The sequence below is a fragment of the Epinephelus lanceolatus genome, chromosome 20 (assembly GCF_041903045.1).
Source record: "Epinephelus lanceolatus isolate andai-2023 chromosome 20, ASM4190304v1, whole genome shotgun sequence".
NCBI classification, from domain to species: Eukaryota; Metazoa; Chordata; class Actinopteri; order Perciformes; family Serranidae; genus Epinephelus; species Epinephelus lanceolatus.
In genome coordinates, this window is record NC_135753.1 from 39,183,760 (window position 1) to 39,327,938 (window position 144,179).

The window sequence follows — 144,179 nt, forward strand, 5'->3', positions numbered from 1 at the left end:
AAAATCATGAAAAAAAGTCATAGTATAGCATGTCGTCCAAAATCATGAATAAATGTAATAGTGTACCATGTCGTTCAAAATCGTGAAAAAAAGTCATAGTATAGCATGTTGTGCAAAATCATGAATAAAAGTCATAGTGTAGCATGTCGTCCAAAATCATCAATAAACGTCATAGTATAGCATGTCGTCCAAAATCATGAATAAACATCATAGTATAGCATGTCGTTCAAAATCGTGAATAAAGTCATAGTATAGCATGTCGTCCAAAATCATGAATAAAAGTCATAGTATAGCATGTCGTACAAAATCATGAAAAAAAGTCATAGTGTAGAATGTCGTCCAAAATCATGAAAAAACGTCATAGTATAGCATGTCGTCCAAAATCATGAATAAACATCATAGTATAGCATGTCGTTCAAAATCGTGAATAAAGTAATGGTATATCATGTCGTCCAAAATCATGAAAAAAGTCATAGTATAACATGTCGTCTATAATCATGAAAAAAACGTCATAGTGTAGCATGTCGTCCAAAATCATGAAAAAAAGTCATAGTATAGCATGTCGTCCAAAATCATGAATAAATGTAATAGTGTACCATGTCCTTCAAAATCGTGAAAAAAAGTCATAGTATAGCATGTTGTGCAAAATCATGAATAAAAGTCATAGTGTAGCATGTCGTCCAAAATTATCAATAAACGTCATAGTATAGCATGTCGTCCAAAATCATGAATAAACGTCATAGTATAGCATGTTGTGCAAAATCATGAATAAAAGTCATAGTATAGCATGTCGTTCAAAATCGTGAATAAAGTCATAGTATAGCATGTCGTCCAAAATCATGAAAAAAGTCATAGTATAGCATGTTGTGCAAAATCATGAATAAAAGTCATAGTGTAGCATGTCGTCCAAAATCATGAATAAACGTCATAGTATAGCATGTCGTTCAAAATCGTGAATAAAGTCATAGTATAGCATGTCGTCCAAAATCATGAAAAAAGTCATAGTATAGCATGTCGTCCAAAATCATGAAAAAACGTCATAGTGTAGCATGTCGTGCAAGATCATGAAAAAAAGTCATAGTATAGCATGTCGTCTAAAATCATGAATAAATGCAATAGTGTAGCATGTCGTTCAAAATCGTGAAAAAAGTCATAGTATAGCATGTCGTACAAAATCATGAATAAACGTCATAGTGTAGCATGTCGTTCAAAATCGTGAATAAAGTAATGGTATAGCATGTCGTCCAAAATCATGAAAAAAGTCATAGTATAACATGTCGTCTATAATCATGAAAAAAACGTCATAGTGTAGCATGTCGTCCAAAATCATGAAAAAAGTCATAGTATAGCATGTCGTCCAAAATCATGAATAAATGTAATAGTGTACCATGTCGTTCAAAATCGTGAAAAAAAGTCATAGTATAGCATGTTGTCCAAAATCATGAATAAATGCAATAGTGTAGCATGTCGTCCAAAATCATCAATAAACGTCATAGTATAGCATGTCGTCCAAAATCATGACTAAACGTCATAGTATAGCATGTCGTTCAAAATCGTGAATAAAGTCATAGTATAGCATGTCGTCCAAAATCATGAAAAAAGTCATAGTATAGCATGTCGTCCAAAATCATGAAAAAACGTCATAGTGTAGCATGTCGTGCAAGATCATGAAAAAAAGTCATAGTATAGCATGTCGCCTAAAATCATGAATAAATGCAATAGTGTAGCATGTCGTTCAAAATCGTGAAAAAAGTCATAGTATAGCATGTCGTACAAAATCATGAAAAAAAGTCATAGTGTAGAATGTCGTCCAAAATCATGAAAAAACGTCATAGTATAGCATGTCGTCCAAAATCATGAATAAACATCATAGTATAGCATGTCATGCAAAATCGTGAATAAAGTAATGGTATAGCATGTCGTCCAAAATCATGAAAAAAGTCATAGTATAACATGTCGTCTATAATCATGAAAAAAACGTCATAGTGTAGCATGTCGTCCAAAATCATGAAAAAAAGTCATAGTATAGCATGTCGTCCAAAATCATGAATAAATGTAATAGTGTACCATGTCGTTCAAAATCGTGAAAAAAAGTCATAGTATAGCATGTTGTGCAAAATCATGAATAAAAGTCATAGTGTAGCATGTCGTCCAAAATCATCAATAAACGTCATAGTATAGCATGTCGTCCAAAATCATGAATAAACATCATAGTATAGCATGTCGTTCAAAATCGTGAATAAAGTCATAGTATAGCATGTCGTCCAAAATCATGAAAAAAGTCATAGTATAGCATGTCGTCCAAAATCATGAATAAAAGTCATAGTATAGCATGTCGTACAAAATCATGAAAAAAAGTCATAGTGTAGAATGTCGTCCAAAATCATGAAAAAACGTCATAGTATAGCATGTCGTCCAAAATCATGAATAAACATCATAGTATAGCATGTCGTTCAAAATCGTGAATAAAGTAATGGTATAGCATGTCGTCCAAAATCATGAAAAAAGTCATAGTATAACATGTCGTCTATAATCATGAAAAAAACGTCATAGTGTAGCATGTCGTCCAAAATCATGAAAAAAAGTCATAGTATAGCATGTCGTCCAAAATCATGAATAAATGTAATAGTGTACCATGTCGTTCAAAATCGTGAAAAAAAGTCATAGTATAGCATGTTGTCCAAAATCATGAATAAATGTAATAGTGTACCATGTCGTTCAAAATCGTGAAAAAAAGTCATAGTATAGCATGTCGTCCAAAATCATGAATAAATGTAATAGTGTACCATGTCCTTCAAAATCGTGAAAAAAAGTCATAGTATAGCATGTTGTGCAAAATCATGAATAAAAGTCATAGTGTAGCATGTCGTCCAAAATCATCAATAAACGTCATAGTATAGCATGTCGTCCAAAATCATGACTAAACGTCATAGTATAGCATGTCGTTCAAAATCGTGAATAAAGTCATAGTATAGCATGTCGTCCAAAATCATGAAAAAAGTCATAGTATAGCATGTCGTCCAAAATCATGAAAAAACGTCATAGTGTAGCATGTCGTGCAAGATCATGAAAAAAAGTCATAGTATAGCATGTCGTCTAAAATCATGAATAAATGCAATAGTGTAGCATGTCGTTCAAAATCGTGAAAAAAGTCATAGTATAGCATGTCGTACAAAATCATGAATAAACGTCATAGTGTAGCATGTCGTTCAAAATCGTGAATAAAGTAATGGTATAGCATGTCGTCCAAAATCATGAAAAAAGTCATAGTATAACATGTCGTCTATAATCATGAAAAAAACGTCATAGTGTAGCATGTCGTCCAAAATCATGAAAAAAAGTCATAGTATAGCATGTCGTCCAAAATCATGAATAAATGTAATAGTGTACCATGTCGTTCAAGATCGTGAAAAAAAGTCATAGTATAGCATGTTGTGCAAAATCATGAATAAAAGTCATAGTGTAGCATGTCGTCCAAAATCATCAATAAACGTCATAGTATAGCATGTCGTCCAAAATCATGACTAAACGTCATAGTATAGGATGTCGTTCAAAATCGTGAATAAAGTCATAGTATAGCATGTCGTCCAAAATCATGAAAAAAGTCATAGTATAGCATGTCGTACAAAATCATGAAAAAACGTCATAGTGTAGCATGTCGTGCAAGATCATGAAAAAAAGTCATAGTATAGCATGTCGTCTAAAATCATGAATAAATGCAATAGTGTAGCATGTCGTTCAAAATCGTGAAAAAAGTCATAGTATAGCATGTCGTACAAAATCATGAATAAACGTCATAGTGTAGCATGTCGTCCAAAATCATGAATAAAAGTCATAGTATAGCATGTCGTCCAAGATTATGAAAAAACGTCATAGTGTAGAATGTCGTCCAAAATCATGAAAAAAAGTCATAGTATAGCTTGTCGTCCAAAATCATGAAAAAAAGTTATGGTATAGCATGTCGTCCAAAATCATGAAAAAAAGTCATAGTGTAGCATGTCGTCCAAAATCATGAAAAAAAGTCATAGTATAGCATGTCGTCCAAAATGGTGAATAAAGTCATAGTATAGCATGTCATCCAAAATCATGAATAAACGTCATAGTACAGCATGTCGTCCAAAATCGTGAATAAAGTTATAGTGTAGCATGTCGTCCAAAATCGTGAATAAATGTCATAGTATAGCATGTCGTCCAAAATCATAAAAGTAAGTCATAGTATAGCATGTCTTCCAAAATCATGAAAAAAAGTCATAGTGTAGCATGTCGTCCAAAATCATGAAAAAAAGTCATAGTATAGCATGTTGTCCAAAATCATGAAAAAAAGTCATAGTATAGCATGTCGTCCAAAATCGTGAATAAAAGTCATAGTGTAGCATGTCGTCCAAAATCATGAATAAACATCATAGTATAGCATGTCGTTCAAAATCGTGAATAAAGTAATAGTATAGCATGTCGTCCAAAATCATGAAAAAAGTCATAGTATAGCATGTCTTCCAAAATCATGAAAAAAAGTCATAGTGTAGCATGTCGTCCAAAATCATGAAAAAAAGTCATAGTATAGCATGTCGTCCAAAATCATGAAAAAACGTCATAGTATAGCATGTCGTACAAAATCATGAAAAAAAGTCATAGTATAGCATGTCATCCAAAATCATGAATAAACGTCATAGTACAGCATGTTGTCCAAAATCGTGAATAAATGTCATAGTGTAGCATGTCGTCCAAAATCGTGAATAAATGTCATAGTGTAGCATGTCGTCCAAAATCATAAAAATAAGTCATAGTATAGCATGTCTTCCAAAATCATGAAAAAAAGTCATAGTGTAGCATGTCGTCCAAAATCATGAAAAAAAGTCATAGTATAGCATGTCGTCCAAAATCGTGAATCAAAGTCATAGTGTAGCATGTCGTCCAACATCATGAATAAACATCATAGTATAGCATGTCGTTCAAAATCGTGAATAAAGTAATAGTATAGCATGTCGTCCAAAATCATGAAAAAAGTCATAGTATAGCATGTCTTCCAAAATCGTGAAAAAAAGTCATAGTGTAGCATGTCGTCCAAAATCATGAAAAAAAGTCATAGTATAGCATGTCGTCCAAAATCATGAAAAAAAGTCATAGTATAGCATGTCGTCCAAAATCGTGAAAAAAGTCATAGTGTAGCATGTCGTCCAAAATCATGAATAAACATCATAGTATAGCATGTCGTTCAAAATCGTGAATAAAGTAATAGTATAGCATGTCGTCCAAAATCATGAAAAAAGTCATAGTATAGCATGTTGTCCAAAATCATGAAAAAACGTCATAGTGTAGCATGTCGTTCAAGATCATGAAAAAAAGTCATAGTATAGCATGTTGTCCAAAATCATGAATAAAAGTCATAGTGTAGCATGTCGTCCAAAATCATGAATAAACGTCATAGTATAGCATGTCGTTCAAAATCGTGAATAAAGTCATAGTATAGCATGTCGTCCAAAATCATGAAAAAAGTCATAGTATAGCATGTCGTCCAAAATCATGAATAAACATCATAGTATAGCATGTCGTCCAAAATCATGAAAAAAGTCATAGTATAGCATGTCGTCCAAAATCATGAAAAAACGTCATAGTGTAGCATGTCGTACAAAATCATGAAAAACAGTCATAGTATAGCATGTCGTCCAAAATCATGAAAAACACCTGACGTACTTTTGTATGTTAGAGTATGACTTTTCTTTTTTCAATATGAAATATGTCATGCTCTTCTCTTACAGTTTATGGCATGTTTTATTTCATATCATGTTATGACATTTTTATGCAACTGTTTGAGACATAATTTACACTGACATATTATGAATGTTTATTTAAGATACTATACCATGACATTTTTTCATAATGTTACGTATCCCTACCTGTCTTAGATATATTTTTTTCATTCTCTTACACTGTTTATTATTGGTAAATGACATACTACACAATGCCTGGAATGCTCTCAGCTGGCTGGTCCTGTCTGGAACGGGTAAAATCCAAAAATCCAAGTGGCAACCTCTGGGGCTTAAAAATTAAGCCAGCACAAGTCCCTCTATTCTCCACTTGAGGCTGCCTCCAGAAGTGAATCAATCCCCACAGACCCAAAACTGCCGAAGCTTCCAACAGAGGTGTTTACATGTATACAGCCTGGTACAAAAAAAAGTTTCAGTCTCTTTGTTAATTTCCTTTATTATCATAAATGTACAGGGGGTTAAACTTTAAATAAATCACCTGTTTACATTTCATTACGGCTTTAAGTTACGCAAAATTAAGGCTGTGTTCACTGTGAGCGACAGGTTGTCTTCAACCTGTCAAGGCTTAAAATGTGAGTCCACAAACCAACGGCTGACGTCACAGTAGCCGCGTACATTATATTATTCAGTCTACGGTAAAATATAGCTAACCAATATAAAAACTGAAAAACTAAATTGCTAACTGAACAGACAGTCTTGTTGACCACCACTTACCTTGGTGTGAACAATGATGCGCGGCACTCTCATCACTCTGAGAGAAGAGGAACCTCCGTGAGGTCTGCAGTAACTTTACGATGCCACTTATCAACGAAACACCCAGCAATGTTGTGCTACATGGCTGCTTTGGTTACAGCCAGTGGGGAAAGAAATACTCTGATCTTTTATTTGAGCAGGCCAAAAAGTAGCAACACCTCAGCTCAGACAAACTCTGTTGCAAGTACTGCAGTCAAAATTTGACTCATGTAAAAGTACAAAGTATTAGTATCAAAATATACTTCAAGTACAAAAAGTAAAAGTACCCATCATGCAGACTAGCTCATTTCAGAATAATGGAAATATATAATGTATATTATGCACTGCACTATCCACACTCCTGCATTCACATATACTACTGACCATGCTGTACACTGTGTTCATACCGTACCACCAGCTGATTATTTTGTATAACAGTCTACTATGTGTATCACTAACTTATACCTGCACTGCCTACTGTAACCACTGCACATACTGTCCATACTGCAGCACGTTCATACACACTGTTGTATAGATGTAGTGTCATCATATCTCCTCACTGTTTATTCCACAGTCTATTCATTCTTTATTTTATGCACTTTAATGTTTTTCTGCACTTCAGATCAGATGCTGCTGTGTAGTTTAATCTAAAGTAATATATCATGTCATTTTGCATCAGTATTCTGAATCTGTAAATTAACTAAAGCTGTCAGGCAAATATATCTCCCTCTTATGTGAAGTGTAGTAGAAGTACAAAGGAGCTATATATGCAAACACTCATATACATGTACACTCAAAGTACATTTCAAGTACATCAAAACTTAACTGAAGTGCAGCACTGGAGTAAATGTACTTAGTTATTTTCCTCTGTGACCTGTGAGGAGTTTAAGTTGTTTATTACATCTTTATTTTTTATGTCACAGAATCTCACAGGTCAGAAATTTAGTTACACTGAAATCAGAATAAATCAAAAGTTATCCAGGCAGTTGTTGAACATCATCAAGAAGTTGATGCTCCAAGCTGCTAAAATTCAACTGGCTATTGCATTTCAATAAGTACATTTCAACCAATTATCTTCTTTAAACTGATGTGACAAAACTTCATTCAAACATAAAAACAAAAAGAAAAAAAGAAGACCACATTATGCAAGTCGGATTCCGTGACTAATCCTGTCCTATCTAAGTAACATTCATGTCAAGATGTTGTTGTCATTAAAAAAAAAAATGGTGAGCGCTTGTTTTTATGAAGCGCTGGAATGAGGCTCGACCCAGCACCAAGAAAAACACTCTGTAAACACAGGCCCTTAGATGAAAATTTAAGGGACACCTTAGCCCTAAGTAGTTTTATGCAGCCAGGTTCAGGTTCATAATCTTCACTTGGAAATCTTTCTTGATGTTTTTCTAAATAATTATTTTCACATCTATCTGATGCTCCAGCTGCTTCTTCTTTGTCCATCAGTGAAGTTCTGCCTCCATCTAGTGGCTGAATGACAGAACAACACCCCTTTCTCCCTCTTAACTCAATAACTTTGAGAGTGAAAGTCCACTTATTAAAACCTTTCATTCAAAGATGACAATAAGTAAAGTGAAACAGTCAGCTCTTACAGAGATTCATCATCACACTCCTCAGTTTCTTGTTTTTGCTTCAGCTTAATTTCAGCACTCTGGAAAGATGTGGATCCACCTCACAGAGAGCAACGATCAGAAGTGAACTGGCTTCAGTTCCCTTGTTCCGCACCGTGTCGATCACATGTCGTGCTTTGTCTGCTCTGAGTTTTGCTCTGGCCGACTGCATTTCATCATCATTTATAACCTGACGATCCAGGAATTTATCCAGAAGCTGGTTCAGATTTCTTGAGCAGCAGCAGTAATGTTTACAACAGCAAAGTCACTATATACATTTAATGATATCTCACTGGAAACAAATCTGAAATGTCAACACCATAACAGGCCTCACAATACTGAGTGATGTTTACAAAGGATGAAGAACACAGACATGAGCCAGTATCTGTAATTCCCCCTGTCCTCTGTCCTCCTCCCTCTGCTGCTCAGGTGAGTCACTACCTGCAGGTTACGCTGGTCAATTTTCAGATAAGTGGCAAACCTGTTAGGTTTGTAGGTCAGTTGAAATGAGGACCCAAAGTCAGAGCAGTGGGCAGGTGGATTTGGAACAAAAGGCAGGTAACTGAAAGTCCAACAGAAAGAGGAACCAAAACTAAACTAAAAGCCAAGTGAGATGAACACAAGAGAGCAGACAGGAGACGGAGCAGAGGCACCATGATCACGGGGATGAACTGACGGGGGAAACACTGGGCTTTAAATACACAAGGGCTGATTACTTACTACACACAGGTGAGTGAAACAAGACACAGGTAAAACACATGAGGTCATCCACAAAGGCCAGAAAACTCAGGAAGTAAAAGTAACACTAAACAGAGTGAGACCACATTTCAAAATAAAACAGGAACTGGACACAAACACATGAACATTAACTTGACAGAAAACAGGCGGCAAACGGACAAAGGCAGGAAGTGAACACAACATGACTCATGAGGAGAGAACCACTGCCTGCACCCTCTCCCTACCCACAACCACTCTGTCTCCACGCTCACGCCACGTGTCACGTGTCCACTACACAGAGTGCCGTCCCAAACTGACTAGCAACATGAATCCAATAAAAGTGAGACAAACAGACATAAAGAACATAAAATGGGAGTAACTTGACTTTTCTCCATGGTTACCAAACATAACAACAGCTCCTTTACCTCCTCAGAGAGGGAGGAGTGTCCCACAGTTTGCTGCTGTATTTACATCCTACACCTTGATGTAGGAGCTTCATTCAGCTGTGAAGGAGACACTGACACTCTGAGACAGAGTGGGAGTGGGTAGGGTCCAGATCTGAAAGGCCCAACCTGTAAAACAAATCAGGAAACAGACTGAAGATGGATGAATATCTGAAACAAGGAAAAACCCCATTGGCTTTTTGACGAGGGAACCAGGGCGACGCTAACTTCAGGGTCAGCCAACAGAAAAACGTTGTAAAGACGTTGTCACGCTCCGTTTCTCTGTATCTATCTGTCTGTATCTCTGTATCTATCTCTCTGTATCTCCGTATATCTCTCTCTGTATCTCTGTATCTATCTGTCTGTATCTCTGTATCTATCTGTCTGTATCTCTGTATCTATCTCTCCGTATCTCTGTATCCATCTCTCTGTATCTCTGTATCTATCTCTTTGTATCTCTGTATCTATCTCTCTGTATCTATCTCTCTGTATCTCTGTATCTATCTCTCTGTATCTCTGTATCTATCTCTTTGTATCTCTGTATCTATCTGTCTGTATCTCTGTATCTATCTCTTTGTATCTCTGTATCTACCTGTCTGTATCTCTGTATCTATCTCTTTGTATCTCTGTATCTATCTCTCTGTATCTCTGTATCTATCTCTCTGTACCTCTGTATCTATCTCTCTGTATCTCTGAATCTATCTCTCTGTATCTCTGTATCTATCTCTCTGTGTCTCTGTATATCTCTCTCTGTATCTCTGTATCTATCTCTCTGTATGTATCTCTCTGTATCTATGTATGTATCTCTCTGTATCTCTTTATATCTCTCTCTGTATCTCTGTATCTATCTGTCTGTATCTATCTCTTTGTATCTCTGTATCTATCTCTCTGTATCTCTGTATCTATCTCTCTGTATGTATCTCTCTGTATCTCTGTATCTATCTCTCTGTATCTCTGTATCTATCTGTATCTCTGTATCTATCTCTCTGTATCTCTGTATCTATATCTCTGTACCTCTGTATCTATCTCTCTGTATCTATCTCTCTGTATATCTGTATCTATCTGTATCTCTGTATCTATCTCTCTGTATCTCTGAATCTATCTCTCTGTATCTCTGTATCTATCTCTCTGTGTCTCTGTATATCTCTCTCTGTATCTCTGTATCTATCTCTCTGTATGTATCTCTCTGTATCTCTGTATATATCTCTCTGTATTTCTGTATCTATCTCTCTGTATCTCTGTATCTATCTCTCTGTATCTATCTCTTTGTATCTCTGTATCTATCTGTCTGTATCTCTGTATCTCTCTGTATCTCTGTATCCATCTCTCTGTATCTCTGTATCTATCTGTCTGTATCTCTGTATCTATCTCTTTGTATCTCTGTATCTATCTGTCTGTATCTCTGTATCTATCTCTTTGTATCTCTGTATCTATCTCTCTGTGTCTCTGTATATCTCTCTCTGTATCTCTGTATCTATCTCTCTGTATCTCTGTATCTATCTGTCTGTATCTCTGTATCTACCTCTCTGTACCTCTGTATCTATCTCTCTGTACCTCTGTATCTATCTCTCTATATCTATCTCTCTATATCTCTGTATCTATCTCTCTGTACATCTGTATATCTCTCTCTGTATTTCTGTATCTGTCTCTCTGTATCTCTGTATCTATCTCTCTGTATCTATCTCTTTGTATCTCTGTATCTATCTGTCTGTATCTCTGTATCTATCTCTTTGTATCTCTGTATCTATCTGTCTGTATCTCTGTATCTCTCTGTATCTCTGTATCTATCTCTTTGTATCTCTGTATCCATCTCTCTGTATCTCTGTATCTATCTGTCTGTATCTCTGTATCTATCTCTTTGTATCTCTGTATCTATCTGTCTGTATCTCTGTATATCTCTCTCTGTATCTATCTCTCTGTATCTCTGTATCTATCTCTCTGCTTCCACACAGTCACCAGGGTCTGTCTAATGCTTCATCATCTGCTCATGTGTATCTGAACAGGTTGAACACTGCAGGAAGTGACAGGGTCAGAGCTAAGATGCCAAACATCAGCTGTGTAGCTGTGAACTCCCACACCACTTAAACCATTACAAATGAACAGAACGACTGAGCTGAAGTGGACCACCTCTGTGACCAAACATCTTCTTTCTTCCTGGTTTTTAATATTGTTTGATTGAAATGTTCCAGTCACAGTTTGTAAAATGCCTTCACTTTGCTTTCTTCAATACAACCAAAAGACACTCCCATTTCTAAGGACATTTGGGCTTAAAGCTATAGTTGGTAATCCTGTTCAGAAACACTTTTTGTTATACTGGGTGAAATGGTCCTTCCATCCTGAGAGGAGTCAATACATAATGTGTTCAGAAAAAGGAATGAAAAAAAATCCGACCTCTGTGGCAGCTGCAGGCCTGTAAAAACTCTGACCAATCCCTGCCATTCGGTGCGAATGGAAAGAACCAATCAAATGCCTTCATGTCTCGTATTGCCTGAGCCCCCCTCCGTCCCTCCCTCCCTCCTCCCTGCGCTCACTCATCACATGTCACCGAAATATTCAGCACACTCCTCAGCAGAAATACTGAGTTAGCAGGAGTTTGCTGCACAATGGCAGAGGAAATGCAGCCAAAAGTACCACTTCCAGTGTTACTTGTAACGGCTCGCCCCACTAAACAGGCTGAGAAAAGAAAGTCTGAGGCAGAAAAGGCTGCAACAAAAAAGGCTTTGGATAAAGTGAGAGGACAAACCAGACATCAACAGCAGTCCAGCTTTTGAACGGTGGAGACAACTGAGGGAGCTGAAGGGCCTGAAAAGTGATGCAGAGGTTGCTGTCTTTCTGTTGGACAGGTAATTATTTGTTTGCTTTGGGGGATTTGTTATTTTACTCGGCTCTCCTCTGCTCTGCTCACTGCAGGCTGCATGTTCAGGCATGTCTGGACTCGTGGCTTTGGATGGAGCACTGACGGGAGTGGGAGCAGGGGGCGGAGCTTAGAGGAGGTGCCGCTTTCAAATCTTGCTAGCTCTCCAACATTACCAACTATGGCTTTAAGGCCCAGACACACCAGACCCACATCAAAGAACTAGCGGTGATGAAGGTTGACTGTTGTGCCGCCTCCTGTCACCTGTTTCTCGTTCAGAAAGTTGCACTTGAACGCACCACAAAGACTACAGCCAATGGCCAACCAGCATGTACGCCCTGCACCTGCGTCAGAGGAAATAATTCTCCATAGCAGCAGGTGGTGGTTATCTCTATACGTCATTCAAAAAGGGAAACAGGAAGACCACCAGAATGGAGTCCAGATGTTTGTTAGCCAGATAACACACGAACAACACAACCTGGTGTTGAAAGAACAGATCATATTTACCATGCACTGGTGAACAGAGAGGAGAACTTAAGTCAGTGCACCAAAAATAAAGACACAATTAGCCACATTTTAGCACTCAGCTCGCACATTAGCCATGATAGCTAGAAAAAAGAAAACGAGATGGCTAATTGTTACTCTCAGTTTTCAGGTGATTTGCCAATCTTGTTGTGGATTTGTGACGAGTGTCCTTTGGCATATCTGGCACTCAACTGTCTCATCTTTGCAAATTTTGAAACTGACATTTCTGTATCAGTGAGCCTGTCTTGAGTGGTCAAACTGTCCCTGTTTCAGTAGTGCTGGACTACTGGTGACTGACGTTAGAGAGTGAGGTGGAGTCACAAAACTATCACTAAGTACAAATATCCTAGAATAAATACAGATAATTAATGTTGATGCCTAATGAATAATTTTGGATAACTTTCTATATTTATGGGATTTTTTGGGTAATGTAAAAAAAAAAAAGTAATGTAACATGCTGAATCTGCCAAAAAAAAAAAAAAAAAAAAGCCAATAAGGGCCATCGCAGGCCAACAGCACAGGAAGCACTGCAAAAACCAGGCCAACAGACACTCAGTGACGGCCCCACATCGACCAACGGCCGACCGTCAGCTAAATGTGTCAGGACCTTTAGCCTGTACTTCAGGAGGTGCTAAACAAGCTCTGTTTGGATGCTTTATGTTGATTACCTTATTTACATTAAAGCAGTGCTTAATTTGAGCCGGAACGTACTGGAACTCATACCAGGATCTTTTCAGAAAAGGCCCTGGTGCGTTCCGGAACTAATTTGCATGGGTCTAGAACTTTTCGCATCTAAAAACTACATACAGTATTGGCTGATGTCACTAGTGTTGCAGGGTATACTGGTAATGGTAGACTGCGGTACTAAAACTCCACAGTACATATGATAGTTCAAAGTCCAATCGCAAGACGGTGAGTGTCCATGCGCCATCCTGGTGCGCGCTGGTCAATAACGGCCTGCGCCGGCCACCTGGCACTCAATATGCTGCTGTAGTAGTTTGTTTTCCAGACATGTGAGTATCTTTGAGCAGTGAAAGTTATTATTTATTTATTTTTACTTGTCGGCAGTGATTTGTTTTCCACAGAGCTCTATGTGCTAGCATTTTACCCGCATTTGCGACTAAAAATAGTTTTGTGCGCGCAAAATAAATCATTCAGCTCGCTGTGCGAGTACAGATTTCAACCAGCAGCAGAAAGTAAAATCAAATCCTGCCGGTTGTGGGTTGAACGGGAGTCACAGACAGGATATGGCGGTCAAATATGGTGGAGGCTCATAGTGCTCCGCGCCGCAACATAACGGCTTACCGGCGAGTCCGACTCCAGGTCCAGTAATTTCCTCTTCTCGGCATCATGACTGCGCAGTAGTACCTGGACAACTGAGCCGTGGCGGCACACAGGTATGTGACGTGTCAGAGGGGAAACGAGCCGTTCACATTTCTCTCTTTGTGGCAGGTAACGGTCCACAAACCTCACCGCACTTTAGGGACTGTTCTTTACTTATGAAGGGACTGTTCTTTACTTATGAAGGGACTGTTCTTTACTTGTCAGGGGAGGAGGGTGGCTGGTTGATTTTTATTTCATTTATTCATTTTATTTTGATCCCCCCTATGTTAATCACTTATTGATGCTGTTTTTGAAGTATGAATAAGTCAATAAGTAATTTATTCCATTGAAATATCATTGATGTATTATAGAAAAGTGATTTATCTTTTTATAAATGACAAAAGGCACATCTGCCTCATTTTTGCTGTGGTATCCTGATACTATTCAGAACCATGATACTTTCACTGGTATCGTACCATGGGTCCCAATTTTGGTACCGTGACAACACTAGATATCACAACCATTCCATTCGGAGTCGCGCAGTGAGGCGGCTCAGGTGCTGCTTAAAAAAGTGTTCCCCCACTTTTGGGAGTGGGGGAACACTGCTCTCTCAGAGGCCCAAAGTGTTCCCCTACTTCTAATTTTACAAATTAAGCACTGCATTAAAGGTACAAAAATATTCCCAGTGTGAATCAATTTATTTCCATTGAGAATTGGGGGCCACCAGGCTGAAAGTTGATATCACTGAAGTACAGTATTAATTCAGGCAGAGCACTGAAATCACACTTGTATTTGTTCTTGTTTAAAGTTGTTTTTGGAGTTTTCTTTTTGCTCCTGCGTGTTATTCAGCTGATCACCACAGAACACATTCCTCACACTTTGGTTTATGTGTCATGATGGAATGACAGCTGCTACTGCCGCTATCTTCAGAGAGGAGAGGAGCCCTGCAACGTGCATTTCTCTACATAGTCCACATGCATCTTAACTGTATTTCCTTTGTATCAAGACACTATTGGTATCTTGTTCATCTGAGAGTAATCAATATCACTGAGTTTCATCTCAGATGAGAAGACCATTGCCTGTGAAGAAAAGCACAATATACTCGTCACTTCTCAAAGGTACATTTAGTTTAGAAGACTTCTCTTAGATCAGGACACGCTCACTGTGAGCTCCATCTCAGCCATCACACTGAGTATGATGACACGGACATGAATGACTAATCTATGAGGCTTATCCTGGTTATGATCATATTTCGGATATGATAGATGAGCACAGAGAAATCAGGTTGTTCATATTCCCCGTATACATCCCGTGTTCTTTCAGAGTACACCAGCTGACGTGGAATATGGTGTTAACATGTTGAAACACATAAATGGGATACTCCCATCATACAGCAGTTACTCATGTACTCATTTAATGCATAAAAAGTCTTTATCAACTTTCTTTTCTTTTTTTTTTGTGACGTCTGCATGACTTTTAACATAGAATAAATAAACAGGAGTTCAGATGGCAGCTGGTGTCTCCTCACAGATCTACTGTCTGAGTGCAGGGCAGGACAAAACAAGCCCGAGTCACAGTGATAAAGCTTCATATATACATCATGTTTTTCTCCTCCTGTGACTAACCTTGTGTTCCTGGGCTGCTATCTCACAATCTCTGCACCAGATCATTCCTCTTGGTGTCCTGTAACACCTGCTTGGTCACCTCCACAGCTTCAGGAAGTCCCCAGTGCTCGATCATTACATCAACAGTCTCCAGCCTGTCTGCGTTCTCCAGTGTGCTTTTTGGGATGTCTGAGGAGTTTTTCAGGAGCCACTTGAATTTTTTAAATTCTGCTTCAGTGAGGTCGTCCAGAGTGTTTAAGAGTCTTGTTGCTGTAGCTCCCTGTTAAAATCAGAGAAGATATAAAACCTGTCAGACAGTTTTGTACCAGTTGTGTTCTTTCTGCTGAATGTTGTTTCTGTTCAGGTCCAGTTTGGAAGGAAAAACGCAGGAGAAAAACGTGATAACCTTTTCTCTTACTGTCTCACCTCTGCTGGGACATTCCTCTGTGGAGTTTCTCTTCTTAAAGTTGAAAGATAACCTGGAGAATAAAAAGGAAAACTGTTGTCAGTTGTTCAATGTTCTGCTTAAATAAATCATCAGAGCCCACAGGGGAGAAACTTATAGTTTGTATTTTTTGGTTTTGGTTCCTATTAATCGATCAATATACTATTAGTTCTCCATTTAATTTTAGATGGAGATCTTATTCAGCAATACCACTAAGAACATGCTGCCTGCAGGACATTTAGGTTACACAGTGAGTTCCTTTACATTGTCTCTTGATCCCTGCTGCGTAACACCAGCACTCTCTTGTTCCCTAAGGTGAATCACTGAGCTGAAGTGGACCACCTCTGTGACCAAACATCTTCTTTCTTCCGGGTTTTTAATATTGTTTGATTGAAATGTTCCAGTCACAGTTTGTAAAATGCCTTCACTTTGCTTTCTTCAATACAACCAAAAGACACTCCCAGTCGTGGCTTTCTGACAGAAAAGTGTGGATTGCAAATGAGCTGCAGCCTAATTAAAGAATAATATGTGAAAGTGCATCTCTTTTATTGTTTTCTATTCTACCACTGAGGTCTAAACTGTGACATCAGGTGGAGTGCTGCTGCAGGATGGTGAAGCCTTTACCTGTCAGATCCACAATACGTTTCCACACTTCTTGTCTCTCTTGGTCCTGGATCATCAAAGTCAGGTTCTCTGGGATGGTAGTCAGGAAAACTTCAAATGTTGGATGGTAATTTGGTCCATAATCTGAGTGAAATTGTTCGCACTGAAAACCAGAAGCAACGGGTCATTTTTCAACCTGTTGAAAATATTTATCTGGTACTTTCCTGATCCAGCCAACATGATCATTGTGTTTGTGACCATTAGAAGTGTTGAAGTGACTTGACTCACCTCAGGCTGTATTTGGAAGGCCTCAGGTTCACAGTGGACCCTGTAACTTTGGCCAAACCTCAGAGGACAGTGGGCAGCGATCTCGATGTACTTATTATCGCTTTGGTTCTTTTTAACCTTCGGTAACAGGACATTTGGATCATTAGGAGGTTTATGCTCAGAGTCAGCTCAAATTTATTCATAACAATACATTTAAAGAAAATCTTGACAGTGAAAATCACAATCAAATTAAAGCACAGACATAATCATGAGGAAATACTGTCAGTACATTAAAGTATAGATTCAATAATTCAACAGCACTGCAGAGACAAATGAATAAAAACAAATAAAAAAACAGAGCATTTCAACATCACTATAACATTATTGACACATGATTTACAACTATCCCTTTTTCAGCCTCTCTACAGATCCATTGAACTGTGACCTGATGAAATGATGCAAATGTTAATACACGTGTGTTGCTGGAAACAGACAGGAATCCCTCAGCTGCTGGAAAGTCATTGGTGTTTCATCATCACACAGATCACCAGTTACAGGTTTGCTCTTTGGAGCTCATTATTTAAAACCAACATTGTCTTGAACAGAACTTGAGCAAGTGGTGACAAGGGAAATCATTTCTTCATTTTTAACTGACTGTATCTGTATTATAATATAAATTAAAATATGAAGGTGGAGCAGGCAGTTCTGAAGAAAGGTGGATTCCTTGGTCATAAATTACCAACACTTTGGGTTAGTACTCGAGCCCAATCACCAAAGCTGGAGCCTATCCCAGCTGACACTGGGCGAGAGGCAGGGTTCACCCTGGACAGGTCACCAGACTATCACAGGGCTGACACATAGAGACAGACAACCATTCACACTCACATTCACACCTACGGACAATTTAGAGTCACCAATTAACCTGCATGTCTTTGGACTGTGGGAGGAAGCTGGAGCACCTGGAGGAAACCCACACTGACACAGGGAGAACATGTCAGAGCACCTGGAGGAAACCCACGCTGACACAGGGAGAACATGTCAGAGCACCTGGAGGAAACCCACGCTGACACAGGGATAACATGTCGGAGCACCTGGAGGAAACCCACGCTGACACAGGGAGAACATGTCAGAGCACCTGGAGGAAACCCACGCTGACACAGGGAGAACATGTCAGAGCACCTGGAGGAAACCCACGCTGACACAGGGAGAACATGTCGGAGCACCTGGAGGAAACCCACGCTGACACAGGGAGAACATGTCGGAGCACCTGGAGGAAACCCACGCTGACACAGGGAGAACATGTCAGAGCACCTGGAGGAAATCCACGCTGACATGGGGAGAACATGTCAGAGCACCTGGAGGAAACCCACACTGACACAGGGAGAACATGTCGGAGCACCTGGAGGAAACCCACGCTGACATGGGGAGAACATGTCAGAGCACCTGGAGGAAACCCACGCTGACACGGGGAGAACATGTCGGAGCACCTGGAGGAAACCCACGCTGACACGGGGAGAACATGTGGGAGCACCTGGAGGAAACCCACACTGACACAGGGAGAACATGTCAGAGCACCTGGAGGAAACCCACGCTGACACAGGGAGAACATGTCGGAGCACCTGGAGGAAACCCACGCTGACACAGGGAGAACATGTCGGAGCACCTGGAGGAAACCCACGCTGACACAGGGAGAACATGTCGGAGCACCTGGAGGAAACCCACGCTGACACAGGGAGAACATGTCGGAGCACCTGGAGGAAACCCACGTTGACACAGGGAGAACATGTCAGAGCACCTGGAGGAAACCCACGCTGACACAGGGAGAACATGTCGGAGCACCTGGAGGAAACCCACGCTGACACAGGGAGAACATGTCGGAGCACCTGGAGGAAACCCACGCTGACACGGGGAGAACATGTCGGAGCACCTGGAGGAAACCCACGCTGACACAGGGAGAACATGTCGGAGCACCTGGAGGAAACCCACACTGACACAGGGAGAACATGTCGGAGCACCTGGAGGAAACCCACACTGACACGGGGAGAACATGTCGGAGCACCTGGAGGAAACCCACGCTGACACAGGGAGAACATGTCGGAGCACCTGGAGGAAACCCACTCTGAACATTCTTCTCAGGGTGCCTCCATTTTCCTCATTTGTCACCATAAACTCAGCCATGTTGCCGTTAAGATGCAGTCAGAGGTACCTCATGTTTTTTGCCTCAGTTTAGTTGCTGAGGTCGTCTGTGCAACGGTTTCACCAACTTTAAGCATTTCCTTAAATATAAGACCAAGATAAGGAGAAAAACCTGAGGAGAAGACTTGAGGATGTTTTTGTGCAGCTGATTTTATTTAAAGGAAAATCTTAACTTTGAGTGCTTTGTCCAACCGGACCCTGAAAATAAGACTCAAAAATCAATCTCTCTCCAGAATGCCCTACTCCACCTTTAATATGTGACGTTCAAGTTGCATCCAGGAGGGTGATTCACATCCTCCAACCAAGTGAAATAATAGTTTCAGCAAATATTAATTCCAACTGCAATTCCAGGAGCCGTAAACCTCCTCTCTCAGCTGGTCATTTCTAAAGTCTTTCAGTTTCTGGAACTAAGTGAGTCCATAAAAAACTTCTTCCTACATCACTGTGTGTTGTGTGTACTTCACTGAAACTGGAATAAATACACAAGTGTTAGAAGTCCATGAACTCTTTCTGTAAGACTTGTCAGCAGAGTGATCCATCACTGCAAGTGTTTTTAACATTTTCCCCACAGAGGTAAACCATTAAGTTTATATAGATTACAAAGGTTGTTTTCTGTTTAGAATACTCAGTATTTCATTTTGGACTTGTTAAGGCCACTGTTGACTTTTTACGCCACCGGTTTGAAGAATCACAAATGACCCTGGCAGGCAGAAATACATGAGACATGAGAGTTCAGATTGATTTTGATTCTTACCACAGCATGAGAAGGTTTATAAAGAACAGAAGCAAAGTGTGACTGACCTGAATCTCCTTTGTTGAAACAGCTGCATCTTAAAACAAGAGTTTAGGCAGATGGTGACACGTATGACAGATAGCTTTACCTCAGTTAGAGGGACGTTGCTGGGCAGCAGTAATACATTGAGTACTTGATATCTTCTGCTGGGAGGTCGGAGGAACAGCAGAACTTGGCCAGTTATTGGCAGCATGATGTTCAGAAGCCTTTTGATGGGATCCCAGATCAGGCCGAAGGCAGAGAGGTGACAGACCTTCACAACCACATGAGTGTGTGTAATCTCCAGCGGCTCCACGATGCTCATTCCATCATCAGTGATGTGGACGACAGACAACAGTCCATCAGGGAGCGGAGCTGTGAACACACAGAGTTGTTAAACTTTTGTGTTACTGCGAACAGGTTCATCTACCTAATTCACTTCTTGCTACTCGAGTCCAGAGATTTAAAATGAATCTATTGTCATTAACTCTGGAGCTTCCAAAGGATGCACCACTTTGCCTCTGTCCTTCACTCACCTAATTTACTGTCATTGTTCTGTTTCACACATGATCTGTCTGCATTTCACTCCACTCCATTACATTTTCATCATGCATGTCACTGAATGCAGCTAGTTTTAACTAGTAGTGCTACACATGAACACAAATCTCTGCATTTTCATTCATTATTTCTTTCACTTTGAAGACAGTAATGTCTTTACGATCCATAATTTCACAGTGTGGGAGGTGGAGCTGACAGACAGCAGCTTCCTCTGAACACTTGATTTCAAACAGCGGCCCTGCAGCCATCTTGCCAGCTGACTGGAGGACAATCTCGTCCCATTGGACAGTGTTGTACAGCAGCTCCGCCTCCTGAGCCATAACAAACACCAGTCCAGTCAAAGCACACTGGAACACACCTGGACCAGGACACCTGAACCTGTAGGACACAGAAGGACTGATTACAACAAGCTTTCAGTCTGTTGGTCAATGATGTGTTGAGTTAAGCCGTGCAGACGCTCTGTGTTTTTATTCATCTTGTACGTGGTGTTTAACATGATGTCATCTTCCTTTCTGTGAGGTCACAACCTGCGATCCATCCCATCGTCCTACAGACACATCATTGATTCTTTAGGTGATTGATCAGGTGTCCTGACCTCAACCTGAACATTAAACAAAAAACAATCTTGCTGATTCTAAAAAACCTCGGTGGAACAAATTTGGGACTAAAGTCAGGGTTAGTGCACACAGCATCTGCCAGGCAACACAAACACTAAATCCATCCAGCTTTTGTCCTGGTAAGTGTTGGGAAGAGGAGGAGCTAAATATGATCATTGGCAATAATTCATAATTATTAATATTAATTATGGATTATTAAAATATTTGATTAATTAATTAATAACTAATTAATTATTACATAAGCATAATAATCAAATTAGCTTACAGCGGGGCACCACCGGGAAAACCCGGACCAATGATCAGATGTAAATTCAGTCTCAAGAGTGTTCACTTAGGAAGCTAATTCTAGGGAGATATCAGCAACTATAAGATGAACAGGAAGGAGTGGAGCTCAGGCACTGACTTTGTCAACCAGCTTCATCACAGTATACGATGAAAAACCAAAGCAACCTCTCTTTGCAGTATAATAGGGTTTGTTCACACTGATGACATTAATTTACAACCAACATCAACATTGCTCTATAAACCCTATCAACTATAAAACATTACCGAATCAACCAGCAAGCATCAAGAAGGGTGTGTGTGTGTGTGTGTGTGTGTGTGTGTACGTCTGAGCGAGTGGGTGTGTGAGAGAGAGAGAGGCGTGTGAGCGTAGCAAGATGGCGGCTGTGACGCAGCAAACTACGTCACGCAATGGCGGCTCGCCAAGAAAGCACGCGACTCAAAAAGGAGGGGAGCCGGTAGAGAGGGAAGTTCAAATTGCTCGGCTCCAAGTGTGGGTTAGTGGAAGAGAGGAAGAGAGAAAGGGAAGCACCCAGAAGTGTGGTCACGCAGGCGGTATTGAGATGCAGTAACCCGTCTGTGTTACGCAGAGACGCGCTCGGCTCAGCTGGTGAGCGGCGTGAATCTGGACATTGAACCAACACAGCCGAAGTACTGATCGATCCCGCGTGCGGGGCGACACAATAGCGGTCCAACGAGGTCGGATCACTACGTATTACAAGCAGACACAAACGGGCAGAAGAATAACAGACAGCACCAACACAGGCAATATTTTTACAATATCAGTGCAGCCAAATTCGGACGCGGCGGTCCGTATCAACAAGCCCTTACAAACTTAGAAAGAAAACACACACTAACTAATATCTGCCCAGAGCTAAAGCCTCTTACTGTTGCAGAAGGTGGAGTGATGTGTCGGTCGTTCCTCGTGCGTCCTTTGTTGCGGCAGAGGTGAAGTGGTTAGCGGCTCACAGTGACTAACGGGTCCTCGGCGAGGGGGCAAGTCTCTGGCGAGGCGAGTTAATTCCGGCTCATAGCGGGGAATCACTCGGGGAAAGAAGGGGGTCCTTGTCCTTCTTCTTGAAGCAGGCAGTCCTTGTTATCTACCAAACCTCGCATCCGCGGGCATCCGGGTGAGAGGGTCAATCCGTGGTCTCGTACCGGGCTACTCTGTGTTCCTCGGCGCACAGAGTGAGGGAGAGGAGAGGAGATCAGCTCGACCAGCGAGGGAAATCCGTAGGCCTAAAACGCGTCTAACTGTGCACAGTAATAACTCTTTCTAAAGCGTTCGCCACGTGGGACGAGTTGCTAAGCTTTAGGAACAGTTGTGGGTACTTCTATTGGCTATAAGGATCACAGCCAGAAGCGTCTCCCTCAGGTACGCTTTGTGATGATATACCCCGGCGTGACGTCATCGGTGCGGGGTTGGCCATGGCGGATTTCACCCAATGGGAGCTGTGTATTTCAAGGGACCTCTGCTGGTCAGCTGGGTGCTGTGTTGGGGGTTGAATCAGCTGATTCACACAGAGAAGGGGGGTTGACTGATTCCTTTGTTCTTTTGGGCGCCAACATGTGGTCTCAGGCTTTGATTGTTACATGTAGGCCCAAGAGTTTATGGATAAAGTGTAGGCCTTTGTTAGAAATCCTTGTACGGCACAACATCCCCCCCTTTGATCTGAAGAGTGGGGTGACGGTCACAGTCTTTGGATCAACGTAGGGCCGGACAGTTCCTAAATTGGATGTTAATTGAGTTCACAGTCCATGTGTTCCTGGGAACCAAAAGATGATTAGTCCGTACAGTTCATAGAGCATTGAGGACTTTAGCATCTGGGCAATTACTTGAGGCTATCTCTGGGCAGATTTCTTACTAACTCTAAACATTTCTTACAACCGAAAGAAAGAAAGAAAGAAAGGAGAGAAAAAAAACCATCACTTCAAAACTTCACAATGAACCACATTCTTTGCTGCTTTTCGGCTTATCTTCACAACCTCGGAATAGTTGGAAAAGGAAGGAGAAGGAAAGGAAGCAGAAAGCAGGAAGTGGTCAGGGGTTAGTGACCTACTCTTGGAGAGGGCTGGAGCTAACCCGTGGTGTGGATACAGACTGGTGTGCAAATCGCGGTTGAACAACTCGGAGGGTGTCCAGTCTGGTCTGTAGTGTTTGTATGTGTCTGTACATGATGTGTGCAATAATTGCGGTGATGACCCAGCCACTAAGGAGGAGCCCGAGGGCAACCAGGCTGACGTGGTGTTCTTGGTAAGATGACGGCCTACTTAGGCGACTATTAAATGTGGTGGCCAGTCCAGTCGGTTTTAGACTAAGCTGTACCAATTTAGTCCCTTCAGCCAGAAGCTGCTGTTGAAGGGTGTCATCTATAGTGAGGTTGTGCCCTTGGAAGGTGTCCATAACCTCAATCTCCACTTTGTGTCTGTCTGGGTTGAGGTGATGGAGGACAACTTCCTTGATGTGCACGGTGGCTCCCTGAGGAACCGTCAAGAACACTGTCTGATTGGGTAGGGTTAGTTGAGTGGCTGTGTCATGGCGGTCATAGGACATTAAGGCTTCGGTGGCGGGTGTGCTCACGAGCCATCGATTACCAGCTCGTTCTACTTTTGTCCCTGTCTGTTCGTCTTTGACCGACATTTTAGCTTGGCACTTTTGTTCGGGGGATTCGGCTCTTAAGCCGCAGAGATAGTTAGTGGCATCTCTGACAAAAGGGTTGCCTGGGCTGTCATTAGTGATCAAGGATGGAGGCAGCTCTCCTATGACTGGTATCATCAGCTCAAAGTCATGGAAGGAGCTGTCGATCAACATCCCTAGCGGTTGTCGCACGGTGACTCGAATCGGGCTGTTTGTTAGATTCTGGACCAGCAGGTAGGTTGAACGGTTGTTCAGTTCCAGAAGGGGTGTGCCATAGACTAACAAGTCCAGCTCACCGAAGCGGGGCAAGGGTTGAAAGAATGCCCGTGAACTAGGGATCTTCTGCCCCTTAAGGATCACCAGGCGAATAGGGGCGCCCGCTGTGCATGCCGGGATAGTCAAATCGACTTCGCTGGCCACCTGACATGCTTGAGGTACAGTCTGCCCTGATGTCATGTACTCTAATTCACGAGATGGAGGGTGTTTTTCGGCACTGGCCTGTGACCACAGGACTTGGTTCACTGTGTCCAGCTGGGCGCCAAGCCTGACCAGAAGGTCTGCCCCCACAAGGAACGATGGGAAGAGTTTGGGGACTACGCTCACCAAATGTACAACCTCTTTTCTTCCAATGTGCACAGAGAGAGCACACACCCCAATTGCCTTGATAGGGGTCTGCGGTGTCTGTGCAGAAAGCAGGCGGTGGCTCCGCAGTGCGAAAGTAGGAGAAGGGTTGAGCAGGCACAGATCGTTATAGAAGTCCTGGCTGATGGCGGATTTCTCGGACCAGAGTGCCAGGAGCGCGTCAGGGGCTGAGACGCCATTGAGGTGCACGCCTCCAATTATCAGGGGACTGTACAAAGCTGGGTTTGTATTCTTTAACGCACAAAGAAATGATTCATGGCTGTGCAGAGAATTGCGGTTACCGGCCGACGCTGGCTGAATGGTTGCCGGCGGTGGCAGAAGAAGGTCAGAGCCAGGATCGGGCTCTGAAAGAGGCATGAGCTTCGGCCGGGGTCCGAAGGTTCCCCGGATGGCGGCGACACGTCCGCCTAAGGCTGACTGACTGAGTGGTTTGGGGGTGTTGACCTGAGCCCAAATGTGTCCACGGTGGCAGTCAATGAGCGGAGCGAGTCGATCTAGCAGGTCTTGACCAATGAGCAGCGGCTCCGTGTCAATGGTGCAGATGTGTAAGGGGTGGACAAGCGTCATCTCTTGGAACGTGAGGTCGACCCAGGCACGCCTCGTGATGGGTGAACTGTCTTGGGTGAAGCTGGTGATGCTCACATTACAGGCCTCGATCTGCAGGGGTTTGCCAAGGGTGGCCACTGCCCTGGCAACTTCTGAAAAGGTGTTGAAGTTTATCAGGCTGATTTCAGAGCCAGAGTCAAGGAGGGCAAGGGCGTTGGTGCAACCCCCTACCACCACTTGGGTGTAGATACGTCCAGCGTTACCCCTTCGGACCAGATCGCCCAAGAATGATAGGAAAGGAGGGCGTGGAGTGGTGTGTATGGCAGTTGATGGGAGTGCTTTCGGTTCCCCTGGCTCCGTACCCCAACCTACAAGGTAAACCCTGGTGGTAGAGGGTACGGTTGCCCGGCCTAGTCATGCTGACGGAGGGCCAGTGCCAGCTCCCTTCTGGGAGTCTGGCGGGCCTGGTGGACGGCAGGGTATGTCCAGCTGCTTCACTGCTTCTGACACGCATTTTCGGATCAAGTCCTCCATCTCAGGCTTCATGCCCTTCTCTCTGGAGGGGCTTGGGGTGCCATTACGCCACTTACCTCTTTGGTTTCCCTGCTTGGTGTTCTGTTCGAACCAGCCTCTCTCTCTCTACTGAGAGGTGTCTGGCCGTGACACTCTCGTTTGGCTCTGGGGTTGGGGATGGCTGCCACCCCCCTGGTTTCGCCGCCCACCCTGTTGGGTAGGCGGTCGCTGCTTCGGGGGTTCACTTCTGACGTCCATTCTAGCACGAGGAACCTCGCTTCCTTCCAGTGCTAAGTCGGCGTCCTCCGAAGCTTGGATCCCCAGGACCCTGGCATCAACCTCGCGACCTCTAGTGGGACGCATGCGTGTTTCCCATGCCAGCTGTGCATATTTCTTTATTTCTTGCATGGTGAGCCCACGTGTTCTGCAGTGCATCGTGACGTCGTAACGCAGGCTCTCGTGGAGGTTGTGGAGGAACAAGGACTTGAAAGCATGATCTTCTTCCAGGCCTGGTGCGTTACGACCCTGGAAATAGGCAGTTCTCAGGCGCCTGAAGTATTCTCGAGGGGGCTCATGTTTCTTCTGCAAGATGGCAAAGGCGCTGAGGGTGGCAGAGGCTTCATCGGTGTACAGCGAATACTCCTCGCGCAGCGCTTTCCGAAGCGTTGCATAGCGGTCTCGGGTGTTAGGTGGAAGCGTCTCCATGAACACATGGATGCTCTTTGCCGTGGTCTTCCAGACCAACTTAAGTTTTTCCCTTGACGTAGCGTCAGGTAAGTCGACAAGGCAGCGTTCGACTTCCCGGAAGTAGTCCTCGATGTTGGCGTCGGGGCTATTCGGGTCGAAGCGCTCTATGTCCTTGGCAAGAGACTCAAGCTGTCGGGTACGCAGGCCCCGACTGTGGTACGACTGTTGACCGTCCGATTCTGAGCTTCCTGAGTTGCTCGGATCGCTGTAGCGATAAGCATGGCTCCTTCCCCGCGGCAGTGGGGAGGGGGTGCGGTCGACGTGCCGGGGTGGGCCACGCGATGTGCCCAGCTCCCGGGTTAAGGATCGTCTTGAGTCGTCCACGCCACCTCGGGCATGGGGATAGTCTCCCCCCTTTATGTTGAAGCGGGGGTGACTGGGAGTTGAAAGGAGTGCGGCCCCACAGCGTGGAGCGCTGTCCTCCCATGAGCGACCTGATGGGGGTGCTTGATAGTCATCTACAACAACTAAATCGGAGGTTGCGCTGCTAAAGTGTGCTCGACTTCTAGCACGCGCCTCCTGGCGTGCGGGGTTGGACAGCTGTGCAGCTTCCATCCTCCGCGACAAAGCAGCCTCGCTTATCAGCGAGGGTCGGGGTTCCCGATCGTGCGGGTTCCCCGATGGAAAGGAATGGTGGCTGGGGCCACTAGGAGCGATTTCATCTAGCCCAGGAAGGCTGCCATGCATTTCTTCAGTCTTCAGGCCGACGGCTAGACTTACCTGGCCAGGCCGGTCTTCTCCATGCTTAAGTTCTGCTCTTCGTTGAGCAGAACGAACCTCAGCACGCAGGAGATCAAGGTCTTCCTGCGCCTGGTCAAACTCAGCCTGGGCTCTCTGTGCTTCGTGCTGCAGGCTGGTGTTTTCCCGCTGCAGCTGGGCCATCTGTGCTTGTTGTTCCGCTGCTTGCAGATGAGTTTTGTGCTGATACACAAGGAACATTTCGCCCACCACGTCTTGGATGGTGCGCTCTGGCTTACCTGCCGGGTTGTTGGCGTAATCCACGAGTTCCTGTAGCGCCGAATGACAGTCTTCATTGTCATAACTGTCAAGCCTGTCCTTTTCTTCTGAGGAGAGGCGAAGGAATGCCACGACCACGTCCCTCAGGACTGGCTCGAGTGACCTCTTAGGAGCTTCGGCTCCGCCCACCTGGGGTGTTTGGGAGTACATTCTACTGGTGTTGAATGTGTCCTACCCAGTGGGTCTTACAAGAGTTCTGTAAATACAGAAGACTAGAACGCTGATGCGGGTGCACAGGCGTGAGGTTTCAACCTGTGGCTTACAAGCTGCAGTGTTACACTGTTGTCCTTCCTAACCTACTCTGTTAGTGTGTTAGTTCGCTGTAAGTGAGACAATTTCCTACTCTCTAATAATTACCACTACCATTCAACAAAAACACAAGTCACCCTGGGTATCTGCTTGGCAGGTAGCAAAGAGAAGCGAAGGGAGAACAACAACAACAACAACAAAAAAAAAAAAAATATTTTTTTTTTTTGAAGTTATTAATTTGGTATTATTATGCGTGAATACTGTAATAAATCTGGTATCTTCAAAGCCTCACACGGGGCACCAAATGTTGGGAAGAGGAGGAGCTAAATATGATCATTGGCAATAATTCATAATTATTAATATTAATTATGGATTATTAAAACATTTGATTAATTAATTAATAACTAATTAATTATTACATAAGCATAATAATCAAATTAGCTTACAGCGGGGCACCACCGGGAAAACCCGGACCAATGATCAGACATAAATTCAGTCTGAAGAGTGTTCACTTAGGAAGCTAATTCTAGGGAGATATCAGCAACTATAAGATGAACAGGAAGGAGTGGAGCTCAGGCACTGACTTTGTCAACCAGCTTCATCACAGTATACGATGAAAAACCAAAGCAACCTCTCTTTGCAGTATAATAGGGTTTGTTCACACTGATGACATTAATTTACAACCAACATCAACATTGCTCTATAAACCCTATCAACTATAAAACATTACCGAATCAACCAGCAAGCATCAAGAAGGGTGTGTGTGTGTGTGTGTGTGTGTGTGTGTGGGTGTGTGTGAGGGCGTGGGAGAAAGTGGGTGAGTGAGCGAGAATGTGTGTGTGTGTGTGTATGTGTATGTACGTCTGAGTGAGTGGGTGTGTGAGAGAGAGAGAGAGGCGTGTGAGCGTAGCAAGATGGCGGCTGTGACGCAGCAAACTACGTCACGCAATGGCGGCTCGCCAAGAAAGCACGCGACTCAAAAAGGAGGGGAGCCGGTAGAGAGGGAAGTTCAAATTGCTCGGCTCCAAGTGTAGGTTAGTGGAAGAGAGGAAGAGAGAAAGGGAAGCACTCAGAAGTGTGGTCACGCAGGCGGTATTGAGATGCAGTAACCCGTCTGTGTTACGCAGAGACGCGCTCGGCTCAGCTGGTGAGCGGCGTGAATCTGGACATTGAACCAACACAGCCGAAGTACTGATCGATCCCGCGTGCGGGGCGACACAATAGCGGTCCAACGAGGTCGGATCACTACGTATTACAAGCAGACACAAACGGGCAGAAGAATAACAGACAGCACCAACACAGGCAATATTTTTACAATATCAGTGCAGCCAAATTTGGACGCGGCGGTCCGTATCAACAAGCCCTTACAAACTTAGAAAGAAAACACACACTAACTAATATCTGCCCAGAGCTAAAGCTTACTGTTGCAGAAGGTGGAGTGATGTGTCGGTCGTTCCTCGTGCGTCCTTTGTTGCGGCAGAGGTGAAGTGGTTAGCGGCTCACAGTGACTAACGGGTCCTCGGCGAGGGGGCAAGTCTCTGGCGAGGCGAGTTAATTCCGGCTCATAGCGGGGAATCACTCGGGGAAAGAAGGGGGTCCTTGTCCTTCTTCTTGAAGCAGGCAGTCCTTGTTATCTACCAAACCTCGCATCCGCGGGCATCCGGGTGAGAGGGTCAATCCGTGGTCTCGTACCGGGCTACTCTGTGTTCCTCGGCGCACAGAGTGAGGGAGAGGAGAGGAGATCAGCTCGACCAGCGAGGGAAATCCGTAGGCCTAAAATGCGTCTAACTGTGCACAGTAATAACTCTTTCTAAAGCGTTCGCCACGTGGGACGAGTTGCTAAGCTTTAGGAACAGTTGTGGGTACTTCTATTGGCTATAAGGATCACAGCCAGAAGCGTCTCCCTCAGGTACGCTTTGTGATGATATACCCCGGTGTGACGTCATCGGTGCGGGGTTGGCCATGGCGGATTTCACCCAATGGGAGCTGTGTATTTCAAGGGACCTCTGCTGGTCAGCTGGGGTGCTGTGTTGGGGGTTGAATCAGCTGATTCACACAGAGAAAGGGGGTTGACTGATTGCTTTGTTCTTTTGGGCGCCAACATGTGGTCTCAGGCTTTGATTGTTACATGTAGGCCCAAAAGTTTATGGATAAAGTGTAGGCCTTTGTTAGAAATCCTTGTACGGCACAACATAAGAATTCAGAAAAACTACAGATGTGATTGTTGCATCACTTAAAAAGTTGGAGACCAAACTGACTTTGTGCACAATAGAGTGAAGCAGCAGCTGCAGAAGTATGAAGTGTATGAGTGTTCAAAGTGAACAGTATACACTGAAAGGAGTCAAACTGACAGGTGAAGTGTGTGTGGAGGGGTTTCTGAAGCTGTTGGACCATCTGACTTGCAGTTCTGATGCAGTATACTGATGCTTTAAGCAGGGTTATCATAGTAAACTAAAACTAAAACTAAAATCAGCAGTGAAAATATTTGTAATAAACTGAAACTACATAAGAACTAAAACTAAACTGGAAACTAAAACTAAAACAGTTTGAACTGCTTCAAAAACTAATACATGTTAAATACAAATGAATGTTAATTAATTTCACTTTCAGTTTTTTAGCTCTAATATTTCACCACAACATGGAGACTGCATGAATTTCCATCAACTCTCCTTAAATTGAACCACAGAAATTAAGGTGACTTGACATTCCAGGAGATGGCACTGTGCCACAACTGCTTCACATCAGACACTAAAGCAGCACAAAGATTTAAAGCCGTTCCTATAGAGTTCTCCAACCATGTATTTTATATGTACATGTAGTAAACGTGTGAGATGTTATACCTGGCCCTAATAAACAAACAAACACTACTGTAAAACTAAAACTGAACTAAAACTGGCAAACACACTCTAAAAACTGACTAAAGGGAAATTAAAAGAGTCAAAACCAAAATAACATTTAACTGAAATCAAACATTCATTAAACCCAGGCTGTGAGCATGAAAGCAGCTAAACTGTGCTGAAGAGGTGGGAAAGGGCAATGAAAGGAGGTGAAGTGGAGGCTGAAGTTTAAGTGATGAAAGGAGGTGAAGTGTAGGTTAAAGTGTGAGTGATGAAAGGAGGTGAAGTGAAGGTTAAATTGCAAGTGATGAAAGGAGGTGAAGTGGAGGTTAAAGTGTAAGTGATGAAAGGAGGTGAAGTGTAGGTTAAAGTGTAAGTGATGAAAGGAGGTGAAGTGTAGGTTAAAGTGTAAGTGATGAAAGGAGGTGAAGTGAAGGTTAAAGTTTAAGTGATGAAAGGAGGTGAAGTGTAGGTTAAAGTGTAAGTGATGAAAGGAGGTGAAGTGTAGGTTAAAGTGTGAGTGATGAAAGGAGTTGATGAGGTTGAAGTATTGTGCATATTGTGATGTGGTCACCTGTATGAAGTCTTTCCAGACTCTGTCAGCAGTTCAGGTGTGAAACTTAACGTGTCCTAAAGTTTAAAAAGGAACAAACAGAGTTCATTAGAACACATTGAGACAGGAGCAGAAACTGGCCACCCAACTCTCCCAGTTATGTACAGGTGACAGGATCCTCACTGCTTCACTTTCTACTCTACGTTTACTCTTTACTATGTATTCATCACTTCACTGCTCTGTGTCAAAATGACTCCATTATTGTTATTATTCAGTGAAATGATCCTGCACAAGTGAAGCCTGCAGGACTCTGTTGGACAGCAGCTGCTGGTTTCATAGATGAGGAAGTAGAAATGAGTTTGGAGGAGTTTCTGATGGAAGAGGAAGGAGCAGAGAGTGAGAGGAAAAGGAGGATGAAGAAGAGAAGGAATATTAAACCCTGGAGGGGGTAAAACTAAGAAACCCCAGTCTGATCACTGACAAATTAATAAAACTGTTCAAGTGAAAAACTGATATTTGTGTTCAGATCCTCTTCACACACCAGCTGCTGCTGCTGCTGCTGCTTTAACCTCTCTGGATCATCTTCATCCACACTGTCCTCTCTTCTGTCCTCAGACACATCCAGGTTTGTCTTTGACGTGGACGCATTAGCTGGGTGATTAGAGACATCAGATGGACAGAAGAAGACACACAGCACATGTCAAACTCACTTTTGGACATCCTGGAGACCAAACATTCAGAAACCTGAAACAGCAACGTCCCCAGTTCAAGACGAGCAGAGCCCTTTGTAGCATGTCTCTGTCCCCATGTTTCCTGTTGGTATCTACTGACAAACCCTCCAATAAAGTCCAAATGTAGAACAACATCATGTTTAAGTCAAGACCAAGTCTAAAGGGGGTCGATACCAAGGTAAGACAGAGATTCAAGACAGTGGTGCAACAAGACATCATGTTTCCCAACATGCAAAGCAGAACAGAACAAAGACAAAGACCTGCTGTGGTTACTGGGATTAACCAGCTTTTACTCACCTCCTTCATGTCTGACAGGTGTAGCTCTGTATACTCTGCCAGTTAGCCTGAAGGAACACAAATACAGCAGTTATCTTATGAGCAGAGGTCAAATCTTCCTCCTCATCTTCTGGACTCCAGTCAATGTGACAGATGAACCTTTAACAGTGAAGAACTGAGACGTATATACACCAACACATTTCAGATACACTAACGTCAGTGAAGTGACCATTTATAGCAAATATTCACACAGTTAGATCAGTCAGAAAAGGCTCTGCTGTCTGAGGGAGCTCTCAATGAATCTGAGCAGTGACGAGGAGAACCAATCCCCTCTTAACATTCAATCTGAAATCAGCAAGACTAAAAACTTGGTGTGAGCGTATCAGAGTCAGAGCATCAGTGAGAAGTGTCAGGTTATAATGGAGACACTGTATGAATATGATTGGATGTTACTGGTCAGCTGGTAGCCAAGAAGCTGATGGATGAGTCACTGATGCTCAGCCTGAACCGACTCAGAGCTCCAATCTGCTCTCACACCTTCAACTCTTACTGAGCAACGTATCTCTGGACCTGAAGATACTGGATCTCTGATTGGATGCTCACTGTATCGTCCAAAACACCACCTGAGAACAACAGATAGGCTCATCAACACTGACTGACTGCAACATCCACTGACCTCAGAATCTTCAGTCTACAGTGTGGACTCTCCACAAGATCAGACAGCAGCTTCACTCCTGAATCCTGCAGCTTGTTGTCACCCAGGTCCAGCTCTGTCAGATGGGAGGGGTTGGACTTCAGAGCTGAGGCAAGAGAAACACAGCTGATCTCTGACAACCTGCAGCGGGTTAACCTGAATAAAGAATAAAAGATAAAGATAAAACTCCATTAATGATCCAATCAGATGTGTTCAGGTTTTAAATGTGTAGCTCAACATTACTATGTCCTAATAAATTCCCTAAAATGAGTAGAGTGACTTTGTCATTGTGTTATTGTGGATCATCATAATGTCAGCCTTCTACAGACATCATCCAAATGTCACCACAACATTCATACACCTATTCATGTCAACACTGATTAATAACATGCTGCTGATCATTAGAGGATCAATACTGTATTGATCCTTTAAATCCTTTAACTACTAACAGTGGACATTTTCTACACTTTCTTTAACAAACACAAGTCTTTAAAAACCACAGAGACATTTTGTCCTCAAAGCTCTTTATCATTGGAATTTATTAAAATTATCATTATAATTAATTCATGATGTCTAATTATTTATTTAATTGTATATAAATGCACCCCCCCCCTTTTCTTTTTTCTCTGCACTGTGTCCGATGTATTTCTTCATTTTCATTAGATTATTTTTTCACTGACAACTCAGTGTGCTTCCTGCTGTCATTTATCTTTTGTTGTATTTTTCCTGTATATTTTCAGTTTAGCCCTGCTGTTTTTCTCCTGAAGTTGAGGAGAGGTCTGTTTGTATAAGCCTGTGGCTTCTTGACCTCTGCTGTTACATTTCTTAATTATTTATTTTTTACTATTTAGATTTAAAGCAGTTTTACATGTGTGCAAATAAAGAAATAGAATTAAATGAACACTTAACAGAATTTAGAGACAATCACAGAGACTAAACTGCTAAACTTGAGGACCAAATGGGAGCAGGAGCTGGAATGTACTTTTGAAGACAGCAGATGTGAATCAATATGTGAGGAAGCACTATCCTTCTCATAGAACAGCCGCCATAAGCTTTACAGTTCAACATTAGCCACAGAACCTATTTGACCCCACAAAGACTCCGTAGGATCAATGAATCCATTTCACATCTTTGCCCTCCATGTAAAACAGAGACAGGTAACCTTATTCACATCTTCTGGAAATGTCATAAATTCAGACTTTATTGGGGATCAATATTGGAGATTCTTAAAGAGATGATTGGCTTTGAGATCTCCTGTTCACCTAAACTAGCCTGACTAGGCAACATATCTGATATCCCTCTCTCCAAAAGAAACAAGCTTCACTTGATCAAACTGGCCATGATGGCTGCTAATAAATGTATTGCTGTATGATGGAAAAGTGCAGATCCTCCCCCTGTCTCCATGTGGCTCAAAGAAATGTCCTCGTACATGACATCAGAAAAAATCATCTTCAGTCTCAAAAGAAAACCACATCTCTCTGATAAATGCTGCTCTGCTTTTAGGAGCTACATGGGAAATATTTCACAGTCTGTTGTGGGTTGATGACCACATATGTTTGACTAATGCACACGTGCATCTGTGTAGACATGTGGAGTTGAATCTCTGTGTACTAATGTGTGTAAATGTTGTGTTTATTTCACACACAGTTGGTCCTGTGTGATTATTACTTTATTTGATTCTATTCTATTGTTTAATCTTTGATATTCCACTTCTGTGTTTTCTCCTGTAAACTGCTGTGTTTGACAAAGATTCAATAAATCAGCTGTTAATTAAAGAAACACAAGTCTTTGTGACTGCAGACTACATTTATACAAGAAACATGAAAATATGAACAAAAGTTCATTCACAACTTTATAGATAGAAGTTATGTTTGTACATAAATTAGCTTCAATTGTTAAACATGTAAGATCTACAACAGTAACAGAGAGTCAGTGAACTGACCTCAGAGTCTCCAGTCTACAGTGTGGACTCTCCAGAAAATCACACAGCAGCTTCACTCCTGAATCCTGCAGGTTGTTTCCACCCAGGTCCAGCTCTGTCAGATGGGAGGGGTTGGACTTCAGAGCTGAGGCCAGAGAAACACAGCTGATCTCTGACAAACTGCAGCCACTCAATCTGAATGAAGAATAAAAGACGTAAGTTTAGAAGACAATGTTCCTGCTTGAAATCATTCAGTGTTTAATAATGTGTTCAGAGCTGAAGAAGGTTTAGAATGTAGAAGTTTAGAAAATGGAAACTCCAAACAGCTGAACTCAACAGGATGCAGCTTAAAAACTGTAAAATACAAAAAGTGAAAAAGAGCTCTCATTAATATTAATGACAACGTGCTGCTACTTCAATAAAGACGCAGTGACTTTGGAGTGAATGATTCAGTGTAGGATTTGATTTGTTATATTAAGGTTTTAAATCTGCTGCATTGACATGAATTAGAGGTGTTTATTAAATGTAATACATTTACAATAATTACACACAGTAAGAAGTGATTTGATTGAATGAAATGTGGGATTTTGACAGGTTAAACAGGATCAAGTCATTAAAGGCCAGTTTATTGTGATATATGAAGGAAGTGTAGGTTGTCTTCACTAACATCCTGATGTTTCACTTAGAGCTGAGGCTTCACTTAGTTCACTTACTGTACAGCTCAGTACAGCTCCACCAGACATGACTATCCTCACATGGACACTAATTATGGAAACCAAACATCTACAATCACTTCAAATCTGACTTTCACCATTTCACTACATTCATAGTCATGTCAGTTTTATTGATACAGCCCAATATGACAAATGACAGATTGACATCAGGAGGCTTTACAGTGTGAACAGAGTGCGACACCCTCTGTCCTCACAGCCTCCATCCAGAGAAGTCATGTCACATGTTGCTCATGTCGTTTGGTGTACAGATTGTAAAAACCTCTGAGACTCATTTGTGATTGAGGACTATAGAAATCAAAGTGAGCTGATGTGAAATGTCAAAATAAGCTTCACCGTGGTCTTTGTCCTCACTAATGTCTCATCAGCAGCCTTGTATGTGTCAACACAGACGACAGCCTAAATAAATGTTCTCAAGACTCTAATGAACGTCCTCTGTTGGATCTCTGAGAGGACAGTTCAGACACGTGGTCACATGGTCATCACTAACATCATCATACCTGTGTGGTCATTCATAAGGCCATGCTGACTCAGTTACAGATATTTAACATCCTGTGTTGAGTTCACAGTGAGTGACCATGACAGCAGATCACAGGAAAGGTTGGCTTTAAAAGTTCATCATCCCAACTCTGAACTGGAGAAGAGTTTCTGCTACTGTGCACCGTACTATTGTGTGTGTGTGTGTGTGTGTGTGTGTGTGTTTAGCTTGAACAGGCTGAATTATAATGAGTTTGGGTCAAAATGTTGGAACGTTATCTTCATGTCTAAATCGTGTATATACATCTGTGAACCTTAAAGATGAAATACTTCCTCTGTCATCATCTCTTCCAAAGAAGACAGTGCTTGACTGTCATGACATGTCAGCTTCATTAAAAGCATAGCTGCAAATTATATAGACAACAATAGATCAATAGATGTAACAACACACACAGACAACACATCTGTGATCAGTTCCCTAATTTTATTTTAACATTTTTTTTCCAATCTTTTCCTCTTTTCCAATTTCTCATTTTATTTTATGGAAGTGATCAGTGTAAGTGCACTTGTCCTTTAAACTCAATAAAAAATAAAAGCTAACAAAATAAAAGACACCTGGTACATTCGTTACAGCCGTATCAGTTTGTAGAACAGTATTGAACAGTTAGAACAAGAGGCTGCACTGCAACAAGCAAATCACTCCTTGTGGCTGCCTGTGCTTTTCCCTGTCCTCGCGGCTGCAGCTGCTGTACACAATTTAAAAACTACAACACCCATGATTCATGTAGGAACTGCTGCAGCCAATGTGCAGCCGTGGGAGCTGCAAGACGACTCAACCACCATGATCAGTTTGTAGTGTTTTATCAGGCAATAACTACTCCAGACTCTGCTCTAGTGTCATTTTCGGGACAATCAGGGCAGGATTCGGGACAACTGTTTGGATTTCGGGACTGTCCTGAATTTTTCGGGACGTCTGGTCACCCTAGAGGGAACAGAAACACAGTTGAACATCAGCTCCTTCATATTCCACTGGATGAGACAGGAGGAAGTGACTTAACATCACAAAATTGAACTTGACATTTCATTTCCTCCTCTGACCCTCAGGAGCCCCTCAGGGCTGTGTCCTGTCCCCCTGACTCTTCTCCCTACATGGACAGGTTCATATCTAGTTCCCTTACCATCCTGAAGGACACTGACGACATCCCCACGTCTCATATCCAATAACAACGAGCACAGTTAGAGGGAGCAGGGAGTCACTTGGTACCACCTCAAAAACCTCCTGCTCAGTACGCCTTATATCCATCCAAATCCCACAACACTTAGAGCATGGAAGTATTCCACAATCCTTCAGGACTCCTCTGAACATCTGGATGAAAAATCCTTCTGTCTGCTGCTCCATTGAAAAAAAAAAAGATTTCAGCTTGTTCATTCAGTGACAACAGTATCATCAGTTATATTTCTATACTTTCATATTTTACTGTTTTCATACAAAAAAAGGCATAAATGTTTTGTAAAGGAGGTAACTCAAAACTGCTTCAGGTGTTGACGAAGGGTTGTAAGGCTGTTGGACTGTAGGGTTGTAAGGTTGTAAGGCTGTTGGACTGTAGGGTTGTAGGACTGTAGGGTTGTAGGACTGTAGGGTTGTAGGACTGTAGGGTTGTAGGACTGAAGGACAGCTTTAGCTCAGTGACTCTAATGGTGAGACATGAGAGTCCCAGTGTCAGCTGAGACAGCCTCCAGCCTCACTTCACCCTGTAAACTCCACTTGTTTCTTCTGTGACTAAAGAAAAAGAAATCATTCACCTCTCCCATGTCGCCTCATTTTAACATAAAACACAGGAAGTTACCATCTCTCACATTTTCAGGTAATGTTTGTCGTATCTGTCTACATTCCTTTCAAAGTAAACGTGTAGCAGCTTTTCAGTATTTTCTAGAAGAGATGACCGGGTGGGCCAGCAACTCACGTGTGACCTCATGACTCTGCGAGGGTTCACACCCACGGAGTTTAAAGCCTGCGACTCTGCACCAGTCAGTGTGAACTGAAGAAGCTTCTTGGATGAGAAATGTTTTCAAGAAACTGAAGCAGGTCCAGTGCCTACGATACAGCACTTAAGATCACCATGACCTGGATGACTGAGAGTCGTCACCAACATGTAAGAGACAAACTAATGGAATTTGCGGCCTCGACTCTCTGACAGACAGACAGGCAGACAGACAGGCTCTCTGACAGACAGACAGACTCTCTCCTCGGCTCCTCCCAGCACATTTAACAGATCAAGACGTACAAGATGGCGAGTGTCAAACTCTCGTGACTTTAAACCGTCACTGGAATGTTGTGTGCAGCAGTGACATCACTTGAGAGGTCGTTTGGTGTGAGGTCAACATGGAGGAAACTAAAACATGACGAACAAGAAAATAAAGATCACAATGTTTTTATTGTCGTGTTTAACAACATCAACATGTACAGAACATTTATAAAAACCCACGCCTTTTCATGTCACCTGAAACAATCAGCTGATTTAAAGTTCACAGGGTTCAGTTTGGAAACACTGACGGACAGCTGGGCGACATTTCACTGCATCATCTTCTCTTCATTCATTAAAGGTTCATTCCACCTAAAAACAGCCAGCGCACATCTTTTAAAAAGCTTCAGTCTCACGCTGCTCTGAAACTTGACTGGCTCAGATCAATCCAACCATGGCTGGTCCAAACTGCCCAGTGTGAGCGCCCCCTATAGTCTCACTGTGAATTACAAACTCTCTGAACACCACGGAGACCGAGCTTGCAGTTTGTTTCAACGTTGTTACCTTGAGATGGTGAGTGAATCATTTCATTATCTCCAGATAACACAGCTCTGTTTCTGTTTAATTTATGTTGTTTCACGAGAAAATTATTTTTGTTTTCTGGAGATTTTGAGATAATCATAAATTATGACTTATCATAATTATTATTATAAACATTATTTTTAAAGGATTCATATGTAAATTTGTATATTTCGCTTTCATTGTTTTATTTCCTGTGTGTCAGAAAACAGCCTCGTCCCAGAAAAGATTTTTTTTTTAATGAAAATTTTGTTCCAGACTTTTGTCAACTTGGTCAAATTTTTACAAAAACATCATTTAAACAGGTATAAAAGGAGTCGGCGACATCACAGGTGGTGGGAATGCTGCTCAGCTAGGGTTTCTATTTTATGATAAATTCATTAATTTCCAGAGAGAAATATCATTATTACGAGACTGAACTCAAGATTAAATTCATACGTTTATGAGAAAAAGACATGATATTTCCAGATTAAACTCCTCAGCTCATTGAGGAGTATAAATTAACAACCCAAACGAAGGAAAGCTTCGTCCTCCAACAGAACGACACAGTTACATTTCTGACTGCAATAATCGGACATAACGAAATAATTAACTTGAGATCTCGAGATAACGGCATTCAAAGAAACATTTTTAAAAAGCAAGCACGGCTGTTCCTGTATTTTGAAGGACACACCTAGAAACTATAAATCCATTAATTTAACAATAAAATCTATTTTTGTACAGATTAATTTAAAATTTGACACCAAAATAACAAACAGACTTTTGTTTGGTATCTCTATAAAATAACATCCATACAATCTTTACATATGCAGTGAGTAACATTAACATTATCGTATATGATAAATAGCAGATAAATAGTGTCTCAGTGATATCTGGAATAAAAACTATTATTAATAATGATTTACTGATTTAAATCTCTGTCTCAACCAATCAGAACCTGCAGCTACAATGATAGGCACCATGATGACATGATGGACCGCCCCTTTGTGACATCACAGAAGCGGTTGTCATGATGGTCAAATCATCACTGCAGCTGTTTAAATATGAAGTGATGATTTCTGTCATAAATAATGTTTTCACATGACATGTAGCCTACTGTTCCATGGCTCTTAGCTCTGACTGGAGGCCACCTGGTGGTTACTGCTGCTAACAGCAGGGGTTCATTCTCCAGGCCGCAGGCAGCACGACGCCACACGGCCTCATGGCGTCATGCACACAATTCTCAGGTGTTACGTGACATTTCCTTTGGCTGCCTCTCAATAAAAGTCACTCTGTGTTTGTCCAGTTGAGGATTTTACTGTGAAGCAGCAGCTGATTTAAACTGTTCATGAAACGATAAACAGGTGAAGCTGTCACCTGACTGATGTGCAGTGTTGGGCAGTGATGTGATAATATTATATATTTCATTACTGATTACACTTCAGTAAAAATATTACAGTCACACTAACGACTGCTACTTTTGCCGTCATCCTGCTGATTTGAAATCCATCAATCAATCTCATCCCCAGACTCGTTTTTGTTATGTTACTAAAGCCCCTTTTACACTTCCTGTTCCAGGCGGGAATATCGCTCAGTTTGGCCTTCTCACTGTTCTGCATTAAAGGTACGATCACAGAGCGGGGGGGCAGAGCTGTCCCGACTTTAATCTGGGAGCGAAGCTACTAACAGCGCTGAACTGATGTCTGTTCAAAAGGGACAGCCAGCAGGACGGAGGACGTCCATGGTCTCGGGTGTGATGCTGTGATGACGTGTTATGTGTGCGACCCACCGCGGGAGATTTAATAAGGTAGCTGTTAGCTGTTAGCAGTTAACTCAAAGAAGAAGAACAGTAGCTGATAGCTGTTAGCGGCTAACTCAAAGAAGAAGAACAGTAGCTGTTAGCAGCTAACTCAAAGAAGAAGAACAGTAGCTGATAGCTGTTAGCAGCTAACTCAAAGAAGAGGAACAGTAGCTGATAGCTGTTAGCGGCTAACTCAAAGAAGAAGAACAGTAGCTGATAGCTGTTAGCAGCTAACTCAAAGAAGAGGAACAGTAGCTGATAGCTGTTAGCGGCTAACTCAAAGAAGAAGAACAGCAGCTGATAGCTGTTAGCGGCTAACTCAAAGAAGAAGAACAGTAGCTGATAGCTGTTAGCGGCTAACTCAAAGAAGAAGAACAGTAGCTGTTAGCAGCTAACTCAAAGAAGAAGAACAGCAGCAGCTGATAGCTGTTAGCGGCTAACTCAAAGAAGAAGAACAGTAGCTATTAGCAGTTAGCAGTTAACTCAAACAGTGAGGTCCAGGAGCTCCTTACCGTCGGAGCAGAGGACGAGATCAGCCACCATATAACAGGGACGCTAAATGATTGTTATTGACATGTGATGTCATTGTTATTGTTTATAAAGAGCTGCTGACTCTTTTGCTTCTGTGATGTCATCATGCTGTCTGACATCACACTGAAGAGACATCATGTCGCCGTACCTTGGTTCTGCTGCCTGAAGAAGGGACGTGGTAGCGGCTCTATAGCGCCACCTCTGTGTAAAAAGGGTTAAGTTTAATGTTGGGTTGACGTCCAATGGGAGACGCGCTGCGACTCGACCAGTGTACCAGAATTTTACTAATAATTAAAATGTCTCCTGACATCTGCAGATGATATTTCTGATGCGTGCTGCAGATCAGCGCCGCCGACCGCAGCACTGACCTCACAACCAAAACCTTTAAACTTCTCTGTGATGAAAGGTGAAACAATAGAAGATCCCTGATTGGCTCCAGCACATGTCCCATCCACCTCCACAGAAACTGTCCAATCACAGCTCTGCAGTGCCTCCTTGCCCTTGAACAAACAGCCAATGAAAAACAAAGTCTCAGCGCCTCCCGACCAATCACATGTCATCCTGTTGACAGCGCTCTTTCTTGACCCCGCCCCTTCCTGTTCCTCTTCTCCTGTGGTGAGTGGCTTGACTCCGATGATGATGTCACGCTGCCTCCTCCTCCTCCCCTTCTCCTCCTGTCCCCTGCTCCGCTCCTCCCTCCTTCACCTCCTCCCCTCCACCACCAGTCTCTTCTTCCTCACCCACTGTCTCTTCTTCCTCCCCCTCCTTCATCTCCCCCGCCTCCTGGGTTTCTCCTTCACTGGCCTCCTCCTTTCCTCCTTCCTCTCCTCCGTCTGTCTCTGTCACTGCTGCCTCCTCCTCTGTCTGTCTCTCTGCGTCCCCATCTGCCTCCTCCTCTGTCTGTCTCTCTGCGTCCCCATCTGCCTCCTCCTCTGTCTGTCTCTCTGCGTCCCCATCTGCCTCCTCCTCTGTCTGTCTCTCTGTGTCCCCATCTGCCTCCTCCTCTGCCTGTCTCTCTGCCTCCCCCTCTGCCTGTCTCTCTGCCTCCTCCTCTGTCTGTCTCTCTGCCTCCTCCTCTGTCTGTCTCTCTGCCTCCTCCTCTGTCTGTCTCTCTGCGTCCCCATCTACCTCCCCCTCTGTCTGTCTCTCTGCGTCCCCATCTACCTCCCCCTCTGTCTGTCTCTCTGCCTCCTCCTCTGTCTGTCTCTCTGCGTCCCCATCTGCCTCCTCCTCTGTCTGTCTCTCTGTGTCCCCATCTGCCTCCCCCTCTGTCTGTCTCTCTGTCTCTAGTGTTTCTCCACTTTCTGTCTGTCTCACTTGTTTATCTCCCTCTCTTTCTGTCTCCCCCTCTGAGTGTCTCTCTGTCTCCCCCTGCTGGCAGGTCTCAGTAGTATCTGTGTCCTCGCAGCCTGTCTCTGTTTCTCTTTCTTTACCCAGCTCCTGGTCCAGCTCCTGCTCCTGGTCTTGATCTGGTTCAGGTTTATATTCTGTCTCTGTCCTTGTCTCCAGTCCCCGGTCCTGGTCCTGGTCTAGTCCAGGTTGACATCCTGTCTCTGGTTCTGTTGAGTCCAAACCTGTTGGCTGAGATGGGAGAGACTCCTTCCTCCCTAGACCTGCAGACAGACAGACAGACAGACAGACATGAGTACTTTTACTCTCAGTACTTTAAGTACATTTATCTGAAAGTACTTTTACTTCAGCGAGGTTGTGAATGCAGGACTTCTTGAATCCTTCTTAAACCACAGACACGACTCGTTACCAGGGAAACGAGATCACATGACATCACTGTGTGATGTGATGTCAGGAACATCAACATGCGACTGCTCTGTACTGATATGAATATATTTTACACACACACAACAACACAGTCAAAGTGTGCACTGGTGCACGTTACGCATGACACGCGCTGCCTTATATACATGAGGAAACATGATGATGTCACAGTGAAGCTGACCTTTGACCTTTTGGATATAAAACGTCATCACTTCTATTTGAATCCTGTCAGACATTTGAGTGAAGTTCTGTCATAACTGACATATGAAGTCTTGAGGTATGGTCACAGTGACCTTTGACCTTTGACCCTTGACTACTAAACTCTAATCAGTTCATGGTTGAGTCCAGGTGGACGTTGGTGCCAAATGTGAGGAGAATTCTCTCGAGCTGATCTTCAGATACCGACTTCACAAAGATGGCAACAACAATCATGATAATATTCATCAGTATTCTAACATTAACACTGCTAATATTAATATAAGTAATAATATTATAAACATTATCACTGAAATGTTTCCTAACACCAGCACTGATAATAATAACAATGATGTTTACCTGCGGGGGTCAGGACCAGCGCCTGCAGGATGTCAGAGAGTGAGACGATGCCGACGATACGAGACTCTTCATCAACAACAACCAGCCTGTGAACCTGCACACACACACACACACACACACACACTCAGTAGTTATACCTCTATGGACACAGCTGTGACTCATCCCTGATATGATTCACATGTTCTCTGACCTCTGCCTTCACGATACGGTCCACGATGGTCTCCAGTGTTTCCAGTTTGTTGCACTTCATGACTCCTTCAAAGTACTGGGATCTGTGTCTGAGAGCCTGAGTGACCGTCACGTCCAGGTTGTTGTACGTCTTCTCTGCCGCCAGGTTCTGCACAGACGGACAACACTCAGGTTTCCTGTGTTTCCTCAGACAGTGAACACAACGATCATGTTTCCAGAGTTACTCACAATCACGTCAAACTTGGAGTAGATGTCCACCACTCTACCTGCAAACACAAGACATGATCATTGAGCCAGTGGGCAACAAATCACACTTTATCTACTGTGCTGTTGCCCATGGTTACCGTTGTGGTCGACGACGGGGAGGGCGGAGACGCGGCGGTGTGTGAAGACAGACAGCGCGGTGATGAGCGGTGTGTCCGGGTGGATGTAGGCGATGTTGGCGTACGTCCCCACGGCCAGCTCCTCCAGAGACTGCTTCATGAAGGCCGGCATGGGCATCTCACACACCTGACAGACAGACAGACACACACACACACACACACACACACATCCTGCTGTGAGACAGATGTCCTGCTGTGGACAGCAGCACAAACGCTGTAGAACATGGAGACTCACAAAGAGCTGCAGGAACTTGAGGATCCTCTTGTGAGTCAGGATGTAGAGAGCGTTCCCACTGACCGGATCGATGACAGGAAGACGGTGGATCTTATTCTTGATCAGCGAGTACACTGCTTCAAATATACTGTGGGGGGACAGGTGGAGAGACAGGTGGAGGGACAGGTGGAGGGACAGGTGGAGGGACAGAAGGGGGGACAGGTGGAGAGACAGGTGGAGGGACAGGTGGAGGGACAGAAGGGGGGACAGGTGGAGAGACAGGTGGAGGGACAGGTGGAGGGACAGAAGGGGGGACAGGTGGAGAGACAGGTGGAGGGACAGGAGGGGGGACAGGTGGCGGGACAGGTGGAGGAACAGGAGGGGGGACAGGTGGAGAGACAGGTGGAGGGACAGGTGGAGGGACAGGTGGAGGGACAGAAGGGGGGACAGGTGGAGAGACAGGTGGAGGGACAGGTGGAGGGACAGAAGGGGGGACAGGTGGAGAGACAGGTGGAGGGACAGGTGGAGGGACAGAAGGGGGGACAAGTGGAGAGACAGGTGGAGGGACAGGAGGGGGGACAGGTGGCGGGACAGGTGGAGGAACAGGAGGGGGGACAGGTGGAGAGACAGGTGGAGGGACAGGAGGGGGGGACAGAAGGGGGGACAGGTGGAGAGACAGGAGGGGGGACAGGAGGGGGGGACAGGTTGAGGGACAGAAGGGGGGACAGGTGGAGAGACAGGTGGAGGGACAGGTGGAGGGACAGGAGGGGGGACAGAAGGGGGGACAGGTGGAGAGACAGGTGGAGGAACAGGAGGGGGGGACAGATGGAGGGACAGGAGGGGGGACAGGAGGGGGGGGCAGGTGGAGGGACAGGTGGAGGGACAGGAGGGGGGACAGGAGGGGGGGACAGGTGGAGGGACAGGAGGGGGGGGACAGGTGGAGGGACAGGAGGGGGAACAGGAGGGGGGACAGGAGGGGGGGACAGGTGGAGGGACAGGAGGGGGGGACAGGTGGAGGGACAGGAGGGGGGACAGGAGGGGGGGACAGGTGGAGGGACAGGTGGGGGGGACAGGTGGAGGGACAGGAGGGGGAACAGGAGGGGGGACAGGAGGGGGGGACAGGTGGAGGGACAGGAGGGGGGGGACAGGTGGAGGGACAGGAGGGGGAACAGGAGGGGGGACAGGAGGGGGGGACAGGTGGAGGGACAGGAGGGGGGGGACAGGTGGAGGGACAGGAGGGGGAACAGGAGGGGGGGACAGGTGGAGGGACAGGAGGGGGGGACAGGTGGAGGGACAGGAGGGGGGACAGGTGGAGGGACAGGTAGAGGGACAGGAGGGGGGACAGGTGGAGGAACAGGAGGGGGGACAGGTGGAGGGACAGGAGGGGGGACAGGTGGAGGAACAGGAGGGGGGACAGGTGGAGGGACAGGAGGGGGGGACAGGTGGAGGGACAGGAGGGGGGACAGGAGGGGGGGACAGGTGGAGGGACAGGAGGGGGGGGACAGGTGGAGGGACAGGAGGGGGGACAGGTGGAGGGACAGGTAGGGGGGACAGGTAGAGGGACAGGAGGGGGGACAGGTGGAGGAACAGGAGGGGGGACAGGAGGGGGGGACAGGTGGAGGAACAGGAGGGGGGACAGGTGGAGAGACAGGTGGAGGGACAGGAGGGGGGGACAGAAGGGGGGACAGGTGGAGAGACAGGAGGGGGGACAGGAGGGGGGGACAGGTTGAGGGACAGAAGGGGGGACAGGTGGAGAGACAGGTGGAGGGACAGGTGGAGGGACAGGTGGAGGAACAGGAGGGGGGACAGGTGGAGAGACAGGTGGAGGGACAGGAGGGGGGGACAGAAGGGGGGACAGGTGGAGAGACAGGTGGAGGGACAGGAGGGGGGGACAGAAGGGGGGACAGGTGGAGAGACAGGAGGGGGGACAGGAGGGGGGGACAGGTTGAGGGACAGAAGGGGGGACAGGTGGAGAGACAGGTGGAGGGACAGGTGGAGGGACAGGAGGGGGGACAGAAGGGGGGACAGGTGGAGAGACAGGTGGAGGAACAGGTGGAGGGACAGGAGGGGGGACAGAAGGGGGGACAGGTGGAGAGACAGGTGGAGGAACAGGAGGGGGGGACAGATGGAGGGACAGGAGGGGGGACAGGAGGGGGGGGCAGGTGGAGGGACAGGTGGAGGGACAGGAGGGGGGACAGGAGGGGGGGACAGGTGGAGGGACAGGAGGGGGGGGACAGGTGGAGGGACAGGAGGGGGAACAGGAGGGGGGACAGGAGGGGGGGACAGGTGGAGGGACAGGAGGGGGGGACAGGTGGAGGGACAGGAGGGGGGACAGGAGGGGGGGACAGGTGGAGGGACAGGTGGGGGGGACAGGTGGAGGGACAGGAGGGGGAACAGGAGGGGGGACAGGAGGGGGGGACAGGTGGAGGGACAGGAGGGGGGGGACAGGTGGAGGGACAGGAGGGGGAACAGGAGGGGGGACAGGAGGGGGGGACAGGTGGAGGGACAGGAGGGGGGGGACAGGTGGAGGGACAGGAGGGGGAACAGGAGGGGGGGACAGGTGGAGGGACAGGAGGGGGGGACAGGTGGAGGGACAGGAGGGGGGACAGGTGGAGGGACAGGTAGAGGGACAGGAGGGGGGACAGGTGGAGGAACAGGAGGGGGGACAGGTGGAGGGACAGGAGGGGGGACAGGTGGAGGAACAGGAGGGGGGACAGGTGGAGGGACAGGAGGGGGGGACAGGTGGAGGGACAGGAGGGGGGACAGGAGGGGGGGACAGGTGGAGGGACAGGAGGGGGGGGACAGGTGGAGGGACAGGAGGGGGGACAGGTGGAGGGACAGGTAGGGGGGACAGGTAGAGGGACAGGAGGGGGGACAGGTGGAGGAACAGGAGGGGGGACAGGAGGGGGGGACAGGTGGAGGAACAGGAGGGGGTACAGGTGGAGGAACAGGAGGGGGGACAGGTGGAGGGACAGGAGGGGGGGACAGGTGGAGGGACAGGAGGGGGGACAGGTGGAGGGACAGGAGGGGGGACAGGTGGAGGGACAGGTAGGGGGGACAGGTAGAGGGACAGGAGGGGGAACAGGTGGAGGAACAGGAGGGGGTACAGGTGGAGGAACAGGAGGGGGGACAGGTGGAGGGACAGGAGGGGGGGACAGGTGGAGGGACAGGAGGGGGGACAGGTGGAGGGACAGGTGGAGGGACAGGTAGGGGGGACAGGTGGAGGAACAGGAGGGGGGACAGGTGGAGGGACAGGAGGGGGGGACAGGTGGAGGGACAGGAGGGGGGACAGGTGGAGGGACAGGTGGAGGGACAGGTAGGGGGGACAGGAGGGGGGGACAGGAGGGGGGGACAGGTGGAGGGACAGGAGGGGGGGACAGGTGGAGGGACAGGTAGGGGGGACAGGAGGGGGGGACAGGTGGAGGGACAGGTGGAGGGACAGGTGGAGGGACAGGAGGGGGGGACAGGTGGAGGGACAGGAGGGGGGACAGGTGGAGGGACAGGTGGAGGGACAGGAGGGGGGACAGGTGGAGGGACAGGAGGGGGGACAGGTGGAGGAACAGGAGGGGGGACAGGTGGAGGAACAGGAGGGGGGACAGGTGGAGGGACAGGAGGGGGGACAGGTGGAGGGACAGGAGGGGGGACAGGTGGAGAGACAGGAGGGGGGACAGGTGGAGAGACAGGAGGGGGGACAGGTGGAGAGACAGGAGGGGGGACAGGTGGAGGGACAGGAGGGGGGACAGGTGGAGGGACAGGAGGGGGGACAGGTGGAGAGACAGGAGGGGGGACAGGTGGAGAGACAGGAGGGGGGACAGGTGGAGAGACAGGAGGGGGGACAGGTGGAGAGACAGGAGGGGGGACAGGAATATTTGTTGAGCTCTGTCTGGATCATATCTGTCCCTCAATCCTCTTTCCCCACCTCTCCCTGTTCCCCTTCTCTTCTCCTCTCCTCTCACCTCATCTCACCTCCCTGTTTCCTTTCCTCCCCTGGTTCACTCTCCTTGTTTCCTCTCCTTATTTACTCTCCCTTCTCCTCCTCTCCCAGTTTCCTCTTCTTGTCTCCTTTCCTCAGTATATTTTCAGAAGATAATAAATCAATCAGTAAAGAGTAAATCAAACTCTGTGCACACAGACAAGTACAGACACACAGACAGGTACAGACACACAGACAGATACAGACACACAGACAGGTACAGACAGGTACAGACACACAGACAGGTACAGACAGGTACAGACACACAGACAGGTACAGACACAGACAGATACAGACACACAGACAGGTACAGACAAGTACAGACACACAGACAGGTACAGACAGGTACAGACACACAGACAGGTACAGACAGGTACAGACACACAGACAGGTACAGACACACAGACAGGTACAGACAGGTACAGACACACAGACAGGTACAGACAGGTACAGACACACAGACAGGTACAGACACACAAACAGGTACAGACAGGTACAGACACACAGACAGGTACAGACAGGTACAGACACACAGACAGGTACAGACACACAGACAGATACAGACACACAGACAGGTACAGACAAGTACAGACACACAGACAGGTACAGACAGGTACAGACACACAGACAGATACAGACACACAGACAGGTACAGACAAGTACAGACACACAGACAGGTACAGACAGGTACAGACACACAGACAGGTACAGACAGGTACAGACACACAGACAGGTACAGACACACAGACAGGTACAGACAGGTACAGACACACAGACAGGTACAGACAGGTACAGACACACAGACAGGTACAGACACACAAACAGGTACAGACAGGTACAGACACACAGACAGGTACAGACAGGTACAGACAGGTACAGACACACAGACAGATACAGACACACAGACAGGTACAGACAAGTACAGACACACAGACAGGTACAGACAAGTACAGACACACAGACAGGTACAGACAGGTACAGACACACAGACAGATACAGACACACAGACAGGTACAGACAAGTACAGACACACAGACAGGTACAGACAGGTACAGACACACAGACAGGTACAGACAGGTACAGACACACAGACAGGTACAGACACACAGACAGGTACAGACAGGTACAGACACACAGACAGGTACAGACAGGTACAGACACACAGACAGGTACAGACACACAAACAGGTACAGACAGGTACAGACACACAGACAGGTACAGACAGGTACAGACACACAGACAGGTACAGACAGGTACAGACACACAAACAGGTACAGACAGGTACAGACACACAGACAGGTACAGACAGGTACAGACACACAGACAGGTACAGACACACAAACAGGTACAGACAGGTACAGACACACAGACAGGTACAGACAGGTACAGACACACAGACAGGTACAGACAGGTACAGACACACAAACAGGTACAGACAGGTACAGACACACAAACAGGTACAGACAGGTACAGACACACAGACAGGTACAGACAGGTACAGACACACAGACAGGTACAGACAGGTACAGACAGGTACAGACACACAGACAGGTACAGACAGGTACAGACGTACCTGGCGTCAGGTGAGATGTGGACCAGAGGTTTGAAGGTCTCCTGCAGGTACAGCTCTGTCAGAAAACATATGATGAAGATGATGATGAAGATGATGATGACATCACTGACTCACCACTGTGATCACCACAACCATCTGAATTTAGAGTTCGTACCTCTCCACGTCTCAATCTTATGTTCCTCCAGCTCGTAGATCTGAACCTGACGGAGACACACACACACACAGTCAAACTCACAGTACGGCTCTGCTGGAGGGACAAAAAGAGTCTGCAGCAGGAGGGAACACACGTTAACACTGCTGTCCGTCTACTCGTCCTCGCCGAAAGTCACAGATATGAGACGCCACATGTGACGTGTCAGGATGACCTGTCGGTCCTGGACACAACCGTGTCCACGTCAATGAGACCAACAGGGAACCAATCAGCTGCTGGATAACAGTGAAGCTACCTGGGTCACTGACAACACACGATGCGTCATCACTCTGTGGAGACGTGACGCTTTGGTCCTGATGGTCAAACATCAGGTGGTCACTGGGAACCAGACCAGGTAAGATGGCCGACGGTGATCCCATGAGTTCTGACGTCACACCTGCTGTTTCATATCTGCTCTGTCTCAGCTGTTTCCTGGATACAAATGTGTCAGCCAATCAGACATGATGTCACAGTGTGTGTGTGTGTGTGTGTGTTACCATGGGGGATTTATAGTATCTGGTCAGGATGTTGATGAAGTCTGTGATGGTCAACATTCCTGTAAAACAGAGACAGAGGTTTATAACATCAACACGGACACACAGTGTGTGTGTGTGTGTGTGTTTGATCCCATCGTCTCCTCAGGCTGTTAGAATATTCACAAAGACTCAGAGAGCACGGCTAAATATAGCACTGACACACACACACACACAGTCTTACCCACAAAGCTCTGCTTCTTGCTCTCCCACAGAGGAGCAGCTCTCACTCCGTTTGCCACCAGAGCAAAGAACGCCTTCTTCACCTGGAACACAAACAACAACAATATTATTATTAATATTATCAACAGAGGAAGTCATGGTGGAACTGCACCACCTAGTTTAATAATGACCTAACAGACCATCAGTCACCAGCAGTGATGGGCTGTCACTCTGGTTGATACTGGTTATTGATTCTGTTTAATCATTACATCAGAGCTGTTTAAAAAGTTTATGAGTTTCAGACGGGATGATTTCAGATGGATGATATCAGACAATGATTTCATACAGGATGATTTCAGATGGGATGATTTCAGACAATGATTTCAGATGGGATGATTTCGGATGGGATGATTTCAGACAATGATTTCAGATGGGATGATTTCGGATGGGATGATTTCAGACGGGACGATATCAGACAATGATTCCAGACAGGACATTTTGGACGGGATGATTTCAGACGGGATGATATCAGACAATGATTTCAGACGGGATGATTTCGGATGGGATGATTTTAGACGGGATGATATCAGACAATGATTTCAGACGGGATGATTTCGGATGGGATGATTTCAGACGGGATGATTTCGGATGGGATGATTTCAGACGGGATGATTTCAGACGGGATGATTTTAGACGGGATGATTTCAGACAATGATTTCGGATGGGATGATTTCAGACAGGATGATTTCGGATGGGATGATTTCAGATGGGATGATTTCAGACAATGATTTCAGACGGGATGATTTCAGATGGGATGATTTCAGACAATGACTTCAGACAGGATGATCTTGGATGGGATGATTTCAGACGGGATGATTTTGGATGGGATGATTTCAGACGGGATGATTTCAGACAATGATTTCAGATGGGATGATTTCAGACAATGATTTTAGACAGGATTATTTCAGACGGGGTGATTTCAGACAATGATTTCAGATGGGATGACTTCGGACGGGATGATTTCAGACAGGATTATATCAGATGGGATGATTTCAGACAGGATGATTTCAGACAGGATGATTTCAGACAGAATGATTTCAGAGGGTTTGATTTCAGATGAGGTGATTTCAGATGGGATCATTTTAGACGGGATGATTTCAGACAGGATGATTTCAGACAGGATGATTTCACACAGAATGATTTCAGATGGGATGATTTCAGACAGGATGATTTCAGATAGCGTGATTTCAGACAGGATGATTTCAGATGGGATGATTTCAGACAGGATGATTTCAGATGGCGTGATTTCAGACAGGATGATTTCAGACGGGATAATATCAGATGGGATGATTTCAGACGGGATGATTTCACACGGAATGATTTCAGACAGGATGATTTCAGATGGGGTCATTTCAGACAGGATGATTTCAGACGGGATGATTTCAGACAGGATGATTTCAGATGGGGTCATTTCAGATAGGATGATTTCAGACAGGATAATATCAGATGGGATGATTTCAGACAGGATGATTAGAGCTGAATATCATGAATATAACTCCATGTTGTGTGTAGAGCAGCATCAGTGTCACTGTATAAACTTCATGATATAACTGGAAACTATGATGGTCAATAACACAACTCATATTCCTGACATCATCATACTGACTGAGGACATTAGCCAGTATCATTCCTTCATCCTGTCCTCTGTCCTCCTGTCTTTCTGTCCTCTGCCCTCTGTCCTCAACAAATACGACGGCAATCAGCCACAAGGGGGTGCTATAATTAAAGCCCAAAAATTCAGTTTTGGAAAGACCATGCCCAACAATGGTTCCCAACTGGTGGGTCGCGGTCCAAAGGTGGGTCACAGGTCCATTCTGAACGGACGGCAAGTGACTCGCCAACATGTCAAGTTTGTAAAAACACACTTTATTTTTGAGTACAGCGAATTTCCGGCACAGAGGAGAGTAGAGTTGTAAAGTGAGTGACTAACAGACAGCTGCTTGGCAGAGACAACAAACCAGCTGGACGACATGTCGGAACACCTGTAAGACACTAACTATATAAACTGTGTGACTGAGGGGAAATCTGGACCAGTCGGGAACCACTGATCTATAAAAAAAACACAAAGGTCCACCAGACTAGATTTTACATTATTTAGAATTTTTTAAACACATTTTTGACATCTCCTCCTAAACCGTAGGTTGTACCAAATGTTCTGTGGATCATCGCTGGATATCTCGTTGCGTTTTCAGGATACCGACCAATGAACTTTAGAGGGGGCGTGGCTCAGCACATTAATAGACCAAACTCCACAACTGCTGAGCCACTCATCATGAAAACTGCAGCAACATATCCTGAAAGATTCATTCACTCGTTGAACACTAGGGGGCGCCACAAGTGCATAATTGGGCGTGGTATAACACAAATCAGACTTTAAATCAGAAACTGTCCAATCATCACAAAACTTGCAGGATATGTTTCATAACAGCGTTGAACCCGGTGTGTAAAAATATTTTGAAGTCAGTCAGTGGGGGGCACTGAAGTGTCAAAAATCGGTGCCTGGAAGTGGGCCTGTAGGCTCCCGACCTTGAACCTCTTGTCTCTTATCAGGTGTCCTCAGATGTCGATTTGGTACCTCAGGCTCAGCTGGCAAATACTTAAAGAAACACTGGAAACAGGCAAAGTCCGATGCAATCAAGTTTAATGTGTCAACAGGCTTTAACACATACAACTTAGCGAGTCAGACTCCGGAGTGTGACTGAAAACTTGCTCTCAGAACCCTGGCTTATATGCTGGTGGAGATTCAAATGAGTCTCCACCTCTTTTTGCTAATCTTTCCCTCTTACGACCAATTCTATTGGTGGAAAACCTTTCTTTGTGTCCAATTCTGATTGGGCCCATTTTTAATGGTGTAATGCAGCCTGGAATTTCCCAAGTTTTCTTCCCTTAGGTCTGGTTTCGCTTTCACTCTATTTTTAAAAAAACATGTGTATTTTAGGGACTTTCTATACAGTCCTCAGTGCTCTCAGTCTTATGCAAGGTGAACCTTTAGAGTGCAATCTGTGAATGTGTGTATGTATTACAGCATTTCAGTATGTGTTTCATCGTTTAACAAAACACAGTGTGTTCTTTCAGTAGGTGCATACAACATGATTACATAGTCTGGTGCTATGGTGCTATGAGTACTTTGACACATACAACAATGTTTTATCATATTTAAATGTAGATCAAAGAGCTTTATAATGCCTTATACATAAAAACATGATTATATGAGTTTCTTAATCAATTCATACATCTTAACCTTACTGTTTGATCTGTTGGCACAAACTTTTACACTACATTCCCCCCTTTGGGGCTACAATAGTCCCATATAATACTCTAATCACAGAGGGAGAGAAAAATATATATTCCCCCCTTTGGGACTTTATAGTCCCATAACTACTGATTAAGATTATGTATTACCATACTGGAATCATCTTCAGTGATTAGTAATAAGATTAACGCATAAATCAGATTTCATCAAGTATCATTTTGTCACACATATCTGTATTAGTGAATAACACACGTCGTATATCCCCTTATGAAAGAGCAAGCATAATCATCAGTACCTTTAAGTTTCATCATCAGTCATTATTACTTATTATCCAATCATCATGGCATTATCATGCATAAACTCCCTTTTGTCGATTCATCATGTCCATATCAGTCCTTGTGACTTAAGAAGTGTTGAACCGCCACCCTCCCTCTCAGCAAAGAGACCTCCGCCATGAGGGTGTCTCGGGACTCAGTCATTTCTTTGAGCTGGGCCCGCAGCTTCAGCAGCTCCTTGGCGGTGTGCTGCTGCTGCTGTCGGCTCAACACATGATTCTCACCCTTTCTGATTGCATAGGTGTCACGGCGAATCCTGCGCATTTTTTCACGCAGTACTGGGGGAAGACTGCGCATCAACATGCGATAAGGTCCTTGGCCAACTGCGTGAAACTGGTTACGCAGTACAGCCTCAATTTCACGATCTTGCTTAGTTTTAGCCTTCCCCTCAGGTAATAGCCACAGATTGGCCTCAACGAATTCTGGGACTATGTCATACTCATCCTGTAGCCTGTTGCGCATATAGGTGTGCAGTGGTTGTACTGGCGCGGGACCTAGCAGTCTGCCTCGTGCACTCCTTTGTTGTTTAGCTGGCTCTGGGGGGGGGTCAGGAGTAGTAGGTGAGTAACTTAGTGACTCGGTCTCCTCGTCCGTTACTGATGAGGTGTCATCACACCCACGGTATTGGCAAGGAAGACATCCACTCTGACATGGCATTTGTGGGGAGGTGGGAGTTTGGACCTCTCTAGCGCCTGCTCGTGAGGTGGAAGGCCCTTGGGCCCCCGCGACATTCTGCATGAACTCTAACTGGGAGTATGGCGGGTTTGGGTTCCCTGGAACGGGATCGACTGGGGCCTGGACTCCCCAAGTGGAGGATTCTGCTTCTGGATTGGCACCTTCTTGGGGATTGTCGGCATGACTGGGGACTATTGGTGACATCAGCAGCTGGCGAATGGTACGTGCAGGTGCAGGGTCATCCAAGACTGCAGTGAAGACCTGTTGCGGCGTCATCATGTAGGGGTTGGAACTGCGTCGTCCGCCCGTCTGGACACCTTCACCGGGGTTGCAAAGGGGCACCAGGCGACTGCCCACGGGGTATGGTGGCGGAGGTGGACGAGGAGGTCCCATCACGCCTGGCGCCTGCTGTTGATACTGGAATACGGGCTGGTCCTCTGGGTTCTGCTGGTATGGATGTGGGGTTCTCCAGGGTTCAGCCATGGTTTATGTCTATCTCAAAAGTTTGTAAAGGACATCTTTAATGTGCTATCCCTTCTTTGTTAGTACGGTGTCTGTCCCTACAGCATTTGATATTGTGTACACGCCATGCAAGCAAAATCACTGCGCCTAATGGTTAAATATTAGTGGGGTTGGTGACAGCAAGACTCCTAGGTGTTCTTACATTATCTCCTCGTACTCTCCCTCGACTGACTCCCATTTCTGATTATCAGGGCCTAGTATCTCATCTGACGTCATTATTTCATATTGGTTTCCCTCATTCAATCCTGTGCTCTGGTGGAAATTGCTAAGCTCTTTCCCTTCGGGGCCACCCATGTCGTTATATAATTCCGTGATTGTCTTGGGATGGGAGCCTTGATCTATTACAATAAACTGTCCGGCAACACTTGCCATCGTTCTTCTGATGAGGAGTTGTACCAAGGGAAGAATACAACAGGCTAGTACAAAAAGGGCCAGTACTACAAATCCCAACAACATCCCCATCATGTGTAAAATCTTTCCAGGGGATAACTTTGATAGCCAATCCCAAATTGAGGAGATTTTAGTGTTCCAATTTGAGTGCTGTACGTGTTGGTCTCGCATGGTACGTATGCTATTCAGAGCCTTGGTTAAATTGCCATCCTCCCCGGTGTGCATGGGGATGACGGTGCAACAATGTTCTCCAACTACATCACAGATCCCTTGGTCTTGAGCAAGCATAGTCTCGATGATGAACCTGTTTTGCAGTGTCATCAGGGATGTAGCATGTAACTGCTCGCTCACCCCTTGTAAGGCTTCTATAGTCCAATTCACAAATCTTTGTTGGTTGTACCATAAGTAATTTATCCAACGGCTATTACGAGCTATATATTGGGCATTAGCTATGGCTCCCCAGATCGGCCAGGAGCCTAACACTCTACCTGTCTCTATCCATTCATCTGATATAGCCTGTGTGTCCCTGGGAACTCCTTGTGGCACCTGATCCCATGTGATGTACACACTAGCATCCTCCTCCCAGGAGAGCGTTTGAGAATTGGTAGACCTGCGAGACCGTGAGTGATTACTGTTATTTTGGCTGTTATTCAGACTCATGATTGTGATTTGTCCTGTTAACATTACTGGGGTACAGATTCCTGTCCAATTCTCTGGCAGCACAGTTTTCACCTGAAGATCATTTTCACACATCCAAAATATATCTGCCAGTGGCACTGTACCATTAGTTAGGTTAAGTGTCCAAATCCAGGTGGTATCGTTATAATTTCGTCCCATAACCATTGAATCGTTCCCACCATTGACTACCTGATGGCACTGAATTTTAGCCTCTTGAGTTGTGTTACATACTTTCTGTACCCCCGTGTGCCGCGTCGTGCTTACTGTTGTAGTTACATTCCCTTTGACCGCTTCATGCCTACATTGGATCAATCTTTCTGCTTCCTGGGAAGAGTTAGTAGATGTGTCATTTTTTAACCAATGTTCTATATTATCTCCCCGTGCCACACAAAAGGGGAACACAAGATCTGGTGCCAAATGTACTACTGGGGGCACGTGAAACTCTTGCTGGAATTTGTCAGAGGCATTTTTAAGATTTTCCGGACAAATAGCAGTTGTGTTGGCCCACCTGTCTTGCCCTGCCGCCATCCACATGACACATGCAGCAAAACATGTACTATGCTCCCAGCACTTATCTATGTTTGGGAGAGGCTTAACTGTGGGTATGCCCCTCCTTCTATGGCATGCTACGCACGTGATGTTAGTTACCTGTTTTGCGGAGTATTCTAACCACTGGTAGAACATGTTAGACTTCCAAGTAGTTGTTCTGATTATCTCAACCTTTTGCATCACCACGTCTCTTGGCTTTCTTTGGGACCTTGAGTTCAATCTTAGCCATTTACGGGCCACTTTCACAGATAAGGTAAGCCCTGTTTCTATATTGGTACAACCTCTCATGTTACACCAAACTCTTGCCGCCATCATTCCCTCTGCAGTACAGTGTGGACTTATGGACTGACCATGCAACCTGATGTTTCCTGGACCCTCCACCAAGATGTCATCATAAGCATGTGATTTATAGTAGGTTAGTTGTACCATTTCCCTGTGTGGTATCTGTCCCTGTTTTGCAGCCATAGTTCCTAATGCCACTAAGCAGTCACTTGTCTGCATCTGATGTCGATTGCCCAGTTCTGCTCCTGCACTCTGCCTCACTTTCAGAATAAGTAAGAGGGTTAGTAGCACTGCGCCTATCACTCCCACCCTAGCTCCTCCTGGCCTGATTTTCAGACCCTCCTGCTTGCCGGGGGGCTGTTCCTTCTTCAGGGTCTGATTCTCTTGTGTCTGTGTCCCTCGAGTCTGAGTCTGAGCCTGAGTCTGAACCTGTGCCTGTGTCTGGTGCTGGGCCTGTGTCTGAGCCTGGTGCTGGGCCTGTGCCTGAGCCTGACGCTGGGCCTGTGCTTGAGTCTGATGCTGAGCTCTCTTCTCCTTCTTCTCCCTCCGTCTCTGTTCCCTCTCTCTCCTGTCCTTCTGCCTCTGCAGCCACCTCTCTCTCTGCACTTGTCCTCTCATGATCTTCCCTATCTCTAGCAGATGATGACTCATGAGATTGAGATTGGCTGCCAGTCCTGGAGGCTGAGGAGCTCCTCTCTGATGAGCTCCCTGCCACTGTTGATACCCTCTCTGGTAGCGACCCGCTGCTCTCACTCTGGGTTGAACTGCTGCCATCGCCCTGGGTTGCCTCTGCCCTGCGTCTCTGTGCAACGCGTGCTGACCTTCTTGTCCCCTGTTCCTGTGGGGAGGCGTCGCCATCCCCTTCTGGTTGATCTCTCTCTGCCCTTGGGGCGGCCTCGCCGTCCCCTTGTGGATCTGGGGGAACTGCTCTCTGCCTGCGTCTGGGCCGGGGTATGGGTGGTCTCTCTGGGACTTGTGGGTTAGCTCTGCAGCAGTGGTTAAGGTGGAACCAAACGTCCTTACCTTCAACTTTCAAGGCAGTTGGTGTGGCAAGTATCACCTTGTATGGACCTTCCCTTCGTGGCTGGTCCCACTTTCTTTTGAACACCTTGACGTACACCAGCTCTCCTGGACGTATTCTTTGGAGGTCTCTTGGGATGTCGACCCCTCTGTTCTCAGTGGCACCCTTCACCTGCTGGAACACAGCCCTGTGGATACGAGTTAGACTTCGTAAGTATTCAAACATTTCGCCTTGTAGTTGTTCCAGGGACGGTCCCTCATGGGGACCTCTTAAGTATGGTAGCGGCATGGGCCGGCCCGTAAGCATTTCATGCGGTGTTAGATGCGTGACTCGGCTGGCTTGTGAACGCATAGACATTAGTGCAAGCGGTAAAGCATCCACCCAGTTAAGCTTATTTCCACTGTCTGCTACTATTTTAGCTATTTTGGTTTTCAAAATACCATTCGCCCTTTCTACAGCTCCCTGTGATTGGGGATGGTATACGCAGCCAAATTTTTGTTTGATCCCTAATTGTTTCAGTGTCTCCTGTATGACGTTAGACACAAAATGGCTACCGTTGTCTGATGATATGGTATCTGGCATTCCAAATCTTGGGAATACTTCTTGACACAAAAATTTTGCTACTGTTCTGTGGTCTGATTTTGCTGTAGCTTTTGCCTCCACCCATCTACTGAATCTACATATGACCACCAAAACGTATCTCATTCCCCTAGCTCTTGACTGTGGTCCCATGTCTATGTAGTCTAACATGATGTGTCTAAAGGGACCGTCTGGGGGTGGTATGTGTGCCAATGGAGCTGAAAAAACTTTCCTGATGTTGTGTTGTGCACAGATGTCACATTCATTTAGTACCCTATCCACTGTAGCTGCCATAAATGGTGACCACCATACTGCTTGTAGTTTCCTTAGTATCTCCCCCCTTGCGCAATGGTCACTACCATGCGCCCAAATTATGGCATGTCTCAATAATAAGGTTGGTAGTACAAAGCGGCCATGGGCATCTAGCCAAACTCCGTGCAATGGCCCTGGTCTCATGTTTTTTACAGCACCCCTTTTTATCCATAAACGTTGTTCAGCCTCCTCCACTCTATCCTGAGCGGCTTTAAGCGAGGGCAAGGAAGTGAGGGATTCACAATCTTGTATGGTAAGTATAGGTGCCATTACTGCACCTATTGCTGCCTGTTTAGCTGCCTCATCTGCCAGATTATTACCTTTTGCTATCAATGTATCAGTTTTTTGGTGTGCTGGACATTTAATTACAGCTAGAGCTTTGGGAAGTAACATGGCTTCTAAAAGGTCAAGAATGGCAGCTCCATGGGTTACAGGAGTGCCGTCCGCTCTACGAAACCCTCTTTGTTTCCAGATGTTAGCATGAACATGGCACACGCCATAGGCATATGCTGAGTCCGTGTAAACATTCAATGATTTCCCCTTTGCCAATTGACATGCCGCTGTTAAGGCTTTTATTTCTGCGAGTTGGGCCGAGCAAGGTTGAGCAAGGCTACAGGCTTGCAGTGTGACAAAACTTTGATCAGTGTTATTGAGCTGAACAATACCATATCCTGCGTGGCTGCCAGTGCCATCTCGAAAACAAGAACCGTCAACAAACAGTGTGAGATCTGCAGGAATTGGTTGGTTATGTAAGTCTTCCCTGGCGCGCATGAAATTGTCTGTCTCATGAATGCAATTATGTGGTGCACCTTCTGTTGGCAACATCAGCTTTGTGGCGGGATTAACGATGGTGCAACGCTGTATGTTAAGTTCAGGGGCTGACAAAACAACTTCATAGCCCGTACGCCTGGCTTGCGTCAGAACGAAACGTGGACTTGTTAGCAACGCATGGATTTGATGAGAAGTGTACAGTGTCACAGGATGTCCCATGGTCAGCGATGATGCTTTCTGAAAGGCAAAGGCAGCTGCCGCCAATCCCTGGTAGCAGGGTGGCAAACCAGCCTCTATGTTATCAAGTTTGGTGCTGTAATAAGCTAGTGGTTGTTTACCTGTAGGTGTGTCTTGCATCAGGACAGCACATGCAAAACCAGATTTCTCTGCAACATAAAGGTGAAAAGGTTTAGCATAATTAGGAGTCCCCAACGCAGGGGCAGATTGCATGTCATTCTTTAAGGCTTGGAACGTTCCCTCCGCCTCATCTGTCCACTGCAACTGTGCTGCGTTGTTTGTTTGTCCTGCTGCCCTAATCAGAGCCCTGAGGGGAGCAGTTTTTATGGCATAGTCACAAATCCAAGGTCTGCTGTAACCTGTCATACCCAGAAAAGACAGCATCTGACCAACCGTTTGCGGTTGAGGGGCCTTGATTACTGCTTCCAATTGCGAGGGTGCAATAAACCTTTTATCTCCACACAATTGTCTCCCCAAATACTCTACTGACTGCTGGCAGAATTGCAGTTTGTTTTTACTGACTTTATGTCCTCCTTCTGCCAAGGCTGTAAGCACAGCAATGGAGTCTTTCTCACACTGTTCTTTGGTTGCACTACAGATAAGCAAATCATCCACATACTGTAACACAGTGCTTGGCACATTCAAACTTGTCAAGTCCTGTGTCAGCGCACGGTTGAAGAGCGAAGGTGACTCGGATAGGCCCTGCGGGAGGCGCTTATATGTAAATTGCCGACCTTCATACGTGAAGGCAAACAAATACTGAGAATCTGGGTGTAGTGGTACACTGAAAAAAGCTGAACACAGATCAATGACTGTGTACCACTGGGTGTCTGGTGGAATATTTGAGAGCAACGTATGTGGGTCTGGAACGTGTGGTATTTCCCCGTCTATTACTGCGTTTACAGCTCGTAAGTCGTGGACCAAACGGTAGTCTGTTGAATTTGGCTTTCTTATGGGGAAGATAGGTGTGTTACAGGGGCTTCTAGTCTCAACCAATACTCCTGCCTCTACCAACCCCTTAATTGTAGGTCTGATACCATCAATGGCATGTTGCTTGAGAGGATACTGGTTTTGATATGGTAAGTTAACGTGTGGTTTTAGCTTAATGTGAACTGGCTGAGCTGATTTAATTAAACCCACGTCTGTTTTGTGAGCTGTCCACAGTTGTGATGGGACTTGATTTAACATCTCCTCATGTTCTGTTGCAATTGCCATTTGGGTGGATGTGGCTACATCTACCACCACCTTGTCTGCTAGTGCCTCATCACCTACTTTAAGTGAGATTCTAATGAACTGTTTGTCTTTAGAAATATGGATGTATTTGCTTTGTGTAGGTATCCACTCTTGCACCTGCATGGCACGCTTGACCATGGGACCAAGATGATGAGACTCATAATGTTCTGCCACCAACAATGTGACATGTGGCGTGGAGTTAGGTACCTGAAACCACCCTGATAATTCATCTGGAAGGCGAACTGCAGCTGCTACACCCTCTGCTCCCAGAAATATGTCTTCACTTGTGATCAAACATGGTTTTTTGTTAACTATTGCATCCCAGCATTCTTGGTAATCTACATGAGTCTGATCTTTGTCATACATGAGTGTGCAATGCAGTGGGAGAGTGGGGGTGTGTGCTGTGTCGTAGTGCATGCGAATCCACGCCCCCCATTCAGCCCATTTCTGTTGAAGATGTGACTCCTCAGGTGTCAACTGAAGCCAATAAACCAGAGCCTGCTGTTTGTCTGGTGTGGTTTGGGGAAGCTGGGACATCATGCCTTGTGGGGGATCATCAGGGAAATCCAAATACAACCCATCTTGGGTACACATGATTTTAGCCTTCAAGGGACATAAAATGTCTCTTCCTAACAAATTTACTGGGGTGTAGGCTGAATATAGCAAAGGAGCACAAATGACTCTTCCTGCAATGAGCATTGGAACGGGCTCAGTCAATGGTATGACTTGTGATTTCCCAGAGAAGCCTATTGTTTTTATTGATGATGTAGAGAGGGGGAGCCTTGAGCCTTCTTTTCCAATGCATGAATATGTGGCTCCTGTGTCTACCATGAAAGGATACTCTCGGTCCTGGATGACAACAGGTATGATGGGTTCGTCATGTGACTGGAGTGATATAGCTGGTAACATTGTTTCCCCCTCAGGCTCCTCTGGGCACCCCTACCAGGGGCGTGGCTGTTCTGTACAGGGCCAATTCTGTGCTGGACCTTCCCAAGGATTGCTAGGGCACTGAGCTCGTATGTGACCTGGCTGTCCACACCCCCAACAGAGGTTATCAGGTGGAGCCTGATTGGTTCCTGGTTGTTGATTGAACTGCTCCTGATAGCCCTGCTGGTTGCTTGGTGTGTAATTTCTGCCTCCTCTCCATCCCCGGTTTCCTCCTCGGCCCCTCCCTCTGGGGGGTCGTTGGCCGCCACCACCTCTTGGTGTTTGTGACTGATAATAATGATGGTGATGTGTGGCATTGACTGCAGTGTCTTTGCTTGCTGCGTTGGAATCAGCAAGGGCTGGCTGTGGAGGAACTTGGGGTTGGCCGCCCTGTGGAACTGCTTGGGTGGCCATTACCATGGGGGCTTGAACCTTGGCTTTCTCTTTCTCTTTTTTCACCTGTTTGCTCAACTCACCCAGCTGTAGCTGAGTCAGCTTGCTGGCCAATTGTTTATCATCTTCCTCCTTTTTCTTTTTGTCCTTCTTATAGAGTTCTACATGATGAACGATGTGCTCTGTAAACAGTGGCCATTCCATCTTCATCAATCCTACCACACCCTCTAGGCGTCGCTGTACCTCCTCAGGCATGGCCTTTTTTACCATCATCTTAAAGAGGCTCTGGGTGGTTTTGTTTGCGTTCCATGCCTCTCCCGTTTCTTCCTTCCATCTTTTCTGGAAATTGTGCAGGAATTTTGAGGGACACTCATCCTCCCCCATGGTTTCTCCTTCTAGTTTGGATGGGTCTCTTTTTGCTGGGTAATGTTTTCTTAGCTGTTCCCACACACGAGCGCGATGGCGCCCAAATTCCGCTCCGTCATTAATATTGGTCCCAACTGCTGCATTCAGTCCAGCGTCTGTAAATATCTCCTTGGTGGTCTGCTTTCCTGCCACATACATGAGGATGGCTTTGATGTCTCCTATCGCCAACCGTATGCCAGCTGTGGTCTCTTCTAGGGCTAGTATCCACTTATCAGCGCCATCTGTGAGTGTTGGTAGACGTTCTGCCAGGCCTATCATGTCCATGAATGGCCAAGGTTCGTACTGCAATCTTCCACTGGTTTTTGTTATAATAGGGCACATGTGGGATTCCTCGCCATCCTCACTCTCTTCTTTCGCCATTTTGAGTACTTTTAGGACTCTCCCATTTCTTAGTGTCATACCTGCTGGACTCAGACCGCTGCTGTGTGCTGCGCCGTTGTATGACGTCAACTCGTTGTCTGTATCCTGTATGTCCTCTGTTCGTGCCTTGTCAGTTTCCAGAGTGCCCTGAAGTCGTATAGTGACATGCTCTTTAGTGGATTTGGTGCTAGGTTCTTTGTGTCCTTGCCTGGGGCCTTGGGGTTGTCTAATTCCTTCCTCTAAGGCCTCTATTTCTTTGGACATGTGGTCCAGTTTTTCGTTAGTTTTGTCAATTAATCCTTGCATTTGTTGAACCATATCCCCATAGCCACTCTCCACATTGGGACTCTGGCTGCTCCTGTTGGCCTGCATGGTACTCACCCCGTTATTTAGGTCAGGTGGTGGGCTAAAGGCAGCCTGTCGCCTGCGCCACTCCTCTTCGAGGCGTGCCACCTCTTGTTCCATTAATATTTCTATTTCTGGGGTGCTCTGGTGTCTCAGCATCCGCTCCTGCTTTGCTTTTTGTGGGTGTCTAATCTCCCCAGTAGGGAGATCATAGCAGCTTGAGTGGTGGGGCTTGGTGTCTCTCACCTTTGGTTGTCTGCGTCTCTGCTCTTCATGTCGTCTCATGGGTGGGACTTGTTCTTCACTGGGAGGAGCCTCCCCTTGGCTGACAAGTCCTGTCAGCTCCATATCTGTAGTCCAGGCGCCATCACTGTTTCTCCTGTTGTGAGGTGCTTGTCGGCGCAGATCTGTCTCTGGGATCCCAGCCTCTTCGTCCTCATCAGCTATTGACCCATCAGTACTTTCTGTATCTGAGAGGAGAGCTTTCTCCATTGATAGCCGTTTTCTCGGAGCTAATGGTTTTCTCCGTTTGGGTTCTTTCTCAGCATTCTTGGTTAAAGTTACTGTAAAAGTCCCTTCCATTTGACCTCCCAGTTCTGTGGTTTCTAACAATGCATACTGTCCTATTGTTGGTTGCGTCGGCTCTTGTGGGTATGGGGGTGGTGGTGGTGTGGGTAGGGGCGGGGCTGTAGGCATTGTAGGGGTTGTGGGCGTCACCTGTTCTTTCGTCTGCTCTTTGTCTTTTTCTTCCAATTGCACCATCATTCTTGACCCTGTTTGTTTGAACCATCCCAAAACCTCTCTCTCCTTTGCACGTTTGTTTTTTTGTGTGTAACTTGCCTTAATGTCGCGAGCCTCAACGTGTCTTAATTCTGACTCCACCTCATCACAGCATGCCAGGTTGAAGGTACCCTCCATAGGCCAACGATGCCTACCTGATGTTCTTTTGTGCCATTTGGCTACACACCGTCGGATTCTTTTAGCTCGAGTTGGATGTTGCCTTATTACTACCTCTATGGGGGTTAAAGCCCCTTTCTCCATTTTATCCTGTCTGGCTCCCATGAAGCCTTGTTTGGCTTCACTGTTTCTGGAGATCTCTGGTTGTTCGTCTGTTTCTGTAGTGCGTATCAGTACCACTATCTTGCCTACTGTTATAGCAGGTTTGTATCGTGTTCCCCCAACTGGGTTATATTCTAATTTATTCGACCCGTCCCCCTGTGGAACTTGTACTATGCACCCAAATTTTCCTGTCTCCCACTCAACTTTTCTGGGTACTACAGTAATCTGCAGCCGTGGATGATATATCTCTCCAGTTCTACTCTGTATTCTTATCTGTTGCAGAGGCAATGAGGCTACTGGTGCACCTTCATAATTTTCACACAAGTATTGCAATAGTGTGTGTAATGAAAAAGGATTCCACAATTTGCGCAAAATCGCTTCCCACGGGGCACCTGGAAACAGTTCTTTTACTCTTTTCAAATTTACAAATTTAGTGATTTGCCAAAGCTTCTGCTTAATTTCTTGCTCGTCTTGCCAGTGCTCGACCCCCTCGCTGTCGTAGTATGATCTCTCTATCCAAAAATGTGTTCGTATTCCCCTATATTCTATCGGGCCCTCGTTTAAACAGTGTTCTTCTCCCCAAATCTCGTCTTCAATAATTTCTCCCCCATCCATCTATTTTTAGCTGCTTACTGTTCTGTCCTTCAGAGCTCACCTCCCTACTGCAACAGGTTGATTTATCAGTTTAATTTCTTTTCTGTTGGCTCTACTCCATCCAGCTTTCAACAGCTTGATTTCAACCTCTCTTTTCTCTATTTACTTTATTTTGTCATAAACTAAGACTCTTTATCATCTATAATGTACAATTTTCTTTTTTAAACTATACTTGTCACTTATTTTTGTTTTTCTCACAATAACAAATATCTTTTTCCTAATCTCCCCTTAACAGCCGACCAGTTTGTATGGAATTCACCCGAGCAACTGGTCCAATCAGTGAAACACGTGGACTTTTGTTGGCACCATTAGGTTACCCTTATTTGATTTTGTTTCACTGAGACACTGTTAATAACTACCTCATGTAACAAAGCTTTGATGAAACAAATCACATAAAACAAACACACATATACCCAAAATGTCTATTTTCCTTTGTGATGGCTTTTTAGCCCAATAGAGGTCAGAATCAAAATGTCAATTTTAACAAAACTCTATTTGCGTAAGCCCTTTTTTGTTGGCTACGTTCCTTACTCTATCCTGGCTGTATTTCTCATCCCCTCCTTTTGTGCTCTCTGTTCAGTCAGTCTCCCAATGATTTGCCAGTCTTTTTTCCTTTTTTTTTTTCCGCTACATTTATTTAACACTCTACTGTATTTACAACACTTTATACAATGCTTCATGCATTACCTTGAATAGGTTTTATTGTGTTTACTCTAACTTACTGCTAAATATATGTACAGCAACTTTATAGCTTACAGTTAGATTTTTACAGTTTTTACACTTTTGATCGATCTGTTAATTGTTTTGACTTGTTTCTTTTTGTCTTTTTTTTTTTTTTTTTTTTCCTTTTCCTTTATCTCTTTGGTTGCAACTTTTTAAGCGTTCTGCCCGTGTCAGACCTGTTCTGTCTACGGTGACTCCCCTCCTTCTTGGCCGGGAGGTCACTTTCCTCAAAACAGCGGTATCCACAGAAGCTTTTTTCTTTAGGCCTTTCCTTAATCTCTATTTTCTAAGCTCCCCGTCTAAGCAGTCCCAGCGGTTGACTCACACACACCTGCCCCTACAGGCTTAAAGGTGTACGTGGCAAGTCGCTAGCGGTATCCACGGGTTCGCTTTTGAGTACCTCTGACTCTCTTATTTTTGCATTCCGTCCGAGCAGCCTATTGGTTGGCTCAACGCCCCTGCCTTTACAGATTTAAAGGGTACGTTGGTCAAGTCAATAGCGATAACCACGGATATGCTTTTACATCTCTTTACTCTTTTACCGGTTTTACTTCTTATTTTCTCAATACTTTAAATATTTTAACTATCTTTTCTACTTTTGTTTCCTCTCACATTCACACACACATGCACTCTTCCCGCACCAAGATCACATATATTGCATCAAACTTAGCCGTCTCCCAGTGATGTTAGTTGTGACTCAGTAATGTTCTTAATAATTCAACCAATTCAGTGACACTTTTAGCAATTCAATTAATTAAATCGTTATAACTAGGTTCTTTAGAGGAGGAACAATGCCAAATACCTTCGACCTGGGCGGCTCCAGCACTGCACCCCAGACACACCCGGTTTAGGCAGAAAAAGACTCTGCTTACCTTTGTTTGGTGGCCACCTGTGTGTCTGGCGTACAGCCCAGTGCTCCTGGTCTCCGGCCCCGACACGTCCTTCTCTCCTGGCTGGCAAATCGCCACTTGAAGTGTCAAAAATCGGTGCCTGGAAGTGGGCCTGTAGGCTCCCGACCTTGAACCTCTTGTCTCTTATCAGGTGTCCTCAGATGTCGATTTGGTACCTCAGGCTCAGCTGGCAAATACTTAAAGAAACACTGGAAACAGGCAAAGTCCGATGCAATCAAGTTTAATGTGTCAACAGGCTTTAACACATACAACTTAGCGAGTCAGACTCCGGAGTGTGACTGAAAACTTGCTCTCAGAACCCTGGCTTATATGCTGGTGGAGATTCAAATGAGTCTCCACCTCTTTTTGCTAATCTTTCCCTCTTACGACCAATTCTATTGGTGGAAAACCTTTCTTTGTGTCCAATTCTGATTGGGCCCATTTTTAATGGTGTAATGCAGCCTGGAATTTCCCAAGTTTTCTTCCCTTAGGTCTGGTTTCGCTTTCACTCTATTTTTAAAAAAACATGTGTATTTTAGGGACTTTCTATACAGTCCTCAGTGCTCTCAGTCTTATGCAAGGTGAACCTTTAGAGTGCAATCTGTGAATGTGTGTATGTATTACAGCATTTCAGTATGTGTTTCATCGTTTAACAAAACACAGTGTGTTCTTTCAGTAGGTGCATACAACATGATTACATAGTCTGGTGCTATGGTGCTATGAGTACTTTGACACATACAACAATGTTTTATCATATTTAAATGTAGATCAAAGAGCTTTATAATGCCTTATACATAAAAACATGATTATATGAGTTTCTTAATCAATTCATACATCTTAACCTTACTGTTTGATCTGTTGGCACAAACTTTTACACTACAGCACAATGGCCTTTAGTTTGTTCAAACATCGCCAGACTCAATGGATATGGAGAGGATAATGCCCTTCAAGGTGTCCTTCTCACTTTTAAACAGCCTCCTCTACACCAGACGGGTCACGCCTCTACGTCGACCATTAAAATGTGATAATGGACACACTGAAGGGCATCATCCTGCTCATACCGCGGTCACTTACCAAAGAAAAAGAAAGTAAAAATATTCATTACTTTTTGTGCTTTTTACAGTCAAAATCTAAATTTTTTCACAAGCCATAACCAGTCCCTCCAGAAAAATCGCGATTGTGCAAACACAATAATTAATGCAAATTCAATGAAAGTCCACAATATTTGCAGGGGCTTACAATTTTTCAAAAGTCCAGTGATTTTTTTGAAACGTCATCAGACGTCTTCACCAAATTGCGCTAATGGCATTGCAGTATGGAGAAACGCTCTGTATTGACGTAAGAATTTGCACTTTGTTTAAAAGACAATATGTGCTGAATTTATTAAAATGTTATGTTAACAGAAGATGTAGCTGACACGTTGTTTTACAGTCACCTTGTCTGGTTTGACAGCTACGATATTCACTCAGAGTTTTTTTGCAACATTATTAGAGTCCATATTTTGAAAATAATTAAATAAAACTAAATAAGAGAACTGAAATATGTGCAGCTGTCTTTGTAATATTCAGAATGAGTGATTACATGACTTATTTTTTGGAGCCAGTAGTTTAAAAAAAAAAAATCACATTTTTTTTTCTCCTGACTTGCAATTTTTGTCATTAGTTGCAATGTCCCGCAACAAAATCACATAAAAATGCAGCAATTTTTATCGCATTTTTTGACAAAATTGGCAGCAATTTCAAGGGTTTTTTGCGGCGGGATCCTGGAAGGACTGCATAACTCTGTTTCCATGGTAACACCTGAGGGTTTACCTCATACCTGGAACAATCATTGCCGCCCCGTGAAGTTCTTATGCAACAGAAATGTTGTTCAGAAATTTGGAGCTCCATTACTGATGTGCTTGTTGTTTCCTTTAATAAAGTTTATTGTAACAGAGATAGAAACAGTATAATTCAGACTCAGGGTGTCTTGTTAACATGTCAGAGGAAGAAATGAGTGGACGTCCCAACAGTGTCTCACCTGCAGTGTGGTGTCAAACACCACCAGTTTGGAGCTGGTGGGGATGATGTCATAACACTTGTGACACTTCATGAAGCGCATGTAGATGTCTCTCTCTGACTCGGCTGACGCTGCACAGGAAACAGGAAACATGTAATAATCATCATCATCATCACCATCACTGCTCATTTTCAGCTGCAGACAGTTCAGTCTGTGCTTTATGTTACTGTGTCATGTTCACCACTTTATGTAATGTAAACATGCTAAAGCTAATAATGGGTGACTAGAATAAAACAACAGTTGTGTCTGTGAACCCTGACAGTTGTTACTGAGCTGAGTTTGAGACTTGTTTTAAATGATCCTGTTGTTTTATGGCTGTTTGGAGACGTTTGTCTTTAAGACACAAGTTTGTCTTCAGGACTTTAAGACACAAATTTGTCTCAGGACTTTAAGACACAAGTTTGTCTCCAGGACTTTAAGATACAAGTTTGTCTTCAGGACTATAAGACACAAGTTTGTCTTCAGAACTCTGAGACACAAGTTTGTCTTCAGAACTCTGAGACACAAGTTTGTCTCCAGGACTTTAAGACACAAGTTTGCCTTCAGGACTATAAGACACAAGTTTGTCTTCAGGACTTTAAGACACAAGTTTGTCTCCAGGACTATAAGACACAAGTTTGTCTCCGGGACTTTAAGACACAAGTTTGTCTTCAGGACTTTAAGACACAAGTTTGTCTCCAGGACTTTAAGACACAAGTTTGTCTCCAGGACTTTAAGACACAAGTTTGTCTCCAGGACTTTAAGACACAAGTTTGCCTTCGGGACTTTGAGACACAAGTTTGTCTTCGGGACTTTAAGACACAAGTTTGTCTCCAGGACTATAAGACACAAGTTTGTCTCCGGGACTTTAAGACACAAGTTTGTCTCCAGGACTTTAAGACACAAGTTTGCCTTCGGGACTTTGAGACACAAGTTTGTCTTCGGGACTTTAAGACACAAGTTTGTCTCCAGGACTATAAGACACAAGTTTGTCTTCGGGACTTTAAGACACAAGTTTGTCTCCGGGACTTTAAGACACAAGTTTGCCTTCGGGACTTTGAGACACAAGTTTGTCTTCGGGACTTTAAGACACAAGTTTGTCTCCAGGATGTTAAGACGCAAGTTTGTCTTCAGGACTTTAAGACACAAGTTTGTCTTCAGGACTTTAAGACACAAGTTTGCCTTCAGGACTTTGAGACACAAGTTTGTCTTCAGGACTTTAAGACACAAGTTTGTCTCTGGGACTTTAAGACACAAGTGTGCCTTCAGGACTTTAAGACACAAGTTTGTCTCCGGGACTTTAAGACACAAGTTTGCCTTCAGGACTTTAAGACACAAGTTTGTCTTCAGGACTTTAAGACACAAGTTTGTCTCCAGGACTTTAAGACACAAGTTTGCCTTCAGGACTTTAAGACACAAGTTTGTCTTCAGGACTTTAAGACACAAGTTTGTCTCCAGAACTTTAAGACACAAGTTTGCCTTCAGGACTTTAAGACACAAGTTTGTCTCCAGGACTTTAAGACACAAGTTTGCCTTCAGGACTTTAAGACACAAGTTTGTCTCCAGAACTTTAAGACACAAGTTTGCCTTCGGGACTTTAAGACACAAGTTTGTCTTCGGGACTTTAAGACACAAGTTTGCCTTCAGGACTTTAAGACACAAGTTTGTCTTCAGGTCTTTAAGACACAAGTTTGTCTTCAGGACTTTAAGACACAAGTTTGTCTTCAGGACTTTAAGACACAAGTTTGTCTTCAGGACTTTGAGACAGATGGTCCTGAAGTTTTATAAAAAAGATGATGGTTTTGGTTAAAATGAAAAGATTTCTTCCAGAAAGGTGTCTCTGACAGAAAGGTGTCTCTGACAGAAAGCCTCTCATTGGGAGCTGCAAAGCTGCAGACAAACAGCTCACCTCCACCAGGTGAACTCATTTTACCTGCCGTGCTGAGTGGGGAACGAACAAGAAAATATCAGACAGTTTGAAAAGATGTATAAAAAGATCATCTCTGGGAGGTACAGAGATGAGGAAGGGGAATACGAAGCACGCTGACAGTGTCGTCGATCATAAATGACGAGCATGAACACAGTGGTTCGGTTGTGTGCGCAGAGCTGGTCTATGAGACTGACTGATGGATGGAAACAAGCACTTTGCTTCTTCCTGCTTTTACACATGAGATGTTCATTTATTTCCTGGTGTCATTTTTTGGTTTATTCCAAACACGTGGTGGCCTTATGAGAGATCAACAAGATATTAACCAACCAACCAATCAGCTAACGGACAGGAAGGCGTCTGACTGACTGACTGGAACTACAATATGAACATCTTTGTGAACCCACTCAGAGAAACTGGGACCAAGTCCTCCAAACCGCCCCGAACCATGAGACACAGTGACATCACTTCCTGTGTGGTTAGACCTGTAAACCGCCGAGTCAGGCAGAGAAAGGGAGAGCAAACAGTGATTGTCTAATCTCTGCGGGTCAGTTGCCACGGTGACTTCAACATCCCACTCAACTGAGCTTGTCTCTAAGCTGTCTGTTGCCATGACAACACACACAGCTGGCTGCTCAACATCTGCCCGTGACACTCATGCTGCAAAGCATGGGAAGAGGAGGAAGAGGGCTTTTGGAGACGACACGTGGAACAGCTGTGACTCATCAAAGATGCTGATCAGTGATGTAACAGGTCACAGTACCAGTCTCAGTACCCATAATCCCTTGCGCTCTGGATTTAGGTCCTGGGTCCTGTAGCTGCAGGATTATACCTCAGTCTGTGTCTACATCATCAGACTGATGAAGGTCAGAGTCTGTCTGTCTGTCCTTCATGTTCACTGTCACACAGCCAAAAGCTGAAAAGCCACGGGCGCTGCTGGGACACAGCGTATCATGTGACGTGTCACGCTGCAGCTCGTCAACCACACAAAGTTCTTACTACTCTTACTGACAGGTCTGAACTTCCTCCTCCTCTACATCAGCTTCAACCCTGTGTGGACAGCCCCTAATTAAAGCTGTTGTCTCACCTGAAGAGCCGATCTCCAGAGCAATGACTCAACAGGAAGTAGCTTTTTGGCAATTGTGTGTATAATGAATGGACTGTGGGTCGTTCAGCTCGAGATATTTCTCGCCCTAAACGAGTCTCTCTTCATCCACTCTTCATCACACACGAGACACAGCAACAGCTACAGAGTTCTCTTCATACATCCATGGCGAGCAGAGGAGTCGAGCTGCTACAGGAGCAGAGAAGAAGAGCTGTTACAGGAGCAGAGAAGAAGAGCTGCTACAGGAGCAGAGAGGAAGAGATGCTAAGGGAGAGCCGCGGCGGTGGAGCATCCAGGAGCCTCAACACACATCTAACCACCACCAGAGTGGACTTGTACATTGAAAATAATGGGGGCGTATTTTTTGACGTCCAGCATTCGCCACTGGTGTGTTTTGGCCCTTAGTGACTGTGTATGTGTGTGTGTGTGTGTGTGTGTGTGTGTGTGTGTTTAATTAAAGGGGAATTCCACCACAAAGTGACTTCAGGTTCCTTGATTTAGGATTATCGCGGTCGGTTGCCCCCATGAACCAGTTAAGTTGCAGTTCCAGTTTACATCCATGTCAGTGAAAACATGGATGCTTCACACATCAATTCAGTATCTGACCAAATGTCTCCCCCTCTGTTCCTGAGATATGACGCAGACTAATGGACAGAGAAGTGTTTTTTGCAGAACCTAAACTGTAACTTCCAAACACCATCTCTTCAAGGTGTTCCTGGGACATCAGGCTCACGACAATGAGACAGACGAGGTCACAGTGTCAGGAAGTTATTCTGGTAACCTCTGTTCTCCAAAGCGCTCCATTGTTGTGCAAAAACAACAAACTGCTGATTCTTCATTACCATGAACACACACACACTGTAGTTTATTTTGACTCCGACACACACTGTCCTGCTGACACATGAATCCGCCACTGAATATAGTCCCCAACAAAGTCCCTTCCTGTCTGAGAACCAATGAGAGGGCAGTATCAACAGTTTAGAGTCTTACCAGCATCATCGGGGTCCGGCTGCTCCGACATGCCGTCTGCAACCTCCACCTGTCGACAACATCACACCATCAGTAAACTAGAGGATCACAGTCTGAGCAGCAACAACGTCCACATGTCTGACTGTCAGCGTTACACTCACTCAAACAATTAAAAATTCATCAAAATAAGTTAAAAAGAAAATGTAATAGAAAAGTAAATACACAGTGGAATTAATAATAATAATAATAATAATAATAATCTTTATTAAACAGCATCTGTCATACACAAGACATACAGCACCAACTGCTTTCACACATTCTAGAGAACTGAAAAAACTGTCCTACCAAAAAATAAATAAAAAATCAATTTTTTGAATCATCGTGATGCAGACATGGACAACTGGGCATCAATTCACTAAAGTCAATAACTGATTATCTAAATGTTTGTTAATAACTTGATGTTGATAGAACTAAAGAGGCGGAACTCAACGATGCAGCGCCTGCACAGCTAACAGCGCGGACACGACAGCGTTAACTTAAATTCATCTTCACAAAAGCAGTTTTGAGCTCGTTTTAATTCAGTGTCTAAATAATTAAATTTGCAAGCCGAACATTAATTATGTTGTGACTACTTCCAAAGCTGTCACCCAGAGACGAACGTTAACGAGGCGAAGCAGCGATCAGCAGTGACGTTAACAAACCAGACCGGCTGATTGACGACACCCTGCAGCATCAAACAACTTGAACCAAAATAACACCTCAGAAACTCTGCGCCACTCCGCTCAGCGTCTCAGATTTTCCCGGAGATAGTGTGCAGCAGAGAGGCTGCTCCCCACCGCTGCAACACAGCAGAGCCTCCCCTGATTGTGTTACTATCATACAGGCAGGAGACAGTAAGGTGCTTTCAAATTAATGCAATAAAGGATTTATTCATTTAACAAATAAAATATTTTGATCTGCTTTAATTTTTTAACTCAACTGTGTCAGAAAACAGCCTCGTCCCAGAATTCCGAATTCACAACTTCAAAATCTAAAACTAACAGTTTGAACTGAAAACATCAGCGTCCACATGTGTCACTATAATCATTAGGGGTGTAACGGTACACAAAAATCTCGGTTCGGTACGTACCTCGGTACACAAGTCACGGTTCGTTTTTTTTCGGTACAATAATGAAAATATAGACAACTATTAAATATCTTTTACTTATTGGTAACCTTATTAAAACATACCATCACAGCAGTTAACTCTTTTTACACAATTTTTGAATGAAACAAATATATATAAAATCCTGCTTTTTCACATTGTTTGAATGAAAATAGAAATATAAAAGTGAAAATTAAAATCTTGCTGTTTTTTAACACATTTTAAATATACATTTCTGCTTAAACAGTTTTACTCAATTAAAATAAAAAGTATAGTGCAGCTGGTCAGCTTTAAAGCCTGCTCAGATTCAGTTTTACTAGGAACTTACTTAGCTTTCCCACTTTGTTAAAGTGCAGTAAACAAAACATGCTTATATCTGAAGTGCAGCTTAAACAATTTTACTCAACTCCAATGGTGTTGGTTATTTCTTTAGCGCGATGGTCAGGGAAACGCTCTTTCTTTTTAAACGACGACGATATCGTAGTTTGCACCAGATTGTCGCTTTAGATGCGTTAGCATGTTAGACGTGTTTCCAAGTACATACCCGACCGCTGTTCTGCAGTGTCGGCACACTGCTTTTGTCTTGTCAACTTGTTTATTTCCATCTTCGTATTTTACCCTGAAACCAAAGTGTTCCCAAACGGAGGACTTAAGGCTTGCAGATGGGTCTTCAGGTTCGTCAGGCTCACTTGCCATGGGGTCCATGTCATTGGTTCGACATCCCATTAGTCCAACTGTCCACGGTGGTGAACGGCTCGCGGCGGGCGTATGGTGCGCCGCGACCGGCTTGAGGCGGAGCAGGCTCATGGCTTATGTGTTTGTCACTTTCTTTTTCATTTTAACCCACACCATGCACAAAGTGAAAGCGGAGATTTACAGGACTCGGTGCGTCACTCAATTATGTCCGTCGGGGAACTAGATATTTTAAATGGTTCGGCTCGCAAAAACAGAATTAAAATAAAACAAAATAAAATAATATCCTGCGCCCAATAATTCGGTACAGGGTCGTGCCGAAACCGAAAGTTGCATACCGAACGGTTCGACACAAATACATGTACTGTTACGGCCCTAATAATCATCTTTGTTTGAAAGAGATTATTCCTTATGAAGATGGTGGATCTATGAAGACGTGTCTTGATGAAACATCTTCTAATCAGGCGTAAGAGACGTTAGCTACGTCACACGAACTCCTGTCTCACTTCCTGGTTTCTGTGAATGCTGCTCAGGTACCGGTAACATTTCTGTTTTTTGATAACTTCATTATAAAATATTGCAATCAGGTGTGTCTCAACCGTAGCAGGTCGACTCTGTGGCTCCTATAAATCCAAACTTAATAAGAACTATGGTTTTGAAATAAGCATTTTTATCAGCATTCAGAGAATTCTGAGCAACTTTTAAAAATGAGATGGCTCCTCACTTTGACTGCTGAGAAATTAGAAAGTATATAACTTTGTCGACTCGGTCAGATCTGACATCTGACCCCCATCAGGTATGATGTTCAGGATGACATTAAATCTCTGGGAGGCTGGTCCCTCACAGGGTTTAACAGACAGAAAAGACTTTGATCTTTTCAAACACATTAACTGATTGAAGAGTAAAAAACAAAAACCCCAAAGAAGTAAGGTTTTGTCTCAACTGTTCACACTGAGGCATCATTCACATATTAAACAGACAGAATGAACATAAAACAGGCCAACAAGACTTTTCACTATGAAAGGACATCCAAAATCTTCAGTACACAGACAGAAGCAAAACTATGAATCGTACAATCATTAAATCATAAAACCACAGAGTGGTAAAACAATGACATCACAAAATCAAGTATGATTTCAAAAGAGCTGCAGCAGCGTGACGCGTCAAGAGTGTCAGAGCTGTATGAGGAGAGTCACAGCCACTTAAAGGCTAACGTGAACAGATGAACATATTTAGCGAGCAGCTTCTCTGATGTCTGTAGGTCATGTGTTCATAGCTTTGGGGCGTCACTGACAAACGCTGCATCCTCGATCTTCTTCCAATAAACCAGCAGCAGGTGATCGCAGTGTTCTTGGAGGTGAAGAGTTAACAAGAGTTAGCGACGTAGCTCAGTCCCAGCCCATGTAGGGCTTTGTATACAAGGGGGAGGAGCTTAAAATCAATTGTAAATGTAACAGGAAGTCAGAGCAGAGCAGCTCAGATCAGCCTGATGTGCTCTCTCCTCTTGGTTCTGGTTCAGCTCAAGTCGCTCAGTAAAAAGTGCGTCACAGTCGTCAAGTCGGCTTCAAATAAAGACATCAATCACTTTCTCTGCGTCTTTAAGAAATGGTCGTAGCTGAGCGCTGTTCCTTCAAATATTCAACAGTACTGGTATCATTCAACTACTCAATGACAATCATACACATCAGGGATGTTCGTGGCGAGTAAACGAAAACTTTAATCAAGACTAGCTGACTCGTCTAAAAAAAGGAAAACACTCAGAGAACAGTCCAAACTGAGCACAATTTATTGTTAAGTATTGGGCTCAACATATTGTGTTCACCTCCTGAAGCCTTTACCGTCAACTTAGTAGAAGCATATCTTGTGAGGTCATTGAGTGCGTTTACATGGACAGCTTAATTCCCTTTTCATTCGTAATCAAAGTTCATTCCTATTAAAAGTGATCTTGTAAACACCTAATTCAGACTGAAAATGGCCAATGCCATTGAAAAATCAATCCGATGTAAGGGGCTGGAATATTGCGTTTATAATTCCCAATGAAAGAATTTCTCACACTTGTATACACTCATTCCTCTTTAAGTTCATTCCGGTCTTTCTGCACATGCTCGTTTCCTTGCCCTTCTGGTGCTATGACGTATATAGCGCGCATAGCAATGGGCTGAGATAGAGCAGTCAGACTCGTTGGTTTCCATTCTCCACAGCACGGTCTTCTACCTCCCTTCTTGGACCTTCTACCTCCCTTCTCCTCCTCAACAGACGAAGCATTAGCAGAACAAGGTTGTTGTCGTACTGCTGCTTCAAGAATATAAGCAAAACAAGCCTGAAAAAGGCACTAAGAACGGCGTCGTCAAGCATCTTGTTATCCGGAGCGAGGACTACAGTGTTTTCTTCTGGTAAACATAAACACGTAACATCCGCCCCGCCCCCTATCCAATCAGAAACCTTCCCTGCCCCAAACCTTGCGGTGACTAGGGCTGTACCCAAATATTTGGATATTCGAATATTCGTTTCTATGGGTAGGTATTCGTTATGAAAACTTGGTATTCGATATTCATTTTTTTTAATTTACTTTTTTGTTTTGTTTTGTTTTTTTTTAACATATTTTTTTGGTGCTAAATGCAGTCTTTTTGTTGTTGGTAAATGTAGGTTATCAATAAAAATCAAAACTTTTAAATTGCATTGTTAAAAATGTGAAAATATAGTATAGCCTACCAACTGAGCTTGTGCACGCTTGAGCGCATCCGTCTGAGGCTGTGGATCAATGCCAAGTTTTACCACTTTATCACTATTCCCTCTAACTTGTAGCTGTTTTTTCGTTATGTTTTGAATTTAATATGAATTATGGAACCGTTTTTGTCAACGTTTGTTTCCCCCGTTTTGTACAATAAATTATTGTTTAAAGTTTCAACAAGTTTCTTTTGGAGTGCGTGACACATGTGTGTTTTGAAAACGACCGCGGACTGTCACCTGCTCAACGCATCAGTACCTTCGGATGCCATGACAGTAATAGATTATAGATTAATAGATTATAATAATAATGTCAAAATATCATTTACAGACCGATTTAACAGACGATCACTGCTGCCCGACCCACAGGTCCATTTGCGGGTCCCGCGGGTTACGGGTCGACCCGCACATCACTACTCAGCTCAGTCTATAAGGCTGTACACAACAGTAAGGCTATAGACATTATATTCTATTCAGGCCGGCAGAACCAGCAGCGCATCGGCTCTACAGTGCACGGCACTGCTGATTAACCATTTTATTGCAGCACAGAGTGTCTGCCAGCAACCAGTTACTTGCAGAGGCTTCCTACAACTTGTTTCAACGGTTCTGATTTAATCAGAAGACAAATTAAACAGGATGACTAGCCAATGTGAAAATCAAAAGAAAGCATAGAATAATGTACTGAAGGAGACTGTTGTGCAATCACATTATTTGTGGTTTGAGAGCAAAGATCCGGTTGCTGCTGTGCAAAAGCACCATCTAGTGGGCTCATAAAATAAAGAAAATGCTTCATGAGGCTTCATTTGGCCATCACTACTGCCGACTAGCGAGGGGGCGATGTTTAATCCTTCAGATGTGCAATCAGGCTCATCCCTAACACACATCTACACCAACACTGCAGTTCAAGAAACATTCAAACATTCAAACATCCTTCAGACGTGCCAGGTATTATTCACTCATTCAGCTTTTCACTCATTCAGCTTGAGCATTCACACCTGGTGAATTTTATCAGAAACTGCATGTTGTTGTTTGAAGTTGTTTTTGTGTTGGGACATGATTTGTTCCAGATGTGGCTGATGCTGATGCTGATGCTGAGTGTGACAGCAGCTGACAGGGAGCAAAGACAATCCCATAATTCCAGTGGTTAAGAGGTCACGTGTCAGCACACAGGTTAACATGACTGAGAGGTGGTTCAATTAGCATGACCCCTGTGATGACACAGGAAATGATCAGAGACGAGGCCTCAGCTGGGACATTATGGGATGTACAGGAGCCTGTCTTCAGAGAACAGGACAGGAGGCTCTGCAGCAGCATCATTATGTGATCAGTCATGTTTATCAATACGTGACTGTGGCGGTGACATGTGATGACAGCGAGCTGAATGGTCACGTGACGTGATGGGAACGATTTTTGGGATGAAGACGTGATTGTTTGGGAGGATTTTCGGCTGCTGATGCTCCATGACTGATGCAATGTGACGTTAGCTAGCACCTACTTGACAGTCGCCGTTCATTGAACGCTGTTTTCGGTCCTCTCGCTGAGTCTCTGCGCTGATGTCCACCTCTGGAGCTTTCACCGGGAATCCCTCCAGCCCTCACGGCTCCATGTCGTGTCTCTGCCCGGCCGCAGGGCCCTGATCTGCCGGTAAATGGCCGACTTGTCTCGGTAAAGATCGCCGCTGTCCGCCGCTCAGCTTCAGGTTGAAGCAGCCGCGACCACCGGAGACGAAGCAGCTAACAAGCTAGCGGAGCTAACACGCAGCACTTCCGGTTCGATGTGTCACAACAAAAGCACACCTGTTGTGATGATGCTCTGTTAATGCTCTATTAATGAAAATTAAACTTTTATTTAATCTTAAACATTAGAGCTTTAATTTATTTTACTTAAAAATTCTAACTCTGGACTGAATGTGATCGTCTCATTGACGCTGTGTGGTTTAAATTAATGTATTTTTTATGTTTTGTAACTTGTGGAAGCTAATGGGGAACTACATAAAGAGTAAAGAATAAAGAATGGTAACTTTACTGACCATCATACAGGCCTTGTCATGTTAGTACTAAATAAAACATTTGCTGGTTTCCTGCTTCTTAAATGTGAGAATTTGATTAATTTCTGTGTCACACATGAGAGTCAAATCCATAATCCATCATGGAAATAATCCTCAGTTGCAGCCCGAAAATATTTTCACTTCTTTCTGGTACAAATGAACTTATTTCTGGGTTTTTGTCTGGAAATGAGCATCAGTGACAGAACAAGGCACCACCTGACGATCCTTACTATTAGCATGTATGTGTGTGAGTATGTGAGGTCACACTGACCTTTGACCTTTGACCACCAAAATCGCATCAGTTCATTCTTGAGTCCAAGTGGACGTTTGTGCCGAATCTGAAGAAATTCCTTTAAGCTGTTCTTGAGACGTCACGTTCACGAGAATGAGACACGCAGACAGACAACCCAAGAACCCAAGAACAGGACGCCTGCGGCCACATCGCGGTCACACAGGAACAACAAAAAAAACAAAACTTGCAAAGGTGACAGTGACGTCATACCCAATCACAACAAAGAAGAAGTTTAAAAAAAACAGAGAAGCTTCAGTTTTCTTCAGTTTCTGTTGATAATAAAAAGATTTAAAGTTTAATTCAAATGGCTGAATCACACAAACGCTTCTTCTAAACAGCTTCTATTTAATATTTTTAATTATATTCACGCCATAAAACTACAACTCATCACTTGTGCTATCCTTACTTTCATTTCCATTTATTTTTGAGTGAATGTCTTATTTTGAAAGCACAATTTCCGGTCCCGTTGTTGTTACGTGTGAACACTTGACGCTACTTCAATGTGACAGCAACGGAGCGCCGAGCGGGACCGGAAACAGCCGATGAGAGCCGAGGATCAGTCCGCTCACTGTTTATCTTTGATGCATCAGCTGAAATCTGAAATGACTGCTGAGTCAGCACGTGATCAATAATTAACAGTGTGGCGCTGTCTCTGTAAGTGCTGACAGGAAGGGTTCAATAAGTACATCATCATCACCATCATCATCATCACCACCATCATCATCACCATCATCATCACCATCACCATCATCATCATCATCACGTCCTCTTCTCTTGTAAACATGAATTCTTTTTATAATATTTAACTACATGTCTTAGCGCCGGCGGACGTCAGGAGGCTTCTTTGTGCGGACAGAGATATTTTGTTAAATGAAGGTCGTGTGGACGAGATTTTTTTAAACAGAGGGAAACTTTTTCAGAACATCTGTAACATGTTTGATTTGTTTTACAAACCCGTCAGCTGTGTGTCCTTCAGAGAATAATCGATCTCATATAACTGAGTCACTGTCCTCCTGTCGGCCTGATGTCCCCCAGAGTACTGACAGATACTTTTACTCGGTGGTGGTGGGGATCCTTGACAGGAAATCAGAGCAGCTCAGATTATTATGGGATGGATTCAGATGTAGCAGACTTGTCAGTGTAACACTCGTCCTGTGAACGCGTCTCCAGCAGAGTGGAACAAGAAGAGGTTTGAAGATTAGTGATGATATTTAAATTCCTCCTCTGCCTTTGGTATAAAACTTAAAAATAGTCAGATTATTTTTGTCTCTTTTCAGGAGTGAACACGAGTCGTCCTCAACATTTGTTACTGCATTACCGTTGTATGCCTGAGTTTTGACATTAAATAATGGCCAAAAATGTGGCCTCAGAACATGATGATGTCACAGTGATGTTGACCTTTGACCTTTTGGATATGAAACATCATCACTTCATTATTTTATCCTGTTAGACATTTATGTGAAGTTTTGTCATAATCAGTGTATGAATTCTTAAGTTATGGCCAAAAACATATTTTGTGAGGTCACACTGACCTTTGACCTTCGACCACCAGAATCTAATCAGTTCGTTCTAGAGTCCAAGTGGACATTTGTGCCAAAAACTGCCTCAAGGTGTTCTTTAGATATCGATTTTAAAAAATGCAACAAATGGGCTCACAGTGACCCTGACCTATAACCACCAAAATCAAATCTGTTCATCGCAGGGTAAAAGTTTGTGCCAAATTTGAGGAAACTCCCTCAAGACCTTTCTGAGATATTGCATTCAAAGCAATGAGACAGACAGGGGTCTCGCTGACCTTGCCCTTTGAGAACTAAAATCTAATCAGGTGGACGTTGACTCAAAGTGGACGTCTGTGCCAAATTTTAAGATGTTGTTGAGAGATTGCGTTTATAAAAAAGAGACAGATACAAGGTAACAGTGACCTTGACCTTTGAACTTCAAACTCCAATCAGTTGACTGTTAGGTGGACGTTGGTGCCAAATTTGAGGAAACTTCCTGAAGGTGTTCTTGAAATATCTCGTCTACAAGAATGAAACACACAAGGTCACTGTGACCTTGACCTTTGGCCACCAAAACCTAATCAGCTCATCGTTGTGTGAGTGGACGTTTGTGCCAAATGTGGAAAAAAAAAAATCCCTCAAACTGTTCTTGAGATATCCTGTTCACAAGAATGACACACACAAAAGTTCACAGTGACCTTGACCTTTAACCACCAAAACCAAATCAGTTTATCCTCGAATCAAAGTGGACATTTGTGCCAAATATGAAGAAATTCCACAGGGTGGACAGACACCCTGAAAACTTAAGGCCCCTGTCATTGACTGTCACTGGTGTGTGGGAAGATAAACATAATCTCTTCATCTCCAAGTCTTCATCAGTATTTCGGCTGCAGACTTTAATCTTTAATTGAACATCTTCATGTTTTAATCTTTTTAAACTAAAGCTGTCAGATACACATGACGCACAACAAGCACCTCGAGTGTGTACTTCAGTACAGTGCTTGTACTGGTCTTCACCTCCTGTCACATCACACAGCACAGACAAACAACTGCCAACAAACATGGAGGATCACTGATTGCCTCACTCACCAGCCTCCTGACAGGAAGAGAAGGAGCCAGAGGAGGCGGCTTGAAGCTGGAGGAGAAGGAGGAGGAGTGCTGTCCAGTGTCAGGAGGGGAGGAGAAGGAGCGCAGCCTCCTGGTCTCTGGACGCCTCGGCTCTGTCAGGTACGTCTCCAGACGGAAAACACTCACCTCCTCCTGACGGGGGAGAGAGGGAGGCTGAGAGGGAGGGGAGGAGAGGCTGTGGGCTGGGGGGGGGGGGGGCAAGAGGGAGAAAAGGAGAGTCAGTATCTGAGTTTTCAGTTTTCAGTGAACCTCTGGGAGTAATTGAGGAGATGTGGCCCTATGCAGGAGACATCAGCTTACTGTGATGTCATTTCTTGGAATAACTTCAAATGCTTCAGGTATAGCGTGATGTCATTCCTTCATTTTCTGTAATCAGTTATCCTGTTAGGGGTCACAGGAAGTGGAGTCTATCCCAGCTGACACTGGGCGAGAGGCAGGGTTCACCCTGGACAGGTCACCAGACTATCACAGGGCTGACACATAGAGACAGACAACCATTCACACTCACATTCACACCTACGGACAATTTAGAGTCACCAATTAACCTGCATGTCTTTGGACTGTGGGAGGAAGCTGGAGCACCTGGAGGAAACCCACGCTGACACAGGGAGAACATGTGGGAGCACCTGGAGGAAACCCACACTGACACAGGGAGAACATGTCAGAGCACCTGGAGGAAACCCACGCTGACACGGGGAGAACATGTCGGAGCACCCACACTGACACAGGGAGAACATGTGGGAGCACCTGGAGGAAACCCACACTGACACAGGGAGAACATGTCAGAGCACCTGGAGGAAACCCACGCTGACACAGGGAGAACATGTCAGAGCACCTGGAGGAAACCCACGCTGACACAGGGAGAACATGTGGGAGCACCTGGAGGAAACCCACACTGACACAGGGAGAACATGTCAGAGCACCTGGAGGAAACCCACACTGACACAGGGAGAACATGTCAGAGCACCTGGAGGAAACCCACACTGACACAGGGAGAACATGTCAGAGCACCTGGAGGAAACCCACGCTGACACAGGGAGAACATGTGGGAGCACCTGGAGGAAACCCACGCTGACACAGGGAGAACATGTGGGAGCACCTGGAGGAAACCCACACTGACACAGGGAGAACATGTCGGAGCACCTGGAGGAAACCCACGCTGACACAGGGAGAACATGTCAGAGCACCTGGAGGAAACCCACGCTGACACAGGGAGAACATGTCAGAGCACCTGGAGGAAACCCACGCTGACACAGGGAGAACATGTCAGAGCACCTGGAGGAAACCCACGCTGACACAGGGAGAACATGTCAGAGCACCTGGAGGAAACCCACGCTGACACAGGGAGAACATGTGGGAGCACCTGGAGGAAACCCACGCTGACATGAGGAGAAACAATGAATGTGAATGAATGAATGTTTGCTTTGCTCTGGTGCCACTTTTGGAAAATGGCAGGAGGCCAGGGGCCAGTCGCAGCGGCCCCACTCAAGTCAGGCGTACAAAAGGGTGTTTGTAGGCTGTTGGGGTTTAGCTCGGACGTCTGTCAGGCGGTGCGGAGATGCAAGGATCCTCCCCTGGCACTCTGGTACCATAATTCCCAGTGTACAGTAAATTAATTTATTTCAGTTTTAACATCACTCCTGCCCTGTCGCGGGCCACATTTGGCCCCGCAGGCTGTAAGTTGAGAATCACTGCTCCAGGTATTACGGTTCTTGTCTTAGATTGATAGATATACAGAGTTATGCAGACAATGTCCTGCTGCCATCACGTGGAAATTCCACCAAAATACTCCGTCTGCACCGCCATGTGGTCATGTGGTCATGAGGTCATGAGGTGACAGAAGCCTTCACATTCTGCTGTAACAACAAACAATGTATCATAGATCAGTTTAAACAGGATCATGCAGACAACAGCGCTCTCCCCAGACCGTCCACAGGACGTCTGCTTTTAAAGGACTAATGCTGGTTTTCTGCAACAGAGAGTTCAGAGGACGTTAAAAAAAAAAAAAAATCACGTAATATTCCTTTAAGTCCAGAGGCTCTCTGGGAGCCAGATCACATCATGTTTGTGGAGAAATTCTGAAAACCATGAATAATGTCGAAAACAAACTGAGACACAACAATAGAGAGCAGGAAGTACACACTGTGTGTGTGTGTGTGTGTGTGTGTGTGTGTGTGTTACCTTGTTCCTTTCTCAAATACACACTCACATCAATCTGCTAATAGGAAACTCTACATGCCGGCACTTTAACAGATTAGAGCAGAGTGACTCTCTCTCTCACACACACACTCACACACAGCAGAGTTAATACTCTGTGATACTAATAATTAATACTCTCTCATATAAAGACGTTGTTCCAGTGAGAGACGGATTAAAAACATTTCCCATAATGCACCTGGCAGTTACAGTTGGTGATGAACAAAAGACGAGCGGCTGTGTTTGAGAATATCTTTGATAAAAAGCTTCAAGTTTAAAAAATGAAACCTGATATTTGTGATAAGTGTTTTTAAAGGTCTTCAGAGGGAACCAATGAGCTTAGAGCTGAGACAGGAAGTGAGACAGTGGTGAGGACGCTGTGCACGTGGGATTCACTGACAGTAAGGTTCAGTGTGTCAGGTTCAGGAGGATTCAGGTGTCCATCAGTGAGGATTACAGATTACAGATTACAGATTACAACCATCTGAAACTTCTCCTGGTCAGAATTCCTTCACTGTTGATTGTTGAGGAGCTGAATTATCCTCAGAGGTCTCGTCCTCTCAGAAACACACACAGCAGCTGTTTTCCTGACGCTGCTCGTCACAGAGGGGCTGCTAACTACACTGACATGAATGTGAACACATGAATGTCCCTGTGTAGAGCTGGTGTTTAGTTTGTCTGCTCTGGGCTACTGTAGAAACATGGTGGAGCAACATCCCGACATGCTCCTGGATCAACGTCCCACATCACATTCCAGGACCAGCACTGCAATCCACCAATCAGAGCCCTCTGACATCATCAGTGTGCTGCCCCTGAGCTTCTTCAGCGCTAAGCTAGTTATTTTTCCAAAGTGAAGTTGATACACCAAAGAAAAACCTTATCAGCTACTGATTAGCGAGTTAGCTCGCTAGCTAGGTAGGCTATGCTAACAAGTAACAAAGACTTCGGGTCGTAGCATTTGATGGTCCTGCAAAATGAGGACCTGCTGCCTGCTACGTCTCATTCTGAGGATACGAGGACACGACCGACCTTATTTCAGCTGGTTATACACTAAAGAAATATATTAGCTTTAAATCAGACACACTGGAGCTGTAAGTTTTCACACACACACAACAGGATTTTAAGTCGGACACCTCCTGGATCAGGGAGCAGAAAAACACTCTCTGTGAGGACAGGACACACAGGAGGAATGGTGAGACATGTTTCAGCTGGACATGACGGTGAGAGGACCTGACAGCGTCTCCCTGCAGATTTATATATGTGTTGAGACTCCTCTGTGTGTCCTCTCAGTGCAGACCGAGCCGTTCTTACGGGGAGATTACAGCACGGTGAAATGATACAGACTGACATTAACCTCATCTCACACAGGCTGCTACAAACAGTGATTACAGGTTTAGTTTTGGTGGGAAGAACTGGTCTGCTGACGCACGCTGAGTCCAACTGTGCTGCTCCACCTGTGCAGCCGTAACAGGATTACATCTGTTTGTTAGCCTTTTCTCTTTGTTTCTGTTCTCTGTGAGGAGAACAAGAGCTGGAAACACACTGTGTGTGTGTGTGTGTGTGTGTGTGTGTGTGTGTGTGTAGACTTGGTACCATTCACCACATACACACTGCAAACACCCAGAGTGGTTGGACAGAGGTATAAAACACGTCTGTGGCAGCAGGTTTATAAGCTGCCATGTGTGATGTGTAGAAAATTAAATATCTAAACCAGAGTAAAAGTCCAATGACTGGAAACAGCTTTGGCGCCGGGCTCCACTCATTCCTGTGGAAGTTGCTGAGCGGCGCGTGAAGCCCAAATCGCTCCATTTCAATGTGATATTACCTGGATGATACACGCTGTGTCATTGGGCTCACGAGAGACTTACTGCCGCCAAGCGTGGTCGAGCAGAGCCAAGCGGCCAACTTCCAGTTTAGCGTTCTGCTAGCTTTCCAGATGTTATCGTAACAGATGGATCAGATCGCCATGGTGGTACGAGTCATTTCACGGGGACTGTGAAGCTGAAAAAGTATTAACTGATTTACAGACGTCTCTTTCGCAGTGTAAGACTACGAGGAAAATTATTTTTGGGCCCAGCGGCATCCCGTGACCCCAGAAACTGCAGGACCACTGTTTGGCCACTGCCAGAAATGGCCTCACAGCTCAGCGCACTTCCTGGAGGCCTGAAATAAACTGGAGGTCTGCATCGCAGCGACGCAAGGTTACATTTCTGGGGAGCTGTACATCAGGCTACAGTGGACGGTACGTATCCACGCAGAGCGTACGCTGTGGGAGCGGCGACGATTCAACGCAGAAGTCTGAATCCTGCTGAGACTGAAAATGTCATGTGACCGTTAAACCTCTGTCAAGCGCCCAAACATAAACCTGCCTTTACTGAAATGTGCAATAGAAATTACATCGCTGAGTGACGGGGACCCTGGCTGGTTGCTCCTGTGTATGTGCTGGTTGCTATGGTGATTCTGCATGGTTGCTAGGGTACCCATGTGTTTCTATCAGTCTCAGAGCAAACAAAACTACAACTAGCTCAAAGCCAAGCGTTCATGCACTGGTTTGTCTTACTCTTGTCCAGAGGGCCGACGGGTTCCGACCTTCCTCTGGTCATCTGTCCGAACTCGTGACCCTGCGTCCTGTCTTTCCGTCCGTCCCCCTCCTCGCTGAAGGACGTCCTGCGTCCTGTCCGTCTCTGCAGCAGCTCCCTCCTCTTCCTGTTGGACAGAGGAAGCAGTTGGACGTACAGGATCCCGCAGGGCTCCGACCGCCGTCGCATCCTACATCTGTCTGCCTCCCTCTGCCTCTTGCCTGTCTGTCCTGCTGCTCTGTCCTCCGCCATAATCCACGATGCAGACTTTCTCCTGTCTTTGTTCCTGCCTGTCTCTGTCCTCTTCCTGTCTTTCCTGTCCTCCTCCTCCATGTTGGATTCAGACTTCCTGTGTTCTTTCTTGCTGCCGCTCTCGCTCTTCTTGTCCTCCATCTTTAACTCTCTGTCCGTCTGTCCACACGGTTCAGACTTCCTCCTCACCATCATTTTGTGTGTCTGTCTGTCTCTCCTGTCTGCCTCCTCCTCCTCTTCTTCCTCTCCTCCTCCATACGGCTCACTCCTCCTCCTCCCCGTCCATCTTTCCTTCTCCTTCCACTTCTTCAGCATCAGGCTGCTCAGACGCTTCATCGCCATCAAATCAGTTCATTCGCAACAAACACTGATATAAAAACAAACGCCTTAAAACGACCATACAGAGGAAATACCACCGTCCTCCATTTACACAATAGAAGTTTGATTCATGAGCAATAACGTACAATAATACTCAGTTTAATACAGGCAGAGGTTTGTCTGTGTAGCTGAGGAAGCTAATGTTAGCTAACGTGTTCGTCACTAAAAAACTTCAGTTTGCCGACGATATGACTCTTCTCTGTTTCATCATCAGCATCGTAACAACGGCCACAGCTCCTGCTGTTTGATGTAACGTTGATCAAACTAAACAAAAGATAAGAATCAATAAAATAAATGAAGACAAAATGGCCTGTGGTCAATTCAAATATGTTAGTATATTAAACCAACTATGAATTAAAAAAGATTTGACTGAAGTAATGATGTGAAAAAATGATAAAGTACAAAGATTTTTAAGTCAATATTTTCAGGTGAATCAAGGCATCAGCTACGGAACGGTGTCGCGTGATGTGTCCCAGCTGTGAAGAATCCAGGGAAATGAATTTAAACGTTAACAGCCAACGAGCCTGTTCTGAATGGAGTCTGTAAGTTGTTGTGACTTCCAGAGTGAGTCCCGTTAAATCTCTTTTCCTTCAACCTGAACTCAACGAGGAGGAACGGAGACGATCTGAGAGTCAAACATCAGCTGACAGGAGAGTAAAAAAACACAGCTTCAGTTCATCCAGCGGCGCAGAAACATCCTCAGACTGCCTCTTTTATCCTGTCGTACGTCCAGTGTGGTGGTCAGTGCAGACAGACAGACAGACAGACAGACAGGTGATCAGGTCAGACAGACAGACAGGTGCACTGACAGTCAAACGTTAGTTAAAGTGTTTGTCCAGAGTTTTTCAGCCCTGCAGAGTCTCACTGTGTTTATAGTCCTGTGTGTGTGTGTGTGTGTGTGTGTGTATGTGTTGTCAGGCCACACCTCCCTCTCCTGTCTGCACTGCAAAAAATGAACATTTTATTGTTGCTGGGTCTGCCCCGGGACCTCCTACCAGCTGGACCAGGAGGATCCTGATCAGATGTTGAACCACCTCAACATGAAGGAGCAGCGGCTCTACTCCGAGCTCCCTCCAGATGTCTGACTCCTCCCCCTATCTCTAAGGCTGAGCCCAGACACCCTACAGAGGAAACTCATTTCAGACGCTTGTATCTGTGACCTCATTCTTTCAGTCACTACCCAGAGCTCATGACCATAGGTGAGGGTTGGGGCGGAGATGGAAAATTAGCATCTCCAGGTTTCCTCCAGGTGCTCTGACATGTTCTCCCCATGTCAGCGTGGGTTTCCTCCAGGTGCTCTGACATGTTCTCCCTGTGTCAGTGTGGGTTTCCTCCAGGTGCTCTGACATGTTCTCCCCGTGTCAGCGTGGGTTTCCTCCAGGTGCTCTGACATGTTCTCCCCGTGTCAGCGTGGGTTTCCTCCAGGTGCTCTGACATGTTCTCCTTGTGTCAGCGTGGGTTTCCTCCAGGTGCTCTGACATGTTCTCCCCGTGTCAGCGTGGGTTTCCTCCAGGTGCTCTGACATGTTCTCCCCGTGTCAGCGTGGGTTTCCTCCAGGTGCTCTGACATGTTCTCCCCGTGTCAGCGTGGGTTTCCTCCAGGTGCTCTGACATGTTCTCCCCGTGTCAGCGTGGGTTTCCTCCAGGTGCTCTGACATGTTCTCCCTGTGTCAGCGTGGGTTTCCTCCAGGTGCTCTGACATGTTCTCCCTGTGTCAGCGTGGGTTTCCTCCAGGTGTTCTGACATGTTCTCCCCGTGTCAGTGTGGGTTTCCTCCAGGTGCTCTGACATGGTCTCCCTGTGTCAACGTGGGTTTCCTCCAGGTGCTCCGACATGTTCTCCCTGTGTCAGCGTGGGTTTCCTCCAGGTGCTCTGACATGTTCTCCCTGTGTCAGCGTGGGTTTCCTCCAGGTGCTCTGACATGTTCTCCCTGTGTCAGCGTAGGTTTCCTCCAGGTGCTCCAGCTTCCTCCCACAGTCCAAAGACATGCAGGTTAACTGGTGACTCTAAATTGTCTGTAGGTGTGAATGTGAATGATATTTTCACAGCTCTTCTGACTGAATTTGTCAAAAGTTTGATTTATCAGCTGACTCCGCTGGTGATGAAGAAGTTCCCTGGTACAGATCCAGTGTTCATTGTTGTTTCACCACCGATTGTTCTGATGGAGGACCAGATACGAGAGGCTTCACAGCCGTGCAGATCAGTGTTCACAACACTTTGGAGAGAAACGGAGCTGTGTGGACAGGCGTGTTTTTGCAGTGCACCTCTCTCCCTGTGTGAGGACGACAGAAACAAAAGCACTTCCTGTGCTCCATCTGGGCCTGATGTGCTTCAGTTGGTTTATTTAAGGATCACAGTTACAGGGATTATGAGCAGCATCCTAATATCAGCTCATTGTTGACTTACCGAGCAGCAGCAAGCACAGATCTGCTCTGACTCTGTTATCATGAACCACCTCAGGCTCCTCGGCCCAGCAGAGGGACGCAACATGTGAAACAGGAACAGGCTGATGGATGTCACATCAACATGTGACCTGATGATGGCGCCAGACAAAAAGTCAGAGGATCACCAAAGTTATCACACGCACTCTCTCTCCTGTGTGTGTGTGTGAGAGAGAGAGAGAGAGAGGGGGAGAAAGACAAAGAGCCAGCTGCCAAAATTTCTAACTGAAGAGTTGCCAAGTTCAGCTTCCGGAAATTTCTACGGGAGGGGCAACAAGAAGCAGTGTGTGTGTTTGTGTTGAAACACATTTTTAACCAACACAGTGAGGACATTTGGAAAATGAGGACATATTGGCCTGTTTGAGGGTTAAGACTTGGATTTAGGGTTCACCTTATATTTAGGGTCACTAAAACCAGTGTTCAATTCATCAACGACCTTTTCTTCCATGACGAAAACGAGATGATGAAAGTGGTGGATTATCGAATGCTGAAAGCCAAGAATGCCTGTGCTTGTAATGATCTTCAGATGCCTGATGAGCGACAGGCTGTAAACTCCAGTAAATAGTCTGCACCAGGATGTTTGGGTTGGTGCGAGTTGTGAGCTGTAATTCAGCAGTAAATAATCAGCCGTGTGTGTCTGACTGTGGATGGTGGAGCTGCTGAATGGATTTGTGGAGTTTGATAGTTGCAGCGGTGGCTGTTAGCAGCTAGCTCCGCTCGCAGCCTTCACAGCTTCACCCCGCAGGACTCCACTCAGTCCGGACTGGAGAAGGTTTGTGGGTTGATGGTGTTTGACAGGCAGGTAGGAGGCTCAGTTATCTGTGAGTGTAGCTGTGCTGTAAGTAAACAGTCTGAACTCAGATCAGTTTTCTCTGACAGAGATGAAAGTTTAGTTTGAATCACCAACTCTGTGAGAGGACACCAGTTTAAACCTCCAGACTAACATGTTGCACATGAAGAAACAAGTTATGTTTCTGCTTCTTAACAGTCACATGGATAAGTCAGAGTTTACAATGAACCTGGGGACAAATCCTAGTTGGCTCACATTAGTTATTTGTTGAGAGCATAAATAGAGGACAGGACTCAGACTACATCTAAAGTAGCTGTCAAAGTTAACACTGATGGAGTTCAGAGATTTTCAACTAGAAGCCCTCAGAGTGACCGCACAAAAAAGGCGCTGGGTGTGGCACTTTTTCCTCCAGGCTGCATTCGCTTGTTCTCATCGGGAACAAACTGGGACACAGACCCTTAACGTACTTATCTTATCCAGGTCTCAGGGGCAGCAGGCTGAGCAAAGCACCCCAGTTAAGTGCTTTCAGTGTCAAATTCAACATAACACACACACATACACACACATACACACACACATACACACACACACAAGGGTTAGACTACAACATGTAGTTGTGGTGGTTACTGTAAAGTAAGAGTTAAGGAGCTAGAGAGGGTCCTCACAAAGATAGAGAGAGAGAGAGAGAGAGAGAGAGTGTGTGTGTGTGTGTGTGTGTGTGTGTGTGTGTGCTTAATAAAAGCAACAGCTAATCCGATTTCTTCCCTCTAATAGAATCTAAATTGATTTTTAATTCAATAATCTTCAAATTAAACAAACTGCCAGCTACTGGCAGAACACACACACACACACACACACACACACACACACACACACACACACACACCTTGTTCTCCATTGAATCAACAACATTTCACCCTTTTACCTTCATTTTCACAATATCAACCTATCAGAACAGTTAATATGATGTATTTTCGTACGGCAGGAGAAAGTGGAGACACGTCGTCCATCTTCAGAAACAGTCTGTGATTCTGATTTCTAATAAACATCAGTCTGTAAAATTATCTTACTTTTGAGAAGCTACAACAGAAAGTACTTCATCAACAGGAGGTACATGTGTAACACTATGAGACTTTTACCTCTGGTACTTGGGAACGTTTAGCGTTTGCTCGCTCCTGTACTAAACTTATTAAGTTAAGTAATTAACTTATTACTTTCATTAATGTTGTTGTAAGCTACTGTCATTACCGTCTGTCCTGCATCTCTCTCTGTCTCTCTCTCTCTCTGTCTCTCTCTCTCTCTCTGTCTCTCTCTCTGTCTCATTGTGTCATACGGATTACTGTTAATTTATTATGTTGATCTGTTCTGTACGACATCTATTGCACGTCTGTCCGTCCTGGAAGAGGGATCCCTCCTCAGTTGCTCTTCCTGAGGTTTCTACCGTTTTTTCTCTCTGTTAAAGGGTTTTTTGGGGAGTTTTTCCTGATCCGCTGTGAGGGTCATAAGGACAGAGGGATGTCGTATGCTGTAAAGCCCTGTGAGGCAAACTGTGATTTGTGATATTGGGCTTTATAAATAAATAAATTAAACTAAATTTGTTTGTTGTGTTTTATGTCATGGGCCCACAAATATTAATCCATAACTCATCATAATCAGACTGTGATCTTCTGCCTGACCCTCCCTGTGTCCAAGGAGATTCATTTATTAATGTAATGGTTCTAATTCATCACAGTATTATTATTATCAGCAGGGAGTGTAACCCAAAGTGGTAACCACTGCGTGTGAACACATGAATGAGTGAATGAGTCAGACCTGAACTATGATAAACAACATGACCCTCATCCATTTAACATCAACATCAGTTCTTCTGGGCTCATTTTGGCTGACTTAAGTAACTGATTACTCTACACAGAGAGTAATAGTGTAAGGTAATTGATTACTTTCAGCAGCAGGGAGGAGGGAGAACATGTTTGATTGATTTGGGTGAACTGTCCCTTTAAGAAGTGGAGCAGTTTCAGTGTGCTTCAGTCACATGATCAGCAGGTGGCGGTGTTGTACCTCTGGCCTTGTCTCTCTTGGTGCGGCTGAATAGTTTGATGCCGACAGGGGACGAGGGTTGCTGGTTTGAATCCCTGGAGGCCGACCTGAAGATCCCACTGAAACTCAGCCTGACGCACACACACACACACACACACACACACACAGAGTCATGACTTTCTTCTTCTACTGATTCTGCTGCAGCCTGTAGCCAGGTGTGTCAGGTGTGTGTACCTGCGTGGAGACTTGGAGGGAGAGTCCTGCTGGGGGGGTCCGGTCTGGTAGGGGAAGATGGTTTTGGGGGAGCTGGGACTCATCTTGGAGCTGGAGGTTCGGGCAGGAGCGGAGCGAGGGCTGGAGGGCCGGCTGAACGGAGCCCGATGGAGGAAGCTCCTGGTGGGGCTGGCAGAGTGGCACAGAGGCTCCCCCTGCAGGACAGGAGGACACGTTACAGACTGCGGTGGGACACCGACCCATAAGTGACCATCTCTGTCTCCTCCACTCGTGTTTACAGCAAAACCTGAGATTTACATGTTGGAAAGCTCTTGTTGAGAAACTGAACTGTGGAGTTAGACTGTTAAACTGTGTCCAGGATGTTTTGGGCGGGGCTAAAAGCCTGCTCAATGATGTAATGGGCCAAGCCTTAGCATAAGCCCCGCCCTTACACTACGTAAGAACTTGAGCTGTTAAGTTTTGTTGTTTGGCATCATGTCGCTCCAGTGTGTGATTTTAGACAGCATGTAATGTAATGTGACACATCAGCGTCAGCCTCCAGTGTGACATATAACGTACATGTCAGCAGCTCTTTATAAACAATAACAATGACATCACTTGTCAATAACGATGATCTCGTCCTCTACTAAAACGGTAAGGAGCTCATTGTTTTTACTATTTGTGGACATTTATGGATTAATTGAAAGGCTACATCTCCTTACTTATGGTTATGCTAAATTAGTGATTAGCTAGCCGTGAAGTAATTAGGGATTAGCTCCTTATGAAGTATTACGTTAAAAGACAGGAGGTCAAGGTTCGCGTAAGGCCTCATTTACACCTCAAGTGATGCATTCGTGAAGCGGTCCACAAGCGTAGCGGCAGCACACGTGTATTCACACCAAAATCGAACAGACGCATTGTGCAGCAGCCGCTGCTGTCCCGTCAAAATACAAACCACACCTGAACAGTTGGTGGCGGTATTGCACCGTGTTTGCAAATCTCCAATAAACCCCAAAGAAGAATTGTATTAGCTACTTACGGTTATCAAAGCCAATTGCCATGGCGACCGCTGCCCATGCCTTCTCTTTCCTTCGGTTGTCTTTATGCAATGGATGTCGGACATCATAAAGGTCACCATTCTTTTCGACCTCCTCGATTAATCTGTAGTCGTCCATCTCCAAAACATGAAACATGCGGCTGTCAGGTCTCATTTGGTCAAGGGGACGTCTACGGTGGCCGGGAAACACGCAACACGCAAACACGCAAACACGAGTGTGTGTGTGTGTCAATGTCCTCATATACTATGAATTATAAAGTGGATTATTGCTACATTTGGTCTCGTAGTTCTTCACTACAGCGTAGCGTTGGAGCAGCGTTCAGATAACCGTCACGTTGTACTAGTGGTGGGCGCGGTTTGTAGCTGCGTCTTGTGTACGCTACAAACAGAACATGTTTGCAGTTAAATGTCTCAGTGTTCTTCTTCTTTGAGTTAGCTGCTAACTGCTACTTTTTAAATCGCCCACCATGGGTCGCCTGTAGAACATGACATGAGCTAGTAATAGTGATTTTGGACGGTTTTGATGGCTTTAGAGTTTTGTTTGAAGTTTATTTTTACTCGTTAAATTGGTCCGAAATCACTTTTTAGTTCTCGTTAATGTCCCCGACCTCTACACAGCTGATGTTTCAGGGAACAAAGACCAGGTGAGTCTGTGTGGGTCCAGTTAGCTGGATTCATAAAGATTTTGAGTGAAAGGTCCAGTGTGTCAGGTTCAGGAGGATTCAGAGGTGTCTGTCAGTGAGGATTACAGATTACAGATTACAGATTACAACCAGCTGGAACTTCTTCTGGTTAAAAGTCCGTCAGTGTTGATTGTTGAGGAGCTGAATTATCCATGTAAAAAAAATCACTTCATCCTCCAGTTTAATTATTTCAACATCATTTCAACATCTGGAGAAGAACTGTTTTACCTTCCTGCTGCTGTCTTTGTCCGCTCGGACAGGATCTCCCTCCAGGAAGGGCATCGCAAACACACTCAGGTCCTACAGACACACACACACACACACATACACACACGTAGCATTTAATTAATATCATACAAAATGCAGCAGGCTGTGTGTTTCCTGTCGGTCCTCCTCTCAGATAAATTCCTGCAGGACACCTTGATAATTATCATGTTTAGTACTCCAAATATGTGGAGGACAGAAGATGTCAGGAGCAAGTACATAAAGAAGTGGGAAAACATACAGTACAGAAAGAAAGAAAGAAAAACATTACTTTAATAATACATTTAAAATTAATTTAAAAAATGAATGCAAAAGTAAATAAATTCTTCCAAAAATGAATAAAAATAAATTAATACATTAATTTGAACTTAAATTACCTTTAAAAATAAGTGCATGAATAAATTAATGTAAAGAATGACTGAATTAATAAATGGATCAATAAATACTTTCAAAATGAATTAAAAAAAATAAATAATTAAAAACATAAACATTCAGTTAATTACAAAATAAATGCAAAAACAATTACGATATAGAAATAAAGAAATACATACATTTAAAAATATATTTTAAATGAATAAAAATGAAATAAATGCAAAACTAAAAAAAATTAATAATTCTAAAAATAAATCAATTAAATAATGAATGGAGGGAAGGGAAACTTCAGTATTAATTAAATAATAAATCATGCTTTCATTTATTTTCAATATTTAATTTGGTAATGTCATATTCATTTGTTGTTCAGTTGTTTTTTTAGATTTTGGCGGCATCAGTTCCTCATAAAGATAATCAGGCCATAACTAAATATGAAAAAGGAAAATGATATTGTGAAATGAAAAGTTATAAAATGAAAAGCTTCAACATGTCCACTTTATTAGGTACACCTTTGTTCATTATATGATGGTGACTTTATGATGCCTGTAGTGTACACAGTTTTACATTATGAGCTTCATAAAGGCAGAGTTAAACTGGACTGCCTCAGACTGGACAGGCGTACCTAATAAAGTGGCCACCAAGTGTCAGTGCTCAGATTAAAAGTTTAGATGCAAAAGATTAAATGCGTCCAAAGTGCAGACTGCAGCGGAAAGGTTCAGAAGTGCTGAGCTGGAGCCTCCTCTGCTGTTTGGAGGGTAAACACAGAGGCAGCCGTTATCACGTCAAGACATCTGCTGAGACGACGACATCACTGAAGTCACTGTGTCTCTAAATCACCCTCCACCTCAGCACGCTCAGAGGTCAGAGGTCACACAGCCCTCCTGTGAGGCAGCGTCGAGGGATTCAATCACCCAGCATCATCAGTCTGAGAATCGTTCATGAGTCTCAAGGCTTCTGGTTGCTATGGGAACCTGACGGCTCAGATCTGGATGGAGTGTGTCCGCCCACACACATTCGCACGCACACACACACACACACACACAGAGCTTTGTGTCTCTTTCAGCTTCTCTGACATTCTGTACATTTTCTCGCTCTGAGTTTCACAGTCGAGTTCCTCCGTTTTTCCTGTTTTAAAACTCAATCTGAAGCTCCTGAATTTTTAAGCAACCCATCTTTGTTTCCAGCGGCGTTTGTGCTGACAAAAATTGGTGATTGTTAGTGAGCCGTCACTGTGCTTTAAGTAGCATTTGTGCCACCACACATGGGTGTTTACTGGCAATCCATTTCTGCGTTTCCAGTGACATTGGTGCCACCAAGCATGGGTGTTTTTGGTGACCTGTCACTGTGTTTCCAGTGCCATTTGTGCAACCAAATGGGTGTTCATTAGTGACCTATTGCTGCATCTCCACCTGTGTTTGTGCCACTACACATGGCTGTTCATTAGTCACCCGTCACTGCATTTTCAGTGGCATTTGTGCCTCCAAACATGGGTGTTTTTGAGCAACCCATCATGGCATTTTCAGCAGCTTTAGTGCTACCATGCTACATTAAAATGTAACATATCCGTGGTTGGCAGAAACACACCATGCCAACATTTATCCTTGAATGTGTGTCCTAAAGGATGCTTTGTCAGTTTTAGTTATTTACATTTCAAAACTTTCATCCAAGTGTAGCTCAGATTTTAACAAAATTTCCAGGAACTGATGAAACTAAAATATGACTCAAGTCTTGTCTGCATCCACTCCTGTTGGGTGAATATGAGTAAAATACACAGAGGCAGCTGGTCGGTGCAGAACAAGAGGAAGAAGAGGTGATTCAAAGAGTCAAAGCTCGATCCATGAAGAACATGTTGGAAATGTTTCTACAGTCTCCGCATCATGTTTTCAGCTCATCATTTATTCACAGTCTGCATCTGATTTAACCCACGCAGACGTTCTTACACCTCACAGGAAACGTGTTCAGCGTTTCCACTCAGATATCTGTACGCATAAAAACAGGTCTTAGTGTGTGCGGGGGTTTGTCAGAGGTCGTTTTCCAAGGTTGTCTGGTGTGTGTGTGTGTGTGTGTGTGTGATGATGATGTCACAGCTGAGTCACACAAGCACAACCATACTCAACTAAAATGAACAACCTGCTTCAGACTCAGGATTTGTTTGCTTCCATGACAACACACAAAGCTTCAGCCTCCTTCATGTGTTCCTGAATCAGCTCTGATCTCTGATGATGATGATGATGATGATGATGAAAACCCTCAGACACACCTGACATGCTGCACCATGTGTATCAGCACTGAATCCACTGGATGTGTTCAGGCTCATGAGCGTAATCAGTGTCTTTAAATGAGCTTCAGGGGGCGTTTACATCACGAACCACAGCTCAGACCTGAGCACACTGAACCACAACATTGGTGTGTTTAACTGTAACTACTGTGTACCGTACCCAGGTACAGTTTGCATCAGGTGTACAAACCAACTGTACCAAAACACAGACGTGGACTGCTGTTTAAGACTCGTGCACATGCCATGATTTTTTGTGTTGTCAGATTCTTTGTTTCCAGTGTACACGCGCGGCAGAAGGCAACGTCACGTCATGCAAGCATTCCCAAGTACCTGTTTTTTAGAGCACGACAGCTGAGTCCTGAGGTGAACAAAGTTTGACCTCTGGAACGCAGCTACGGGCACTGCACGTCATATGACGTGTAAACACCCAAACACATCCTCCTGTTTTACCGTAAGTATTGTGATAAAGAAGGATGAGAAACTGATCATTACCCTCATCCTCCTCAAATGGCTCCATGATGATATTGGACTCTCAAACTCCGCCTTGGACTGGTTCACTTCTTACCTCTCTGGGAGGACACAGTTTGTCAGCTTGGGAGCTGCAAGGTCCCAAACCCTCCCCGTTACATGCGGTGTCCCTCAAGGATCTGTCCTTGGCCCACTTCTATTCATTATATACATGCTCCCCCTTGGCTGTGTCATCAGACAGTGCGGAATTTCTTTACACTCCTACACCGATGACACTCAGCTGTATCTCAGGACTGACCCAACCCCTTCAACTGCTCTGCCATCTTCATCTTCACCTCTGTCCACACTCACCAGCTGCCTCGAGGAGATAACGGCACGGATGAGTCGTAACTCCCTCCAACTCAACTGTTCCAAATCCGAAGCCATACTTATTGGCACCCCTCATCAGGTCCAGTCATCTTCTATAGGTACCATCAGCTTCTCTGGTTAGGACATCCCCCTTTCATCTACAGTTACCAACCTTGGCGTGAGACTGGACCCTCACCTAACATTTGAGAATCACATTAAACATCTGTGTAAATCCTGCTTTTTTCACCTTAAGAACATCACTAAACTCCGTCCCTCTCTCAGCCTCTCCGATGCAGAGAAACTAGTCCATGCCTTTGTCTCCTCCAGGCTTGATTACTGCAATGCTCTTCTAATTGGAATTCCTGGCAAAAGTCTGCAAAAATTACAACTTATTCAGAACAGCGCTGCTAGGATCCTCCTGAAAGTCATAAAACACATCACACCCGTACTCTGCACCCTTCACTGGCTCCCCATCTCCGCCAGAATCAGCTACAAACTTGCTCTCATCACCCATCAGTGTATCCATGGAAATGCCCCGGATTATCTCAATCAACCCGGAATCTATGCTCCCAAAACCAATACCTTCTCCACCTCCCAGAACCAAGCTCTGCACTATGGGAGACTGTGCCTTTTGTTCTGCTGCCCCTCATCTCTGGAACTCTCTACCCGGCCACCTCAGAGCCCCACAGACAGTGGATCCCTTTAAGAGAGGCTTAAAGACTTTCCTTTTTAAAGAAGCTTTTGACTCGGCCCATGACTCTTTGAATTTGTTTTTATAATGTTTTAATGATCTACCTTTTGAAAATAAATGAAAAGTGCTTTATAAATTCAATTTATTATTATTATTATTATTATTATTATTATTATTATTATTATTATTAATGCAGTGCTACTCAGCCGTACGACCTCTCCAACAAACAATATTTTAGTCCTATTACACCTGAAAAACAACGCCTGACAGATCAGCTCCAAACTCAGGATTCCTGGTTAGTAGGCTCCGGGTGTGTCCGTATATTTGATCTGACACTAAAGAGTAAAATGATGTTGTTCAAAGAAACAGAGCGTTCTATTGCCACATGATACAACGAGCGGTGAAGTTCATCGCATATTCACTCTGTTTGGCGCTTTGCTGCTCCCCAGAGGGTGGTGCTCTGGATAGCCAAACGGTACATTCAGACAGTGCTCCGACACTCTGGGTGTGTATGTCCGAACGCACCCTGTGATACAGTGCTTGTCACTTAGCAACCTCAGACGCAACCTGTCTTTGCAGCCTTGAAAGTTGGAACAGAGTGGGCACCAAAGTAGCGCCCGACCTTGCATGTTCCAGGCGGTCAACAACGCAGCACGTGTCCCCACACTAAGACGGGTCGCAGTCAGCAAGAAAAGTTGCAAAGACGTTTGTCAGCACGCCCTGATCTCATCCTCTGAACTGCACGGCCAAGGGTGATGACATATGCAGGTGAGAGGGTCGTTATGTCATATGGAAATCAGCAAATTATAAAATGAAACAAATTACAAAATTACAAAATCAATTACTTATAAGATCAGCATGTCATGAAAATCCACTTAATATGAAATCAACTAAATGTAAAATCACCTCATTATTAGATCACCTTGAGGAGGAAACAGAAAAGTCAAAGTGGACCAGAATAAAAGAAGTAAGAGCTAAACTAACACACACACACACACACACACACACACACACACACACACACACACACACAGTACCTTCTGCTCCTCAGTTTTCAGAAATCAATGATCCAATCAGTGTGTTCGCTGCTGGCTCACACTCCTGTTAGTCTCTGACACACTTCTGTCACTTTCCTCTCTCTTTTACCTCCTCCCTCCTAACTCCCTCCTCCCTCCTCCCTCCCTCCTTATCAGCCTCGCTTACTGTTCTTTTACACTCTGTTTGGTGTGTGTGTGTGTGTGTGTGTGTGTGTGTGTTAGGTTACACTGCCAGTATCACTGAAGGCTGGCTGCAGTAGCGTGTCGGCAGCCTGTAGGTGGCGTGTTTGTGTCCAACATTGACTCCTTGGCTGTTTCTGGTCTGACGGACACAGACTCAGACTGACTGTAATGTACGAGTGACACAGGTGTTAAAATATTAACCTATCATCATGTTAAAGTCAAAACTTCCTGTTGTTATTATTGATGTCCTGACGATGACCTCTGATCTCTGACCTTGTGATGTCATTCCTTGGAGCATCTTGAAATGCTTCATGTTCCTGAAATCTGTATGACCTAAGCTGAAAGGTTAGGGGTCAACATAATAACTAACCATAATAACTGATAAACATATTGAAACTATGTCGTCAAAGCAAATAATAATAATAATAAATTTGAAAAGCTTCTTTCTGGTCCTCCAAACGCTACATGTCACACTGCTACCATACAAGGCGCTGCCTGCTGTTCAGTTAAACATTCACACGCACTAACACAGTGAGCGGCAGCCAGCAACACAAAACAACAAGTAAACACATAAACATGTACGAATTTCTAAAACGATGTCAGTGAGAATTTGAGTAGCAGTCCCTTTGACAACAACACCACCCCCTCCATCCTTTTTAACTGACTTGAATTCACTTCTATAGTAATCAGCTCCGACGCTTTCAGATCCTTCTGTAAGTTATTCCAGGAAGAAGGGGCGGCCATATTGGTTTTGATTTTTACACATGTATGTATGCAGATAAGAAGGAAGCAGCCCAGGCAGAGATTTAAACACAAAAACAACCAATGAGAAAGTCCTCAAGCAGACAGACGAGGCCATTTAGCAACATCATTCAGTGTACGTTGAAGAACAAGGTTTCCACAGCCAGTAATGACGCGTACAGCACAGTGATGTACAGTATTTAATTTCTTTAGGCACTGGTCAGGTGCATTCATGTAAAGCAGATCACCATAGTTCAATAAAGGGAGAAACAGGATTTACTCCTGAGGAAGAAACTTTAAGTTTCAGCTTGGAAACAAGGTTTTCAACGTGTTCTGATCCATTATAATACCTTCATACTTCATACGTATATCCATTTCAACCAATTTCAACCCCTGGAGCAGTTAAGATTTGGAAGATTAGATGGATTTGGATTAGACTGCACTTAAAACAAGCTTAAGTTGAATTAAATGGGACTGAAAGACACCACAGGGATTCAAGAGTTTGTACTACTGAGGGGGAGGAGCAACAGACGACTGTGGCAGCATTTGATCTGTTCTTACAAAGATTATTTACATATAGAGAACAGCAGTGGACCCAGTTTGCAGCCCTGGGGCATGCCTTTCGATACAGGGAGGAAGGAAGAGGAAGACCCAGCAAAGTGGACTCAGTCTGTTCTATCTGACATGTAATTTGTGAAGCAACCAACAGCATCCTCAGATAAACCCATGGTATGGGGTCTGTCCACCAGGGAGATGTGGTCAAATCAAGGGAGACAGCTGCACAGTATTTTTTACAGTCCAACACCTTAGTGATGTCATTATAAATTAAAGTTATTATTATTATTATTATTATTATTATTCACCACTTTAGTAGCAGTGGTTGTTGTGCTGTGCTTTTTATTCTAAAGCCTGACTGATGACAAAATGTCGTTTGTGTTACGGTACTTTTTTCATTGTTACAAGTTTTTCAAGCACTTTAGCTAAAACACATAATTCAGAGATCGGCCTGTAGTTGTTTACAACTGCGGGATCCCCTCCTGTCACGTGTGAAGTCACTGAGGCTAAATGGTTACTGATGTTGAAAACTTCAGGTCAGTCTCTGAAGAATCACAGAATACACTCGATCAGCTTCAGTCATGATTACGGCACACATGTGACATCAGAGAAGATCATGGCGCAGCATGTCGGCATGTACAAGGTCACATCAAAAACTTACAGAAACATCACATCTGCTTGGCTTTATACGGTTTGCCCCAGAATCATCAGGCCATGTGTCACCCTCAGTCTTTGTGCTATGGGAGTCATCTTAACCTCCAGACACCGCAAGTGTGACGCAGCTCTCAAAGTACCAAACCATTGCGATGCACAATCCACACATTTCTCCGTGGTTCTACCACGAGACACACAGCTATCACCTGGTTAGCACAGCAGCTAATGGCAAACTGTGTTCCTGATTAGTCCAGATTCTGACCCAGTTTCTACGGTTACAGACCAGACCAATCCTCAATGTGACCTCTGACCTCCAGTGAGGTCATCACAGAGCAAACTGTCATCACAAAAATGTCTCCTGAGGGGGTCTGAGATCAGCTTTCAGTGACCTACTTACTGCACATGCACACACACATGAACAGGTGTGATCCGAGGCTTCAGGTCAGCCACACTTTCTCCTCCCAAAGCTTTCCGTATATTTTCGCCATGTTGGCATGATGCATCAGTCAGTGGTAGTGCAGAGTGTGCAGGTCTGCAGACAGCAGCTCCACTTCAGCTGGTGCGATTATAGGAATCAAGAATCTGCACAGTGTTGTGTCATAAAATGAAACAAAATAAAAGCCCAGTTCTTAATATCCGTCTGAGACACATTACTGCCCACCGCCTCCACAGTTGTTTCACTTTTTTTAAACATAGAAATAAAACCTATTTAGTTCATTTTCAGGTATCGGCGCTGACTGCATCAAATAAGAACAGTGACGCATGGATTCCACCGGGCGCGGGCACAGCCGCAGTGCGTCTGGTGGAATTGCAAGCATCGTCTTAAGTGGCCGTGACCAGCTCCAGCAGACTCATCCCAGCTGAAAACGTGCCGCAGTGACACCCAGTGGAATCCAGGCGTAACTGTGTTATCAATACCAGTCCGTCTGCACCGTGTTCAGGTTGAAACACAGTTTTTTTCCACCCTCCACACAACGTCACACCACACCGGAAGTGTAACGGCTGGGGTTTGGACCCAGCTGCAGCACACGGACAACCAGGAAGAGTTTGTAATGACGATCACTGTGACAGCTCAGCAGGTACAGAGCAGGGCAGGTGAACAGCACAAAATACAGTTCAACACTCCAGCCAAAGTTTCGCCACAAAGTCTTTAGCAGCCCGGCTGGTTTGGCAGGCCAAACCAAGTGAGAGGCAGGTGAGTGAGCAGTGGCTCTAGCCAAACAACAAACACGGCTCAGTTCAACAGCAGGCAACAAACCGTGGAGGAGCAGGCAGGGGACGTAGTCCAGGAGGCAGAAAATCCAGGTAAATACACAGTTAAAAGAGACGGACCAGAAGAGAGGAGGCAGAAGGCAAGTCGAGGTCAGGCGGAGGTCAAGAAGCCTGCAAGTAAATACTCACAGGATGCATACACAATGGAGAGAGTGGCGACATGGTGAAGGAAACCACAGGTAAGCTGACTGGAACACTCACACTGTAGTGTTGTCGTTGTCACCAGATGGTAATGCCAAGCAGCGACAGCCAAACGCAAACCAAAGACACAGAAACAGGTCTTGAGGTCGAGGACAGAATCAGACAGAGCAGGCATGTCAGAGGCAGTCATATGTACTGACTGGGAGTAATGAGGAACAGGTGAACTGAGTTGCCCTGATGAGGTGGGCGTGACTGAATGGAGAACTCCTGCCTGCTGAGAGCTGTGTGATGTGATTGGGTGACCACAGAGCTGTGACAAAATAATTGAAGAATATAACAAACTATATTTGTTGTAATACAAATCCTACAAACAACTGTAGAACTGAAGAAAACACAATAACCAATTATTTTGCACAAAGTGTGTGTGAGAGTGCTCCTGAGTGTGCACAGATTCTGTTCTTACCAAAGAACAAATCCAGATAAAAAACACACTGGTGGAAGTCAGAATCTTTGTTAAAACTAGTTAGACGGGTTTTAAGAACAAATTTCCGTTTCAGAGCGGTTGAGGAACGAGGTCCAATTATCCTCTCGATTGTTTCGTACGTGTATTTCAAGTACTTGTGCTAGATTTCACTCACCAAGATCAAAGTAAGCACTTTACAGACACTGAGTGTCATCACCAAATATCTTTCCTCGTAAAATGCCCGGTTGCCATCTGTGCACGGGTGTTGTCACAAGTTCAGTAACCGCTGCGTGGCATCCTTAGTGAGAGGCAGAGAGATTACAGAGCACGGTCTCAATGTCAAGTTGTCGAAATCCAATGCTTAGGCAGTGACTTGCAGCGTCAGAAACCAATGAAAAAAGGCATCCTTTAACGTTGGCATAGGCAGCATCAGGTGGAGGATGAAAGTGTGAGTGTGGCAGGTGGGAGGGGTGGATGGGTCCAACAAACACTGACTTTCACCCGAGAGAGCAGTGTTCACGTCTCGTCTAAAGCCAAACCCTGTTCTTTTTCCTAAACCTATGTGTTTTTCAATTCACGGCGTCCATGACCCAAACACCAACATGTGACGAGGTCGGAGTGACGGAGTTAGCCAGGAGTTGTTAAAATGGAGCATTTGTCCCTGATAGTTTCCCTGTGCTGAGCTTCAGGTGATCACAGGACGAGATGTGGAGATGAAAAGCAGCGTAGGTTTGGTTTTATCTTTGGTGAGGACATTTCACATCCACCTCTGCTGTACCACGTTTATTTTATTCAGTTCATAGTGAGATTTTCTCTGATTTTAAAGATGTTTTTTGATTAATATAAATCTGATACAAAAACTACAGAAGCAGTGCGGGATTCAGTGGCGTCTATCAGTGAGGATTACAGATTACAGATTACAGATTACAACCATCTGAAGCATCTCCTGGTTAGAATTCCTTCAGTGCTGATTGTTGATGAGCTGAAGTTTCATTTATAAACACTGCGTACACAGAAAACGAGGCCTGAAAGAGGAGCACGCCACTTCCCACGCAAAAGTTGTGATCTATAGAAACAGACGTGATGGGAGAGACTTTGACCCGTGCTCATGAACATTTTGGAGACAGGAGACTGGCGCTGCAGATGGCGAGGTGGACGCCTGATTGTCGCGATTGTTGAATATTTTTTGCCACACACCATTTTTGTCTTTTGTCTGTACGTATATTCGTAGCATGGATCCTACGCAGGGTTTATAAATGAGACCCCGGTGATAAAAACAGTTTCTCTGATGCTGTTCGGCGCCTGGCGGCCAACACAAAAACACAAAGTCATAAAAACACACAAAACATGAATGTCCCTCTCAGGGGCCAGTGTTTGGTTCGTCCGTCTGCAACATGGTGATCTCTGCAGACGAGGCCCTGCTCCCTGTGTAGATATAACGACTCATTCTGAGGGAACAATTATTGAACAATTACTTTCAGCTGATCGAAGAAAACACAACCATTAGATAATATTCACTTTAAATCCACACACTGAATATTTAGTATTTAGAATTAATATGAGAGAATTTCTAAACTTTTACAAGAAATGAAAATATTAATATCAGCCATAGTTTCAGTTTGTTGATCTGAGCGACACAACAGTTTCTGTAGCCGATAAAATATGTTTCAAGATACTTCATGATGCAACTTTAATCTCACTTCATGACATACTCAACAGGGCTCTGCTGCATCGTCTGCTACAGCTGCTCCTTTATGATCTGTTTCATTCTGTTTCCCTCCTTCGGGCTCAGACTATTTGTTGGACGACAGACAGATTAAAACAGATCATAGTAGATTCAAAGTAGAAACCCAAACACAGGATGTAGTCCGCTGACATGCACACACACACACACACACACACAAGGCTGTTCTTAGGTCAGATTGAGGGCTGATAGCAGCAGTTTATGGTGTTTTGTGGAGGTGAATCATTAGACAGCAGCTTGGGTGTCTGTGTGTGATTGTGTTGTTTTCATGTTGTAAATAAATGTGTTCAGATTAGATCAGAGAGAAACCTCAGACTGAGGCTGCATTCACTGTCCAGTCTCTCCAGGAGTTCATTGGCAGTTTTTAAGATTGTTGCGGGCTGAAATGTCTGATTTCACAGCAGCTTTTTTTTTTTTTTTTTTTTTTTAATTGCAATGCACGTTGCGTTCAAAGCAACGCTCAGGGACCGTCTCTGTGAGCCGACCTCCTCCTGGAGAGTTTGCCAGGAGCAGCGGCAGCGCCTAAATTCCAACACCGAGCTGTTAAACCGTCCCAACGATCCCACACCGACACCCAAACCGCTCGACTCTGTTGTTCAACCTGTTAATAAATGCTGGGTAAATTAGCTTGCTGCTAACAGTTAGCCCTGTCACTGTGCGTGTGATTGTGTCCCTTCCTGATAGCCAGAGACAGAGGAGCAGAGTGAATCAATACGCTGCACGCAGCTCTACAATAAAATGAGATTATACCCAATTAAAAAGTCAAATTTGCACTAAAGTTGAAGTGAAAATCACAAGGTCGCACAGAATTCATGGAGACAGGACGAATTAGCCAAATCTGTGTTAATAGTTGTTATAGCAACTGTACACACACACACACACACACATATATATATATATATATATATGTGTGTGTGTGTGTGTGTGTTACGATGCAGATGACACTGTCCTGTATGTAACAGCATGAGGAGAAACTGGTTCAGAACCTGAACATTTAAACTGGTTTCCTCTTTCAGAATAAAGTCTGAGTGGATCATCATGCCTGTTTGTCACTGTTCCTTTATAGCACCGGTTCCCAACTTTTTCCTTCAGGGACCTTAATTATATTCAACACATAACAGTAACTTGAGCTTAAACATCTCTTTTCCAAGAGAGTCCTGGCCGAGACAGTCAGTAACATCAGTTACAGACGACACAGAACAACAATACAGAATAAAAACGTAAAGCTTTAAAACACAAAATAGGATTACTACAGAGAAAAGACAAAATGTACACATGATTAACTACACACCAGCTGAGATACACCGTGTCATATTGTGCACAGTATTCCTGCAGCAGAGCAACTTTCAGTCGTTCTGCTGCAGGTTCCACAGATAAGGAGCTGCACATATAACGGCTCATTGACCAAACTCTGTATGTACCGCGGCACAGACAATGAAAACTTGAGAACGCAGAGCAGAGTCACTTACGCACATAAATACACTGGAGGTGGGTCAAGAACAGCTTTGTAAACAAGAGAACGCCAGTGACATGAATGTATACTCATTAAGTTATCTTCAGAGAAATGACATAAAGGCAGTGGTCGAATTGTTAATTTTTAAAAAGGGGGATGCAACGTAGCTTTGATTTTTTTGCGTGCACACATCATCAAATATGACAGCACAGATGTGCAAAATTAATCAAGATAAAGAAAAATGCCATGACCTATACCTGCTGCCTTTAAAAACACAAATAATGCAGTAGTATTGCTATTGCAATACGGACAAAAAACATTTTAGAGTATTCATAAGAGTAGCTCTGAAATAGCTGTGAAAATTAATCTTAGAGTCACTCTTATCCTACAGACATTTCTTTAGCCAGTTATAATTTCTCCTAATCTGTGAAGCCTTGGGCTGATAATTGGTGCTGCTGTCAAGTCCCTGTCCTGATACCTGCCTGGTTTCTCCCTGTCCCTCTTCTATCTGTTGCAATAATACAGATAATAAATGTGCAAAGCAAAAGAAATAGAATTAAGAATAATAGTGGTGACATAGCTGTAGAAATTAATCGCACAGTCACTTTTGTGCTCGAGATATTTTCTCTCAGCCAGTTATAATCTCTCCTGCATGATCATCCTGGCTGGCCTCTGGTCCACTGTCTCCTCCCTGACTCTGCTCTTTATATTGTGGCAATATAGATTTAAAAAAATATGTGGAAAGCAATAGTGAACACAAGTTCTTATTAAGGAGGAGTGGGTTTATTCCTCGCATGAAACTAGCTAGCAAGGTATTTAACATAGGTAACAATAACATTAGTGTTCTTGTTAACTAGCTTAACTTGATATATTGGCATCTATTAATTAGTCATCATTTAGCGAACATTATCTACATGCAACAGCATCATTCAGCTTACACGGGTTTGGAAGAAACTGTGCAAGGTTTTTTGCTTCTTGCTGGCTGGTTTGCTGAACATAGTTAACACTCATCAGCACTGCCCAGCAGCACACCTCTTGTTGATTGATTCAGATCACAACATGACAGCATGTGTATGCGCCTGGCACCGCCTACTCATGGTGCGTTTAAAGACGGCTTGGAAAAACACGTTACCACATGTTAAAAACAAATTGAATGGTTCTAACAGCTATAAAAAAAAGTGCGGGGGACAGAGGGCACAGATACTAGAAGTGCGGGGGACATGTCCCCTGTGTCCCCCCCTCAAATTACGTCTGTGCCTGCACACACAGATTCTAGATTAACAAGGGGATGCTTTTTGGTCAATTTTCTAACAAAGGGGATGGCATCCCCCCTCAATTCGACCACTGCATAAAGGCATAAAGTTTTCTTACGTAACTTAAAATCAAAAAGGCCTCATGACCCCCGGTGAAGCTGTGGTGACCCCCTGCTTTGTGCTTCATTTCAGGAGGTGAAAACCACACTCGTCATTGTGTAACATATGAAACAGCAGCTACATCTCTGTGTGTCTGTAACACCCAGTGAGTCTGTCTTTGTTGTTACTGGGTCGGTTTATTATTGACAGGATTGTGTTCTCTCATCTGTCCACCTTCATCATCCTCATCACTCCTTAGTTCTTCTACCTAATCACCTGTCTTCCCCTCACCTGAGCCCCCCCCCCCCCCCCCCCCACCTGCACTTCATCCCCTCATCACACTACTTTGTATTTAAGTCCTGGGTTCAGTTCAGTCTTTGTTGGATCCTTGGTTTTGGTTGTGTGACCTCCAGTTTGCTTTTCTCTGCTCCAACCTTGAATAAAGATCTATCTGAGTTCATGCTGTGTTCAGGTGCACCTGCTCCACGCCGCACGAAACAGGAACTTCTACTTAAATTCTTAGTGAAACAGAACCTGCCTCTGTCTGCAGCTAGAACTTAACGTGTGTCAGATTTATATGAAATATGATATCATGGTTGTGTTTTCTTTGGTGTATGATCAGCTGAACATATGAACTGTTCTTGTTCCCTCAGAGTGAGACGTTTATATCTACACAGGGAGCAGGTCCTCGTCTACAGAGATCACCATGTTGCACCGCCATGTTTCTACAGTAGCCCAGAACGGACAAACTAAACACTGACTCTACACAGAAACATGCATGTCGCACTATATTTCTCCTACACACTTGGCACATGGACAAAGTTTTGGTATTTTGGGAAAAAAGTTGAGCAATATCAAACATTCCCGCTATGTAACATTTTGTCACATCTGTTAATCTGTTGTGTGCACACGACATCTACTGTCCATCTGTCCGTCCTGAAGACAGATCTGTCCTCAGTGTCTCCTGATCAGCTGTGAGGACAGAGACATGTCTGTCTTTTGATATTAGGCTTTATCAGTCAAACTGAATTGAATTAAATTGAATTACAGAGGAAACGTAATATTCTAAGACAAAGTATTTTGAGGAAATAATGTCAAAACATTTTAGAGAAAAAAGTTGTAAATTTCAAGAAAAAAGTCTTCATATATTTATAAATTAAGTTGTAATATTTTTAAGGAAAAAAGTTTAATAATGTGAAAACATTTTAGAGAAAAATAGTTTGGTATATTTTGAGGCAACAAAGTTTTTTATTCTTTTATTGCGACAAACACAAAGTTTTAACATTTTAAGGAAAAAAGTTGATTAATGATATTTTACAGAAAAAGAGTTGTAATATTTGGAGACAATAAAGTCATAATTTTAAAAAAGTCGGGTAAAGTCAAGCATCGTAGAGAATAAGAAAAAAAATCAGAATATTTTGAGGAAAAAAAGTTGAATAATGACGAAACATTTTGGAGGAAAACCTCCAGGAGAAGTTTCAGCTGGTTGTAATCTGTCATTTCTAAATCGTTGTTCCTTTAATGTTGTTGGCTGAAACACAAAGAGCTCAGTGCTCCAGTGATAAGCAGTAAACGTTTCTTCAGATGTAGTGATGCTTCCATAAATAAGACGTTAAGACCCAGGTACTGTGTTTGAATCCTCAGGAGCACATCTCCTCTCAGGTAACATCTCATAAACAAACTCTGAGAGCTGAAGTCATAAAGTGTGTTATCGCTGTGACTCTGAACTCTGACCTAAGAGACAGACACTTTACTGCTCTGTGATTTATAATCAGCTGATAACAGCTGCAGGAGCTGTGACAAAACAACAACAACATCTTATTAGCATTTTAACAGTGCTGAGTGTTGTTGCTGCCCCCTACAGGCTGCAGGGTTCATTCCTGAAGTCACCGTGTTCCACCATATAAAAAACAACCACAGCCTCACGGACCACTCACGAGTCGGTGTACTCGTAGCAGGTGAACAACATGAACCAGGGAGTGGTTTCGCTAATGCTAACGTTAGCTCGCTGCTCCCAGCCTGCATTATTTTTATTTTTGAAGCTGTTGTGTCGTCTTCTGACTCTGTTGTCTCTTTGTGTTGCCCGTCTGCAGCCAGGCCACCGTTATTGGACCGATAGGTGGACAGAAAATAACGAGTAGGGTGTCGCTGCAGACCAGAGACTCTGAGAGGGCGTGGCAACTGTCAATCATTTTTAATTTGACCAATCAGAGGTTTACAATCCTCGGTCAGTCAAAAACTAGTTTCACTAATTTGCCGCCTGAATCAGTTTCAGTTCTACCGATCACTTCACAGTATGGCAGGGGGCGGTGGTACGATCAGGCAGGCGAAGAGTATTGTTGGTGAATCAGAATAAACCCTTTAAACAGCAAAGTCACAAGATGGCACAAACACACTAACTGATGGAGGCAGCAGTCGACCAGCAGCTCCTGTGTTCAGCGAGAGCGACGTATCGGCTTCATCTTCCTGTTGGAATCAGTGTCTGACAGAAAGGTGACGCAGTGAAAACACTCTCAACATAGCGCGCACACTTCAACTGATACTGATTTCTTTCTTTGGGTGTCTTAAACATCTTTTGTTGGGTCCCCTGCTCACAGCAGTACATCAGTTAACTTCCTGTTTGCTTCTCCAAACTGGAGGCGTGACGACTGACATCGACTGTAGGAAACACACTGACTGTGGATCAGGACCTCAAACAACCCCACCTCAAAAAAATCTGAGCTGTCCCAGTTAAAGAGGAACTTCACTGCTGCAGAGACGGCCCTTTAATCAAACTGGTCTGTCTCTGCAGAAGATGCAGATACTTTGGTGCTAAAGAACCAGAGACAACAGAGACAACAGACAACAGAGACAACAGACAATGAGACAACAGACAACAGAGACAACAGAGGCAACAGAGGCAACAGAGACAACAGACATCAGAGACAACAGAGGCAACAGAGACAACAGAGTAACAGAGACAACAGACAACAGAAACAACAGACAACAGAGGCAACAGACAACAGAGGCAACAGAAAAAAAAACAAGACAACAGAGAAAAAGAATGCTTTTGCTCAAGGGAGAAAACCTACAACTTCCAGAATGCACTGGACCACTGGATGGTGATGTAAGGCAAACACGTGTGTTTAAAACAATGTCACAACATTCTGGTGTAACAGTTCAACAGGAAGTTAAAACCTGTTTCTGAAAACATCTGAGGAGAGAGACAGACTACTCAGTGACAGAGTCTTGGTTTATATTTGATCATAGCTGCTTTCACTGTGCAGGAAACAGTATGGCGCCCACTTCCTGTTCACAAACTCTCACTGTTACAGTGAAACACAGCACTAAAATATGTATTTTAAAAACACAGTAGGAGAGAAAGCAGCAGAGCAGCAACATAATGTTGACTTACACTTGATCAGAGCTGGTTTTAGTTTGAGTTTGAGAGAAAGAGGGGCGGGTCTGTCTCTTGATCCACTTCTATACTCATTGTGTCGACGGTGGTAGCATGGGTGGCGAGCAATACGAAAATGTGGAAGTGCAGCCTGTAGTTTGAGCAGCAGCCCGAGAGCCAGTGAAACTCTGCTGGATGATGAGGACCGAGGAGGGGTGTCTGGGCTCTGATTGGATTGTTGCTTTACACAGACCATCACCACTGTTTAGATACAGAGCTGGTTGAAAATCTGTGAAGTGCCCTTTAAAGCAGAAACCTGCCGTGTGGTTTCGTCCTGTTTCAACACTTCCTGCAGCAAAACTCTGACACAAACGCCGCAGAGACTGAATACATCAGTTTAAATTCTCACCATCACACGATTCTGATTAACATTCAACAAGACGAGCTGCTGACCATCACATCTGCTGCTTTTTCACCAGAGAACACGCAGAGCAGCACTTCCCACGACTCCGTCTGTGTGTGTGTGTGTGTGTGTGTGTGTGTGTGTGTGTGTGTGTGTGTGTGTGTGCGCCCTCATGCTCCACTCTGGTGGCTGCTGACAATCAGATGCAGTGACGCTGACTCGACTCTTTCTAACCTGCAGTCAGACTTTTCTCAGGCAGCAGGTGCACTTGTTAGTCCCACCCACCTCACTTGTGACATCACTTCCTGTCTAGCTTCTGGCCCATTGCCTTTCTATAAGTTCAATCAATAGATCATTTATGTGTCACATGGTTTTACACGAGGCACAGTTTAGTCCTTTTTATGGTCGTCTGTCATCGCTGGCTGCTGCTGTGTTATCGTCTGTGTCTCCGGATGGTTCCAACATGAAGCTCAGCGTAACTTCAGACAGGAAGACTTTCTTTATGCTTCATCCATTCACAGTTCTCTCTGGGTTCATCCCAACACCTGATCTCACGTCTTAGCTCCGCCCTCGTAAGACACGGGGAGAGAAGAAATGCGGAAACATGTCTTTAGAGAAATAAGACGTCTTTTCCTCTGTGTTTGTGATGACGGTGGCGGCTGATCACAGCTGGATTTTTACCAGTGGTGTTCAATATTTTTAAGTGCCGTGCGCATTTTGTAACCTGCACAACTCTCTCTGTGTGATCAGGGCCGCAGCTCTAGGTGTTAGAGTTGGTTCTGTTCTGGTAACTTTAACCCTTTCATGCATGAGTTATGACACTTCAGTGTCAGGTGTTTTTATTCCTCTTCAGGCAGAAAAAAACATTTAAAGTTTTTAAATGTACATTTTTCACGGTCAAAGTTCTGAACTGAAGAAACATAATCCAGTGAATAACTGTATATTATGTGAAACTATAAACATTTATCTTTAATGCTGTTAAACTTTACATTTCCTTTTAATAGTTTTTAGCCTGTTTTTTTTTCACTAGCAAAAATTAGCATCAGCAGAGTTAACCACAGCAGCTAACGTCCTGTGCTTTGACAGCGCTGAACCTTCATCCGACTCCTCAGCCTCTCCCCTCTCTCCTCCTACTCCTCCCTTTGTTCCCTCCCTCTTTCAGCTCCTTCCTCTTGACTCCTCTTTTTCTTATAAACATTTTCTCCAAAAACACTGTCAAAATATTTTTGTTACAAAAACTGTGAGTGACATTCTGACATCATGAATCAGTCTCTGCAGAGGACGTATTTGTGAGTTGCAGTAAAAGTATGAAGCACGACGTCCAGTTCAGTGAACATGTGATTTACTTAATTCCTCCCAACATAAAGAATAATAATAATTATAGTGCATTTCACTCATAGAGCACTTTTCATAGAACTCAAAGTCACTTCTCATAACGACCATAAAATACATACATTAAACATACATTACATTAAAATACACACAGCATTATTTGCACATTAAAAGCTGATCATAATCAATACTTTGACATTTTAGCAACTCTGTAGATGTTACCTGATGTAACCAGATTTTATTTACAGGCAGGGTCTCCTGTTGTAGAGGGACTGAGGAGATGTTCCTGAGCAGCACGGTGTTCGTGCCATTCCGTCGGCCATCTTGGTTTTGAGAGATTCTTGTTGCACGTACAAAGACTGGCCAGTGGGGGGCAGTGTGTGGCGTGACACAGGGTCCACCGCTGTGGCTCCGACACAACTCAAAAGTCTCACTTTAACTTTACATTGCGAACATGCAATAATCGACCAGCAGCCAGCAAAGAATCAGAATCACAGTGTGTCCGAGAGATGACAGGTCGTTACTGCGTTCTTATTAATGTTCAACACAGTGCTGATGAGCTGTGGTCAGCTCTGTGTGTGTGTGTGTGTGTGTGTGTGTGTGAGGGCACTTCCGGGGAGTTATGATAAACTGCCTGTGTGCCTGACAAGACAAGTTCAGGGGAATCAAAGTCCTACTTCATGACATCACAGGAAGTTTTTTTTTAATTTGAATTTGTCTCATTTCTTCTGTCTGAGTGTTGGTGATAAAATCAGTTTCAACCTGACAGACAGACAGACAGACAGACAGACACTTACAGGCATGTGGAGTTTCAGCGGCCTCCTCCTCTTGCTCCTGCAGCTCCTCTCCGCTTCCTCCTCCTCCTCCTCCTCCCCCTCTCTCCTCTCTGCTGTGCTTCTCATCAGCAGTCAGAAAATCCTCTCAGCTCAATTATCAGATTATCTCCAAGTGTCCAGGAGAGCTCCTCTGTGGTCCTGATGCAGAACTGCTGGAGAGTTCATGCAGGACTCAGACTTCTGTCCTTCTTCAGTGGGACTCACCGTGATGTATGTGTCAGTGTGGTGTCAGTGTGGTGTCAGTGTGGTGTAGTGTGGTGTAGTGTGGTGTCAGTGTGGTGTAGTGTGGTGTAGTGTGGTGTCAGTGTGGTGTAGTGTGGTGTAGTGTGGTGTCAGCCCGGACTGGATGCTCTGTTGTGACTGTAGCAGCAGTCGTGTCTCTCCTGGCGCAGAGTTTCCAGACTTGTCATTAAAGTATGTGTGATGATGGTGATGAGAGCACGAGCCGGACCGCGGACAGCCTGCAGGATGAAAACATCGGAGCGGTGGATCGTTGGTCCTCTCCCCCGCTGATCGGATCCTCAGAGGCTGAGCAGCAGCTCTGCTGACGCGGCCCCGGCGGGTCACACCGCCTCCCGGTGCTCGGTTGGTGAGTGAGGAGACAGACCCGGTTTGAAACGGACAGCTCCGTCAGGTGAACCCTCGGCGGCACAGACCGGCGGTGAGCGGCTCCATGACGGAGCGCAGCGCCGCGGACAGCAGCGAGGACATTACGCACGACGCAGCGCGCGCTCTGAGCTGCAGGAGAGAGAATACTACTGTTACTATGACTACTGCTATTGTTACTATCACTACTCCTACTCTCACTCCTACCCGTCCCAAACTGATCCATCTGCAGCCTTTCATTCATTCATCATCACTGCACTGAGGGACAGTTTGTATCCTGTTACCTGAGTGCTTCCACTGTCTGTCACACTGACCCTATGGACCTCTCACTGCAGTGCATGTGTCTGATGCACTGACTGCAGCTTCACATGTTACAAGGTGCAGTTCTAAAATGACACAACCCCCCAAAATATGCAGCTTTAAAAGTCCTGCATACACCTGCACAGTGAATACTTTTCCTGTCAGTACACAAGGTGTAATGTTTCTGTAAAAGTTTGAATGCTGAGCGTTAAACTGCCCAAAATGAGCCGGGCCAGCATCGGCCGCACTGGGTCTGCTGTAAGAAATAGATTGGGCCACATCCGGTTGCTCGACTCAGCGAGACTTGGGATTAATGACCCCCAGAATCAGGCCACATAAACTGGCCTGACAGAGCCATCACTGGGTGGCAACAGGAAATATACAATAAGCAAACAGTAACTGTCAGAATACTACTTCAGGCTACTATTACTATGAGCACTGTTACATGTGTGTGGTGTGCGTCTCTCCTCAGGTACCGCTCTGCTAGTTATAAACCACAGACTGTATAAAATAACTCATCGCCCACTGGTTTTAGGGACTCTTGTCTTGAAGCCTTCACTTAAGCATTTTGGCCGTCGCCATCTTGATTTTTTTGGAGCCAGATGTGACCATGTGTGGATGAGAGGGTGAGGAAAACCACCCTTTAGGTTCACTGTTTTGTCGGTGAACCTAAAAGTCAAAATATGGCGCGCTGGGTGTCCTCTTGCGTCTGCTTCGGACGTTCAGGGATGGTGTGTCAGTTTACGCTTGTAACATGCAGTGTGTCTTTTCTAAATAAACTAACCATGTCAGTAAAACACACTCAACTGAAGCATGTGGGTGAGTTTAGAGAGAAACATGGTTTGTCATGTCATTCACACAGGAACCATACAGCGGGCTCGGGGGTGAAAGTCTGGGTTGTTTTTGACCGATCCACCGCCCCTCCCGTCCACCATATATGGACTTTGTTGCCCTTTATATCCCGACCACGGCGTATCACACCACTGAGTGTCTCTCTGCATTCATGTCTGACACCGACGTCAGCTGATAAAGCACTGGCACTGGACGAGTGGGGTTGTTGTCCGCTGCCTCTGAGGTCATGTTTACACAAAAACGATCTGCTGGAAACAGAATCGTTTCTCATTTTCGTGTTGATAAAAGTTCTGTGTTCAGACGACGTTTTGATAACAAGAGCCATGCACACGGATCCGCAAAAACGCTGTAGTACACATGCCAGGCCAGTAGGTGGTGGTGTGACTTTGTAATGAAACAACACGTGCCTGCGCTTCCTTCTACAGAGCGGTGATGTATTAACAAACAAAATAGCAACCTTGTCTGGACGCGACGATGAGGTGGAGTTGCTACAGTAAATCTACACTATGATGGAGAAGCATTGATGAAAGTCAACAGGCTGAGCAGCACAAACAGAGCTCGGGAGGCCGCCATTGTTGTTGTGATGGTCGACTTTCTCGCACATGCCTAGTGACGGGAACCGTAATGAGCATGTGCGAAAAGTCTCCGTTTTCAGAGGAACTGCATATTGCAAGTTTACATGACAACGGAGACGGTGCCGTGTCCAAAACATTGCACTCTGGAACCCATTTGCGTTGTCAGTAGTGATGGCCAAATGAAGCCTCATGAAGCATTTTCTTCATTTTCTGAGCCCACTAGATGGCGCTCATGGTTTAAAGAGAGAGGCTCAAAGAATGGCAATTCAGTGTGCTTTCAACCTTTTGTTGAACAAAAAGCGCCATCTAGTGGGCTCAGAAAATAAAGAAAACACTTCATGAGGCTTCATTTGGCCATCACTAGTTTTCAGGCACCCAAAATGCAGCTGTCGTGTAAACGATCAGCCAAATCGTAACTAAAGTTTACCACTTTCAGTTGAAATCGTTGTCGTATAAACAGAACCTAACACTGACACACCCAGGATAACGTGTCACCACATACGGTGTCTCTCTGCATCGGCCTCTGACCCTGACATCACTGTCAAAGCAGCGGGATTTGATGACTTGGTAGTGAGAGCAGGATAATGCTGACGTTAGCTGCCGGGTGCATTTACTGCTGCAATTAACTTTGGTGATGCTAATGTGAATTTTTGCTAGTGAAAAAAAAAATCAGGTTTAAAACCATTAAACCAAATAAACTTACCAGAAAAACTGAACCTCTGACTCCTTAGAGGTTCTTTTAGTCCAAACGCTGAACGAGACTTTTTTAGACGATCAAAACACTACAATTAACTTTCATGAACCGAAAACACGCTGAAGTAACGACAGCTACGACTGCGCCTGTAGAGGATGTGAAGTTGACGTTGTGTTGATGCTGTGTTGTAGGATTACTTTGCTGATTTTCCATCAGCTTGGTGTCATAGTGTGGGCTGTCTGTGTAAATGAACTGTGTTAAACTTCCCTCCATCTAACCAGCGCCCAGATCTCGCTGCTCCCGTCCCAACCAAACTCTCTGAGAATCTGAATGTAGAAACCAGCTGATGGTAAAAATGAAAACAAATGGTCTCTAACTTTAAGTTAATGTATTTTTGAATGAATGGTTAACTCATAGATGAGTAAAGTGATGCTCAGAGATCAGAAGAGTTTTTCCATATTTAAACTGTATTTAATATTCTGGTGACACTCAGATCCTCCGTCCGGTCCAACAGACAGATGTTTCTGAACACAAGCCGTCTATAACATAATGTATATGTAATATAACACGTTTACTTTAAAGACGGTTGAAACCCAAAATGATTCAGACTGAAACGTGTCTCAGGGTGCGTTCTGACTTTTTACTGTTAGTTTGTGCTGCAGCTGCCCTTGAAGAGTGCGTACTGCTGCATGCAGGGTGGACACAATCCAGACGTCCTCGTAACGTTACACCCTGAACTTTGACCCTCTTACTCATATATCTGTTACCATGGAGATAAATCAAAATGCCGTTCACAGCTCTGGTGCTGTTATTTTACAATAAGTCACAACTGCATACGCACCTGTTGGTGACGTTACAGAGGCTGCACATTTCTTTATGATTACTATGAAACAATTAATATTCTTACTTTCACTGTTCGACTGGTCATCAGTGTTGTCATCGTGACCTCTGACAGTTGATGTGACGTATCGTCCGCTGTGCAGAGGATTGTGGGTCAGAATAACCAGTAAAGCCTGCTGGCCTTCAAACTGCAAAACCAGACCAGATGTAGTGGAACATCTTGGTACGTTTGGCACACTGCTTCTGACATAATATGTAGTGGGACACACTAAATCTTTTCTGACATACTCAGTAGTACGGCAGTATGGGGATTGGAGCTTCCTTTGGACAGGTCCTCCCAAGGAGGGATCCTGCAGAGGCAAGGCAAGAGTCCTTCCTCTCATTCAGTGAACACACATGTGTGTCCCCAGGTCATCGTCATTAACCCTCAGCAGACTGAAGGGGTTTCAGGTGCTGTGTACTGGGCACCATCACCCCTGAGCTTCAGTCTGGAGCGTGGCACAGTCAGGAGCCCCAGGTCAGCTCACCTGAGGGACCTGTGGGCAGAATAGGGAGTTAGGAGGTCTGCGATGTGGGATGTAGAACCTTGAAGTCAGTCCTGAACTTCACAGGCCGCCAGTGGAGAGACGCTAACACAGGTATGATGTGGTCTCTCCTGCAGGTTCCTGTGAAGAGCCTGGCAGGGTCTCATTACAGCACCATTGACGATGAATTCTTGAGCCGCACAACATGTATTTCCTGGAGCTTCATGTTGTTGTGCTGTCAGTCGCAGCCGAGGTGTTTCAGACCGGAGGTTTGAGGACGTGTTTTTCACAGTGGAAACAGTTGTAGTCCGGCTACCTGCAGCAGCAGAGTTCCTGTCATCATTCCTCCTGACAAAATCAGAGTAATCGGAACATTTCGATTACTGAAATGACTCTGCTGATGTGATGTTGTATGTCATGTCAGTAGTGACGTGATAACAAGCTGGTTGGTTTTGCTCTTTAATATTTTGCCCTGAGCCCGTTTAATATCTGTTATCAGTGCCCATCCTGAGCTGGGCCACGGGGAGGCCACTGTTGGGCCAGGTGTGGCCGCAGGCCGCCAGTTGAGCAGCCCTGGTGTACATTTATTTTAAGAAATGAAGCAAAGCAAAAGTGAATGTTGACAGAAAGACTCAAGTATGGTGTAAAGTATTAAAACTACAACGTTGGACGCTCAGTACAAATAAAGTTCTGTGTGACCACCTGTACAAACATAAACTGCTCAAACTAACACACACACATTTTATTTCTACTGATTTATTCATAGATTTATTTATTACTTATTTTGATGACAAAAACAATCAGGTAAACAACATCAAACAGAAGTGATCCATCCAGTGATATGAAGATGTTTTATGTGTCTCTGTGACAAGTTGTGACAGTTCCTGTTCCTGCTGCAGAGAGTTCGTCCTGAAGCTCGCTGCTGGAGTCACTCCCTCCGCCGTGATGACGAGAGCTTCAAACAGACAGAGTGGGGAGGGTCCGCTCTGGGAAAGGCCTGAGGCTGTGCTTTTATTTTGAAAGTTGTGACCTGAACAGTCTTCCTGTTACCTGGAGTCTGATTAGTTTTATTGTGAAAGTGGTGAGTGGAAGTCACATGGTTTGTGTTCCTGTGAGGAAACTCTCTACAGACACTCGGAGGCTTTGTGTTGCTCTGCCTGTGCAGCTACAGTCATGTCAACATACAGTCACATCAAAGAGACCCTATAAACTGCATCAAAAGTTCTCTGCTCTTCCTTCATGATTATAAAAAGCTCACTATGTGTTCCTCTCATCATGTGAGTGACAGACCTGTCTCCTCTTGGTTTAATATTTCTCATGTTGTTCCCAACATGTGAAGCACAGTGTCTGCAGCAGAGTGCTGTGTGCACAGAAACACGGGACAAACTGCGTCCTGTGTTGACTCAGTCAGGGACAATATGGGACCACCCTGTATTATACGGGACGGGTGGCAGCTCTATCGCCTACATGCCTGTTTGACTCAGGCTTTAGTGATGTCACCACCACGCTCCTGAGAATGCTGTGACATTCGTAACGTCGCTACTTGTGGTGACGCTGCTGCCCAGCACTGGTTATTTGTGACAGCGTGAGAGTTTACTGCTCTGACTTTCAAGAAGAGAAACAAACGTGTTGCTCATTTCAGAGACTTTTATTGTCTCTGTTATAAATGACTCTTGTTCTTTAATAAAGCTCAAGTCATGTCATGAGATCACGCAGTATCTCTTATCTGATTAATTGCCACAATAAATGATAGAACACTAAAAGAATCGATAGCCAGAGCCCTAGTTGCCATGGAAACGATGAAGTAAGGATTACAATCCTCATAACTGCTGTCATATTGTGTCTGCTCATCTGTCCCTGCAGATGAAGTCAATCTCATGTTTATGGCTGTTCTGTGAGTGAACAAAATAAATGAGGACGAGCTGTGTGTCGGCCTGTTAGTGACATCAGCAGCTCACCTTCTGGTGTGATGTGACCTGACACTGCGCAGCCTGTGTGTCTACATATTACTGTACCATGGTTTTAACAGGCTGCAGTAATTCTGTTACAAACGCTTTTTAGTTGGCTATTGCAAAAAAAAACAAAAAAACTACAGCTTCCCGACAGTTTCCAGCAGCCGTCAGTATTCTGCTGCTGAAAGACCTTCTTCTTCTTATGGGTGTTATTTTAGATCGATGTAAACGGGGCCGTGCACTCCTGGCAGCCGCCGCAGGAGCTCAGGTTTTACGGGGTCAAAGCCGTCAGTGGAAACAGCAGGAAGGAAAAGCTGCTGATGTGTCTTCAGTCCTGAGTCGTCGTGGATCCTCCTCTAAAGCTTTGTTTCATCATTTCCTGGCACGTTTAGCCTAGCTTAGCACAAAGACTGGAAGTAGATGGAAACTGTTAGCCTATCAGAAGAGAGGAACAGCTCCTGCTCGGTCTGATTTACACGGATGAAGAGGTGATGAAGGTTGTCCACAGCTGACGGTGTCTTTGTCCTCATCACTGACAGACTGAATGCTGTTGTTTTGAAACTTTAAGGTAAACAACAGCCGTTACTGTGGCACACCCCGTCAACAGGAGCTATGACATGTAGTCATTATAATCGTCGTGTCTTTGACTTGTGACCTCACTCCATCAGCTGACGGGACATGAGCGAGCGCTGACTGTGAAGCCAAACATTTCCTGAATGGAACTTTTATTTTGAAAATCCTCTGTCTTTGTGACAGTGAAGCTCAGCAGTGTTTTCTGTTCACTTCAACACAGTCTGAGTTTGATCACAGCAGCACCTGGTGGACGTCAGAGGAACTGCAGCTCCAACACTCTGATCTGGACTGGATCAGACTGGCTTCATCTCTGGGCAAACAGGGCTCCCAGTGTGACCCCAACTGCTCCCAGTACAGCCAGTCCCACCACTGTCCTCAGAGACCAGGAGCTCACTGGAGGTCTGGACTCACCGTACAACTCCACAAAGGCATCCTGGGACATGAGACAGGAGACAAATGCAGTCAGCTCTTTGTCTTTTGTTTGACCAATAAAACAAGTGCTTAACACCAGTATGCAAAATGTATATAACATAAGTACATATAAAAGGCTGAGTATGTAAAGTATATATAATGAGAATAAGAACAATAAGTGCATCAGTCGTGTTAGAACGAATAAATTGGGGAATGTTGCACAGTTGATTTATGGCACAGAGTATTTTACAGCTGAGACAGTGGAGCACAGAATGATTATATCTTTATGTCTCTATTATTATTCGAATATAATAATATAAATCATTCACATTAACATCAGTTTAATTTCATAAATTCAACACTATAGTGCAGACGCTATGTTCACACTTTGGATGACCACCTGTCACTGTGGGTGCAGTCTGTAGTAACGTGTCAGCGCCACAAGATGTCAGTAGCTACATGTGAAGTACTGCTGGGGCAAACATTTCACAATAAAAGTCTTGTAGGGAATAGAAGGGATTCTGTCCACTGCAAACACTACAGGGCTCTTAATGTGAAAGGCAAACAGGATGCATGGAGCTTGTATGAATAGCATGATGATGGAAGACAAGTGTCACAGGACAAACAGGAGCAGGTCGGACAGATGGACGTGTCACACTCAGATACCAAACAGAGTCAGTGCGACACAGAGACGAAGAACTGCATTAACCACAACGTTACGGCTGCTTGTTCACTGTGTGAGAGATGAGGCGAGGGTTAGGGAGGAAGTGTTGGGTTCTTTCCCTGCGTGCTGTGTGTGTGCTGATGTGGAACAGTAATATGGTGATTAGGGGAGAACCCTTCTTTGACACAGTTCCTCACACACACACACACACACACACACACATAAATGTCTGTGTTTCACAGGATGAAGAGTCTTTCCTTTAAAGTCTCATCTACACCCAATATTTTTCAAGTTAAAGATCTCAAACCTTAGAGATATATTCCTCTTTAAAATCTGTGTCACTGAGCTGCTCACAAGTGAGTCTGATGAATCATCATCATCATCATCATCACTACACAGGTGAGTCTGAGTTGCCTATCCAGAGCGTCCCACACATGCTCAGTGGGTGACACGTCAGGTGAGTCTGCAGGCTGTGAAACAACTGGGATGTTTTCAGCTTCCTGCATCATCACGCTGTGATATGAGGTCATGGCGGCCCATTCTCATCCCTAAGTCGTTAAGTGTCGCCACCTGTAATAAACCCTCCTCTTGCAGCTGTATGATACGCCACTGGGCAGTGTGAGTTTAGAACGCAGCCGGAAGGCGTCAGTTTGAAACGCTGTGGGACAACAACGTAACTTAAGGAGCTGGAAAATCGCCCTACAGGGCGCAGGACGGGAGGTCTTTCACCGGGGAGCTGCTCTTCACTTCCTGTATGTATGCAGCGCCAAACTACATTGTTTTTTTTCTACACCTGACCACATGCTTTTGTTGCAGAATGAAATAAACTTAAATACGAGGTGTTTTATCAACGTATGTTTAGTTTGAAAAAGACTGTTCGTGTCTAACAAGCAGAAACTGTGCATTTCCTGTGAAAACAGAAGTTTATTTTGAAAAGACACAGTACATGTCACAGGCGTAAACTGACGCAGCGTAAACTGACGCAGCGTACCTGAACGTCAACACCAGACGCAGGAGGGAAGCTAGTGCGAGTCAGCTGAACAAGCAGCGATATTTGACGAGCTGGGAGTGAGAACGTGTTGGTCATGGCGGCAGATGGATGGCGTGTCGATGGGTCCGACGCCATCGAAGGGAAGCAGTTGCCTCCTCAGGTCAGTTACGACGATGAACTGCTGTCAGGTCAAGACCGTGGTGAGGACGACGAGCGGCAGATGAGCTTCGCTGAGACGGTTTCTGACGGTTTGAGCAGAAATTCTTTGGGTGTTTAAACCAGTTACTGCAGGACTAAACGAACAAGCTCTGTTTCAAAATGACACAAATGAACACCAGATTGTAGCAGAGGCAGCGTGCAGTAAAATGAATCAATCAAATCCATACATCCTGCTGGTAAAACCATCCAGGTAATTAGTTCAGTCCCAGTTAAAGAGGTAATTAAACTGGTCTGTCTCTGCAGGAGAAAGATGCAGATACTTTTAAAGTTGGTGCTAAAGAAGTACAGACAATAGAGACAACAGAGGCAACAGACAACAGAGACAACAGACAACAGAGGCAACAGACAACAGAGACAACAGAGATAACAGACAACAGAGACAACAGAGATAACAGAGATAACAGGCAACAGAGACAAGAGGCAACAGAGACAACAGAGGCAACAGAGATAACAGAGATAACAGGCAACAGAGACAACAGAGGCAACAGAGACAACAGAGGCAACAGACAACAGAGGCAACAGAGATAACAGGCAACAGAGACAACAGAGGCAACAGAGACAACAGAAAACAGAGACAACAGAGATAACAGAGATAACAGGCAACAGAGACAACAGAGGCAACAGAGACAACCGAAAACAGAGACAACAGAGGCAACACAGGCAACAGAGACAACAGAGACAACAGAAAACAGAGACAACAGAGGCAACAGAAAACAGAGACAACAGAGACAACAGAGGCAACAGAGATAACAGAAAACAGAGACAACAGAAAACAGGCAACAGAGACAACAGAGACAACAGACAACAGAGACAACAGAAAACAGAGACAACAGAAAACAGGCAACAGAGACAACAGAGAAAACAGACAACAGAGGCAAAAGACAACAGAGACAAGAAGAAGCGGTTGTGAGTTCAGTCAGTCAGGTTAAGTTCATCAGCTGAAGGTGTCCAGGTTCATCTCTGCTCCATCAACAGATACAAATAATTATACTTTCATTATAATGACGTGTTTAATGATGTTTAATTCTCAGCCAGCGAAATGAAGAACAGTACAGAACATATATTTATACTATAAATACAGTTGTTTTCAAAATAAACGTATCACATCAGTCAAACACCTTCACGTTTATTTCCTTGTGCAGCAAAGAGCATGTGGTTAGGCATCATGGTTTGGCTCTACTTTCAGACGAGGTGCAAACAGCAGGGTCCTGGATGACAGTCCAGGGTTTGTGTGTTTGTCCTGAAAACCGAAACAAGAGGAGGTGCAAACGTCTAGGTCTCTCTCAGATCACTTCGATTACAAAATGATGGAGGTTATTCTGCCCCAGCTTTAAGTAAGGAGCACTCCTCTGTCCACTGCACAGCTGGACCTTTATCACGCTGACAGGAGAGAAACTTTATAATATGATTTATCTGTTTAAAACTATTTAGGTCATATTTTTAAAACAATCATCAAACATGCATCAGTGTCCTGTGCTCAGATCTATCTCAGCGTGTCAGTGGAAAATTTTGGAACTGAATTCTGAGAAAGCAGCTCGGCTCACCACTGCCTGTGTTCGTAGAGCTAACTACACACACACATACACACACACACACACACACACACACACACACACAGCTTCTCCTGCTGCAGTGTTAGTGTGTTGCTCAGCTCTTAAAAAGCTCTGAACAGTCACTGCCAGACTCCCTTTGAAAATCCATGAAAAACACACACACACACATCCACTGTGTGTGTCTGTGTGTGTGTAAGTATTTATGTGTTATTCAAGCAGAGTTTCTACAGAAACGGTCTGTCAGCTGATCTGAAGCCTGAAGCGGAAACTCAACCACACAGATTACCTGGAAACATATTTCTAGGTAATACCACACACACACACACACACACACACGTCTTATCAGGCAGCAGATAAAACTGAAGGAAACCACAGTGACAGGAGAGAATATAAATAGAAAGTGAAACTTGTGTGTGCTGTGTTCAGGGTCTCATGTCGTCTCTGATGGTTTTTAATTTCAGGTTTTCCAGTTGAAGTTTTGAACTGAGCTGTAAACAGAGAATGTGTTTTAATCAGAGGTTTTTAATCAGTCAGCGTGTTCATGTGTTCAAGAGCGAAGCTGAGGGGCATTGTAGTGTGTGTTGGTTTTGTTTGCATTTTTTTTCCATGTAATTAGTATCATTCATTCATTTTCCGTAATCGCTTATTCTGTTCAGGGAGACGGGGGTGGAGCCTATCCCAGCTGATACTGGGTGAATTTAGAGTCACCAATTAACCTGCATGTCTTTGGACTGTGCGAGGAAGCTGGAGGAAACCCACGCTGACACAGGGAGAACATGTCAGAGCACCTGGAGGAAACCCACGCTGACACAGGGAGAACATGTCGGAGCACCTGGAGGAAACCCACACTGACACAGGGAGAACATGTCGGAGCACCTGGAGGAAACCCACGCTGACACAGGGAGAACATGTCAGAGCACCTGGAGGAAACCCACGCTGACACAGGGAGAACATGTCGGAGCACCTGGAGGAAACCCACGCTGACACAGGGAGAACATGTCGGAGCACCTGGAGGAAACCCACGCTGACACGGGGAGAACATGTCAGAGCACCTGGAGGAAACCCACGCTGACACAGGGAGAACATGTCAGAGCACCTGGAGGAAACCCACGCTGACACAGGGAGAACATGTCGGAGCACCTGGAGGAAACCCACGCTGACACAGGGAGAACATGTCGGAGCACCTGGAGGAAACCCACGCTGACACAGGGAGAACATGTCGGAGCACCTGGAGGAAACCCACGCTGACACAGGGAGAACATGTCGGAGCACCTGGAGGAAACCCACGCTGACACAAGGAGAACATGTCGGAGCACCTGGGGTGTGTCAGGCCTCAGGCCTACTTCTTTATATACAAAGTTCAGTCTCAATTAATTCAGCTAACTTTCATTTAGTTATTGCACTAATTATTTAGAAATTAAAAACTGCAAACAAAACCAAACTTTTTGTTCCAGACTTTTCCCCGTTAGGGTTCTGGGTAATCAGCCCCACTTTCGCCCCACTGACATGAGCTGGTGGTAAATCAGAGCCTTTAAATGGAGGTTTGGTAGTTTTTTATTAATGATGTGTTTTGGCATATACCAGTTAACTTTCTGATGAATGGAGCCATGAACAGGAAGCTGATTTTAAATATGAGGTTTTCCAGTAGAAGTTTGGAATAACGCCAATAATGAGCCGCTGGTTTTTGTCTGTTTTGGTTGTCTTCATAAATCCTACAATTTTCCAGAGGAAGTTTGGAACAACCAGACTTTTCAAACCATTGTTTTCAGGTCATATGGGCATTTTTGGGCCGATAAAGAATCTGCCAGTTATTAGTCACATCCATCTTTAGTTTACTGTGTCTCTGTCTCAGTTTCAGTCTGAACAGTCTGTTTCTCTGTCTGTCTGTCTGCATATCTCTCACTCTTTCCTTCACCCTCTCACTGTCTCACACACACACACACACACACACACACACACACACACACACACACAGTTCCTCTGCAGAGTTTTAGGGATTTTCTGCACTTTGCATAAAATTTGCATTCGAACCAAAATACATCACATGTGAGTCACATCTGATCTCCCCACTGAACCACACACACACACACACACACAATTTTATGGTTGTAAAAACCATATAACTCGTTCAGTAAGAAGATTTACCACAGACCATGATGTTGATATTACTGATAATATCTCTCACTGATTTCTGATTAATTGTCTCAAGCTGTTCATTTGACATCAATCCATCCAGACGGAGGAAACCACAGGGACACCATCCTGGATCTCCCTCAAAAACCCCTCCATCCCTCTCAACCACCCCTGAACTATTTCAGTGACTCCTGGAAGGACTCACGGGTACTTTTCAAGGACCTTTGACCTCCCATCAAACACCACAGGAGCCCTCTCAAGCCCCCTGGAAACCAAACGAGACCCACTGGAACCTTAACAACCACTTTAGGGACCCCCAGGATCTTTTAAAATACCCCAGGAGGGGTTCAAGTTATTCTGGAGCCCTGTCAAAGACCCCTTGGGCTCAGACCCCTTCAAGGACCCCCTGGAACCCAGATAAAGACCATACGAGCCTGGAATCCTGATGACCCGTAAACCTTGTCCTGGAACAGTGATGATGTCTCATCCTGTCAGACATTTGTGTCCAAGTGGACGTTTGTGCCAATTTTGAAAGAAAAAAAAATCCTTCAAGGTGTAGTTGAGATCAAGTCACAAGAATGAGACAGACGAGACCACAGTGACCTTGACATCTGACCTATGACCACCGAAATCTAATCAGTCCATCGTTGAGTCCAAGTGGACGTTTGTGCCAAATTTAAAGGCATTTTTGGGAAATAACATTCATGAGAATGGGATGGACAGACAACCTGAAAACATAATGCCTATGGCCACAGCTACTGCGGCACAGAGGCATAAAAACATCTTTTAAACCAAGAGACGTTTAATTTTGATGAACAGCCTCTACGATATCCACAGTACATTATATTTTTAATGTTTTATATTTTCTCCTGTTAACAGACCCACACATGCTTTGACTGATAGATTCACAGTGTCTCAGTCTGATTCATCAAAATTCATATTGTCACTGCCTCAGGCTCTTCCAGCCTCCAAACCTGCCATTCTCCACCTGTCCACCAGGTGGCCCCAGTCATCTGACTCCTTCGTCCACCTGCTCACCTGTTCCTCATCCACCAGTCACCTCTCACAGTATTTATACCACCCGCTAATTTGTCAGAAAACTGAATGCAGTCTTGTTTGAGAGGGCGAGTACGAGACAGACTCTGAGATGAGATGAACAACGTGGACACAAAAGGAGGCGAGGGCCAGTGCTACGTTAGATCCACAGAAAACTCAATGCAGTTTGGTTTAAAGAAAGAAGCAAGAAGAACAACATGCATCCTCCTACCCATCCTCCGTGGTCGTCTATCCATCTCCGGAGCGGCGGTGAGTCCAGACTCTCCTCCATCCACCCGGCAATGTCGTCCACCTGCCGCGCCTCGCCCGTCTTGACCACCTCTTTGCACAGAGCCCCACCCAGCTCCATCATGGCCACGATACGTCCCCAGTTCACCCCATCCTTGAACAGTTCATCCCTGACTGCCGCCAGGCCTCGCCGCCGCGCCGACCCACCGCCGTCGCACAGCAGCAGTGCCGACACCTGGGCCGACAGGTCGCCACGGTAACGGCGCTCAAGCTCATCTCCTGCCCACCTCAAGACGGCCTGCAGCCGGGGCGGCGCCAAGCAGGGATCTAGGAGGAGACGGCAAATGATCAAGGGGGAAATGAGCGATGTCATTACCAGGAACAGACAGCAGCAAGACAAAAGGTAGGGGGGTAAAAAGTGACATCATAACCAGGACAGGAAACAAGACACGTGACATCATATCAAAACAGGGTGACATCATCACAATGGAAGCAAAACAAGGTGATGTCACCTGACCCCGCCCTCTTCTTCTCTCTTATGATTATGATGTCACATTGTACGATGAGCAGTGACATCATACCACAAGAAAAAGTAGGTGGTCTGCAAAGAAGGATCACATGACATCATAACAGGACGAGCAGAGTGGTGCGTAGTGCTCAGTAGTAGAAGTAGTAGTAGCTTTAAAGGTATGAGTACTTGTACCAGTGGTGGTGGCGTTAGCAGAAGCTTCGATAGTTTCAGTCGTAGTTGCTTTAGTAGTAGTTGTAGTACATGTGGTAGAAGTAGCTTTGCAAGCAGTACTCGTACTTGTAGTGGTAGGCCTAATAGCTTTAGTAGTAGTAGTACTAGTGGTGGCCTATTTGTGTTAGTAGTAGTTGTATGCTCAGTGGTGGCAGTAGTAGTTGGTGTACTTGTAGTAGTAGTAGTAGTTGTTGTAGCACCTGAAGTAGTAGTTGTTGTACTTGTGATGGTAGTAGTACTTGTAGTCATAGTCCTAGTAAGTGTAATAGTAGTTGTGGTAGTAGTAGTAGTAGCAGTAGTAGTACTTGTGGTGCTAGTATCAGTAGTTTCGTACTTGTGGCAGTGGTAGTAGCATCTTATTTGTGTTAGCAGTGGTTGTACTCTAGGCGGTAGTAGTAGTACTTCTTGTTGTTGTACTTGTAACAGAAGTACTTGTTGTCATAGTCCTAGTAGCTGAAATAGTAGTTGTGGTAGTAGTAGCCTACCCATGGTAGTAGTATTAGTACTTGTGATGGTAGTATAGTAGTAGTAATGGTACATGTAGTGGTAGGCGTAGTACTTTTAACTGTTGAAGTAGTAGTAGTAGCTGAAGCCTGTTTGTGGTTGCAGCAGTAGCTTCAATATGTTTAGTCTTACTCTCTTTATTTGTAGTTGTAGTACATGTGGTAGAAGTAGCTTTACTGGTAGTAGCAGTACTTGTACTTGTACTTGTAGAGGTAGGCCTAGTAGCTTTATTAGTAGTAGTAGTAGTAACAATAGTAGTATTAGTACTTGTATTAGTAGGCCTAGTAACTTTAGTAGTGGCCGTGGGAACAGCCTTTTTGTGGTAGTTGTACTCTCAGTAGTTGATGTACTTAAAGCAGTTGTAGTAATGCTCGTAGTGACAGATGCAGTACTTACAGTCACATTAGTAAAAGTACCAGTAGTAGTTTGAAGAGAAATAACACGTAGACTACTAACTCATTGTTATGACGTCATAATCAACTTTTGGACACTGACAGGTGGGCGTGAACCCATCAACAGTTGCCACGACAACACAGTAAACCTCCTCACCTTGGTGTGACGTCATCGCCCCCTCAGATCTCCCTGACAAAGATGGAGGCGCCGCAACAGCGTGGTGTCTGCGCTGACCGCCCGTCCGGGCCGGCGGCGGGTCGCGCCAGGACACGCCGGTGCTGAGCAGCTTGTAGCGGAGGTAATCCTCCACGATGTCCCGGCTGTTGTAGGCGGCGGCCATCGCCCCCTCCAGGCCGCCGTCCCTCACTGCCACACCGACAACCTGCCGTTACAGCCGGTGGACTTCACACATGATCGTCACGGAGGAGCACGACACCTGATGACGTCAGCAGGAACGGTGCTGCAGGTGATCTGAAGATAAAAATCCACAGTTTGATCCAGCAGCTCAGGTGTTAGTCCCTCAGCTGTGAACACACTTCATCTTCTTCAGCTAATCAATCACCGATGATCGATCAATAATCAGTTTGATCCAGCAGCTCAGGTGTCAGTCCCTCAGCTGTGAACACACTGAGGTTTAAAACACCAGTTCTCTTCTGTTCGGTCACCGAGGCGAGGATCGATCAGTCCACAGCGAGACTGGATCGATGATGGTCGGGTGAAGCTGATCCTGATGATGAAGAGGACTCACTGTGAGGACAGGAAGTCGGTCAGCTGTGCACATACAACATGTATGATGATGAAGATGATGTCGGAGCTGAGCGGCGGCGGAGGAAACAGCAGAATCAACTCCTGTCGCCCTCACTGACGCTGCACGTGCCACACACACACACACACACACACACACACACACACACACACACACACACACAGAGCCGGTGGTCACGCCTCCTCGGTGTGACCGTCGGGATTCCCCTCCATCGATGCTCTCAGCGCCAAACTCACGTCCCAAAGAGTCACAAATTGAAAGACATTAAGATGGTGATGATGATGATGATGAAGGTTTCTTGTGTCTGGTTGGTACAGAAATGTTCCGGCTCGCGGTCATTTCCTCCTGCGTCACTCTCATTCATGCTTTAACTGCAGGGTGTGGATGAGTGGGTCCTCACTGCACCTGTGTGCAGCAGCGCACGGTGCTCATAGGTACCTGTAGCATCAGTCGGTGGTGCTGTCAGTATTAGCAGTACCCTAGTACTTCAAGTACAAATACTGCTACAGAAGGGCTACACATAATATTTATAGTAGTGATACCTGTAGAGGTTAGTGTTAGTACTAGTAATATTAGTTGTTGTATTATTTTTATCAGTGGTAATAGCACATGTAATAGTAGTGGAAGTGGTAGAATCAGTAGTAGTTGTGATAGTGATGCTACTAATATTAGCGTGCTCATACATGTGGTACAGGTATAGCTTTAATAGTAGTAGTACTTGAAGTGGTAGTGGTATTGATAATGGTAGTAGTACCTGAAGTGGTAGTGGTATTAATAATAGTAGTAGTACCTGAAGTGGTAGTGGTATTGATAATGGTAGTAGTACTTGAAGTGGTAGTGGTATTGATAATGGTGTAGTACTTGAAGTGGTAGTGGTATTGATAATAGTAGTAGTACCTGAAGTGGTAGTGGTATTGATAATAGTAGTAGTACTTGAAGTGGTAGTGGTATTAATAATAGTAGTAGTACCTGAAGTGGTAGTGGTATTGATAATAGTAGTAGTACCTGAAGTGGTAGTGGTATTGATAATAGTAGTAGTACTTGAAGTGGTAGTGGTATTGATAATAGTAGTAGTACTTGAAGTGGTAGTGGTATTGATAATGGTAGTAGTACCTGAAGTGGTAGTGGTATTGATAATAGTAGTAGTACTTGAAGTGGTAGTGGTATTAATAATAGTAGTAGTACCTGAAGTGGTAGTGGTATTGATAATGGTAGTAGTACTTGAAGTGGTAGTGGTATTGATAATAGAAGTAGTACTTGAAGTGGTAGTGGTATTGATAATGGTGTAGTACTTGAAGTGGTAGTGGTATTGATAATAGAAGTAGTACTTGAAGTGGTAGTGGTATTGATAATAGAAGTAGTACTTGAAGTGGTAGTGGTATTGATAATAGAAGTAGTACTTGAAGTGGTAGTGGTATTGATAATGGTGTAGTACTTGAAGTGGTAGTGGTATTGATAATAGTAGTAGTACTTGAAGTGGTAGTGGTATTGATAATGGTAGTAGTACCTGAAGTGGTAGTGGTATTAATAATAGTAGTAGTACCTGAAGTGGTAGTGGTATTGATAATGGTAGTAGTACTTGAAGTGGTAGTGGTATTGATAATGGTGTAGTACTTGAAGTGGTAGTGGTATTGATAATAGTAGTAGTACCTGAAGTGGTAGTGGTATTGATAATGGTAGTAGTACCTGAAGTGGTAGTGGTATTGATAATAGTAGTAGTACTTGAAGTGGTAGTGGTATTGATAATAGAAGTAGTACTTGAAGTGGTAGTGGTATTGATAATGGTGTAGTACTTGAAGTGGTAGTGGTATTGATAATAGTAGTAGTACTTGAAGTGGTAGTGGTATTGATAATGGTAGTAGTACCTGAAGTGGTAGTGGTATTAATAATAGTAGTAGTACCTGAAGTGGTAGTGGTATTGATAATGGTAGTAGTACTTGAAGTGGTAGTGGTATTGATAATGGTGTAGTACTTGAAGTGGTAGTGGTATTGATAATAGAAGTAGTACTTGAAGTGGTAGTGGTATTGATAATGGTGTAGTACTTGAAGTGGTAGTGGTATTGATAATAGTAGTAGTACCTGAAGTGGTAGTGGTATTGATAATGGTAGTAGTACTTGAAGTGGTAGTGGTATTGATAATGGTGTAGTACTTGAAGTGGTAGTGGTATTGATAATAGAAGTAGTACTTGAAGTGGTAGTGGTATTGATAATGGTGTAGTACTTGAAGTGGTAGTGGTAATGATAATAGTAGTAGTACTTGAAGTGGTAGTGGTATTAATAATAGTAGTAGTACCTGAAGTGGTAGTGGTATTAATAATGGTAGTAGTACCTGAAGTGGTAGTGGTATTGATAATAGTAGTAGTACCTGAAGTGGTAGTGGTATTGATAATAGTAGTAGTACCTGAAGTGGTAGTGGTATTGATAATAGTAGTAGTACCTGAAGTGGTAGTGGTATTGATAATAGTAGTAGTACTTGAAGTGGTAGTGGTATTAATAATAGTAGTAGTACCTGAAGTGGTAGTGGTATTAATAATGGTAGTAGTACCTGAAGTGGTAGTGGTATTGATAATAGTAGTAGTACCTGAAGTGGTAGTGGTATTGATAATGGTAGTAGTACCTGAAGTGGTAGTGGTATTAATAATAGTAGTAGTACTTGAAGTGGTAGTGGTATTGATAATGGTAGTAGTACTTGAAGTGGTAGTGGTATTGATAATGGTGTAGTACTTGAAGTGGTAGTGGTATTAATAATAGTAGTAGTACTTGAAGTGGTAGTGGTATTGATAATAGAAGTAGTACTTGAAGTGGTAGTGGTATTGATAATGGTGTAGTACTTGAAGTGGTAGTGGTATTAATAATAGTAGTAGTACTTGAAGTGGTAGTGGTATTGATAATAGTAGTAGTACTTGAAGTGGTAGTGGTATTGATAATGGTAGTAGTACTTGAAGTGGTAGTGGTATTGATAATGGTGTAGTACTTGAAGTGGTAGTGGTATTGATAATAGAAGTAGTACTTGAAGTGGTAGTGGTATTAATAATAGTAGTAGTACTTGAAGTGGTAGTGGTATTGATAATGGTAGTAGTACTTGAAGTGGTAGTGGTATTGATAATGGTGTAGTACTTGAAGTGGTAGTGGTATTGATAATAGAAGTAGTACTTGAAGTGGTAGTGGTATTAATAATAGCAGTAGTACTTGAAGTGGTAGTGGTATTGATAATGGTAGTAGTACTTGAAGTGGTAGTGGTATTGATAATGGTGTAGTACTTGAAGTGGTAGTGGTATTGATAATAGAAGTAGTACTTGAAGTGGTAGTGGTATTGATAATGGTGTAGTACTTGAAGTGGTAGTGGTATTGATAATAGTAGTAGTACTTGAAGTGGTAGTGGTATTAATAATGGTAGTAGTACCTGAAGTGGTAGTGGTATTAATAATAGTAGTAGTACCTGAAGTGGTAGTGGTATTAATAATAGTAGTAGTACCTGAAGTGGTAGTGGTATTAATAATGGTAGTAGTACCTGAAGTGGTAGTGGTATTAATAATAGTAGTAGTACCTGAAGTGGTAGTGGTATTAATAATAGTAGTAGTACCTGAAGTGGTAGTGGTATTAATAATAGTAGTAGTACCTGAAGTGGTAGTGGTATTAATAATGGTAGTAGTACCTGAAGTGGTAGTGGTATTAATAATGGTAGTAGTACCTGAAGTGGTAGTGGTATTGATAATAGTAGTAGTACCTGAAGTGGTAGTGGTATTAATAATGGTAGTTAATATGTAATATAGTACTCCTCTATGTTTGTTTGTTTGTTTGTTTGTTTTCATTGAGAGGATCTGAGTTCGGTCTCTGCATCTGTCTGTTTGTTGAATAAAGTTAGTTTGGAAGATGTGAAGCAGCAGTCTGTGTTGTGTGTGCTGCCCCCTGCTGGACTCCCTGTGCAGTCACACAGGACATTAAATCCTCCGTCAGTGTGGCTCATGTTTCATCACATCAGGTGAATCATGTAGAGAACATCCCACACTGACCACAGGTACTCTACATTTATCCTGCACATGGTACAGCCTCTGTATTTAACCCTTTCAGTGGACATTACCACAGCAGTGACGGACAGTAACTTACTACATTTACCTGTGTGCTGCACTGAAGTCTAAACTATGAACCCTAACTGTGCTTTATATTTTTACTCCACCTCATGTCAGAGAGGAATTATCATTATAATTATAATTATCAGCAGTAGCCTGGGATCAATATTAATGCTACAACTCTGACTCAGTGCAAAGATTTGTAAACCTTTTTCAGCCTCTATTCACCTGACTACAGTCCAGACGAGACATTCACTGTTCAAACTGATCAGCTTTGTTGTTCTTTATAAATATACACTCATTCTGAATTTGAAGCTGCAACATGTCCCAACAAAGCTTGGACAGCAGCATGTTTCCCTCTGTGTGATGTCACCTTTTAACACTCAGTCAGTGTTTGGGAACTGAGGACACTATCTATTGAAGTGTGTCCCACTTCAGTGTCTCAACAGTCCCATGATGCACCTCTCCGGGGTCGACGCTTCATCATGTCCCACACATGTTCAGTGGGAGACAGGTGTGGACTGCAGGCAGGTCAGTCTGGTACCTGCACTCTGTCACTACGGAGACACGCTGTTGGGACACGTCACAATGTGTCTCATTGTCTCGCTGGAAGAAGACGGGACGTCCCTGAAAAAGACGTCGTCTGGATGGCAGTATATGTTGCTCCAAAACTTGTGTGTACCTTTCAGCATTCATGGAGCCTTCACAGATGTTAAGTTACCCATGATGCACCTCTCCATCCCATCACAGATGCTTTGACCTTTGAGCTGGTAACAGTCTGGATGGTCCTGGAGGACACGACGTCCATGATGGGCTGGTCAGACCACTTTGTGTATATGTGTATATACATATATATATATATATATATATATATATATATATACATATATATGTATGTATATACATATATATGTATATACATACATATATATATATATATATACATATATATATATATATATGTATATATATACATACATATATGTATATTATAGTATAAAAATATATGAGAATTACATCATTATTATTAGTAGCAGTAACAGCAGCAGTGGTACTAATATTTTCTTTCTATTTATTATTATATTATTTATTTATTATTTTTATTATTGTTGTTATCACATGCAGTCACCACAGGGGGGCGGAGGTGAGCTGTGTTTTTTTTTTTTTTTTTTTTTTTTACCAGGCAGAGGTATTTACGGCGCAGCTGACATCACGTGAACGCAGCATAAACACACACACACACACACACACACACACACACACACACACACACTTCTCTCCGGTTACCGGGGCCGTGTCAGATGTGTTTCTATTTTCTCCATCTTTCCCTCCGACCCGGAACTACAGAGACAGACACGGAGACATTACAGAGACAGACACATCCAACTCCGCCTCGCGCTCTCCGGTCTGCACCGATCCGGTCTGAACCACCGACCAGCGGCCGCTCTGCGGGCCGGACCGAGCCGGAGCACAACCACATCATGTCCCTGCAGCTCCCCCCGTGCGTGATAGACTGCGGGACCGGGTGAGCGCAAACACATACACACACACACACACAGACACACACACACACACACACGCACACAAACGCATGGATGCACACGCTGTAAAGTCTGTGACGTCATATGTAGCGACATGTGTGTTTGTGAACATCATCATGTATGAAGTGTGTGTGTGTTGTTATGGTTGGTGTTCACACACAATACAGGCGGAGGTGAGAGAGAGACGGTCAAAATAAAAGCTGGTAAATGTTTCCTCGTCCAGGATGAAAACATCTCAGGAGACCAATAAAATCACATCATTAATAAACAGATGAAAGAGATAAAATAATAATAATGAGAATAATGCTGCAGATAAGAGGTGGAAAGAAAAAGAATTGATCAGTTCAAGGTTATTGATGTGAAATAATCAGCGGATGAATGAATGACTGACTGAATTAAAAAGAAGAAATTAAAATATCACTTTCATATTAATAAATCAATGATGAGTTGAGTTCAGCCTGTTGGACATAAATCACTTTCATGTTTCAAATTTTACTTAAAATCTGTTTTTACTCAAAATATCTGAACATAAACATGTAATTAATGATTAATAACACACTATAACGTCGTTATAAATACACATGAGGACGTGTGTTGGTCAGTGTTTGTTCTAACGTGGTATCCCAGGTAACCGTGGGGCGGACTCCATGGTGCCACATATGAGCCAGCTTTAGCTTTTACAGACACGGGCCAGTCCCGGCTGAGACATGGCGCCCAGATGAATTGGTTAGCCAGCACCAAATCTTGTTCCGGCCCGTTGATGGTTGCCATATCTGGGCCTGATTGGGTGCTGTCGACACGGGCCAGTCCCGCCTGAGACAGGACTTCATTTGGCCCAATTCTGGGGCATTATTCATCCCGAGTCTGAACTGATTCAGGTAACTGGATGTGGCCAGACTTGTTTCTTCCGGCTGGGTCAGGTGATTTACAGCTGCGTTTTACTGATTTATGCCACACTTGAAGTTGCTAACAGATATATTAATACACCCTTTGATCAGCTGACATTATAGTGGTCATAAATCAGTTCGTACATGTTCATACACTGATTGTACATGATAAATATAAAGAGGGGGTTACTGAAGGCTTTATAGACATGAATAGGAAAGAGTTAAAACGTCAAAGCATGTTTCCTGTCAGTGTTCCTGAGCTGTGTTTGATTGACAGCATCAGCAGCACACTGATCTGGGATCAGTCTATTCTGGTCTGAATGTGTGAATGTAGGACAGCTGGAGGATTTAGAGCAGGAGCTGCATCCACATCACCAGTGACACCAAACCCTCTGAGTTCACCTCAAGTCCTCAGTTCATAAAATCCTGAAATTAAATTCACCCTGCGAGGACAAAGAGGACGCACCTGGAGGTGACGTGAGACGTTCAGGACGTCCACGATACACACTCCCAGCTCCTGCTGCTCTGTGTGTGTGAATGATCTGTGATGTTTTCAGATGACAGGAAGTCGTCTTTACAAAGAGATTTTCTTTAGTCTGAAGGGTTTGTTTCATGGATGAAGAGAGAAACACACCAGCTCATCTGAGAGAGACAAATAATACACCAGGTATCTGAGTTATACTGATGTTTATGTCTGAGTTATACTGATGTTTATGTCTGAGTTATACTGATGTTTATGTCTGATCCAGGAGCTGCTGTTAAAGGACAGAAGCTGTAAGAGCTCACTGAGACCTTCAGTGTTAACTGTGTTTTGTCACTACTGAATTAACACTCGTCATCCGTCTGGTTGCCTCAATGCATTCTGGTCTGTTGAGGCTGTTCTGATGAGTCCTGCACTGTCCTGCCTGTCTGCCTGTCTGCCTGTCTGTCTGTCTGTCTGCAGGTACACAAAGATCGGCTATGCTGGAAACACTGAGCCCCAGTTCATCATGCCCTCCTGTAAGCTCACTCTGAAACCTCCACACGTCTCTAAACATCTTTGGTCTCTGTGCACAAAATATAGGACTGAGGGAGCATTTCAGCAAGGGAACATAGCGTTGTGGGAACATAGAGTTGTGGGAACATAGAGTTGTGGGAACATAGAGTTGTGGGAACATAGCGTTGTGGGAACACAGCGTTGTGGGAACATAGAGTTGTGGGAACATAGAGTTGTGGGAACATAACGTTGTGGGAACATAGCGTTGTGGGAACACAGCGTTGTGGGAACATAGCGTTGTGGGAACATAGCGTTGTGGGAACATAGAGTTGTGGGAACATAACGTTGTGGGAACATAGAGTTGTGGGAACATAGAGTTGTGGGAACATAACGTTGTGGGAACATAGAGTTGTGGGAACAGAGTTGTGGGAACATAGAGTTGTGGGAACATAACATTGTGGGAACATAGAGTTGTGGGAACATAGAGTTGTGGGAACATAACGTTGTGGGAACATAGAGTTGTGGGAACATAAGGGTTGAGGGACCATTGGGTTAAGAAAATATAAGGTGACGGAATGTAGGGTTGAAGGAACATAGAAATGAGGGAACATAGGTTAGCGAACATGGGATGAGAGGATATATGGTTGAGGGAACATAGGGCCGAGCAGTTTCTGTGTGTCTGTACTTGTACCTGCTCTGAATCTGGTCTGGATCAGGTATCGCCATCAAGGAGTCGGCCAGCGTGGGAGAGCAGGCTCAGAGGAGACTCGTGCGAGGAGTTGACGACCTGGACTTCTACATTGGAGACGAAGCCGTTGACAAACCCAACTATGCAACCAAGGTAAGAGGAGGAGGAGGTGGAGGAGAAGTATTAGCTGCTCTACATCCTGACTGAACACACTTTAAAGCAAATAGATGTGTTGCCCTCCATCACTGCTGTTCTGTTGATTTGAAAAGAATTATAATTATCATGTTATTATCATGTCATTCTGCCTCTGTGTGTGTGTGTGTGTGTGTGTGTGTGTGTGTAGTGGCCCATCCGTCATGGGATGGTGGAGGACTGGGATCTGATGGAGAAGTTTATGGAGCAGGTCATCTTCAAATACCTTCGAGCTGAACCTGAAGACCACAGCTTCCTCATGGTGGGTGAACACTGTGCTGCTTTACACCACTGCTGTTGCTATGGTTACCTGCACTGTATTAAACACCGAGCCTCTGAGGTTAATGCCTGCCACACTCCAGAAGACTTTGAAAAGACTAAGGTGGGACGTCCTCTAATGTCAAAGGACACTGGGCCTGAAGACTCGCCGTAGGATTCGTGACACTTGCACACCGACTTATTTTGTTGTCACCACCATGTTGGTGAATCCGAAACATTCTAAATTAACAGGTGCGTGCCCGATGTCTACATCAGCATACCGCCACACCCCCATTTGTCTATACAAGGAAATCCGTTTGCCCAAAGGAGCGTCGTGAGAAAGAATGAAGTTGTCAGACACCGTTGTCGGACCATCAGTGAGCGTCTGAATGTGAAGGCAGACAGAAACAGCTGATCAGCAGTTCATCACGCTCTACAAACATGTTCAAACATGTTGGTCTCTGCTGTGCTCTGTCCTGAAGGCTCGGACTGTAACATCTTCCATAAAGGTTAGATATGATATCTTAACACCTGCCTGGATGTAGATCCAACATCCTCCACCTACAGAGCTGGAGAGCCACTGTTTGACACGTGCGCATGTGCAAGTTCAAGAGGGCGGGGTATCTGTCAGTCATTTTTTAATGTGGCCAGTCAGAGGCTCACAATCCTATGTCAGTCAAACACTTATCAGGTTTTAATTCAGCCAATCACTTCACCGTAGTGAGAGCAATCAACATTTCAGCTAGCTAGCCTTGTTAGGGCTAGCTAGCATCAACTCCTCGATCATAACAGAATATACTGACTTCAACCACTGCTCATTTTAGAAAGAACACTGTGAGAAAACATGGTCTTTATTTAAATTATTGGAAAACTAACCGACAATAGGTGCTAGTGTTACTAGCATAGCTATCACGCTAGCTAGGTTAGCTGAAAAGTTGGCTATTTCCACTTCAAAATGTCAGCGTCAGTTGATACTTTGTTGAGGGTTAATGGTAGAATGGATGGTAGTGAGGAGCAAGTCTGCCCGTCCAGAGGGTCGGGCATCCAGGGGTGTGTGGACACTGGAGGAGAGTCAACAGACCCCACCATCCTCCCGCCCTCCCCCTGGTTGTCATGTCCCTGTCCTCTGGACGGGCAGACTTATCCAAGTCAAAGTATAAACAGACGGCAATGTTTTAATCAACATTTTAAAGTGGAAACCAACAGCTTTTCAGCAAGCTAAAGCTGGCAGCCAGAAACAAGTGTTTATGATCCATCATTCGTTTGATGATCTCAACAAAGAACACATTTCCTTGCAGTGGTCCTCCTAAAATGAACTGTGGTGAAAGCTGCTATATTCTGTAATGATTAAGGAGTTATGAGAGTTATATTTTTCTGTTGGCAATGGGAGAAGAGTCTATAGCCTATTTTTTGCAGGTTTTTCCCATGTTTAAATTTCCCATGTTGTCCTCAGGTGTCTCAGGTAAAACAGTTTCAGGTCAGGCTGAGACTGACACCAAGGTATTTGAAGCTTTCCACCGTCTCCACCGAGGACCCGTTGATATTAAGGGGAGCGTCAGTCCTTGGCTGCTTCCTCCCAAAGTCCAACATCATCTCTTTAGTTTTGCTGATGTTCAGTAGGAGGTTGTTGTCCTGACACCAGCAGCTCAGGTTAGGGGTTTCATTGCTATCTGTGATCAGGCCCACCACAGCTGTGTCGTCAGCAAACTTAAAGATGGTGTTGGAGTCTGAAGTGGCTGCACAGTCATGTGTGTACAGGAAGTACAGCAGGGGACCCAGAATGCAGCCCTGGGGTGCTCCAGTGTTAAGGATGAGGATGGAAGAGGTGTGTTTGACCACTCTCACCACCTGAGGTCTGCCTGTCAGGAAGTCAAGGGTCCACATGCACAGTGAGGTGTTTAATCCCAGGTCCTTAAGCTCTGTGAGCTGCCTGGAGGGAACTACGGAGTTCTTGAAAAGGTTGTAGAGGTCCTTGAGCACCGTACTGTTATAATGTGTGACGTGTCTGTGTGCAGACGGAGCCTCCTCTCAACACTCCAGAGAACAGAGAGTACCTGGCAGAGATCATGTTCGAAACTTTCAACATACCTGGACTCTACATCGCAGTGCAGGTGAGACAATCAGACAGGTGAGACAATCAGACAGGTGAGACGCTCAGACAGGTGAGCTAATCAGACAGGTGAGACGCTCAGACAGGTGAGCTAATCAGACAGGTGAGACACTCAGACAGGTGAGATACTCAGACAGGTGAGACACTCAGACAGGTGAGACAATCAGACAGGTGAGACACTCAGACAGGTGAGATACTCAGACAGGTGAGACACTCAGACAGGTGAGACAATCAGACAGGTGAGACACTCAGACAGGTGAGACAATCAGACAGGTGAGACACTCAGACAGGTGAGACAATCAGACAGGTGAGACACTCAGACAGGTGAGACAATCAGACAGGTGAGCTAATCAGACAGGTGAGATACTCAGACAGGTGAGACAATCAGACAGGTGAGACAATCAGACAGGTGAGACACTCAGACAGGTGAGATACTCAGACAGGTGAGACACTCAGACAGGTGAGACAATCAGACAGGTGAGACAATCAGACAGGTGAGACACCCAGACAGGTGAGACAATCAGACAGGTGAGATACTCAGACAGGTGAGACACTCAGACAGGTGAGACAATCAGACAGGTGAGACACCCAGACAGGTGAGACAATCAGACAGGTGAGATACTCAGACAGGTGAGACAATCAGACAGGTAGAGAGACAGACTCAGTGTGTGGTGTTGTCTCCCTCCATCAGGCGGTCTTGGCATTGGCGGCGTCCTGGACGTCTCGGCAGGTCGGACAGAGAACTCTGACCGGCATAGTCATTGACAGCGGAGACGGAGTCACACACGCCATCCCTGTGGTGAGACCCACCGCCACACAAACACACACAAACACACACACACACACACACACACACACACACAGATACTGGTCTTTGTTTTGAGGGTCTCTGCTCACTGATTGGTCGGTGGGACTGTCTGTCACAGGCTGAGGGCTACGTGATTGGCAGCTGTATAAAGCACATCCCCATCGCAGGGCGGGACATCACCTTCTTCATCCAGCAGCTGCTCAGAGACAGAGAGGTGGGGATTCCTCCAGAGCAGTCGCTGGAGACCGCCAAGGCTGTCAAGGTACCTCCTCCTCTACTCCTCTTCCTCCCATCCTTCCACTACTCCTCTGCTACTCCTACCCTTCTCACCTTCTCAACCTACTCCTCTTTCTCCTTTCATCCTTTTCCTACTCCTCTACTCTACCTCCTCCACTTCCCCTCCTTTTCCTCCTCTTCCTCTCCACTACTCCTCCTACCCTTTGTCTTCTTCTCTTTATCCCTCCTCTTTTCCTCTCATTCTCTACCCCCTTACTTCTTTTTTCCCTTCTCCTCCTTTTCCTTTCCTTCCCCTCCTCTACTCCCCACCCTCTTCTTCTCTTTATCCTCTCTGCTCCTCCTATAGTCCTCTCTTTTTATTCCTCCTGTTCTCCTCTTTCTCTCCTTCTCCTTTACATTCCTTCAGATCACTTGCTTAACACCAACAAACCC

General features: G+C 44.6%; 4 protein-coding genes across 9 annotated transcripts in view; 1 reads left to right on the forward strand and 3 right to left on the reverse strand.

The window, feature by feature from the left end:
- Nucleotides 1-14,709: 14,709 nt before the first annotated feature.
- Nucleotides 14,710-37,099, reverse strand: LOC117250657 (NACHT, LRR and PYD domains-containing protein 1a allele 5-like). The gene is made up of 14 exons (XM_078162610.1): nt 37,076-37,099; nt 36,776-36,879; nt 34,711-34,884; nt 32,751-32,924; nt 32,096-32,142; nt 31,609-31,718; nt 31,089-31,144; nt 20,587-20,804; nt 19,978-20,243; nt 16,922-17,038; nt 16,655-16,796; nt 16,012-16,064; nt 15,607-15,865; nt 14,710-15,060 (listed from the first exon to the last, which is right to left on the reverse strand). Exons 1-13 carry the CDS (start codon nt 37,097-37,099, stop codon nt 15,629-15,631), a joined length of 1,722 nt encoding a protein of 573 aa, XP_078018736.1. The 3' UTR covers nt 14,710-15,060; nt 15,607-15,628.
- Nucleotides 37,100-38,313: 1,214 nt separating this feature from the next.
- On the reverse strand, nt 38,314-116,141 carry LOC117265042 (5'-AMP-activated protein kinase subunit gamma-2-like). Of its 5 annotated transcripts, none has more exons than XM_033639428.2 (17): nt 115,366-116,141; nt 95,670-95,741; nt 93,723-93,916; nt 93,510-93,619; nt 82,779-82,999; nt 73,309-73,357; nt 69,269-69,378; nt 50,598-50,679; nt 50,378-50,436; nt 49,845-49,890; nt 49,691-49,745; nt 44,166-44,292; nt 43,892-44,057; nt 43,776-43,813; nt 43,549-43,695; nt 43,359-43,452; nt 38,314-42,643 (listed from the first exon to the last, which is right to left on the reverse strand). In XM_033639428.2, the coding sequence occupies exons 1-17, from the start codon at nt 115,468-115,470 to the stop codon at nt 41,673-41,675; spliced, it is 2,646 nt and encodes an 881-aa protein (XP_033495319.2). In that variant the 5' UTR covers nt 115,471-116,141; the 3' UTR covers nt 38,314-41,672. The 5 variants fall into 5 exon arrangements, with proteins under 5 accessions (XP_033495319.2, XP_078018994.1, XP_078018993.1 ...); XM_078162868.1 differs by lacking the exon at nt 115,366-116,141 and adding an exon at nt 100,900-101,008; XM_078162867.1 differs by lacking the exons at nt 93,510-93,619; nt 93,723-93,916; nt 95,670-95,741; nt 115,366-116,141 and adding an exon at nt 87,574-89,517 and having other exon boundaries at nt 38,314-42,474; nt 42,535-42,643.
- A 4,400-nt stretch (nt 116,142-120,541) lies between these two features.
- Nucleotides 120,542-132,321, reverse strand: LOC117264318 (apoptosis regulator Bcl-2-like). The gene is made up of 3 exons (XM_033638198.2): nt 131,371-132,321; nt 129,559-129,902; nt 120,542-122,753 (listed from the first exon to the last, which is right to left on the reverse strand). Exons 1-3 carry the CDS (start codon nt 131,552-131,554, stop codon nt 122,625-122,627), a joined length of 657 nt encoding a protein of 218 aa, XP_033494089.1. The 5' UTR covers nt 131,555-132,321; the 3' UTR covers nt 120,542-122,624.
- Nucleotides 132,322-137,199: 4,878 nt separating this feature from the next.
- LOC117264309 (actin-related protein 3B-like) overlaps nt 137,200-144,179 on the forward strand; it is a 17,579-nt gene continuing 10,599 nt past the window's right edge. The window contains exons 1-7 of one of the 2 annotated variants that reach the window (XM_078162908.1): nt 137,200-137,575; nt 139,422-139,477; nt 140,171-140,295; nt 140,486-140,596; nt 142,608-142,703; nt 143,394-143,501; nt 143,629-143,772. In XM_078162908.1, coding sequence (XP_078019034.1) covers nt 137,352-137,575; nt 139,422-139,477; nt 140,171-140,295; nt 140,486-140,596; nt 142,608-142,703; nt 143,394-143,501; nt 143,629-143,772 — 864 coding nt within the window. In that variant the 5' untranslated portion in view covers nt 137,200-137,351. The remainder of the gene's footprint in view (nt 137,576-139,421; nt 139,478-140,170; nt 140,296-140,485; nt 140,597-142,607; nt 142,704-143,393; nt 143,502-143,628; nt 143,773-144,179) is intronic. The other variant, XM_033638185.2, reaches the window with a different exon arrangement.

What these genes read in the sequence shown, in the direction of transcription:
- LOC117265042 (XM_078162866.1), bottom strand. Translation starts at nt 88,186, where the DNA reads ATGGCGATGAAGCGTCTGAGCAGCCTGATGCTGAAGAAGTGGAAGGAG. An exon ending in TAAGATTGAGACGTGGAGAG is followed by an intron (nt 49,746 to 49,844) that starts GTACGAACTCTA and finishes GTTTTCTGACAG; the next exon opens with AGCTGTACCTGCAGGAGACC. An exon ending in TCAAGTTCCTGCAGCTCTTT is followed by an intron (nt 44,058 to 44,165) that starts GTGAGTCTCCAT and finishes TCTGTCTGTCAG; the next exon opens with GTGTGTGAGATGCCCATGCC.
- LOC117264318 (XM_033638198.2), bottom strand. Translation starts at nt 131,554, where the DNA reads ATGGCCGCCGCCTACAACAGCCGGGACATCGTGGAGGATTACCTCCGC. An exon ending in GGCGATGACGTCACACCAAG is followed by an intron (nt 129,903 to 131,370) that starts GTGAGGAGGTTT and finishes GTCTCCTCCTAG; the next exon opens with ATCCCTGCTTGGCGCCGCCC. An exon ending in TAGACGACCACGGAGGATGG is followed by an intron (nt 122,754 to 129,558) that starts GTAGGAGGATGC and finishes CTCATGTCCCAG; the next exon opens with GATGCCTTTGTGGAGTTGTA.
- LOC117250657 (XM_078162610.1), bottom strand. Translation starts at nt 37,099, where the DNA reads ATGTCGTCAGTGTCCTTCAGGATG. An exon ending in ACACTAGAGCAGAGTCTGGA is followed by an intron (nt 34,885 to 36,775) that starts GTAGTTATTGCC and finishes TTCTTCATTCAG; the next exon opens with ATTGAGTGGCTGCAGTTTGT. An exon ending in CCTTCCAAATACAGCCTGAG is followed by an intron (nt 16,797 to 16,921) that starts GTGAGTCAAGTC and finishes TCTGGTTTTCAG; the next exon opens with TGCGAACAATTTCACTCAGA.